We start from the raw sequence: 144179 nt of genomic DNA on the forward strand, positions 1-144179 counted from the left end.
GATTCAATAATGATGTGTTGTGGCATCTTCAAAATCTCGTCGAGCTGATTAATTTGGCACTTTGTTTAACAAATTTGGTCCTCATTTGCCGAAGTTATCGAGCTTCAAAGTTTGAAAAGTCTCAAAAGTTCTGTGTTTGAGCACGTAAAGTACTATTTTTCTTGCAAATTCAACAAGATTCAATAATGATGTGTTGAGTCATCTTCAAAATCTCGTCGAGCTGATTAATTTGGCACTTTGTTTAACAAATTTGTTCCTCATTTGCCGAAGTTATCGAGTTTCAAATTTTGAAAAGTCTCAAAAGTTCTGTGTTTGAGCACGTAAAGTACTATTTTTCTTGGAAATTCAACAAGATGCAATCATGATGTGGTGTGACATCTTAAAGATCTCGCCGAGCTGATTAATTTGACACTTTGTTTAACAAATTTGTTCCTCATTTGCCGAAGTTATCGAGCTTCAAATTTTGAAAAGTCTCAAAAGTTCTTTGTTTGAGCACGTAAAGTACTATTTTTCTTGCAAATTCGACAAGATTCAATAATGATGTGTTGTGGCATCTTCAAAATCTCGTCGAGCTGATTAATGTGACACTTTGTTTAACAAATTTGGTCCTCATTTGTCGAAGTTATCGAACTTCAAAGTTTGAAAAGTCTCAAAAGTTGTTTGTTTGAGCACGTAAAGTACTATTTTTCTTGGAAATTCAACAAGATGCAATCATGATTTGTTGTGACATATTAAAGATCTCGCCGAGCTGATTAATTTGACACTTTGTTTAACAAATTTGGTCCTCATTTGCCGAAGTTATCGAGCTTCAAAGTTTGAAAAGTCTCAAAAGTTGTTTGTTTGAGCACGTAAAGTACTATTTTTCTTGCAAATTCAACAAGATTCAATAATGATGTGTTGTGGCATCTTCAAAATCTCGTCGAGCTGATTAATTTGGCACTTTGTTTAACAAATTTGTTCCTCATTTGCCGAAGTTATCGAGTTTCAAAGTTTGGAAAGTCTCAAAAGTTCTGTGTTTGAGCACGTAAAGTACTATTTTTCTTGGAAATTCAACAAGATGCAATCATGATGTGGTGTGACATCTTAAAGATCTCGCCGAGCTGATTAATTTGACACTTTGTTTAACAAATTTGGTCCTTATTTGCCGAAGTTATCGAGCTTCAAAGTTTGAAAAGTCTCAAAAGTTCTGTGTTTGACCACGTAAAGTACTATTTTTCTTGCAAATTCAACAAGATTCAATAATGATGTGTTGTGGCATCTTCAAAATCTCGTCGAGCTGATTAATTTGGCAGTTTGTTTAACAAATTTGTTCCTCATTTGCCGAAGTTATCGAGTTTCAAAGTTTGAAAAGTCTCAAAAGTTCTGTGTTTGAGCACGTAAAGTACTATTTTTCTTGGAAATTCAACAAGATGCAATCATGATGTGGTGTGACATCTTAAAGATCTCGCCGAGCTGATTAATTTGCCACTTTGTTTAACAAATTTGGTCCTCATTTGCCGAAGTTATCGAGCTTCAAAGTTTGAAAAGTCTCAAAAGTTCTGTGTTTGACCACGTAAAGTACTATTTTTCTTTGAAATTCAACAAGATGCAATAATGATGTGTTGTGGCATCTTCAAAATCTCGTCGATCTGATTAATTTGGCACTTTGTTTAACAAATTTGGTCCTCAATTGCCGAAGTTATCGAGCATCAAAGTTTTAAAAGTCTCAAAAGTTCTGTGTTTGAGCATGTAAAGTACTATTTTTCTTGGAAATTCAACAAGATGCAATCATGATTTGTTGTGACATCTTAAAGATCTTGTCGAGCTGATTAATTTGTCACTTTGTTTACCAAATTTGGTCCTCATTTGCCGAAGTTATCGAGCTTCAAAGTTTGAAAAGTCTCAAAAGTTCTGTATTTGAGCACGTAAAATACTATTTTTCTTGGAAATTCAACAAGATGCAATCATGATGTGTTGTGGCGTCTTCAAAATCTCGTCGAGCTGATTAATTTGACACTTTGTTTAACAAATTTGGTCCTCAATTGCCGAAGTTATCGAACATCAAAGTTTGAAAAGTCTCAAAAGTTCTGTGTTTGAGCATGTAAAGTACTATTTTTCTTGCAAATTCGACAAGATTCAATAATGATGTGTTGTGGCATCTTCAAAATCTCGTCGAGCTGATTAATTTGACACTTTGTTTAACAAATTTGGTCCTCATTTGCCGAAGTTATCGAGCTTCAAATTTTGAAAAGTCTCAAAAGTTGTGTGTTTGAGCACATAAAGTACTATTTTCCTTGGAAATGCTACAAGATGCAATAATGATGTGTTGTGGCATCTTCAAAATCTCGTCGAGCTGATGAATTTGCCACTTTGTTTAACAAATTTGGTCCTCATTTGCCGAAGTTATCGAGCTTCAAATTTTGAAAAGTCTCAAAAGTTGTGTGTTTGAGCACATAAAGTACTATTTTCCTTGGAAATGCTACAAGATGCAATCATGATGTGGTGTGGCATCTTCAAAATCTCGTCGAGCTGATTAATTTGACACTTTGTTTAACAAATTTGGTCCTCAATTGCCGAAGTTATCGAACATCAAAGTTTGAAAAGTTTCAAAAGTTCTGTGTTTGAGCATGTAAAGTACTATTTTTCTTGCAAATTCGACAAGATTCAATAATGATGTGTTGTGGCATCTTCAAAATCTCGTCGAGCTGATTAATTTGGCACTTTGTTTAACAAATTTGTTCCTCATTTGCCGAAGTTATCGACCTTCAAAGTTTGAAAAGTCTCAAAAGTTCTTTGTTTGAGCACGTAAAGTACTATTTTTCTTGGAAATTCAACAAGATGCAATCATGATTTGTTGTGACATCTTAAAGATCTTGTCGAGCTGATTAATTTGTCACTTTGTTTACCAAATTTGGTCCTCATTTGCCGAAGTTATCGAGCTTCAAAGTTTGAAAAGTCTCAAAAGTTCTGTGTTTGAGCATGTAAAGTACTATTTTTCTTGCAAATTCGACAAGATTCAATAATGATGTGTTGAGGCATCTTCAAAATCTCGTCGAGCTGATTAATTTGGCACTTTGTTTAACAAATTTGGTCCTCATTTGCCGAAGTTATCGAGCTTCAAAGTTTGAAGAGTCTCAAAAGTTCTGTGTTTGAGCACGTAAAGTACTATTTTTCTTGCAAATTCAACAAGATGCAATAATGATGTGTTGTGGCGTCTTCAAAATCTCGTCGAGCTGATTAATTTGGCACTTTGTTTAACAAATTTGTTCCTCATTTGCCGAAGTTATCGAGTTTCAAATTTTGAAAAGTCTCAAAAGTTCTGTGTTTGAGCACGTAAAGTACTATTTTTCTTGGAAATTGAACAAGATGCAATCATGATGTGGTGTGACATCTTAAAGATCTCGCCGAGCTGATTAATTTGACACTTTGTTTAACAAATTTGGTCCTCATTTGCCGAAGTTATCGAGCTTCAAAGTTTGAAAAGTCTCAAAAGTTGTTTGTTTGAGCACATAAAGTATTATTTTCCTTGGAAATGCTACAAGATGTAATCATGATGTGGTGTGACATCTTAAAGATCTCGCCGAGCTGATTAATTTGACACTTTGTTTAACAAATTTGGTCCTCCTTTGCCGAAGTTATCGAGCTTCAAAGTTTGAAAAGTCTCAAAAGTTGTTTGTTTGAGCACGTAAAGTACTATTTTTCTTGCAAATTCAACAAGATTCAATAATGATGTGTTGTGGCATCTTCAAAATCTCGTCGAGCTGATTAATGTGGCACTTTGTTTAACAAATTTGTTCCTCATTTGCCGAAGTTATCGAGCTTCAAAGTTTGAAAAGTCTCAAAAGTTCTTTGTTTGAGCACGTAAAGTACTATTTTTCTTGGAAATTCAACAAGATGCAATCATGATTTGTTGTGACATCTTAAAGATCTTGTCGAGCTGATTAATTTGTCACTTTGTTTACCAAATTTGGTCCTCATTTGCCGAAGTTATCGAGCTTCAAAGTTTGAAAAGTCTCAAAAGTTGTTTGTTTGAGCACGTAAAGTACTATTTTTCTTGCAAATTCAACAAGATTCAATAATGATGTGTTGTGGCATCTTCAAAATCTCGTCGAGCTGATTAATTTGGCACTTTGTTTAACAAATTTGGTCCTCATTTGCCGAAGTTATCGAGCTTCAAAGTTTGAAAAGTCTCAAAAGTTGTTTGTTTGAGCACATAAAGTATTATTTTCCTTGGAAATGCTACAAGATGCAATCATGATGTGGTGTGACATCTTAAAGATCTCGCCGAGCTGATGAATTTGCCACTTTGTTTAACAAATTTGGTCCTCATTTGCCGAAGTTATCGAGCTTCAAAGTTTGAAAAGTCTCAGAAGTTCTGTATTTGAGCACGTAAAGTACTATTTTTCTTGGAAATTCAACAAGATGCAATCATGATGTGTTGTGGCGTCTTCAAAATCTCGTCGAGCTGATTAATTTGACACTTTGTTTAACAAATTTGGTCCTCAATTGCCGAAGTTATCGAACATCAAAGTTTGAAAAGTCTCAAAAGTTGTTTGTTTGAGCACGTAAAGTACTATTTTTCTTGCAAATTCAACAAGATTCAATAATGATGTGTTGTGGCATCTTCAAAATCTCGTCGAGCTGATTAATTTGCCACTTTGTTTAACAAATTTGGTCCTCATTTGCCGAAGTTATCGAGCTTCAAAGTTTGAAAAGTCTCAAAAGTTCTGTGTTTGACCACGTAAAGTACTATTTTTCTTTGAAATTCAACAAGATGCAATAATGATGTGTTGTGGCATCTTCAAAATCTAGTCGATCTGATTAATTTGGCACTTTGTTTAACAAATTTGGTCCTCAATTGCCGAAGTTATCGAGCATCAAAGTTTTAAAAGTCTCAAAAGTTCTGTGTTTGAGCATGTAAAGTACTATTTTTCTTGGAAATTCAACAAGATGCAATCATGATGTGTTGTGGCATCTTCAAAATCTCGTCGAGCTGATTAATTTGACACTTTGTTTAACGAATTTGGTCCTCATTTGCCGAAGTTATCGAGCTTCAAATTTTGAAAAGTCTCAAAAGTTGTGTGTTTGAGCACATAAAGTACTATTTTCCTTGGAAATGCTACAAGATGCAATAATGATGTGTTGTGGCATCTTCAAAATCTCGTCGAGCTGATGAATTTGCCACTTTGTTTAACAAATTTGGTCCTCATTTGCCGAAGTTATCGAGCTTCAAATTTTGAAAAGTCTCAAAAGTTGTGTGTTTGAGCACATAAAGTACTATTTTCCTTGGAAATGCTACAAGATGCAATCATGATGTGGTGTGGCATCTTCAAAATCTCGTCGAGCTGATTAATTTGACACTTTGTTTAACAAATTTGGTCCTCAATTGCCGAAGTTATCGAACATCAAAGTTTGAAAAGTTTCAAAAGTTCTGTGTTTGAGCATGTAAAGTACTATTTTTCTTGCAAATTCGACAAGATTCAATAATGATGTGTTGTGGCATCTTCAAAATCTCGTCGAGCTGATTAATTTGGCACTTTGTTTAACAAATTTGTTCCTCATTTGCCGAAGTTATCGACCTTCAAAGTTTGAAAAGTCTCAAAAGTTCTTTGTTTGAGCACGTAAAGTACTATTTTTCTTGGAAATTCAAGAAGATGCAATCATGATTTGTTGTGACATCTTAAAGATCTTGTCGAGCTGATTAATTTGTCACTTTGTTTACCAAATTTGGTCCTCATTTGCCGAAGTTATCGAGCTTCAAAGTTTGAAAAGTCTCAAAAGTTCTGTGTTTGAGCATGTAAAGTACTATTTTTCTTGCAAATTCGACAAGATTCAATAATGATGTGTTGAGGCATCTTCAAAATCTCGTCGAGCTGATTAATTTGGCACTTTGTTTAACAAATTTGGTCCTCATTTGCCGAAGTTATCGAGCTTCAAAGTTTGAAGAGTCTCAAAAGTTCTGTGTTTGAGCACGTAAAGTACTATTTTTCTTGCAAATTCAACAAGATGCAATAATGATGTGTTGTGGCGTCTTCAAAATCTCGTCGAGCTGATTAATTTGGCACTTTGTTTAACAAATTTGTTCCTCATTTGCCGAAGTTATCGAGTTTCAAATTTTGAAAAGTCTCAAAAGTTCTGTGTTTGAGCACGTAAAGTACTATTTTTCTTGGAAATTGAACAAGATGCAATCATGATGTGGTGTGACATCTTAAAGATCTCGCCGAGCTGATTAATTTGACACTTTGTTTAACAAATTTGGTCCTCATTTGCCGAAGTTATCGAGCTTCAAAGTTTGAAAAGTCTCAAAAGTTGTTTGTTTGAGCACATAAAGTATTATTTTCCTTGGAAATGCTACAAGATGTAATCATGATGTGGTGTGACATCTTAAAGATCTCGCCGAGCTGATTAATTTGACACTTTGTTTAACAAATTTGGTCCTCCTTTGCCGAAGTTATCGAGCTTCAAAGTTTGAAAAGTCTCAAAAGTTGTTTGTTTGAGCACGTAAAGTACTATTTTTCTTGCAAATTCAACAAGATTCAATAATGATGTGTTGTGGCATCTTCAAAATCTCGTCGAGCTGATTAATGTGGCACTTTGTTTAACAAATTTGTTCCTCATTTGCCGAAGTTATCGAGCTTCAAAGTTTGAAAAGTCTCAAAAGTTCTTTGTTTGAGCACGTAAAGTACTATTTTTCTTGGAAATTCAACAAGATGCAATTATGATTTGTTGTGACATCTTAAAGATCTTGTCGAGCTGATTAATTTGTCACTTTGTTTACCAAATTTGGTCCTCATTTGCCGAAGTTATCGAGCTTCAAAGTTTGAAAAGTCTCAAAAGTTGTTTGTTTGAGCACGTAAAGTACTATTTTTCTTGCAAATTCAACAAGATTCAATAATGATGTGTTGTGGCATCTTCAAAATCTCGTCGAGCTGATTAATTTGGCACTTTGTTTAACAAATTTGGTCCTCATTTGCCGAAGTTATCGAGCTTCAAAGTTTGAAAAGTCTCAAAAGTTGTTTGTTTGAGCACATAAAGTATTATTTTCCTTGGAAATGCTACAAGATGCAATCATGATGTGGTGTGACATCTTAAAGATCTCGCCGAGCTGATGAATTTGCCACTTTGTTTAACAAATTTGGTCCTCATTTGCCGAAGTTATCGAGCTTCAAAGTTTGAAAAGTCTCAGAAGTTCTGTATTTGAGCACGTAAAGTACTATTTTTCTTGGAAATTCAACAAGATGCAATCATGATGTGTTGTGGCGTCTTCAAAATCTCGTCGAGCTGATTAATTTGACACTTTGTTTAACAAATTTGGTCCTCAATTGCCGAAGTTATCGAACATCAAAGTTTGAAAAGTCTCAAAAGTTGTTTGTTTGAGCACGTAAAGTACTATTTTTCTTGCAAATTCAACAAGATTCAATAATGATGTGTTGTGGCATCTTCAAAATCTCGTCGAGCTGATTAATTTGCCACTTTGTTTAACAAATTTGGTCCTCATTTGCCGAAGTTATCGAGCTTCAAAGTTTGAAAAGTCTCAAAAGTTCTGTGTTTGACCACGTAAAGTACTATTTTTCTTTGAAATTCAACAAGATGCAATAATGATGTGTTGTGGCATCTTCAAAATCTAGTCGATCTGATTAATTTGGCACTTTGTTTAACAAATTTGGTCCTCAATTGCCGAAGTTATCGAGCATCAAAGTTTTAAAAGTCTCAAAAGTTCTGTGTTTGAGCATGTAAAGTACTATTTTTCTTGGAAATTCAACAAGATGCAATCATGATGTGTTGTGGCATCTTCAAAATCTCGTCGAGCTGATTAATTTGACACTTTGTTTAACGAATTTGGTCCTCATTTGCCGAAGTTATCGAGCTTCAAAGTTTGAAAAGTCTCAAAAGTTGTGTGTTTGAGCACATAAAGTACTATTTTCCTTGGAAATGCTACAAGATGCAATAATGATGTGTTGTGGCATCTTCAAAATCTCGTCGAGCTGATGAATTTGCCACTTTGTTTAACAAATTTGGTCCTCATTTGCCGAAGTTATCGAGTTTCAAATTTTGAAAAGTCTCAAAAGTTCTGTGTTTGAGCACGTAAAGTACTATTTTTCTTGGAAATTCAACAAGATGCAATCATGATGTGGTGTGACATCTTAAAGATCTCGCCGAGCTGATTAATTTGACACTTTGTTTAACAAATTTGGTCCTCATTTGCCGAAGTTATCGAGCTTCAAAGTTTGAAAAGTCTCAAAATTTGTTTGTTTGAGCACATAAAGTATTATTTTCCTTGGAAATGCTACAAGATGCAATCATGATGTGGTGTGACATCTTAAAGATCTCGCCGAGCTGATTAATTTGACACTTTGTTTAACAAATTTGGTCCTCATTTGCCGAAGTTATCGAGCTTCAAAGTTTGAAAAGTCTCAAAAGTTCTGTGTTTGAGCACGTAAAGTACTATTTTTCTTGCAAATTCAACAAGATTCAATAATGATGTGTTGTGGCATCTTCAAAATCTCGTCGAGCTGATTAATTTGGCACTTTGTTTAACAAATTTGTTCCTCATTTGCCGAAGTTATCGAGCTTCAAAGTTTGAAAAGTCTCAAAAGTTCTTTGTTTGAGCACGTAAAGTACTATTTTTCTTGGAAATTCAACAAGATGCAATCATGATTTGTTGTGACATCTTAAAGATCTTGTCGAGCTGATTAATTTGTCACTTTGTTTACCAAATTTGGTCCTCATTTGCCGAAGTTATCGAGCTTCAAAGTTTGAAAAGTCTCAAAAGTTGTTTGTTTGAGCACGTAAAGTACTATTTTTCTTGCAAATTCAACAAGATTCAATAATGATGTGTTGTGGCATCTTCAAAATCTCGTCGAGCTGATTAATTTGCCACTTTGTTTAACAAATTTGGTCCTCATTTGCCGAAGTTATCGAGCTTCAAAGTTTGAAAAGTCTCAAAAGTTCTGTGTTTGACCACGTAAAGTAGTATTTTTCTTTGAAATTCAACGAAATGCAATAATGATGTGTTGTGGCATCTTCAAAATCTCGTCGATCTGATTAATTTGGCACTTTGTTTAACAAATTTGGTCCTCAATTGCCGAAGTTATCGAGCATCAAAGTTTTAAAAGTCTCAAAAGTTCTGTGTTTGAGCATGTAAAGTACTATTTTTCTTGGAAATTCAACAAGATGCAATCATGATTTGTTGTGACATCTTAAAGATCTTGTCGAGCTGATTAATTTGTCACTTTGTTTACCAAATTTGGTCCTCATTTGCCGAAGTTATCGAGCTTCAAAGTTTGAAAAGTCTCAAAAGTTCTGTGTTTGACCACGTAAAGTACTATGTTTCTTGGAAATTCAACAAGATGCAATAATGATGTGTTGTGGCATCTTCAAAATCTCGTCGATCTGATTAATTTGGCACTTTGTTTAACAAATTTGGTCCTCATTTGCCGAAGTTATCGAGCTTCAAAGTTTGAAAAGTCTCAAAAGTTCTGTGTTTGAGCACGTAAAGTACTATTTTTCTTGCAAATTCGACAAGATTCAATAATGATGTGTTGTGGCATCTTCAAAATCTCGTCGAGCTGATTAATTTGACACTTTGTTTAACAAATTTGGTCCTCATTTGCCGAAGTTATCGAGCTTCAAATTTTGAAAAGTCTCAAAAGTTGTGTGTTTGAGCACATAAAGTACTATTTTCCTTGGAAATGCTACAAGATGCAATAATGATGTGTTGTGGCATCGTCAAAATCTCGTCGAGCTGATGAATTTGCCACTTTGTTTAACAAATTTGGTCCTCATTTGCCGAAGTTATCGAGCTTCAAATTTTGAAAAGTCTCAAAAGTTGTGTGTTTGAGCACATAAAGTACTATTTTCCTTGGAAATGCTACAAGATGCAATCATGATGTGGTGTGGCATCTTCAAAATCTCGTCGAGCTGATTAATTTGACACTTTGTTTAACAAATTTGGTCCTCAATTGCCGAAGTTATCGAACATCAAAGTTTGAAAAGTTTCAAAAGTTCTGTGTTTGAGCATGTAAAGTACTATTTTTCTTGCAAATTCGACAAGATTCAATAATGATGTGTTGTGGCATCTTCAAAATCTCGTCGAGCTGATTAATTTGGCACTTTGTTTAACAAATTTGTTCCTCATTTGCCGAAGTTATCGACCTTCAAAGTTTGAAAAGTCTCAAAAGTTCTTTGTTTGAGCACGTAAAGTACTATTTTTCTTGGAAATTCAACAAGATGCAATCATGATTTGTTGTGACATCTTAAAGATCTTGTCGAGCTGATGAATTTGCCACTTTGTTTAACAAATTTGGTCCTCATTTGCCGAAGTTATCGAGCTTCAAAGTTTGAAAAGTCTCAGAAGTTGTTTGTTTGAGCACATAAAGTATTATTTTCCTTGGAAATGCTACAAGATGCAATCATGATGTGGTGTGACATCTTAAAGATCTCGCCGAGCTGATGAATTTGCCACTTTGTTTAACAAATTTGGTCCTCATTTGCCGAAGTTATCGAGCTTCAAAGTTTGAAAAGTCTCAGAAGTTCTGTATTTGAGCACGTAAAGTACTATTTTTCTTGAAAATTCAACAAGATGCAATCATGATGTGTTGTGGCGTCTTCAAAATCTCGTCGAGCTGATTAATTTGACACTTTGTTTAACAAATTTGGTCCTCAATTGCCGAAGTTATCGAACATCAAAGTTTGAAAAGTCTCAAAAGTTGTTTGTTTGAGCACGTAAAGTACTATTTTTCTTGCAAATTCAACAAGATTCAATAATGATGTGTTGTGGCATCTTCAAAATCTCGTCGAGCTGATTAATTTGCCACTTTGTTTAACAAATTTGGTCCTCATTTGCCGAAGTTATCGAGCTTCAAAGTTTGAAAAGTCTCAAAAGTTCTGTGTTTGACCACGTAAAGTACTATTTTTCTTTGAAATTCAACAAGATGCAATAATGATGTGTTGTGGCATCTTCAAAATCTAGTCGATCTGATTAATTTGGCACTTTGTTTAACAAATTTGGTCCTCAATTGCCGAAGTTATCGAGCATCAAAGTTTTAAAAGTCTCAAAAGTTCTGTGTTTGAGCATGTAAAGTACTATTTTTCTTGGAAATTCAACAAGATGCAATCATGATGTGTTGTGGCATCTTCAAAATCTCGTCGAGCTGATTAATTAGACACTTTGTTTAACGAATTTGGTCCTCATTTGCCGAAGTTATCGAGCTTCAAAGTTTGAAAAGTCTCAAAAGTTGTGTGTTTGAGCACATAAAGTACTATTTTCCTTGGAAATGCTACAAGATGCAATAATGATGTGTTGTGGCATCTTCAAAATCTCGTCGAGCTGATGAATTTGCCACTTTGTTTAACAAATTTGGTCCTCATTTGCCGAAGTTATCGAGTTTCAAATTTTGAAAAGTCTCAAAAGTTCTGTGTTTGAGCACGTAAAGTACTATTTTTCTTGGAAATTCAACAAGATGCAATCATGATGTGGTGTGACATCTTAAAGATCTCGCCGAGCTGATTAATTTGACACTTTGTTTAACAAATTTGGTCCTCATTTGCCGAAGTTATCGAGCTTCAAAGTTTGAAAAGTCTCAAAATTTGTTTGTTTGAGCACATAAAGTATTATTTTCCTTGGAAATGCTACAAGATGCAATCATGATGTGGTGTGACATCTTAAAGATCTCGCCGAGCTGATTAATTTGACACTTTGTTTAACAAATTTGGTCCTCATTTGCCGAAGTTATCCAGCTTCAAAGTTTGAAAAGTCTCAAAAGTTCTGTGTTTGAGCACGTAAAGTACTATTTTTCTTGCAAATTCAACAAGATTCAATAATGATGTGTTGTGGCATCTTCAAAATCTCGTCGAGCTGATTAATTTGGCACTTTGTTTAACAAATTTGTTCCTCATTTGCCGAAGTTATCGAGCTTCAAAGTTTGAAAAGTCTCAAAAGTTCTTTGTTTGAGCACGTAAAGTACTATTTTTCTTGGAAATTCAACAAGATGCAATCATGATTTGTTGTGACATCTTAAAGATCTTGTCGAGCTGATTAATTTGTCACTTTGTTTACCAAATTTGGTCCTCATTTGCCGAAGTTATCGAGCTTCAAAGTTTGAAAAGTCTCAAAAGTTGTTTGTTTGAGCACGTAAAGTACTATTTTTCTTGCAAATTCAACAAGATTCAATAATGATGTGTTGTGGCATCTTCAAAATCTCGTCGATCTGATTAATTTGGCACTTTGTTTAACAAATTTGGTCCTCAATTGCCGAAGTTATCGAGCATCAAAGTTTTAAAAGTCTCAAAAGTTCTGTGTTTGAGCATGTAAAGTACTATTTTTCTTGGAAATTCAACAAGATGCAATCATGATTTGTTGTGACATCTTAAAGATCTTGTCGAGCTGATTAATTTGTCACTTTGTTTACCAAATTTGGTCCTCATTTGCCGAAGTTATCGAGCTTCAAAATTTGAAAAGTCTCAAAAGTTCTGTGTTTGACCACGTAAAGTACTATGTTTCTTGGAAATTCAACAAGATGCAATAATGATGTGTTGTGGCATCTTCAAAATCTCGTCGATCTGATTAATTTGGCACTTTGTTTAACAAATTTGGTCCTCATTTGCCGAAGTTATCGAGCTTCAAAGTTTGAAAAGTCTCAAAAGTTCTGTGTTTGAGCACGTAAAGTACTATTTTTCTTGCAAATTCGACAAGATTCAATAATGATGTGTTGTGGCATCTTCAAAATCTCGTCGAGCTGATTAATTTGGCACTTTGTTTAACAAATTTGTTCCTCATTTGCCGAAGTTATCGACCTTCAAAGTTTGAAAAGTCTCAAAAGTTGTTTGTTTGAGCACATAAAGTATTATTTTCCTTGGAAATGCTACAAGATGCAATCATGATGTGGTGTGACATCTTAAAGATCTCGCCGAGCTGATGAATTTGCCACTTTGTTTAACAAATTTGGTCCTCATTTGCCGAAGTTATCGAGCTTCAAAGTTTGAAAAGTCTCAGAAGTTCTGTATTTGAGCACGTAAAGTACTATTTTTCTTGGAAATTCAACAAGATGCAATCATGATGTGTTGTGGCGTCTTCAAAATCTCGTCGAGCTGATTAATTTGACACTTTGTTTAACAAATTTGGTCCTCAATTGCCGAAGTTATCGAACATCAAAGTTTGAAAAGTCTCAAAAGTTGTTTGTTTGAGCACGTAAAGTACTATTTTTCTTGCAAATTCAACAAGATTCAATAATGATGTGTTGTGGCATCTTCAAAATCTCGTCGAGCTGATTAATTTGCCACTTTGTTTAACAAATTTGGTCCTCATTTGCCGAAGTTATCGAGCTTCAAAGTTTGAAAAGTCTCAAAAGTTCTGTGTTTGACCACGTAAAGTACTATTTTTCTTTGAAATTCAACAAGATGCAATAATGATGTGTTGTGGCATCTTCAAAATCTAGTCGATCTGATTAATTTGGCACTTTGTTTAACAAATTTGGTCCTCAATTGCCGAAGTTATCGAGCATCAAAGTTTTAAAAGTCTCAAAAGTTCTGTGTTTGAGCATGTAAAGTACTATTTTTCTTGGAAATTCAACAAGATGCAATCATGATGTGTTGTGGCATCTTCAAAATCTCGTCGAGCTGATTAATTTGACACTTTGTTTAACGAATTTGGTCCTCATTTGCCGAAGTTATCGAGCTTCAAAGTTTGAAAAGTCTCAAAAGTTGTGTGTTTGAGCACATAAAGTACTATTTTCCTTGGAAATGCTACAAGATGCAATAATGATGTGTTGTGGCATCTTCAAAATCTCGTCGAGCTGATGAATTTGCCACTTTGTTTAACAAATTTGGTCCTCATTTGCCGAAGTTATCGAGTTTCAAATTTTGAAAAGTCTCAAAAGTTCTGTGTTTGAGCACGTAAAGTACTATTTTTCTTGGAAATTCAACAAGATGCAATCATGATGTGGTGTGACATCTTAAAGATCTCGCCGATCTGATTAATTTGACACTTTGTTTAACAAATTTGGTCCTCATTTGCCGAAGTTATCGAGCTTCAAAGTTTGAAAAGTCTCAAAATTTGTTTGTTTGAGCACATAAAGTATTATTTTCCTTGGAAATGCTACAAGATGCAATCATGATGTGGTGTGACATCTTAAAGATCTCGCCGAGCTGATTAATTTGACACTTTGTTTAACAAATTTGGTCCTCATTTGCCGAAGTTATCGAGCTTCAAAGTTTGAAAAGTCTCAAAAGTTCTGTGTTTGAGCACGTAAAGTACTATTTTTCTTGCAAATTCAACAAGATTCAATAATGATGTGTTGTGGCATCTTCAAAATCTCGTCGAGCTGATTAATTTGGCACTTTGTTTAACAAATTTGTTCCTCATTTGCCGAAGTTATCGAGCTTCAAAGTTTGAAAAGTCTCAAAAGTTGTTTGTTTGAGCACGTAAAGTACTATTTTTCTTGCAAATTCAACAAGATTCAATAATGATGTGTTGTGGCATCTTCAAAATCTCGTCGAGCTGATTAATTTGCCACTTTGTTTAACAAATTTGGTCCTCATTTGCCGAAGTTATCGAGCTTCAAAGTTTGAAAAGTCTCAAAAGTTCTGTGTTTGACCACGTAAAGTAGTATTTTTCTTTGAAATTCAACGAAATGCAATAATGATGTGTTGTGGCATCTTCAAAATCTCGTCGATCTGATTAATTTGGCACTTTGTTTAACAAATTTGGTCCTCAATTGCCGAAGTTATCGAGCATCAAAGTTTTAAAAGTCTCAAAAGTTCTGTGTTTGAGCATGTAAAGTACTATTTTTCTTGGAAATTCAACAAGATGCAATCATGATTTGTTGTGACATCTTAAAGATCTTGTCGAGCTGATTAATTTGTCACTTTGTTTACCAAATTTGGTCCTCATTTGCCGAAGTTATCGAGCTTCAAAGTTTGAAAAGTCTCAAAAGTTCTGTGTTTGACCACGTAAAGTACTATGTTTCTTGGAAATTCAACAAGATGCAATAATGATGTGTTGTGGCATCTTCAAAATCTCGTCGATCTGATTAATTTGGCACTTTGTTTAACAAATTTGGTCCTCATTTGCCGAAGTTATCGAGCTTCAAAGTTTGAAAAGTCTCAAAAGTTCTGTGTTTGAGCACGTAAAGTACTATTTTTCTTGCAAATTCGACAAGATTCAATAATGATGTGTTGTGGCATCTTCAAAATCTCGTCGAGCTGATTAATTTGACACTTTGTTTAACAAATTTGGTCCTCATTTGCCGAAGTTATCGAGCTTCAAATTTTGAAAAGTCTCAAAAGTTGTGTGTTTGAGCACATAAAGTACTATTTTCCTTGGAAATGCTACAAGATGCAATAATGATGTGTTGTGGCATCGTCAAAATCTCGTCGAGCTGATGAATTTGCCACTTTGTTTAACAAATTTGGTCCTCATTTGCCGAAGTTATCGAGCTTCAAATTTTGAAAAGTCTCAAAAGTTGTGTGTTTGAGCACATAAAGTACTATTTTCCTTGGAAATGCTACAAGATGCAATCATGATGTGGTGTGGCATCTTCAAAATCTCGTCGAGCTGATTAATTTGACACTTTGTTTAACAAATTTGGTCCTCAATTGCCGAAGTTATCGAACATCAAAGTTTGAAAAGTTTCAAAAGTTCTGTGTTTGAGCATGTAAAGTACTATTTTTCTTGCAAATTCGACAAGATTCAATAATGATGTGTTGTGGCATCTTCAAAATCTCGTCGAGCTGATTAATTTGGCACTTTGTTTAACAAATTTGGTCCTCATTTGCCGAAGTTATCGAGCTTCAAAGTTTGAAAAGTCTCAAAAGTTGTTTGTTTGAGCACATAAAGTACTATTTTTCTTGGAAATTCGACAAGATGCAATAATGATGTGTTGTAGCATCTTCAAAATCTCGTCGAGCTGATTAATTTGTCACTTTGTTTACCAAATTTGGTCCTCATTTGCCGAAGTTATCGAGCTTCAAAGTTTGAAAAGTCTCAAAAGTTGTTTGTTTGAGCACATAAAGTATTATTTTCCTTGGAAATGCTACAAGATGCAATCATGATGTGGTGTGACATCTTAAAGATCTCGCCGAGCTGATGAATTTGCCACTTTGTTTAACAAATTTGGTCCTCATTTGCCGAAGTTATCGAGCTTCAAAGTTTGAAAAGTCTCAAAAGTTCTGTATTTGAGCACGTAAAATACTATTTTTCTTGGAAATTCAACAAGATGCAATCATGATGTGTTGTGGCGTCTTCAAAATCTCGTCGAGCTGATTAATTTGACACTTTGTTTAACAAATTTGGTCCTCAATTGCCGAAGTTATCGAACATCAAAGTTTGAAAAGTCTCAAAAGTTCTGTGTTTGAGCATGTAAAGTACTATTTTTCTTGCAAATTCGACAAGATTCAATAATGATGTGTTGAGGCATCTTCAAAATCTCGTCGAGCTGATTAATTTGGCACTTTGTTTAACAAATTTGGTCCTCATTTGCCGAAGTTATCGAGCTTCAAAGTTTGAAGAGTCTCAAAAGTTCTGTGTTTGAGCACGTAAAGTACTATTTTTCTTGCAAATTCAACAAGATGCAATAATGATGTGTTGTGGCGTCTTCAAAATCTCGTCGAGCTGATTAATTTGATACTTTGTTTAACAAATTTGGTCCTCATTTGCCGAAGTTATCGAGCATCAAAGTTTGAAAAGTCTCAAAAGTTCTGTGTTTGAGCATGTAAAGTACTATTTTTCTTGCAAATTCGACAAGATTCAATAATGATGTGTTGTGGCATCTTCAAAATCTCGTCGAGCTGATTAATTTGACACTTTGTTTAACAAATTTGGTCCTCATTTGCCGAAGTTATCGAGCTTCAAATTTTGAAAAGTCTCAAAAGTTGTGTGTTTGAGCACATAAAGTACTATTTTCCTTGGAAATGCTACAAGATGCAATCATGATGTGGTGTGGCATCTTCAAAATCTGGTCGAGCTGATTAATTTGACACTTTGTTTAACAAATTTGGTCCTCAATTGCCGAAGTTATCGATCATCAAAGTTTGAAAAGTTTCAAAAGTTCTGTGTTTGAGCATGTAAAGTACTATTTTTCTTGCAAATTCGACAAGATTCAATAATGATGTGTTGTGGCATCTTCAAAATCTCGTCGAGCTGATTAATTTGGCACTTTGTTTAACAAATTTGGTCCTCATTTGCCGAAGTTATCGAGCTTCAAAGTTTGAAAAGTCTCAAAAGTTGTTTGTTTGAGCATATAAAGTACTATTTTTCTTGGAAATTCGACAAGATGCAATAATGATGTGTTGTAGCATCTTCAAAATCTCGTCGAGCTGATTAATTTGTCACTTTGTTTACCAAATTTGGTCCTCATTTGCCGAAGTTATCGAGCTTCAAAGTTTGAAAAGTCTCAAAAGTTGTTTGTTTGAGCACATAAAGTATTATTTTCCTTGGAAATGCTACAAGATGCAATCATGATGTGGTGTGACATCTTAAAGATCTCGCCGAGCTGATGAATTTGCCACTTTGTTTAACAAATTTGGTCCTCATTTGCCGAAGTTATCGAGCTTCAAAGTTTGAAAAGTCTCAAAATTTCTGTATTTGAGCACGTAAAGTACTATTTTTCTTGCAAATTCAACAAGATGCAATAATGATGTGTTGTGGCGTCTTCAAAATCTCGTCGAGCTGATTAATTTGGCACTTTGTTTAACAAATTTGGTCCTCATTTGCCGAAGTTATCGAGCATCAAAGTTTGAAAAGTCTCAAAAGTTCTGTGTTTGAGCATGTAAAGTACTATTTTTCTTGGAAATTCAACAAGATGCAATCATGATTTGTTGTGACATCTTAAAGATCTTGTCGAGCTGATTAATTTGTCACTTTGTTTACCAAATTTTGTCCTCATTTGCCGAAGTTATCGAGCTTCAAAGTTTGAAAAGTCTCAAAAGTTGTTTGTTTGAGCACATAAAGTATTATTTTCCTTGGAAATGCTACAAGATGCAATCATGATGTGGTGTGACATCTTCAAAATCTCGCCGAGCTGATTAATTTGACACTTTGTTTAACAAATTTGGTCCTCATTTGCCGAAGTTATCGAGCTTCAAAGTTTGAAAAGTCTCAAAAGTTCTGTGTTTGAGCACGTAAAGTACTATTTTTCTTGCAAATTCAACAAGATTCAATAATGATGTGTTGTGGCATCTTCAAAATCTCGTCGAGCTGATTAATTTGGCACTTTGTTTAACAAATTTGTTCCTCATTTGCCGAAGTTATCGAGCTTCAAAGTTTGAAAAGTCTCAAAAGTTCTTTGTTTGAGCACGTAAAGTACTATTTTTCTTGGAAATTCAACAAGATGCAATCATGATTTGTTGTGACATCTTAAAGATCTTGTCGAGCTGATTAATTTGTCACTTTGTTTACCAAATTTGGTCCTCATTTGCCGAAGTTATCGAGCTTCAAAGTTTGAAAAGTCTCAAAAGTTGTTTGTTTGAGCACGTAAAGTACTATTTTTCTTGCAAATTCAACAAGATTCAATAATGATGTGTTGTGGCATCTTCAAAATCTCGTCGATCTGATTAATTTGGCACTTTGTTTAACAAATTTGGTCCTCAATTGCCGAAGTTATCGAGCATCAAAGTTTTAAAAGTCTCAAAAGTTCTGTGTTTGAGCATGTAAAGTACTATTTTTCTTGGAAATTCAACAAGATGCAATCATGATTTGTTGTGACATCTTAAAGATCTTGTCGAGCTGATTAATTTGTCACTTTGTTTACCAAATTTGGTCCTCATTTGCCGAAGTTATCGAGCTTCAAAATTTGAAAAGTCTCAAAAGTTCTGTGTTTGACCACGTAAAGTACTATGTTTCTTGGAAATTCAACAAGATGCAATAATGATGTGTTGTGGCATCTTCAAAATCTCGTCGATCTGATTAATTTGGCACTTTGTTTAACAAATTTGGTCCTCATTTGCCGAAGTTATCGAGCTTCAAAGTTTGAAAAGTCTCAAAAGTTCTGTGTTTGAGCACGTAAAGTACTATTTTTCTTGCAAATTCGACAAGATTCAATAATGATGTGTTGTGGCATCTTCAAAATCTCGTCGAGCTGATTAATTTGGCACTTTGTTTAACAAATTTGTTCCTCATTTGCCGAAGTTATCGACCTTCAAAGTTTGAAAAGTCTCAAAAGTTGTTTGTTTGAGCACATAAAGTATTATTTTCCTTGGAAATGCTACAAGATGCAATCATGATGTGGTGTGACATCTTAAAGATCTCGCCGAGCTGATGAATTTGCCACTTTGTTTAACAAATTTGGTCCTCATTTGCCGAAGTTATCGAGCTTCAAAGTTTGAAAAGTCTCAGAAGTTCTGTATTTGAGCACGTAAAGTACTATTTTTCTTGGAAATTCAACAAGATGCAATCATGATGTGTTGTGGCGTCTTCAAAATCTCGTCGAGCTGATTAATTTGACACTTTGTTTAACAAATTTGGTCCTCAATTGCCGAAGTTATCGAACATCAAAGTTTGAAAAGTCTCAAAAGTTGTTTGTTTGAGCACGTAAAGTACTATTTTTCTTGCAAATTCAACAAGATTCAATAATGATGTGTTGTGGCATCTTCAAAATCTCGTCGAGCTGATTAATTTGCCACTTTGTTTAACAAATTTGGTCCTCATTTGCCGAAGTTATCGAGCTTCAAAGTTTGAAAAGTCTCAAAAGTTCTGTGTTTGACCACGTAAAGTACTATTTTTCTTTGAAATTCAACAAGATGCAATAATGATGTGTTGTGGCATCTTCAAAATCTAGTCGATCTGATTAATTTGGCACTTTGTTTAACAAATTTGGTCCTCAATTGCCGAAGTTATCGAGCATCAAAGTTTTAAAAGTCTCAAAAGTTCTGTGTTTGAGCATGTAAAGTACTATTTTTCTTGGAAATTCAACAAGATGCAATCATGATGTGTTGTGGCATCTTCAAAATCTCGTCGAGCTGATTAATTTGACACTTTGTTTAACGAATTTGGTCCTCATTTGCCGAAGTTATCGAGCTTCAAAGTTTGAAAAGTCTCAAAAGTTGTGTGTTTGAGCACATAAAGTACTATTTTCCTTGGAAATGCTACAAGATGCAATAATGATGTGTTGTGGCATCTTCAAAATCTCGTCGAGCTGATGAATTTGCCACTTTGTTTAACAAATTTGGTCCTCATTTGCCGAAGTTATCGAGTTTCAAATTTTGAAAAGTCTCAAAAGTTCTGTGTTTGAGCACGTAAAGTACTATTTTTCTTGGAAATTCAACAAGATGCAATCATGATGTGGTGTGACATCTTAAAGATCTCGCCGATCTGATTAATTTGACACTTTGTTTAACAAATTTGGTCCTCATTTGCCGAAGTTATCGAGCTTCAAAGTTTGAAAAGTCTCAAAATTTGTTTGTTTGAGCACATAAAGTATTATTTTCCTTGGAAATGCTACAAGATGCAATCATGATGTGGTGTGACATCTTAAAGATCTCGCCGAGCTGATTAATTTGACACTTTGTTTAACAAATTTGGTCCTCATTTGCCGAAGTTATCGAGCTTCAAAGTTTGAAAAGTCTCAAAAGTTCTGTGTTTGAGCACGTAAAGTACTATTTTTCTTGCAAATTCAACAAGATTCAATAATGATGTGTTGTGGCATCTTCAAAATCTCGTCGAGCTGATTAATTTGGCACTTTGTTTAACAAATTTGTTCCTCATTTGCCGAAGTTATCGAGCTTCAAAGTTTGAAAAGTCTCAAAAGTTGTTTGTTTGAGCACGTAAAGTACTATTTTTCTTGCAAATTCAACAAGATTCAATAATGATGTGTTGTGGCATCTTCAAAATCTCGTCGAGCTGATTAATTTGCCACTTTGTTTAACAAATTTGGTCCTCATTTGCCGAAGTTATCGAGCTTCAAAGTTTGAAAAGTCTCAAAAGTTCTGTGTTTGACCACGTAAAGTAGTATTTTTCTTTGAAATTCAACGAAATGCAATAATGATGTGTTGTGGCATCTTCAAAATCTCGTCGATCTGATTAATTTGGCACTTTGTTTAACAAATTTGGTCCTCAATTGCCGAAGTTATCGAGCATCAAAGTTTTAAAAGTCTCAAAAGTTCTGTGTTTGAGCATGTAAAGTACTATTTTTCTTGGAAATTCAACAAGATGCAATCATGATTTGTTGTGACATCTTAAAGATCTTGTCGAGCTGATTAATTTGTCACTTTGTTTACCAAATTTGGTCCTCATTTGCCGAAGTTATCGAGCTTCAAAGTTTGAAAAGTCTCAAAAGTTCTGTGTTTGACCACGTAAAGTACTATGTTTCTTGGAAATTCAACAAGATGCAATAATGATGTGTTGTGGCATCTTCAAAATCTCGTCGATCTGATTAATTTGGCACTTTGTTTAACAAATTTGGTCCTCATTTGCCGAAGTTATCGAGCTTCAAAGTTTGAAAAGTCTCAAAAGTTCTGTGTTTGAGCACGTAAAGTACTATTTTTCTTGCAAATTCGACAAGATTCAATAATGATGTGTTGTGGCATCTTCAAAATCTCGTCGAGCTGATTAATTTGACACTTTGTTTAACAAATTTGGTCCTCATTTGCCGAAGTTATCGAGCTTCAAATTTTGAAAAGTCTCAAAAGTTGTGTGTTTGAGCACATAAAGTACTATTTTCCTTGGAAATGCTACAAGATGCAATAATGATGTGTTGTGGCATCGTCAAAATCTCGTCGAGCTGATGAATTTGCCACTTTGTTTAACAAATTTGGTCCTCATTTGCCGAAGTTATCGAGCTTCAAATTTTGAAAAGTCTCAAAAGTTGTGTGTTTGAGCACATAAAGTACTATTTTCCTTGGAAATGCTACAAGATGCAATCATGATGTGGTGTGGCATCTTCAAAATCTCGTCGAGCTGATTAATTTGACACTTTGTTTAACAAATTTGGTCCTCAATTGCCGAAGTTATCGAACATCAAAGTTTGAAAAGTTTCAAAAGTTCTGTGTTTGAGCATGTAAAGTACTATTTTTCTTGCAAATTCGACAAGATTCAATAATGATGTGTTGTGGCATCTTCAAAATCTCGTCGAGCTGATTAATTTGGCACTTTGTTTAACAAATTTGGTCCTCATTTGCCGAAGTTATCGAGCTTCAAAGTTTGAAAAGTCTCAAAAGTTGTTTGTTTGAGCACATAAAGTACTATTTTTCTTGGAAATTCGACAAGATGCAATAATGATGTGTTGTAGCATCTTCAAAATCTCGTCGAGCTGATTAATTTGTCACTTTGTTTACCAAATTTGGTCCTCATTTGCCGAAGTTATCGAGCTTCAAAGTTTGAAAAGTCTCAAAAGTTGTTTGTTTGAGCACATAAAGTATTATTTTCCTTGGAAATGCTACAAGATGCAATCATGATGTGGTGTGACATCTTAAAGATCTCGCCGAGCTGATGAATTTGCCACTTTGTTTAACAAATTTGGTCCTCATTTGCCGAAGTTATCGAGCTTCAAAGTTTGAAAAGTCTCAAAAGTTCTGTATTTGAGCACGTAAAATACTATTTTTCTTGGAAATTCAACAAGATGCAATCATGATGTGTTGTGGCGTCTTCAAAATCTCGTCGAGCTGATTAATTTGACACTTTGTTTAACAAATTTGGTCCTCAATTGCCGAAGTTATCGAACATCAAAGTTTGAAAAGTCTCAAAAGTTCTGTGTTTGAGCATGTAAAGTACTATTTTTCTTGCAAATTCGACAAGATTCAATAATGATGTGTTGAGGCATCTTCAAAATCTCGTCGAGCTGATTAATTTGGCACTTTGTTTAACAAATTTGGTCCTCATTTGCCGAAGTTATCGAGCTTCAAAGTTTGAAGAGTCTCAAAAGTTCTGTGTTTGAGCACGTAAAGTACTATTTTTCTTGCAAATTCAACAAGATTCAATAATGATGTGTTGAGGCATCTTCAAAATCTCGTCGAGCTGATTAATTTGGCACTTTGTTTAACAAATTTGGTCCTCATTTGCCGAAGTTATCGAGCTTCAAAGTTTGAAGAGTCTCAAAAGTTCTGTGTTTGAGCACGTAAAGTACTATTTTTCTTGCAAATTCGACAAGATTCAATAATGATGTGTTGTGGCATCTTCAAAATCTCGTCGAGCTGATTAATTTGGCACTTTGTTTAACAAATTTGTTCCTCATTTGCCGAAGTTATCGACCTTCAAAGTTTGAAAAGTCTCAAAAGTTGTTTGTTTGAGCACATAAAGTATTATTTTCCTTGGAAATGCTACAAGATGCAATCATGATGTGGTGTGACATCTTAAAGATCTCGCCGAGCTGATGAATTTGCCACTTTGTTTAACAAATTTGGTCCTCATTTGCCGAAGTTATCGAGCTTCAAAGTTTGAAAAGTCTCAGAAGTTCTGTATTTGAGCACGTAAAGTACTATTTTTCTTGGAAATTCAACAAGATGCAATCATGATGTGTTGTGGCGTCTTCAAAATCTCGTCGAGCTGATTAATTTGACACTTTGTTTAACAAATTTGGTCCTCAATTGCCGAAGTTATCGAACATCAAAGTTTGAAAAGTCTCAAAAGTTGTTTGTTTGAGCACGTAAAGTACTATTTTTCTTGCAAATTCAACAAGATTCAATAATGATGTGTTGTGGCATCTTCAAAATCTCGTCGAGCTGATTAATTTGCCACTTTGTTTAACAAATTTGGTCCTCATTTGCCGAAGTTATCGAGCTTCAAAGTTTGAAAAGTCTCAAAAGTTCTGTGTTTGACCACGTAAAGTACTATTTTTCTTTGAAATTCAACAAGATGCAATAATGATGTGTTGTGGCATCTTCAAAATCTAGTCGATCTGATTAATTTGGCACTTTGTTTAACAAATTTGGTCCTCAATTGCCGAAGTTATCGAGCATCAAAGTTTTAAAAGTCTCAAAAGTTCTGTGTTTGAGCATGTAAAGTACTATTTTTCTTGGAAATTCAACAAGATGCAATCATGATGTGTTGTGGCATCTTCAAAATCTCGTCGAGCTGATTAATTTGACACTTTGTTTAACGAATTTGGTCCTCATTTGCCGAAGTTATCGAGCTTCAAAGTTTGAAAAGTCTCAAAAGTTGTGTGTTTGAGCACATAAAGTACTATTTTCCTTGGAAATGCTACAAGATGCAATAATGATGTGTTGTGGCATCTTCAAAATCTCGTCGAGCTGATGAATTTGCCACTTTGTTTAACAAATTTGGTCCTCATTTGCCGAAGTTATCGAGTTTCAAATTTTGAAAAGTCTCAAAAGTTCTGTGTTTGAGCACGTAAAGTACTATTTTTCTTGGAAATTCAACAAGATGCAATCATGATGTGGTGTGACATCTTAAAGATCTCGCCGATCTGATTAATTTGACACTTTGTTTAACAAATTTGGTCCTCATTTGCCGAAGTTATCGAGCTTCAAAGTTTGAAAAGTCTCAAAATTTGTTTGTTTGAGCACATAAAGTATTATTTTCCTTGGAAATGCTACAAGATGCAATCATGATGTGGTGTGACATCTTAAAGATCTCGCCGAGCTGATTAATTTGACACTTTGTTTAACAAATTTGGTCCTCATTTGCCGAAGTTATCGAGCTTCAAAGTTTGAAAAGTCTCAAAAGTTCTGTGTTTGAGCACGTAAAGTACTATTTTTCTTGCAAATTCAACAAGATTCAATAATGATGTGTTGTGGCATCTTCAAAATCTCGTCGAGCTGATTAATTTGGCACTTTGTTTAACAAATTTGTTCCTCATTTGCCGAAGTTATCGAGCTTCAAAGTTTGAAAAGTCTCAAAAGTTGTTTGTTTGAGCACGTAAAGTACTATTTTTCTTGCAAATTCAACAAGATTCAATAATGATGTGTTGTGGCATCTTCAAAATCTCGTCGAGCTGATTAATTTGCCACTTTGTTTAACAAATTTGGTCCTCATTTGCCGAAGTTATCGAGCTTCAAAGTTTGAAAAGTCTCAAAAGTTCTGTGTTTGACCACGTAAAGTAGTATTTTTCTTTGAAATTCAACGAAATGCAATAATGATGTGTTGTGGCATCTTCAAAATCTCGTCGATCTGATTAATTTGGCACTTTGTTTAACAAATTTGGTCCTCAATTGCCGAAGTTATCGAGCATCAAAGTTTTAAAAGTCTCAAAAGTTCTGTGTTTGAGCATGTAAAGTACTATTTTTCTTGGAAATTCAACAAGATGCAATCATGATTTGTTGTGACATCTTAAAGATCTTGTCGAGCTGATTAATTTGTCACTTTGTTTACCAAATTTGGTCCTCATTTGCCGAAGTTATCGAGCTTCAAAGTTTGAAAAGTCTCAAAAGTTCTGTGTTTGACCACGTAAAGTACTATGTTTCTTGGAAATTCAACAAGATGCAATAATGATGTGTTGTGGCATCTTCAAAATCTCGTCGATCTGATTAATTTGGCACTTTGTTTAACAAATTTGGTCCTCATTTGCCGAAGTTATCGAGCTTCAAATTTTGAAAAGTCTCAAAAGTTGTGTGTTTGAGCACATAAAGTACTATTTTCCTTGGAAATGCTACAAGATGCAATAATGATGTGTTGTGGCATCGTCAAAATCTCGTCGAGCTGATGAATTTGCCACTTTGTTTAACAAATTTGGTCCTCATTTGCCGAAGTTATCGAGCTTCAAATTTTGAAAAGTCTCAAAAGTTGTGTGTTTGAGCACATAAAGTACTATTTTCCTTGGAAATGCTACAAGATGCAATCATGATGTGGTGTGGCATCTTCAAAATCTCGTCGAGCTGATTAATTTGACACTTTGTTTAACAAATTTGGTCCTCAATTGCCGAAGTTATCGAACATCAAAGTTTGAAAAGTTTCAAAAGTTCTGTGTTTGAGCATGTAAAGTACTATTTTTCTTGCAAATTCGACAAGATTCAATAATGATGTGTTGTGGCATCTTCAAAATCTCGTCGAGCTGATTAATTTGGCACTTTGTTTAACAAATTTGGTCCTCATTTGCCGAAGTTATCGAGCTTCAAAGTTTGAAAAGTCTCAAAAGTTGTTTGTTTGAGCACATAAAGTACTATTTTTCTTGGAAATTCGACAAGATGCAATAATGATGTGTTGTAGCATCTTCAAAATCTCGTCGAGCTGATTAATTTGTCACTTTGTTTACCAAATTTGGTCCTCATTTGCCGAAGTTATCGAGCTTCAAAGTTTGAAAAGTCTCAAAAGTTGTTTGTTTGAGCACATAAAGTATTATTTTCCTTGGAAATGCTACAAGATGCAATCATGATGTGGTGTGACATCTTAAAGATCTCGCCGAGCTGATGAATTTGCCACTTTGTTTAACAAATTTGGTCCTCATTTGCCGAAGTTATCGAGCTTCAAAGTTTGAAAAGTCTCAAAAGTTCTGTATTTGAGCACGTAAAATACTATTTTTCTTGGAAATTCAACAAGATGCAATCATGATGTGTTGTGGCGTCTTCAAAATCTCGTCGAGCTGATTAATTTGACACTTTGTTTAACAAATTTGGTCCTCAATTGCCGAAGTTATCGAACATCAAAGTTTGAAAAGTCTCAAAAGTTCTGTGTTTGAGCATGTAAAGTACTATTTTTCTTGCAAATTCGACAAGATTCAATAATGATGTGTTGTGGCGTCTTCAAAATCTCGTCGAGCTGATTAATTTGATACTTTGTTTAACAAATTTGGTCCTCATTTGCCGAAGTTATCGAGCATCAAAGTTTGAAAAGTCTCAAAAGTTCTGTGTTTGAGCATGTAAAGTACTATTTTTCTTGCAAATTCGACAAGATTCAATAATGATGTGTTGTGGCATCTTCAAAATCTCGTCGAGCTGATTAATTTGACACTTTGTTTAACAAATTTGGTCCTCATTTGCCGAAGTTATCGAGCTTCAAATTTTGAAAAGTCTCAAAAGTTGTGTGTTTGAGCACATAAAGTACTATTTTCCTTGGAAATGCTACAAGATGCAATCATGATGTGGTGTGGCATCTTCAAAATCTGGTCGAGCTGATTAATTTGACACTTTGTTTAACAAATTTGGTCCTCAATTGCCGAAGTTATCGATCATCAAAGTTTGAAAAGTTTCAAAAGTTCTGTGTTTGAGCATGTAAAGTACTATTTTTCTTGCAAATTCGACAAGATTCAATAATGATGTGTTGTGGCATCTTCAAAATCTCGTCGAGCTGATTAATTTGGCACTTTGTTTAACAAATTTGGTCCTCATTTGCCGAAGTTATCGAGCTTCAAAGTTTGAAAAGTCTCAAAAGTTGTTTGTTTGAGCATATAAAGTACTATTTTTCTTGGAAATTCGACAAGATGCAATAATGATGTGTTGTAGCATCTTCAAAATCTCGTCGAGCTGATTAATTTGTCACTTTGTTTACCAAATTTGGTCCTCATTTGCCGAAGTTATCGAGCTTCAAAGTTTGAAAAGTCTCAAAAGTTGTTTGTTTGAGCACATAAAGTATTATTTTCCTTGGAAATGCTACAAGATGCAATCATGATGTGGTGTGACATCTTAAAGATCTCGCCGAGCTGATGAATTTGCCACTTTGTTTAACAAATTTGGTCCTCATTTGCCGAAGTTATCGAGCTTCAAAGTTTGAAAAGTCTCAAAATTTCTGTATTTGAGCACGTAAAGTACTATTTTTCTTGCAAATTCAACAAGATGCAATAATGATGTGTTGTGGCGTCTTCAAAATCTCGTCGAGCTGATTAATTTGGCACTTTGTTTAACAAATTTGGTCCTCATTTGCCGAAGTTATCGAGCATCAAAGTTTGAAAAGTCTCAAAAGTTCTGTGTTTGAGCATGTAAAGTACTATTTTTCTTGGAAATTCAACAAGATGCAATCATGATTTGTTGTGACATCTTAAAGATCTTGTCGAGCTGATTAATTTGTCACTTTGTTTACCAAATTTTGTCCTCATTTGCCGAAGTTATCGAGCTTCAAAGTTTGAAAAGTCTCAAAAGTTGTTTGTTTGAGCACATAAAGTATTATTTTCCTTGGAAATGCTACAAGATGCAATCATGATGTGGTGTGACATCTTCAAAATCTCGTCGAGCTGATTAATTTGACACTTTGTTTAACAAATTTGGTCCTCAATTGCCGAAGTTATCGAGCATCAAAGTTTGAAAAGTCTCAAAAGTTCTGTGTTTGAGCATGTAAAGTACTATTTTTCTTGGAAATTCAACAAGATGCAATCATGATTTGTTGTGACATCTTAAAGATCTTGTCGAGCTGATTAATTTGTCACTTTGTTTACCAAATTTGGTCCTCATTTGCCGAAGTTATCGAGCTTCAAAGTTTGAAAAGTCTCAAAAGTTGTTTGTTTGAGCACATAAAGTATTATTTTCCTTGGAAATGCTACAAGATGCAATCATGATGTGGTGTGACATCTTCAAAATCTCGTCGAGCTGATTAATTTGACACTTTGTTTAACAAATTTGGTCCTCAATTGCCGAAGTTATCGAGCATCAAAGTTTGAAAAGTCTCAAAAGTTCTGTGTTTGAGCATGTAAAGTACTATTTTTCTTGGAAATTCAACAAGATGCAATCATGATTTGTTGTGACATCTTAAAGATCTTGTCGAGCTGATTAATTTGTCACTTTGTTTACCAAATTTGGTCCTCATTTGCCGAAGTTATCGAGCTTCAAAGTTTGAAAAGTCTCAAAAGTTGTTTGTTTGAGCACATAAAGTATTATTTTCCTTGGAAATGCTACAAGATGCAATCATGATGTGGTGTGACATCTTCAAAATCTCGTCGAGCTGATTAATTTGACACTTTGTTTAACAAATTTGGTCCTCAATTGCCGAAGTTATCGAGCATCAAAGTTTGAAAAGTCTCAAAAGTTCTGTATTTGAGCACGTAAAGTACTATTTTTCTTGCAAATTCGACAAGATTCAATAATGATGTGTTGTGGCATCTTCAAAATCTCGTCGAGCTGATTAATTTGACACTTTGTTTAAGAAATTTGGTCCTCAATTGCCGAAGTTATCGAACATCAAAGTTTGAAAAGTCTCAAAAGTTCTGTGTTTGAGCATGTAAAGTACTATTTTTCTTGCAAATTCGACAAGATTCAATAATGATGTGTTGTGGCATCTTCAAAATCTCGTCGAGCTGATTAATTTGACACTTTGTTTAACAAATTTGGTCCTCAATTGCCGAAGTTATCGAGCATCAAAGTTTGAAAAGTCTCAAAAGTTCTGTATTTGAGCACGTAAAGTACTATTTTTCTTGCAAATTCGACAAGATTCAATAATGATGTGTTGTGGCATCTTCAAAATCTCGTCGAGCTGATTAATTTGACACTTTGTTTAAGAAATTTGGTCCTCAATTGCCGAAGTTATCGAACATCAAAGTTTGAAAAGTCTCAAAAGTTCTGTGTTTGAGCATGTAAAGTACTATTTTTCTTGCAAATTCGACAAGATTCAATAATGATGTGTTGTGGCATCTTCAAAATCTCGTCGAGCTGATTAATTTGACACTTTGTTTAACAAATTTGGTCCTCAATTGCCGAAGTTATCGAGCATCAAAGTTTGAAAAGTCTCAAAAGTTCTGTATTTGAGCACGTAAAGTACTATTTTTCTTGGAAATTCAACAAGATGCAATCATGATTTGTTGTGACATCTTAATGATCTCGTCGAGCTGATTAATTTGACACTTTGTTTAACAAATTTGGTCCTCATTTGCCGAAGTTATCGAGCTTCGAAGTTTGAAAAGTTTCAAAACTTGTGTGTTTGAGCACGTAAAGTACTATTTTTCTTGCAAATTCAACAAGATTCAATAATGATGTGTTGTGGCATCTTCAAAATCTCGTCGAGCTGATTAATTTGGCACTTTGTTTAACAAATTTGGTCCTCATTTGCCGCAGTTATCGAGCTTCAAAGTTTGAAAAGTCTCAAAAGTTGTTTGTTTGAGCACGTAAAGTACTATTTTTCTTGCAAATTCAACAAGATTCAATAATGATGTGTTGTGGCATCTTCAAAATCTCGTCGAGCTGATTAATTTGCCACTTTGTTTAACAAATTTGGTCCTCATTTGCCGAAGTTATCGAGCTTCAAAGTTTGAAAAGTCTCAAAAGTTCTGTGTTTGACCACGTAAAGTACTATTTTTCTTGGAAATTCAACAAGATGCAATAATGATGTGTTGAGGCATCTTCAAAATCTCGTCGAGCTGATTAATTTGCCACTTTGTTTAACAAATTTGGTCCTCATTTGCCGAAGTTATCGAGCTTCAAAGTTTGAAGAGTCTCAAAAGTTCTGTGTTTGAGCACGTAAAGTACTATTTTTCTTGCAAATTCAACAAGATGCAATAATGATGTGTTGTGGCGTCTTCAAAATCTCGTCGAGCTGATTAATTTGGCACTTTGTTTAACAAATTTGTTCCTCATTTGCCGAAGTTATCGAGTTTCAAATTTTGAAAAGTCTCAAAAGTTCTGTGTTTGAGCACGTAAAGTACTATTTTTCTTGGAAATTGAACAAGATGCAATCATGATGTGGTGTGACATCTTAAAGATCTCGCCGAGCTGATTAATTTGACACTTTGTTTAACAAATTTGGTCCTCATTTGCCGAAGTTATCGAGCTTCAAAGTTTGAAAAGTCTCAAAAGTTGTTTGTTTGAGCACATAAAGTATTATTTTCCTTGGAAATGCTACAAGATGTAATCATGATGTGGTGTGACATCTTAAAGATCTCGCCGAGCTGATTAATTTGACACTTTGTTTAACAAATTTGGTCCTCCTTTGCCGAAGTTATCGAGCTTCAAAGTTTGAAAAGTCACAAAAGTTGTTTGTTTGAGCACGTAAAGTACTATTTTTCTTGCAAATTCAACAAGATTCAATAATGATGTGTTGTGGCATCTTCAAAATCTCGTCGAGCTGATTAATGTGGCACTTTGTTTAACAAATTTGTTCCTCATTTGCCGAAGTTATCGAGCTTCAAAGTTTGAAAAGTCTCAAAAGTTCTTTGTTTGAGCACGTAAAGTACTATTTTTCTTGGAAATTCAACAAGATGCAATCATGATTTGTTGTGACATCTTAAAGATCTTGTCGAGCTGATTAATTTGTCACTTTGTTTACCAAATTTGGTCCTCATTTGCCGAAGTTATCGAGCTTCAAAGTTTGAAAAGTCTCAAAAGTTGTTTGTTTGAGCACGTAAAGTACTATTTTTCTTGCAAATTCAACAAGATTCAATAATGATGTGTTGTGGCATCTTCAAAATCTCGTCGAGCTGATTAATTTGGCACTTTGTTTAACAAATTTGGTCCTCATTTGCCGAAGTTATCGAGCTTCAAAGTTTGAAAAGTCTCAAAAGTTGTTTGTTTGAGCACATAAAGTATTATTTTCCTTGGAAATGCTACAAGATGCAATCATGATGTGGTGTGACATCTTAAAGATCTCGCCGAGCTGATGAATTTGCCACTTTGTTTAACAAATTTGGTCCTCATTTGCCGAAGTTATCGAGCTTCAAAGTTTGAAAAGTCTCAAAAGTTCTGTATTTGAGCACGTAAAGTACTATTTTTCTTGGAAATTCAACAAGATGCAATCATGATGTGTTGTGGCGTCTTCAAAATCTCGTCGAGCTGATTAATTTGACACTTTGTTTAACAAATTTGGTCCTCAATTGCCGAAGTTATCGAACATCAAAGTTTGAAAAGTCTCAAAAGTTGTTTGTTTGAGCACGTAAAGTACTATTTTTCTTGCAAATTCAACAAGATTCAATAATGATGTGTTGTGGCATCTTCAAAATCTCGTCGAGCTGATTAATTTGCCACTTTGTTTAACAAATTTGGTCCTCATTTGCCGAAGTTATCGAGCTTCAAAGTTTGAAAAGTCTCAAAAGTTCTGTGTTTGACCACGTAAAGTACTATTTTTCTTTGAAATTCAACAAGATGCAATAATGATGTGTTGTGGCATCTTCAAAATCTAGTCGATCTGATTAATTTGGCACTTTGTTTAACAAATTTGGTCCTCAATTGCCGAAGTTATCGAGCATCAAAGTTTTAAAAGTCTCAAAAGTTCTGTGTTTGAGCATGTAAAGTACTATTTTTCTTGGAAATTCAACAAGATGCAATCATGATGTGTTGTGGCATCTTCAAAATCTCGTCGAGCTGATTAATTTGACACTTTGTTTAACGAATTTGGTCCTCATTTGCCGAAGTTATCGAGCTTCAAAGTTTGAAAAGTCTCAAAAGTTCTGTGTTTGACCACGTAAAGTACTATTTTTCTTTGAAATTCAACAAGATGCAATAATGATGTGTTGTGGCATCTTCAAAATCTAGTCGATCTGATTAATTTGGCACTTTGTTTAACAAATTTGGTCCTCAATTGCCGAAGTTATCGAGCATCAAAGTTTTAAAAGTCTCAAAAGTTCTGTGTTTGAGCATGTAAAGTACTATTTTTCTTGGAAATTCAACAAGATGCAATCATGATGTGTTGTGGCATCTTCAAAATCTCGTCGAGCTGATTAATTTGACACTTTGTTTAACGAATTTGGTCCTCATTTGCCGAAGTTATCGAGCTTCAAAGTTTGAAAAGTCTCAAAAGTTGTGTGTTTGAGCACATAAAGTACTATTTTCCTTGGAAATGCTACAAGATGCAATAATGATGTGTTGTGGCATCTTCAAAATCTCGTCGAGCTGATGAATTTGCCACTTTGTTTAACAAATTTGGTCCTCATTTGCCGAAGTTATCGAGTTTCAAATTTTGAAAAGTCTCAAAAGTTCTGTGTTTGAGCACGTAAAGTACTATTTTTCTTGGAAATTCAACAAGATGCAATCATGATGTGGTGTGACATCTTAAAGATCTCGCCGAGCTGATTAATTTGACACTTTGTTTAACAAATTTGGTCCTCATTTGCCGAAGTTATCGAGCTTCAAAGTTTGAAAAGTCTCAAAAGTTGTTTGTTTGAGCACATAAAGTATTATTTTCCTTGGAAATGCTACAAGATGCAATCATGATGTGGTGTGACATCTTAAAGATCTCGCCGAGCTGATTAATTTGACACTTTGTTTAACAAATTTGGTCCTCATTTGCCGAAGTTATCGAGCTTCAAAGTTTGAAAAGTCTCAAAAGTTCTGTGTTTGAGCACGTAAAGTACTATTTTTCTTGCAAATTCAACAAGATTCAATAATGATGTGTTGTGGCATCTTCAAAATCTCGTCGAGCTGATTAATTTGGCACTTTGTTTAACAAATTTGTTCCTCATTTGCCGAAGTTATCGAGCTTCAAAGTTTGAAAAGTCTCAAAAGTTCTTTGTTTGAGCACGTAAAGTACTATTTTTCTTGGAAATTCAACAAGATGCAATCATGATTTGTTGTGACATCTTAAAGATCTTGTCGAGCTGATTAATTTGTCACTTTGTTTACCAAATTTGGTCCTCATTTGCCGAAGTTATCGAGCTTCAAAGTTTGAAAAGTCTCAAAAGTTGTTTGTTTGAGCACGTAAAGTACTATTTTTCTTGCAAATTCAACAAGATTCAATAATGATGTGTTGTGGCATCTTCAAAATCTCGTCGAGCTGATTAATTTGCCACTTTGTTTAACAAATTTGGTCCTCATTTGCCGAAGTTATCGAGCTTCAAAGTTTGAAAAGTCTCAAAAGTTCTGTGTTTGACCACGTAAAGTAGTATTTTTCTTTGAAATTCAACGAAATGCAATAATGATGTGTTGTGGCATCTTCAAAATCTCGTCGATCTGATTAATTTGGCACTTTGTTTAACAAATTTGGTCCTCAATTGCCGAAGTTATCGAGCATCAAAGTTTTAAAAGTCTCAAAAGTTCTGTGTTTGAGCATGTAAAGTACTATTTTTCTTGGAAATTCAACAAGATGCAATCATGATTTGTTGTGACATCTTAAAGATCTTGTCGAGCTGATTAATTTGTCACTTTGTTTACCAAATTTGGTCCTCATTTGCCGAAGTTATCGAGCTTCAAAGTTTGAAAAGTCTCAAAAGTTCTGTGTTTGACCACGTAAAGTACTATTTTTCTTGGAAATTCAACAAGATGCAATAATGATGTGTTGTGGCATCTTCAAAATCTCGTCGATCTGATTAATTTGGCACTTTGTTTAACAAATTTGGTCCTCATTTGCCGAAGTTATCGAGCTTCAAAGTTTGAAAAGTCTCAAAAGTTCTGTGTTTGAGCACGTAAAGTACTATTTTTCTTGCAAATTCGACAAGATTCAATAATGATGTGTTGTGGCATCTTCAAAATCTCGTCGAGCTGATTAATTTGACACTTTGTTTAACAAATTTGGTCCTCATTTGCCGAAGTTATCGAGCTTCAAATTTTGAAAAGTCTCAAAAGTTGTGTGTTTGAGCACATAAAGTACTATTTTCCTTGGAAATGCTACAAGATGCAATAATGATGTGTTGTGGCATCTTCAAAATCTCGTCGAGCTGATGAATTTGCCACTTTGTTTAACAAATTTGGTCCTCATTTGCCGAAGTTATCGAGCTTCAAATTTTGAAAAGTCTCAAAAGTTGTGTGTTTGAGCACATAAAGTACTATTTTCCTTGGAAATGCTACAAGATGCAATCATGATGTGGTGTGGCATCTTCAAAATCTCGTCGAGCTGATTAATTTGACACTTTGTTTAACAAATTTGGTCCTCAATTGCCGAAGTTATCGATCATCAAAGTTTGAAAAGTTTCAAAAGTTCTGTGTTTGAGCATGTAAAGTACTATTTTTCTTGCAAATTCGACAAGATTCAATAATGATGTGTTGTGGCATCTTCAAAATCTCGTCGAGCTGATTAATTTGGCACTTTGTTTAACAAATTTGGTCCTCATTTGCCGAAGTTATCGAGCTTCAAAGTTTGAAAAGTCTCAAAAGTTGTTTGTTTGAGCACATAAAGTACTATTTTTCTTGGAAATTCGACAAGATGCAATAATGATGTGTTGTGGCATCTTCAAAATCTCGTCGAGCTGATTAATTTGACACTTTGTTTAACAAATTTGGTCCTCATTTGCCGAAGTTATCGAGCTTCAAATTTTGAAAAGTCTCAAAAGTTGTGTGTTTGAGCACATAAAGTACTATTTTCCTTGGAAATGCTACAAGATGCAATCATGATGTGGTGTGGCATCTTCAAAATCTGGTCGAGCTGATTAATTTGACACTTTGTTTAACAAATTTGGTCCTCAATTGCCGAAGTTATCGATCATCAAAGTTTGAAAAGTTTCAAAAGTTCTGTGTTTGAGCATGTAAAGTACTATTTTTCTTGCAAATTCGACAAGATTCAATAATGATGTGTTGTGGCATCTTCAAAATCTCGTCGAGCTGATTAATTTGGCACTTTGTTTAACAAATTTGGTCCTCATTTGCCGAAGTTATCGAGCTTCAAAGTTTGAAAAGTCTCAAAAGTTGTTTGTTTGAGCATATAAAGTACTATTTTTCTTGGAAATTCGACAAGATGCAATAATGATGTGTTGTAGCATCTTCAAAATCTCGTCGAGCTGATTAATTTGTCACTTTGTTTACCAAATTTGGTCCTCATTTGCCGAAGTTATCGAGCTTCAAAGTTTGAAAAGTCTCAAAAGTTGTTTGTTTGAGCACATAAAGTATTATTTTCCTTGGAAATGCTACAAGATGCAATCATGATGTGGTGTGACATCTTAAAGATCTCGCCGAGCTGATGAATTTGCCACTTTGTTTAACAAATTTGGTCCTCATTTGCCGAAGTTATCGAGCTTCAAAGTTTGAAAAGTCTCAAAATTTCTGTATTTGAGCACGTAAAGTACTATTTTTCTTGCAAATTCAACAAGATGCAATAATGATGTGTTGTGGCGTCTTCAAAATCTCGTCGAGCTGATTAATTTGGCACTTTGTTTAACAAATTTGGTCCTCATTTGCCGAAGTTATCGAGCATCAAAGTTTGAAAAGTCTCAAAAGTTCTGTGTTTGAGCATGTAAAGTACTATTTTTCTTGGAAATTCAACAAGATGCAATCATGATTTGTTGTGACATCTTAAAGATCTTGTCGAGCTGATTAATTTGTCACTTTGTTTACCAAATTTGGTCCTCATTTGCCGAAGTTATCGAGCTTCAAAGTTTGAAAAGTCTCAAAAGTTCTTTGTTTGAGCACGTAAAGTACTATTTTTCTTGGAAATTCAACAAGATGCAATCATGATTTGTTGTGACATCTTAAAGATCTTGTCGAGCTGATTAATTTGTCACTTTGTTTACCAAATTTGGTCCTCATTTGCCGAAGTTATCGAGCTTCAAAGTTTGAAAAGTCTCAAAAGTTGTTTGTTTGAGCACGTAAAGTACTATTTTTCTTGCAAATTCAACAAGATTCAATAATGATGTGTTGTGGCATCTTCAAAATCTCGTCGAGCTGATTAATTTGCCACTTTGTTTAACAAATTTGGTCCTCATTTGCCGAAGTTATCGAGCTTCAAAGTTTGAAAAGTCTCAAAAGTTCTGTGTTTGACCACGTAAAGTAGTATTTTTCTTTGAAATTCAACGAAATGCAATAATGATGTGTTGTGGCATCTTCAAAATCTCGTCGATCTGATTAATTTGGCACTTTGTTTAACAAATTTGGTCCTCAATTGCCGAAGTTATCGAGCATCAAAGTTTTAAAAGTCTCAAAAGTTCTGTGTTTGAGCATGTAAAGTACTATTTTTCTTGGAAATTCAACAAGATGCAATCATGATTTGTTGTGACATCTTAAAGATCTTGTCGAGCTGATTAATTTGTCACTTTGTTTACCAAATTTGGTCCTCATTTGCCGAAGTTATCGAGCTTCAAAGTTTGAAAAGTCTCAAAAGTTCTGTGTTTGACCACGTAAAGTACTATTTTTCTTGGAAATTCAACAAGATGCAATAATGATGTGTTGTGGCATCTTCAAAATCTCGTCGATCTGATTAATTTGGCACTTTGTTTAACAAATTTGGTCCTCATTTGCCGAAGTTATCGAGCTTCAAAGTTTGAAAAGTCTCAAAAGTTCTGTGTTTGAGCACGTAAAGTACTATTTTTCTTGCAAATTCGACAAGATTCAATAATGATGTGTTGTGGCATCTTCAAAATCTCGTCGAGCTGATTAATTTGACACTTTGTTTAACAAATTTGGTCCTCATTTGCCGAAGTTATCGAGCTTCAAATTTTGAAAAGTCTCAAAAGTTGTGTGTTTGAGCACATAAAGTACTATTTTCCTTGGAAATGCTACAAGATGCAATAATGATGTGTTGTGGCATCTTCAAAATCTCGTCGAGCTGATGAATTTGCCACTTTGTTTAACAAATTTGGTCCTCATTTGCCGAAGTTATCGAGCTTCAAATTTTGAAAAGTCTCAAAAGTTGTGTGTTTGAGCACATAAAGTACTATTTTCCTTGGAAATGCTACAAGATGCAATCATGATGTGGTGTGGCATCTTCAAAATCTCGTCGAGCTGATTAATTTGACACTTTGTTTAACAAATTTGGTCCTCAATTGCCGAAGTTATCGATCATCAAAGTTTGAAAAGTTTCAAAAGTTCTGTGTTTGAGCATGTAAAGTACTATTTTTCTTGCAAATTCGACAAGATTCAATAATGATGTGTTGTGGCATCTTCAAAATCTCGTCGAGCTGATTAATTTGGCACTTTGTTTAACAAATTTGGTCCTCATTTGCCGAAGTTATCGAGCTTCAAAGTTTGAAAAGTCTCAAAAGTTGTTTGTTTGAGCACATAAAGTACTATTTTTCTTGGAAATTCGACAAGATGCAATAATGATGTGTTGTGGCATCTTCAAAATCTCGTCGAGCTGATTAATTTGACACTTTGTTTAACAAATTTGGTCCTCATTTGCCGAAGTTATCGAGCTTCAAATTTTGAAAAGTCTCAAAAGTTGTGTGTTTGAGCACATAAAGTACTATTTTCCTTGGAAATGCTACAAGATGCAATCATGATGTGGTGTGGCATCTTCAAAATCTGGTCGAGCTGATTAATTTGACACTTTGTTTAACAAATTTGGTCCTCAATTGCCGAAGTTATCGATCATCAAAGTTTGAAAAGTTTCAAAAGTTCTGTGTTTGAGCATGTAAAGTACTATTTTTCTTGCAAATTCGACAAGATTCAATAATGATGTGTTGTGGCATCTTCAAAATCTCGTCGAGCTGATTAATTTGGCACTTTGTTTAACAAATTTGGTCCTCATTTGCCGAAGTTATCTAGCTTCAAAGTTTGAAAAGTCTCAAAAGTTGTTTGTTTGAGCATATAAAGTACTATTTTTCTTGGAAATTCGACAAGATGCAATAATGATGTGTTGTAGCATCTTCAAAATCTCGTCGAGCTGATTAATTTGTCACTTTGTTTACCAAATTTGGTCCTCATTTGCCGAAGTTATCGAGCTTCAAAGTTTGAAAAGTCTCAAAAGTTGTTTGTTTGAGCACATAAAGTATTATTTTCCTTGGAAATGCTACAAGATGCAATCATGATGTGGTGTGACATCTTAAAGATCTCGCCGAGCTGATGAATTTGCCACTTTGTTTAACAAATTTGGTCCTCATTTGCCGAAGTTATCGAGCTTCAAAGTTTGAAAAGTCTCAAAATTTCTGTATTTGAGCACGTAAAGTACTATTTTTCTTGCAAATTCAACAAGATGCAATAATGATGTGTTGTGGCGTCTTCAAAATCTCGTCGAGCTGATTAATTTGGCACTTTGTTTAACAAATTTGGTCCTCATTTGCCGAAGTTATCGAGCATCAAAGTTTGAAAAGTCTCAAAAGTTCTGTGTTTGAGCATGTAAAGTACTATTTTTCTTGGAAATTCAACAAGATGCAATCATGATTTGTTGTGACATCTTAAAGATCTTGTCGAGCTGATTAATTTGTCACTTTGTTTACCAAATTTGGTCCTCATTTGCCGAAGTTATCGAGCTTCAAAGTTTGAAAAGTCTCAAAAGTTGTTTGTTTGAGCACATAAAGTATTATTTTCCTTGGAAATGCTACAAGATGCAATCATGATGTGGTGTGACATCTTCAAAATCTCGTCGAGCTGATTAATTTGACACTTTGTTTAACAAATTTGGTCCTCAATTGCCGAAGTTATCGAGCATCAAAGTTTGAAAAGTTTCAAAAGTTCTGTGTTTGAGCATGTAAAGTACTATTTTTCTTGCAAATTCGACAAGATTCAATAATGATGTGTTGTGGCATCTTCAAAATCTCGTCGAGCTGATTAATTTGGCACTTTGTTTAACAAATTTGGTCCTCAATTGCCGAAGTTATCGATCATCAAAGTTTGAAAAGTTTCAAAAGTTCTGTGTTTGAGCATGTAAAGTACTATTTTTCTTGCAAATTCGACAAGATTCAATAATGATGTGTTGTGGCATCTTCAAAATCTCGTCGAGCTGATTAATTTGGCACTTTGTTTAACAAATTTGGTCCTCATTTGCCGAAGTTATCGAGCTTCAAAGTTTGAAAAGTCTCAAAAGTTGTTTGTTTGAGCATATAAAGTACTATTTTTCTTGGAAATTCGACAAGATGCAATAATGATGTGTTGTAGCATCTTCAAAATCTCGTCGAGCTGATTAATTTGTCACTTTGTTTACCAAATTTGGTCCTCATTTGCCGAAGTTATCGAGCTTCAAAGTTTGAAAAGTCTCAAAAGTTGTTTGTTTGAGCACATAAAGTATTATTTTCCTTGGAAATGCTACAAGATGCAATCATGATGTGGTGTGACATCTTAAAGATCTCGCCGAGCTGATGAATTTGCCACTTTGTTTAACAAATTTGGTCCTCATTTGCCGAAGTTATCGAGCTTCAAAGTTTGAAAAGTCTCAAAATTTCTGTATTTGAGCACGTAAAGTACTATTTTTCTTGCAAATTCAACAAGATGCAATAATGATGTGTTGTGGCGTCTTCAAAATCTCGTCGAGCTGATTAATTTGGCACTTTGTTTAACAAATTTGGTCCTCATTTGCCGAAGTTATCGAGCATCAAAGTTTGAAAAGTCTCAAAAGTTCTGTGTTTGAGCATGTAAAGTACTATTTTTCTTGGAAATTCAACAAGATGCAATCATGATTTGTTGTGACATCTTAAAGATCTTGTCGAGCTGATTAATTTGTCACTTTGTTTACCAAATTTGGTCCTCATTTGCCGAAGTTATCGAGCTTCAAAGTTTGAAAAGTCTCAAAAGTTGTTTGTTTGAGCACATAAAGTATTATTTTCCTTGGAAATGCTACAAGATGCAATCATGATGTGGTGTGACATCTTCAAAATCTCGTCGAGCTGATTAATTTGACACTTTGTTTAACAAATTTGGTCCTCAATTGCCGAAGTTATCGAGCATCAAAGTTTGAAAAGTCTCAAAAGTTCTGTGTTTGAGCATGTAAAGTACTATTTTTCTTGGAAATTCAACAAGATGCAATCATGATTTGTTGTGACATCTTAAAGATCTTGTCGAGCTGATTAATTTGTCACTTTGTTTACCAAATTTGGTCCTCATTTGCCGAAGTTATCGAGCTTCAAAGTTTGAAAAGTCTCAAAAGTTGTTTGTTTGAGCACATAAAGTATTATTTTCCTTGGAAATGCTACAAGATGCAATCATGATGTGGTGTGACATCTTCAAAATCTCGTCGAGCTGATTAATTTGACACTTTGTTTAACAAATTTGGTCCTCAATTGCCGAAGTTATCGAGCATCAAAGTTTGAAAAGTCTCAAAAGTTCTGTGTTTGAGCATGTAAAGTACTATTTTTCTTGGAAATTCAACAAGATGCAATCATGATTTGTTGTGACATCTTAAAGATCTTGTCGAGCTGATTAATTTGTCACTTTGTTTACCAAATTTGGTCCTCATTTGCCGAAGTTATCGAGCTTCAAAGTTTGAAAAGTCTCAAAAGTTGTTTGTTTGAGCACATAAAGTATTATTTTCCTTGGAAATGCTACAAGATGCAATCATGATGTGGTGTGACATCTTCAAAATCTCGTCGAGCTGATTAATTTGACACTTTGTTTAACAAATTTGGTCCTCAATTGCCGAAGTTATCGAGCATCAAAGTTTGAAAAGTCTCAAAAGTTCTGTGTTTGAGCATGTAAAGTACTATTTTTCTTGGAAATTCAACAAGATGCAATCATGATTTGTTGTGACATCTTAAAGATCTTGTCGAGCTGATTAATTTGTCACTTTGTTTACCAAATTTGGTCCTCATTTGCCGAAGTTATCGAGCTTCAAAGTTTGAAAAGTCTCAAAAGTTGTTTGTTTGAGCACATAAAGTATTATTTTCCTTGGAAATGCTACAAGATGCAATCATGATGTGGTGTGACATCTTCAAAATCTCGTCGAGCTGATTAATTTGACACTTTGTTTAACAAATTTGGTCCTCATTTGCCGAAGTTATCGAGCATCAAAGTTTGAAAAGTCTCAAAAGTTCTGTGTTTGAGCATGTAAAGTACTATTTTTCTTGCAAATTCAACAAGATGCAATAATGATGTGTTGTGGCGTCTTCAAAATCTCGTCGAGCTGATTAATTTGATACTTTGTTTAACAAATTTGGTCCTCATTTGCCGAAGTTATCGAGCATCAAAGTTTGAAAAGTCTCAAAAGTTCTGTGTTTGAGCATGTAAAGTACTATTTTTCTTGCAAATTGGACAAGATTCAATAATGATGTGTTGTGGCATCTTCAAAATCTCGTCGAGCTGATTAATTTGACACTTTGTTTAACAAATTTGGTCCTCATTTGCCGAAGTTATCGAGCTTCAAATTTTGAAAAGTCTCAAAAGTTGTGTGTTTGAGCACATAAAGTACTATTTTCCTTGGAAATGCTACAAGATGCAATCATGATGTGGTGTGGCATCTTCAAAATCTGGTCGAGCTGATTAATTTGACACTTTGTTTAACAAATTTGGTCCTCAATTGCCGAAGTTATCGATCATCAAAGTTTGAAAAGTTTCAAAAGTTCTGTGTTTGAGCATGTAAAGTACTATTTTTCTTGCAAATTCGACAAGATTCAATAATGATGTGTTGTGGCATCTTCAAAATCTCGTCGAGCTGATTAATTTGGCACTTTGTTTAACAAATTTGGTCCTCATTTGCCGAAGTTATCGAGCTTCAAAGTTTGAAAAGTCTCAAAAGTTGTTTGTTTGAGCATATAAAGTACTATTTTTCTTGGAAATTCGACAAGATGCAATAATGATGTGTTGTAGCATCTTCAAAATCTCGTCGAGCTGATTAATTTGTCACTTTGTTTACCAAATTTGGTCCTCATTTGCCGAAGTTATCGAGCTTCAAAGTTTGAAAAGTCTCAAAAGTTGTTTGTTTGAGCACATAAAGTATTATTTTCCTTGGAAATGCTACAAGATGCAATCATGATGTGGTGTGACATCTTAAAGATCTCGCCGAGCTGATGAATTTGCCACTTTGTTTAACAAATTTGGTCCTCATTTGCCGAAGTTATCGAGCTTCAAAGTTTGAAAAGTCTCAAAATTTCTGTATTTGAGCACGTAAAGTACTATTTTTCTTGCAAATTCAACAAGATGCAATAATGATGTGTTGTGGCGTCTTCAAAATCTCGTCGAGCTGATTAATTTGGCACTTTGTTTAACAAATTTGGTCCTCATTTGCCGAAGTTATCGAGCATCAAAGTTTGAAAAGTCTCAAAAGTTCTGTGTTTGAGCATGTAAAGTACTATTTTTCTTGGAAATTCAACAAGATGCAATCATGATTTGTTGTGACATCTTAAAGATCTTGTCGAGCTGATTAATTTGTCACTTTGTTTACCAAATTTGGTCCTCATTTGCCGAAGTTATCGAGCTTCAAAGTTTGAAAAGTCTCAAAAGTTGTTTGTTTGAGCACATAAAGTATTATTTTCCTTGGAAATGCTACAAGATGCAATCATGATGTGGTGTGACATCTTCAAAATCTCGTCGAGCTGATTAATTTGACACTTTGTTTAACAAATTTGGTCCTCAATTGCCGAAGTTATCGAGCATCAAAGTTTGAAAAGTCTCAAAAGTTCTGTGTTTGAGCATGTAAAGTACTATTTTTCTTGGAAATTCAACAAGATGCAATCATGATTTGTTGTGACATCTTAAAGATCTTGTCGAGCTGATTAATTTGTCACTTTGTTTACCAAATTTGGTCCTCATTTGCCGAAGTTATCGAGCTTCAAAGTTTGAAAAGTCTCAAAAGTTGTTTGTTTGAGCACATAAAGTATTATTTTCCTTGGAAATGCTACAAGATGCAATCATGATGTGGTGTGACATCTTCAAAATCTCGTCGAGCTGATTAATTTGACACTTTGTTTAACAAATTTGGTCCTCAATTGCCGAAGTTATCGAGCATCAAAGTTTGAAAAGTCTCAAAAGTTCTGTGTTTGAGCATGTAAAGTACTATTTTTCTTGGAAATTCAACAAGATGCAATCATGATTTGTTGTGACATCTTAAAGATCTTGTCGAGCTGATTAATTTGTCACTTTGTTTACCAAATTTGGTCCTCATTTGCCGAAGTTATCGAGCTTCAAAGTTTGAAAAGTCTCAAAAGTTGTTTGTTTGAGCACATAAAGTATTATTTTCCTTGGAAATGCTACAAGATGCAATCATGATGTGGTGTGACATCTTCAAAATCTCGTCGAGCTGATTAATTTGACACTTTGTTTAACAAATTTGGTCCTCAATTGCCGAAGTTATCGAGCATCAAAGTTTGAAAAGTCTCAAAAGTTCTGTATTTGAGCAAGTAAAGTACTATTTTTCTTGGAAATTCAACAAGATGCAATAATGATGTGTTGTGGCATCTTCAAAATCTCGTCGAGCTGATTAATTTGACACTTTGTTTAACAAATTTGGTCCTCAATTGCCGAAGTTATCGAACATCAAAGTTTGAAAAGTCTCAAAAGTTCTGTGTTTGAGCATGTAAAGTACTATTTTTCTTGCAAATTCGACAAGATTCAATAATGATGTGTTGTGGCATCTTCAAAATCTCGTCGAGCTGATTAATTTGACACTTTGTTTAAGAAATTTGGTCCTCAATTGCCGAAGTTATCGAACATCAAAGTTTGAAAAGTCTCAAAAGTTCTGTGTTTGAGCATGTAAAGTACTATTTTTCTTGCAAATTCGACAAGATTCAATAATGATGTGTTGTGGCATCTTCAAAATCTCGTCGAGCTGATTAATTTGTCACTTTGTTTACCAAATTTGGTCCTCATTTGCCGAAGTTATCGAGCTTCAAAGTTTGAAAAGTCTCAAAAGTTGTTTGTTTGAGCACATAAAATATTATTTTCCTTGGAAATGCTACAAGATGCAATCATGATGTGGTGTGACATCTTCAAAATCTCGTCGAGCTGATTAATTTGACACTTTGTTTAACAAATTTGGTCCTCATTTACCGCAGTTATCGAGCTTCAAAGTTTGAAAAGTCTCAAAAGTTGTTTGTTTGAGCACGTAAAGTACTATTTTTCTTGCAAATTCAACAAGATTCAATAATGATGTGTTGTGGCATCTTCAAAATCTCGTCGAGCTGATTAATTTGCCACTTTGTTTAACAAATTTGGTCCTCATTTGCCGAAGTTATCGAGCTTCAAAGTTTGAAAAGTCTCAAAAGTTCTGTGTTTGACCACGTAAAGTACTATTTTTCTTGGAAATTCAACAAGATGCAATAATTATGTGTTGTGGCGTCTTCAAAATCTCGTCGAGCTGATTAATTTGACACTTTGTTTACCAAATTTGGTCCTCAATTGCCGAAGTTATCGAGCTTCAAATTTTGAAAAGTCTCAAAAGTTCTTTGTTTGAGCACGTAAAGTACTATTTTTCTTGCAAATTCGACAAGATTCAATAATGATGTGTTGTGGCATCTTCAAAATCTCGTCGTTCTGATTAATTTGGCACTTTGTTTAACAAATTTGGTCCTCAATTGCCGAAGTTATCGAGCATCAAAGTTTTAAAAGTCTCAAAAGTTGTGTGTTTGAGCACATAAAGTACTATTTTTCTTGGAAATTCAACAAGATGCAATAATGATGTGTTGTGGCGTCTTCAAAATCTCGTCGAGCTGATTAATTTGGCACTTTGTTTAACAAATTTGGTCCTCATTTGCCGAAGTTATCGAGCTTCAAAGTTTGAAAAGTCTCAAAAGATGTTTGTTTGAGCACATAAAATATTATTTTCCTTGGAAATGCTACAAGATGCAATCATGATGTGGTGTGACATCTTAAAGATCTCGCCGAGCTGATGAATTTGCCACTTTGTTTAACAAATTTGGTCCTCATTTGCCGAAGTTATCGAGCTTCAAAGTTTGAAAAGTCTCAAAAGTTGTGTGTTTGAGCACATAAAGTACTATTTTTCTTGGAAATTCAACAAGATGCAATAATGATGTGTTGTGGCGTCTTCAAAATCTCGTCGAGCTGATTAACTTGACACTTCGTTTAACAAATTTGGTCCTCAATTGCCGAAGTTATCGAGCATCAAAGTTTGAAAAGTCTCAAAAGTTCTGTGTTTGAGCATGTAAAGTACTATTTTTCTTGGAAATTCAACAAGATGCAATCATGATTTGTTGTGACATCTTAAAGATCTTGTCGAGCTGATTAATTTGTCACTTTGTTTACCAAATTTGGTCCTCATTTGCCGAAGTTATCGAGCTTCAAAGTTTGAAAAGTCTCAAAAGTTGTTTGTTTGAGCACATAAAGTATTATTTTCCTTGGAAATGCTACAAGATGCAATCATGATGTGGTGTGACATCTTCAAAATCTCGTCGAGCTGATTAATTTGACACTTTGTTTAACAAATTTGGTCCTCATTTGCCGAAGTTATCGAGCATCAAAGTTTGAAAAGTCTCAAAAGTTCTGTGTTTGAGCATGTAAAGTACTATTTTTCTTGCAAATTCAACAAGATGCAATAATGATGTGTTGTGGCGTCTTCAAAATCTCGTCGAGCTGATTAATTTGATACTTTGTTTAACAAATTTGGTCCTCATTTGCCGAAGTTATCGAGCATCAAAGTTTGAAAAGTCTCAAAAGTTCTGTGTTTGAGCATGTAAAGTACTATTTTTCTTGCAAATTGGACAAGATTCAATAATGATGTGTTGTGGCATCTTCAAAATCTCGTCGAGCTGATTAATTTGACACTTTGTTTAACAAATTTGGTCCTCAATTGCCGAAGTTATCGAGCATCAAAGTTTGAAAAGTCTCAAAAGTTCTGTGTTTGAGCATGTAAAGTACTATTTTTCTTGGAAATTCAACAAGATGCAATCATGATTTGTTGTGACATCTTAAAGATCTTGTCGAGCTGATTAATTTGTCACTTTGTTTACCAAATTTGGTCCTCATTTGCCGAAGTTATCGAGCTTCAAAGTTTGAAAAGTCTCAAAAGTTGTTTGTTTGAGCACATAAAATATTATTTTCCTTGGAAATGCTACAAGATGCAATCATGATGTGGTGTGACATCTTCAAAATCTCGTCGAGCTGATTAATTTGACACTTTGTTTAACAAATTTGGTCCTCAATTGCCGAAGTTATCGAGCATCAAAGTTTGAAAAGTCTCAAAAGTTCTGTATTTGAGCACGTAAAGTACTATTTTTCTTGGAAATTCAACAAGATGCAATAATGATGTGTTGTGGCGTCTTCAAAATCTCGTCGAGCTGATTAATTTGACACTTTGTTTAACAAATTTGGTCCTCATTTGCCGCAGTTATCGAGCTTCAAAGTTTGAAAAGTCTCAAAAGTTGTTTGTTTGAGCACGTAAAGTACTATTTTTCTTGCAAATTCAACAAGATTCAATAATGATGTGTTGTGGCATCTTCAAAATCTCGTCGAGCTGATTAATTTGCCACTTTGTTTAACAAATTTGGTCCTCATTTGCCGAAGTTATCGAGCTTCAAAGTTTGAAAAGTCTCAAAAGTTCTGTGTTTGACCACGTAAAGTACTATTTTTCTTGGAAATTCAACAAGATGCAATAATGATGTGTTGTGGCGTCTTCAAAATCTCGTCGAGCTGATTAATTTGACACTTTGTTTACCAAATTTGGTCCTCAATTGCCGAAGTTATCGAGCTTCAAATTTTGAAAAGTCTCAAAAGTTCTTTGTTTGAGCACGTAAAGTACTATTTTTCTTGCAAATTCGACAAGATTCAATAATGATGTGTTGTGGCATCTTCAAAATCTCGTCGTTCTGATTAATTTGGCACTTTGTTTAACAAATTTGGTCCTCAATTGCCGAAGTTATCGAGCATCAAAGTTTTAAAAGTCTCAAAAGTTGTGTGTTTGAGCACATAAAGTACTATTTTTCTTGGAAATTCAACAAGATGCAATAATGATGTGTTGTGGCGTCTTCAAAATCTCGTCGAGCTGATTAATTTGACACTTTGTTTACCAAATTTGGTCCTCAATTGCCGAAGTTATCGAGCTTCAAATTTTGAAAAGTCTCAAAAGTTCTTTGTTTGAGCACGTAAAGTACTATTTTTCTTGCAAATTCGACAAGATTCAATAATGATGTGTTGTGGCATCTTCAAAATCTCGTCGAGCTGATTAATTTGGCACTTTGTTTAACAAATTTGGTCCTCATTTGCCGAAGTTATCGAGCTTCAAAGTTTGAAAAGTCTCAAAAGATGTTTGTTTGAGCACATAAAATATTATTTTCCTTGGAAATGCTACAAGATGCAATCATGATGTGGTGTGACATCTTAAAGATCTCGCCGAGCTGATGAATTTGCCACTTTGTTTAACAAATTTGGTCCTCATTTGCCGAAGTTATCGAGCTTCAAAGTTTGAAAAGTCTCAAAAGTTGTGTGTTTGAGCACATAAAGTACTATTTTTCTTGGAAATTCAACAAGATGCAATAATGATGTGTTGTGGCGTCTTCAAAATCTCGTCGAGCTGATTAACTTGACACTTCGTTTAACAAATTTGGTCCTCAATTGCCGAAGTTATCGAACATCAAAGTTTGAAAAGTCTCAAAAGTTCTGTGTTTGAGCATGTAAAGTACTATTTTTCTTGCAAATTCGACAAGATTCAATAATGATGTGTTGTGGCATCTTCAAAATCTCGTCGAGCTGATTAATTTGGCACTTTGTTTAACAAATTTGGTCCTCATTTGCCGAAGTTATCGAGCTTCAAATTTTGAAAAGTCTCAAAAGTTGTGTGTTTGAGCACATAAAGTACTATTTTTCTTGGAAATTCGACAAGATGCAATAATGATGTGTTGTGGCATCTTCAAAATCTCGTCGAGCTGATTAATTTGTCACTTTGTTTACCAAATTTGGTCCTCATTTGCCGAAGTTATCGAGCTTCAAAGTTTGAAAAGTCTCAAAAGTTGTTTGTTTGAGCACATAAAGTATTATTTTCCTTGGAAATGCTACAAGATGCAATCATGATGTGGTGTGCCATCTTCAAAATCTCATCGAGCTGATTAATTTGACACTTTGTTTAACAAATTTGGTCCTCAATTACCGAAGTTATCGAGCATCAAAGTTTGAAAAGTCTCAAAAGTTCTGTGTTTGAGCATGTAAAGTACTATTTTTCTTGCAAATTCGACAAGATTCAATAATGATGTGTTGTGGCATCTTCAAAATCTCGTCGAGCTGATTAATTTGGCACTTTGTTTACCAAATTTGGTCCTCATTTGCCGAAGTTATCGAGCTTCAAAGTTTGAAAAGTCTCAAAAGTTGTTTGTTTGAGCACATAAAATATTATTTTCCTTGGAAATGCTACAAGATGCAATCATGATGTGGTGTGACATCTTAAAGATCTCGCCGAGCTGATGAATTTGCCACTTTGTTTAACAAATTTGGTCCACATTTGCCGAAGTTATCGAGCGTCAAAGTTTGAAAAGTCTCAAAAGTTCTGTGTTTGACCACGTAAAGTACTATTTTTCTTGGAAATTCAACAAGATGCAATAATGATGTGTTGTGGCATCTTCAAAATCTTGTCGAGCTGATTAATTTGTCACTTTGTTTACCAAATTTGGTCCTCATTTGCCGAAGTTATCGAGCTTCAAAGTTTGAAAAGTCTCAAAAGTTGTTTGTTTGAGCACATAAAGTATTATTTTCCTTGGAAATGCTACAAGATGCAATCATGATGTGGTGTGACATCTTCAAAATCTCGTCGAGCTGATTAATTTGACACTTTGTTTAACAAATTTGGTCCTCATTTGCCGAAGTTATCGAGCATCAAAGTTTGAAAAGTCTCAAAAGTTCTGTGTTTGAGCATGTAAAGTACTATTTTTCTTGCAAATTCAACAAGATGCAATAATGATGTGTTGTGGCGTCTTCAAAATCTCGTCGAGCTGATTAATTTGATACTTTGTTTAACAAATTTGGTCCTCATTTGCCGAAGTTATCGAGCATCAAAGTTTGAAAAGTCTCAAAAGTTCTGTGTTTGAGCATGTAAAGTACTATTTTTCTTGCAAATTGGACAAGATTCAATAATGATGTGTTGTGGCATCTTCAAAATCTCGTCGAGCTGATTAATTTGACACTTTGTTTAACAAATTTGGTCCTCAATTGCCGAAGTTATCGAGCATCAAAGTTTGAAAAGTCTCAAAAGTTCTGTGTTTGAGCATGTAAAGTACTATTTTTCTTGGAAATTCAACAAGATGCAATCATGATTTGTTGTGACATCTTAAAGATCTTGTCGAGCTGATTAATTTGTCACTTTGTTTACCAAATTTGGTCCTCATTTGCCGAAGTTATCGAGCTTCAAAGTTTGAAAAGTCTCAAAAGTTGTTTGTTTGAGCACATAAAATATTATTTTCCTTGGAAATGCTACAAGATGCAATCATGATGTGGTGTGACATCTTCAAAATCTCGTCGAGCTGATTAATTTGACACTTTGTTTAACAAATTTGGTCCTCAATTGCCGAAGTTATCGAGCATCAAAGTTTGAAAAGTCTCAAAAGTTCTGTATTTGAGCACGTAAAGTACTATTTTTCTTGGAAATTCAACAAGATGCAATAATGATGTGTTGTGGCGTCTTCAAAATCTCGTCGAGCTGATTAATTTGACACTTTGTTTAACAAATTTGGTCCTCATTTGCCGCAGTTATCGAGCTTCAAAGTTTGAAAAGTCTCAAAAGTTGTTTGTTTGAGCACGTAAAGTACTATTTTTCTTGCAAATTCAACAAGATTCAATAATGATGTGTTGTGGCATCTTCAAAATCTCGTCGAGCTGATTAATTTGCCACTTTGTTTAACAAATTTGGTCCTCATTTGCCGAAGTTATCGAGCTTCAAAGTTTGAAAAGTCTCAAAAGTTCTGTGTTTGACCACGTAAAGTACTATTTTTCTTGGAAATTCAACAAGATGCAATAATGATGTGTTGTGGCGTCTTCAAAATCTCGTCGAGCTGATTAATTTGACACTTTGTTTACCAAATTTGGTCCTCAATTGCCGAAGTTATCGAGCTTCAAATTTTGAAAAGTCTCAAAAGTTCTTTGTTTGAGCACGTAAAGTACTATTTTTCTTGCAAATTCGACAAGATTCAATAATGATGTGTTGTGGCATCTTCAAAATCTCGTCGTTCTGATTAATTTGGCACTTTGTTTAACAAATTTGGTCCTCAATTGCCGAAGTTATCGAGCATCAAAGTTTTAAAAGTCTCAAAAGTTGTGTGTTTGAGCACATAAAGTACTATTTTTCTTGGAAATTCAACAAGATGCAATAATGATGTGTTGTGGCGTCTTCAAAATCTCGTCGAGCTGATTAATTTGACACTTTGTTTACCAAATTTGGTCCTCAATTGCCGAAGTTATCGAGCTTCAAATTTTGAAAAGTCTCAAAAGTTCTTTGTTTGAGCACGTAAAGTACTATTTTTCTTGCAAATTCGACAAGATTCAATAATGATGTGTTGTGGCATCTTCAAAATCTCGTCGAGCTGATTAATTTGGCACTTTGTTTAACAAATTTGGTCCTCATTTGCCGAAGTTATCGAGCTTCAAAGTTTGAAAAGTCTCAAAAGATGTTTGTTTGAGCACATAAAATATTATTTTCCTTGGAAATGCTACAAGATGCAATCATGATGTGGTGTGACATCTTAAAGATCTCGCCGAGCTGATGAATTTGCCACTTTGTTTAACAAATTTGGTCCTCATTTGCCGAAGTTATCGAGCTTCAAAGTTTGAAAAGTCTCAAAAGTTGTGTGTTTGAGCACATAAAGTACTATTTTTCTTGGAAATTCAACAAGATGCAATAATGATGTGTTGTGGCGTCTTCAAAATCTCGTCGAGCTGATTAACTTGACACTTCGTTTAACAAATTTGGTCCTCAATTGCCGAAGTTATCGAACATCAAAGTTTGAAAAGTCTCAAAAGTTCTGTGTTTGAGCATGTAAAGTACTATTTTTCTTGCAAATTCGACAAGATTCAATAATGATGTGTTGTGGCATCTTCAAAATCTCGTCGAGCTGATTAATTTGGCACTTTGTTTAACAAATTTGGTCCTCATTTGCCGAAGTTATCGAGCTTCAAATTTTGAAAAGTCTCAAAAGTTGTGTGTTTGAGCACATAAAGTACTATTTTTCTTGGAAATTCGACAAGATGCAATAATGATGTGTTGTGGCATCTTCAAAATCTCGTCGAGCTGATTAATTTGTCACTTTGTTTACCAAATTTGGTCCTCATTTGCCGAAGTTATCGAGCTTCAAAGTTTGAAAAGTCTCAAAAGTTGTTTGTTTGAGCACATAAAGTATTATTTTCCTTGGAAATGCTACAAGATGCAATCATGATGTGGTGTGCCATCTTCAAAATCTCATCGAGCTGATTAATTTGACACTTTGTTTAACAAATTTGGTCCTCAATTACCGAAGTTATCGAGCATCAAAGTTTGAAAAGTCTCAAAAGTTCTGTGTTTGAGCATGTAAAGTACTATTTTTCTTGCAAATTCGACAAGATTCAATAATGATGTGTTGTGGCATCTTCAAAATCTCGTCGAGCTGATTAATTTGGCACTTTGTTTACCAAATTTGGTCCTCATTTGCCGAAGTTATCGAGCTTCAAAGTTTGAAAAGTCTCAAAAGTTGTTTGTTTGAGCACATAAAATATTATTTTCCTTGGAAATGCTACAAGATGCAATCATGATGTGGTGTGACATCTTAAAGATCTCGCCGAGCTGATGAATTTGCCACTTTGTTTAACAAATTTGGTCCACATTTGCCGAAGTTATCGAGCGTCAAAGTTTGAAAAGTCTCAAAAGTTCTGTGTTTGACCACGTAAAGTACTATTTTTCTTGGAAATTCAACAAGATGCAATAATGATGTGTTGTGGCATCTTCAAAATCTCGTCGATCTGATTAATTTGGCACTTTGTTTAACAAATTTGGTCCTCATTTGCCGAAGTTATCGAGCTTCAAAGTTTGAAATGTCTCAAAAGTTCTGTGTTTGAGCAGGTAAAGTACTATTTTTCTTGCAAATTCGACAAGATTCAATAATGATGTGTTGTGGCATCTTCAAAATCTCGTCGAGCTGATTAATTTGACACTTTGTTTAACAAATTTGGTCCTCATTTGCCGAAGTTATCGAGCTTCAAATTTTGAAAAGCCTCAAAAGTTGTGTGTTTGAGCACATAAAGTACTATTTTCCTTGGAAATGCTACAAGATGCAATCATGATGTGGTGTGACATCTTCAAAATCTCGTCGAGCTGATTAATTTGGCACTTTGTTTAACAAATTTGTTCCTCATTTGCCGAAGTTATCGAGCTTCAAATTTTGAAAAGTCTCAAAAGTTCTTTGTTTGAGCACGTAAAGTACTATTTTTCTTGCAAATTCGACAAGATTCAATAATGATGTGTTGTGGCATCTTCATAATCTCGTCGAGCTGATTAATTTGGCACTTTGTTTAACAAATTTGGTCCTCATTTGCCGAAGTTATCGAGCTTCGAAGTTTGAAAAGTCTCAAAACTTGTGTGTTTGAGCACGTAAAGTATTATTTTTCTTGCAACTTCAACAAGATTCAATAATGATGTGTTGTGGCATATTCAAAATCTCGTCGAGCTGATTAATTTGGCACTTTGTTTCACAAATTTGTTCCTCATTTGCCGACGTTATCGAGCTTCAAAGTTTGAAAAGTCAAAAATGTTGTGTGTTGAGCACATAAAGTACCATTTTTCTTGGAATTTCAACAAGATGCAATAATGATTTGGTATGAGATCTTAAAGATCTCGTCGAGCTGATTAACTTGACACTTCGTTTAACAAATTTGGTCCTCATTTGCCAAAGTTATCGAGCTTCAAATTTTGAAAAGTCTCAAAAGTTGTGTGTTTGAGCACATAAAGTACTATTTTATTTGGAAATGCTACAAGATGCAATCATGATGTGGTGTGACATCTTAAAGATCTCGCCGAGCTGAATAATTGGATACTTTGTTTAACAAATTTGGTCCTCATTTGCCGAAGTTATCGAGCTTCAAAGGTTGAAAAGTCTCAAAAGTTCTGTGTTTGAGCACGTAAAGTACTAGTTTTCTTGGAATTTCAACAAGATGCAATAATGATGTGTTGTGGCATCTTCAAAATCTCGTCGAGCTGATTAATTTGGCACTTTGTTTAACAAATTTGGTCCTCATTTGCCGAAGTTATCGAGCTTCAAATTTTGAAAAGTCTCAAAAGTTCTGTGTTTGAGCACGTAAAGTACTATTTTTCTTGCAAATTCGACAAGATTCAATAATGATGTGTTGTGGCATCTTCAAAATCTCGTCGAGCTGATTAATTTGGCACTTTGTTTAACAAATTTGGTCCTCATTTGCCGAAGTTATCGAGCTTCAAATTTTGAAAAGTCTCAAAAGTTGTGTGTTTGAGCACATAAAGTACTATTTTTCTTGGAAATTCGACAAGATGCAATAATGATGTGTTGTGGCATCTTCAAAATCTCGTCGAGCTGATTAATTTGTCACTTTGTTTACCAAATTTGGTCCTCATTTGCCGAAGTTATCGAGCTTCAAAGTTTGAAAAGTCTCAAAAGTTGTTTGTTTGAGCACATAAAGTATTATTTTCCTTGGAAATGCTACAAGATGCAATCATGATGTGGTGTGACATCTTCAAAATCTCGTCGAGCTGATTAATTTGACACTTTGTTTAACAAATTTGGTCCTCAATTACCGAAGTTATCGAGCATCAAAGTTTGAAAAGTCTCAAAAGTTCTGTGTTTGAGCATGTAAAGTACTATTTTTCTTGCAAATTCGACAAGATTCAATAATGATGTGTTGTGGCATCTTCATAATCTCGTCGAGCTGATTAATTTGGCACTTTGTTTAACAAATTTGGTCCTCATTTGCCGAAGTTATCGAGCTTCAAATTTTGAAAAGTCTCAAAAGTTGTGTGTTTGAGCACATAAAGTACTATTTTTCTTGGAAATTCGACAAGATGCAATAATGATGTGTTGTGGCATCTTCAAAATCTCGTCGAGCTGATTAATTTGACACTTTGTTTAACAAATTTGGTCCTCATTTGCCGAAGTTATCGAGCTTCAAATTTTGAAAAGTCTCAAAAGTTGTGTGTTTGAGCACATAAAGTACTATTTTCCTTGGAAATGCTACAAGATGCAATCATGATGTGGTGTGGCATCTTCAAAATCTCGTCGAGCTGATTAATTTGGCACTTTGTTTAACAAATTTGTTCCTCATTTGCCGAAGTTATCGAGCTTCAAATTTTGAAAAGTCTCAAAAGTTCTTTGTTTGAGCACGTAAAGTACTATTTTTCTTGCAAATTCGACAAGATTCAATAATGATGTGTTGTGGCATCTTCATAATCTCGTCGAGCTGATTAATTTGGCACTTTGTTTAACAAATTTGGTCCTCATTTGCCGAAGTTATCGAGCTTCAAATTTTGAAAAGTCTCAAAAGTTGTGTGTTTGAGCACATAAAGTACTATTTTTCTTGGAAATTCGACAAGATGCAATAATGATGTGTTGTGGCATCTTCAAAATCTCGTCGAGCTGATTAATTTGTCACTTTGTTTACCAAATTTGGTCCTCATTTGCCGAAGTTATCGAGCTTCAAAGTTTGAAATGTCTCAAAAGTTCTGTGTTTGAGCAGGTAAAGTACTATTTTTCTTGCAAATTCGACAAGATTCAATAATGATGTGTTGTGGCATCTTCAAAATCTCGTCGAGCTGATTAATTTGACACTTTGTTTAACAAATTTGGTCCTCATTTGCCGAAGTTATCGAGCTTCAAATTTTGAAAAGCCTCAAAAGTTGTGTGTTTGAGCACATAAAGTACTATTTTCCTTGGAAATGCTACAAGATGCAATCATGATGTGGTGTGGCATCTTCAAAATCTCGTCGAGCTGATTAATTTGGCACTTTGTTTAACAAATTTGGTCCTCATTTGCCGAAGTTATCGAGCTTCAAATTTTGAAAAGTCTCAAAAGTTGTGTGTTTGAGCACATAAAGTACTATTTTTCTTGGAAATTCGACAAGATGCAATAATGATGTGTTGTGGCATCTTCAAAATCTCGTCGAGCTGATTAATTTGTCACTTTGTTTACCAAATTTGGTCCTCATTTGCCGAAGTTATCGAGCTTCAAAGTTTGAAAAGTCTCAAAAGTTGTTTGTTTGAGCACATAAAGTATTATTTTCCTTGGAAATGCTACAAGATGCCTTCATGATGTGGTGTGCCATCTTCAAAATCTCGTCGAGCTGATTAATTTGACACTTTGTTTAACAAATTTGGTCCTCAATTACCGAAGTTATCGAGCATCAAAGTTTGAAAAGTCTCAAAAGTTCTGTGTTTGAGCATGTAAAGTACTATTTTTCTTGCAAATTCGACAAGATTCAATAATGATGTGTTGTGGCATCTTCAAAATCTCGTCGAGCTGATTAATTTGGCACTTTGTTTACCAAATTTGGTCCTCATTTGCCGAAGTTATCGAGCTTCAAAGTTTGAAAAGTCTCAAAAGTTGTTTGTTTGAGCACATAAAATATTATTTTCCTTGGAAATGCTACAAGATGCAATCATGATGTGGTGTGACATCTTAAAGATCTCGCCGAGCTGATGAATTTGCCACTTTGTTTAACAAATTTGGTCCACATTTGCCGAAGTTATCGAGCTTCAAAGTTTGAAAAGTCTCAAAAGTTCTGTGTTTGACCACGTAAAGTACTATTTTTCTTGGAAATTCAACAAGATGCAATAATGATGTGTTGTGGCATCTTCAAAATCTCGTCGATCTGATTAATTTGGCACTTTGTTTAACAAATTTGGTCCTCATTTGCCGAAGTTATCGAGCTTCAAAGTTTGAAATGTCTCAAAAGTTCTGTGTTTGAGCAGGTAAAGTACTATTTTTCTTGCAAATTCGACAAGATTCAATAATGATGTGTTGTGGCATCTTCAAAATCTCGTCGAGCTGATTAATTTGACACTTTGTTTAACAAATTTGGTCCTCATTTGCCGAAGTTATCGAGCTTCAAATTTTGAAAAGCCTCAAAAGTTGTGTGTTTGAGCACATAAAGTACTATTTTCCTTGGAAATGCTACAAGATGCAATCATGATGTGGTGTGGCATCTTCAAAATCTCGTCGAGCTGATTAATTTGGCACTTTGTTTAACAAATTTGTTCCTCATTTGCCGAAGTTATCGAGCTTCAAATTTTGAAAAGTCTCAAAAGTTCTTTGTTTGAGCACGTAAAGTACTATTTTTCTTGCAAATTCGACAAGATTCAATAATGATGTGTTGTGGCATCTTCATAATCTCGTCGAGCTGATTAATTTGGCACTTTGTTTAACAAATTTGGTCCTCATTTGCCGAAGTTATCGAGCTTCGAAGTTTGAAAAGTCTCAAAACTTGTGTGTTTGAGCACGTAAAGTATTATTTTTCTTGCAACTTCAACAAGATTCAATAATGATGTGTTGTGGCATATTCAAAATCTCGTCGAGCTGATTAATTTGGCACTTTGTTTCACAAATTTGTTCCTCATTTGCCGACGTTATCGAGCTTCAAAGTTTGAAAAGTCAAAAATGTTGTGTGTTGAGCACATAAAGTACCATTTTTCTTGGAATTTCAACAAGATGCAATAATGATTTGGTATGAGATCTTAAAGATCTCGTCGAGCTGATTAACTTGACACTTCGTTTAACAAATTTGGTCCTCATTTGCCAAAGTTATCGAGCTTCAAATTTTGAAAAGTCTCAAAAGTTGTGTGTTTGAGCACATAAAGTACTATTTTTCTTGGAAATTCGACAAGATGCAATAATGATGTGTTGTGGCATCTTCAAAATCTCGTCGAGCTGATTAATTTGTCACTTTGTTTACCAAATTTGGTCCTCATTTGCCGAAGTTATCGAGCTTCAAAGTTTGAAAAGTCTCAAAAGTTGTTTGTTTGAGCACATAAAGTATTATTTTCCTTGGAAATGCTACAAGATGCAATCATGATGTGGTGTGACATCTTCAAAATCTCGTCGAGCTGATTAATTTGACACTTTGTTTAACAAATTTGGTCCTCAATTACCGAAGTTATCGAGCATCAAAGTTTGAAAAGTCTCAAAAGTTCTGTGTTTGAGCATGTAAAGTACTATTTTTCTTGCAAATTCGACAAGATTCAATAATGATGTGTTGTGGCATCTTCAAAATCTCGTCGAGCTGATTAATTTGGCACTTTGTTTACCAAATTTGGTCCTCATTTGCCGAAGTTATCGAGCTTCAAAGTTTGAAAAGTCTCAAAAGTTGTTTGTTTGAGCACATAAAATATTATTTTCCTTGGAAATGCTACAAGATGCAATCATGATGTGGTGTGACATCTTAAAGATCTCGCCGAGCTGATGAATTTGCCACTTTGTTTAACAAATTTGGTCCTCATTTGCCGAAGTTATCGAGCTTCAAAGTTTGAAAAGTCTCAAAAGTTCTGTGTTTGACCACGTAAAGTACTATTTTTCTTGGAAATTCAACAAGATGCAATAATGATGTGTTGTGGCATCTTCAAAATCTCGTCGATCTGATTAATTTGGCACTTTGTTTAACAAATTTGGTCCTCATTTGCCGAAGTTATCGAGCTTCAAAGTTTGAAAAGTCTCAAAAGTTCTGTGTTTGAGCACGTAAAGTACTATTTTTCTTGCAAATTCGACAAGATTCAATAATGATGTGTTGTGGCATCTTCAAAATCTCGTCGAGCTGATTAATTTGACACTTTGTTTAACAAATTTGGTCCTCATTTGCCGAAGTTATCGAGCTTCAAATTTTGAAAAGTCTCAAAAGTTATGTGTTTGAGCACATAAAGTACTATTTTCCTTGGAAATGCTACAAGATGCAATCATGATGTGGTGTGGCATCTTCAAAATCTCGTCGAGCTGATTAATTTGGCACTTTGTTTAACAAATTTGTTCCTCATTTGCCGAAGTTATCGAGCTTCAAATTTGGAAAAGTCTCAAAAGTTCTTTGTTTGAGCACGTAAAGTACTATTTTTCTTGCAAATTCGACAAGATTCAATAATGATGTGTTGTGGCATCTTCATAATCTCGTCGAGCTGATTAATTTGGCACTTTGTTTAACAAATTTGGTCCTCATTTGCCGAAGTTATCGAGCTTCGAAGTTTGAAAAGTCTCAAAACTTGTGTGTTTGAGCACGTAAAGTATTATTTTTCTTGCAACTTCAACAAGATTCAATAATGATGTGTTGTGGCATATTCAAAATCTCGTCGAGCTGATTAATTTGGCACTTTGTTTAACAAATTTGTTCCTCATTTGCCGACGTTATCGAGCTTCAAAGTTTGAAAAGTCTCAAAAGTTCTGTGTTTGAGCACGTAAAGTACTATTTTTCTTGGAATTTCAACAAGATGCAATAATGATGTGTTGTGGCATCTTCAAAATCTCGTCGAGCTGATTAATTTGGCACTTTGTTAAACAAATTTGGTCCTCATTTGCCGAAGTTATCGAGCTTCAAAGTTTGAAAAGTTTCAAAAGTTCTGTGTTTGAGCACGTAAAGTACTATTTTTCTTACAAATTCAACAAGATTCAATAATGATGTGTTGTGGCATCTTCAAAATCTCGTCGAGCTGATTAATTTGGCACTTTGTTTAACAAATTTGCTCCTCATTTGCCGAAGTTATCGAGCTTCAAAGTTTGAAAAGTCTCAAAAGTTCTGTGTTTGAGCACGTAAAGTATTATTTTTCTTGCAACTTCAACAAGATTCAATAATGATGTGTTGTGGCATCTTCAAAATCTCGTCGAGCTGATTAATTTGGCACTTTGTTTACCAAATTTGGTCCTCATTTGCCGAAGTTATCGAGCTTCAAAGTTTGAAAAGTCTCAAAAGTTGTTTGTTTGAGCACATAAAGTATTATTTTCCTTGGAAATGCTACAAGATGCAATCATGATGTTGTGTGACATCTTAAAGATCTCGCCGAGCTGATGAATTTGCCACTTTGTTTAACAAATTTGGTCCTCATTTGCCGAAGTTATCGAGCTTCAAAGTTTGAAAAGTCTCAAAAGTTCTGTATTTGAGCACGTCAAGTACTATTTTTCCTGGAAATTCAACAAGATGCAATAATGACGTGTTGTGGCATCTTCAAAATCTCGTCGAGCTGATTAATTTGTCACTTTGTTTAACAAATTTGGTCCTCATTTGCCGAAGTTATCGAGCTTCAAAGTTTGAAAAGTCTCAAAAGTTCTGTGTTTGAGCACGTAAAGTATTATTTTTCTTGCAACTTCAACAAGATTCAATAATGATGTGTTGTGGCATCTTCAAAATCTCGTCGAGCTGATTAATTTGGCACTTTGTTTACCAAATTTGGTCCTCATTTGCCGAAGTTATCGAGCTTCAAAGTTTGAAAAGTCTCAAAAGTTGTTTGTTTGAGCACATAAAGTATTATTTTCCTTGGAAATGCTACAAGATGCAATCATGATGTTGTGTGACATCTTAAAGATCTCGCCGAGCTGATGAATTTGCCACTTTGTTTAACAAATTTGGTCCTCATTTGCCGAAGTTATCGAGCTTCAAAGTTTGAAAAGTCTCAAAAGTTCTGTATTTGAGCACGTCAAGTACTATTTTTCTTGGAAATTCAACAAGATGCAATAATGACGTGTTGTGGCATCTTCAAAATCTCGTCGAGCTGATTAATTTGTCACTTTGTTTAACAAATTTGGTCCTCAATTGCCGAAGTTATCGAGCATCAAAGTTTGAAAAGTCTCAAAAATTCTGTGTTTGAGCACGTAAAGTACTATTTTTCTTGCAAATGCGCCAAGATTCAATAATGATGTGTTGTGGCATCTTCAAAATCTCGTCGAGCTGATTAATTTGGCACTTTGTTTAACAAATTTGGTCCTCATTTGCCGAAGTTATCGAGCTTCAAAGTTTGAAAAGTCTCAAAAGTTGTTTGTTTGAGCACATAAAGTACTATTTTTCTTGGAAATTCAACAAGATGCAATCATGATGAGTTGTGAAATCTTCAAATCTCGTCGAGGTGATTAATTTGACACTTCGTTTAACAAATTTGTTCCTCATTTGCTGAATTTAACGAGCTTCAAAGTTTGAAAAGTCAAGAAGATGTGTGTTTGAGCACATAAAGTACTATTTTTCGTGGAAATTCAACAAGATGCAATCATGATGAGTGTTGACATCTTCAAAATCTCGTCGAGCTGATTAATTTGACTCTTCGTTTAACAAATTTGTTCCTCATTTGCCGAAGTTAATGAGCTTCAAAGTTTGAAAAGTCAAAAAGATGTGTGTTTGAGCACATAAAGTACTATTTTTCTTGGAAATTCAACAAGATGCAATCATGATGTGTCCTGACATCTTCAAATCTCGTCGAGCTGATTAATTTGACACTTCCTTTAACAAATTTGTTGCTCATTTGCCGAAGTTAACGAGCTTCAAAGTTTGAAAAGTCAAAAAGATGTGTGTTTGAGCACATAAAGTACTATTTTTCTTGCAAATTCAACAAGATGCAATCATGATGTGTTGTGACATCTTCAAAATCTCGTCGAGCTGATTAATTTGACACTTCGTTTAAGAAATTTGGTCCACATTTGCCGCAGTTATTGAGCTTCACAATTTGAAAAGTCAATAAGATGTGTGTTTGAGCACATCAAGAACTATTTTTCTTGGAAATTCAACAAGATGAAATCATGATGTGTTGTGAAATCTTCAAATCTCGTCGAGCTGATTAATGTGACTCTTCGTTTAACAAATTTGTTACTCATTTGCCGCAGTTATTGAGCTTCACAATTTGAAAAGTCAATAAGATGTGTGTTTGAGCACATCAAGAACTATTTTTCTTGGAAATTCAACAAGATGAAATCATGATGTGTTGTGAAATCTTCAAATCTCGTAGAGCTGATTAATGTGACTCTTCGTTTAACAAATTTGTTCCTCATTTGCGGAAGTTTTCGAGCTCCAAAGTTTTAAAAGTCAAAAAGATGTGTGTTTGAGCACATCAAGAACTATTTTTCTTGGAAATTCAACAAGATGAAATCATGATGTGTTGTGAAATCTTCAAATCTCGTCGAGCTGATTAATTTGACTCTTCGTTTAACAAATTTGTTACTCATTTGCCGCAGTTATTGAGCTTCACAATTTGAAAAGTCAATAAGATGTGTGTTTGAGCACATCAAGAACTATTTTTCTTGGAAATTCAACAAGATGAAATCATGATGTGTTGTGAAATCTTCAAATCTCGTCGAGCTGATTAATGTGACTCTTCGTTTAACAAATTTGTTCCTCATTTGCGGAAGTTTTCGAGCTCCAAAGTTTGAAAAGTCAAAAAGATGTGTGTTTGAGCACATCAAGAACTATTTTTCTTGGAAATTCAACAAGATGAAATCATGATGTGTTGTGAAATCTTCAAATCTCGTCGAGCTGATTAATTTGACTCTTCGTTTAACAAATTTGTTCCTCATTTGCCGAAGTTTTCGAGCTCCAAAGTTTGAAAAGTCAAAAAGATGTGTGTTTGAGCACATCAAGAACTATTTTTCTTGGAAATTCAACAAGATGAAATCATGATGTGTTGTGAAATCTTCAAATCTCGTCGAGCTGATTAATTTGACTCTTCGTTTAACAAATTTGTTCCTCATTTGCCGAAGTTATCGAGCTTCAAAGTTTGAAAAGTCAAAAAGATGTGTGTTTGAGCACATAAAGTACTATTTTTCTAGGAAATTCAACAAGATGCAATCATGATGTGTTGTGACATCTTCAAAATCACGTCGAGATGATTAATTTGACTCTTCGTTTAACAAATTTGTTGCTCATTTGCCGAAGTTAACGAGCTTCAAAATTTGAAAAGTCAAAAAGATGTGTGTTTGAGCACATAAAGTACTATTTTTCTTGGAAATTCAACAAGATGCAATCATGATGTGTTGTGACATCTTCAAAATCTCGTCGAGCTGATTAATTTGACTCTTCGTTTAACAAATTTGTTCCTCATTTGCCGAAGTTAACTAGCTTCAAAGTTTGAAAAGTCAAGAAGATGTGTGTTTGAGCACATAAAGTACTATTTTTCTTGGAAATTCAACAAGATGAAATCATAATGTGTTGTGACATCTTCAAAATCTCGTCGAGCTGATTAATTTGACTCTTCGTTTAACAAATTTGTTCCTCATTTGCCGAAGTTAACTAGCTTCAAAGTTTGAAAAGTCAAGAAGATGTGTGTTTGAGCACATAAAGTACTATTTTTCTTGGAAATTCAACAAGATGAAATCATAATGTGTTGTGACATTTTCAAAATCACGTCGAGATGATTAATTTGACTCTTCGTTTAACAAATTTGTTGCTCATTTGCCGAAGTTAACGAGCTTCAAAGTTTGAAAAGTCAAAAAGATGTGTGTTTGAGCACATAAAGTACTATTTTTCTTGCAAATTCAACAAGATGAAATCATGATGTGTTGTGAAATCTTCAAATCTCGTCGAGCTGATTAATTTGACTCTTCGTTTAACAAATTTGTTCCTCATTTGCCGAAGTTAACGAGCTTCAAAGTGTGAAAAGTCAAAAAGATGTGTATTTGAGCACATAAAGTACTATTTTTCTTGGAAATTCAACAAGATGCAATAATGATGTGTTGTGACATCTTCAAAATCTCGTCGAGCTGATTAATTTGACTCTTCGTTTAACAAATTTGTTCCTCATTTGCCGAAGTGAACGAGCTTCAAAGTTTGAAAAGTCAAAAAGAGGTGAGTTTGAGCACAACAAGAACTATTTTTCTTGGAAATTCAATAAGATGCAATCTTGATGTGTTGTGACATCTTCAAAATCTCGTCGAGCTGATTAATTTGACACTTCGTTTAACAAATTTGTTTCTCATTTGCCGAAGTTATTGAGCTTCACATTTGGAAAGTTACAAAAGTTGTTTGTTTGAGCACATAAAGTACTATTTTTCTTGGAAATTCAACAAGATGCAATCATGATGAGTTGTGACATCTTCAAAATCTCGTCGAGCTGATTAATTTGACTCTTCGTTTAACAAATTTGTTCCTCATTTGCCGAAGTTAACGAACTTCAAAGTTTGAAAAGTCAAAAAGATGTGTGTTTGAGCACATAAAGTACTATTTTTCTTGGAAATTCAACAAGATGCAATCATGATGAGTTGTGACATCTTCAAATCTCGTCGAGCTGATTAATTTGACTCTTCGTTTAACAAATTTGTTCCTCATTTGCCGAAGTGAACGAGCTTCAAAGTTTGAAAAGTCAAAAAGAGGTGAGTTTGAGCACATAAAGTACTATTTTTCTTGGAAATTCAACAAGATGCAATCAAGATGTGTTGTGACATCAAAATCTCGTCGAGCTGATTAATTTGACACTCCGTTTAACAAATTTGTTACTCATTTGCCGAAGTTATCGAGCTTCATAGTTTGAAAAGTCAAAAAGATGTGTGTTTGAGCACATAAAGTACTATTTTTCTTGGAAATGCAACAAGATGAAGTCATAATGTGTTGTGACATCTTCAAATCTCGTCGAGCTGATTAATTTGACTTTTCGTTTAACAAATTTGTTCCTCATTTGCCGAAGTTTTCGAGCTCCAAAGTTTGAAAAGTCAAAAAGATGTGTGTTTGAGCACATCAAGAACTATTTTTCTTGGAAATTCAACAAGATGAAATCATGATGTGTTGTGAAATCTTCACATCTCGTCGAGCTGATTAATTTGACTCTTCGTTTAACAAATTTGTTCCTCATTTGCCGAAGTTATCGAGCTTCAAAGTTTGAAAAGTCAAAAAGATGTGTGTTTGAGCACATAAAGTACTATTTTTCTTGCAAATTCAACAAGATGAAATCATAATGTGTTGTGACATCTTCAAAATCACGTCGAGATGATTAATTTGACTCTTCGTTTAACAAATTTGTTCCTCATTTGCCGAAGTTAACGAGCTTCAAAGTTTGAAAAGTCAAAAAGATGTGTGTTTGAGCACATAAAGTACTATTTTTCTTGCAAATTCAACAAAATGAAATCATAATGTGTTGTGACATCTTCAAAATCTCGTCGAGCTGATTAATTTGATACTTTGTTTAAGACATTTGGTCATCATTTGTCGAAGTTATCGAGCGTCAAAATATGAAAAATCGCACAATGTCAGTGTTTGAGCACTTAAAGTACTCTTTTTCTTGGAAATTCAACAAGATGGAATGATGATGTGTTGTGTCACCTGAAAGATCTCCTCGAGCTGATTAATTTGACACTTTGTTCAAGACATTTGGTCATCATTTGTCGAAGTTATCGAGCTTCAAAATATGAAAAATCGCACAATTGGAGTGTTTGAGCACTTAAAGTACTCTTTTTCTTGGAAATTCAACAAGATGGAATGATGATGTGTTGTGTCACCTGAAAGTTCTCCTCGATTTGATTAATTTGACACTTTGATCAAGACATTTGGTCATCATTTGTCGAAGTTATTGAGCTTCAAAATATGAAAAATCGCACAATTTGAGTATTTGAGCACTTAAAGTACTCTTTTTCTTGGAAATTCAACAAGATGCAATAATGATGTGTTGTGACATCTTCAAAATCTCGTCGAGCTGATTAATTTGACTCTTCGTTTAACAAATTTGTTCCTCATTTGCCGAAGTGAACGAGCTTCAAAGTTTGAAAAGTCAAAAAGAGGTGAGTTTGAGCACAACAAGAACTATTTTTCTTGGAAATTCAATAAGATGCAATCTTGATGTGTTGTGACATCTTCAAAATCTCGTCGAGCTGATTAATTTGACACTTCGTTTAACAAATTTGTTCCTCATTTGCCGAAGTTATTGAGCTTCACATTTGGAAAGTTACAAAAGTTGTTTGTTTGAGCACATAAAGTACTATTTTTCTTGGAAATTCAACAAGATGCAATCATGATGAGTTGTGACATCTTCAAAATCTCGTCGAGCTGATTAATTTGACTCTTCGTTTAACAAATTTGTTCCTCATTTGCCGAAGTTAACGAACTTCAAAGTTTGAAAAGTCAAAAAGATGTGTGTTTGAGCACATAAAGTACTATTTTTCTTGGAAATTCAACAAGATGCAATCATGATGAGTTGTGACATCTTCAAATCTCGTCGAGCTGATTAATTTGACTCTTCGTTTAACAAATTTGTTCCTCATTTGCCGAAGTGAACGAGCTTCAAAGTTTGAAAAGTCAAAAAGAGGTGAGTTTGAGCACATAAAGTACTATTTTTCTTGGAAATTCAACAAGATGCAATCAAGATGTGTTGTGACATCAAAATCTCGTCGAGCTGATTAATTTGACACTCCGTTTAACAAATTTGTTACTCATTTGCCGAAGTTATCGAGCTTCATAGTTTGAAAAGTCAAAAAGATGTGTGTTTGAGCACATAAAGTACTATTTTTCTTGGAAATGCAACAAGATGAAGTCATAATGTGTTGTGACATCTTCAAATCTCGTCGAGCTGATTAATTTGACTTTTCGTTTAACAAATTTGTTCCTCATTTGCCGAAGTTTTCGAGCTCCAAAGTTTGAAAAGTCAAAAAGATGTGTGTTTGAGCACATCAAGAACTATTTTTCTTGGAAATTCAACAAGATGAAATCATGATGTGTTGTGAAATCTTCACATCTCGTCGAGCTGATTAATTTGACTCTTCGTTTAACAAATTTGTTCCTCATTTGCCGAAGTTATCGAGCTTCAAAGTTTGAAAAGTCAAAAAGATGTGTGTTTGAGCACATAAAGTACTATTTTTCTTGCAAATTCAACAAGATTAAATCATAATGTGTTGTGACATCTTCAAAATCACGTCGAGATGATTAATTTGACTCTTCGTTTAACAAATTTGTTCCTCATTTGCCGAAGTTAACGAGCTTCAAAGTTTGAAAAGTCAAAAAGATGTGTGTTTGAGCACATAAAGTACTATTTTTCTTGCAAATTCAACAAAATGAAATCATAATGTGTTGTGACATCTTCAAAATCTCGTCGAGCTGATTAATTTGATACTTTGTTTAAGACATTTGGTCATCATTTGTCGAAGTTATCGAGCGTCAAAATATGAAAAATCGCACAATGTCAGTGTTTGAGCACTTAAAGTACTCTTTTTCTTGGAAATTCAACAAGATGGAATGATGATGTGTTGTGTCACCTGAAAGATCTCCTCGAGCTGATTAATTTGACACTTTGTTCAAGACATTTGGTCATCATTTGTCGAAGTTATCGAGCTTCAAAATATGAAAAATCGCACAATTGGAGTGTTTGAGCACTTAAAGTACTCTTTTTCTTGGAAATTCAACAAGATGGAATGATGATGTGTTGTGTCACCTGAAAGTTCTCCTCGATTTGATTAATTTGACACTTTGATCAAGACATTTGGTCATCATTTGTCGAAGTTATTGAGCTTCAAAATATGAAAAATCGCACAATTTGAGTATTTGAGCACTTAAAGTACTCTTTTTCTTGGAAATTCAACAAGATGCAATAATGATGTGTTGTGACATCTTCAAAATCTCGTCGAGCTGATTAATTTGACTCTTCGTTTAACAAATTTGTTCCTCATTTGCCGAAGTTAACGAACTTCAAAGTTTGAAAAGTCAAAAAGATGTGTGTTTGAGCACATAAAGTACTATTTTTCTTGGAAATTCAACAAGATGCAATCATGATGAGTTGTGAAATCTTCAAATCTCGTCGAGGTGATTAATTTGACACTTCGTTTAACAAATTTGTTCCTCATTTGCTGAATTTAACGAGCTTCAAAGTTTGAAAAGTCAAGAAGATGTGTGTTTGAGCACATAAAGTACTATTTTTCGTGGAAATTCAACAAGATGCAATCATGATGAGTGTTGACATCTTCAAAATCTCGTCGAGCTGATTAATTTGACTCTTCGTTTAACAAATTTGTTCCTCATTTGCCGAAGTTAATGAGCTTCAAAGTTTGAAAAGTCAAAAAGATGTGTGTTTGAGCACATAAAGTACTATTTTTCTTGGAAATTCAACAAGATGCAATCATGATGTGTCCTGACATCTTCAAATCTCGTCGAGCTGATTAATTTGACACTTCCTTTAACAAATTTGTTGCTCATTTGCCGAAGTTAACGAGCTTCAAAGTTTGAAAAGTCAAAAAGATGTGTGTTTGAGCACATAAAGTACTATTTTTCTTGCAAATTCAACAAGATGCAATCATGATGTGTTGTGACATCTTCAAAATCTCGTCGAGCTGATTAATTTGACACTTCGTTTAAGAAATTTGGTCCACATTTGCCGCAGTTATTGAGCTTCACAATTTGAAAAGTCAATAAGATGTGTGTTTGAGCACATCAAGAACTATTTTTCTTGGAAATTCAACAAGATGAAATCATGATGTGTTGTGAAATCTTCAAATCTCGTCGAGCTGATTAATGTGACTCTTCGTTTAACAAATTTGTTACTCATTTGCCGCAGTTATTGAGCTTCACAATTTGAAAAGTCAATAAGATGTGTGTTTGAGCACATCAAGAACTATTTTTCTTGGAAATTCAACAAGATGAAATCATGATGTGTTGTGAAATCTTCAAATCTCGTAGAGCTGATTAATGTGACTCTTCGTTTAACAAATTTGTTCCTCATTTGCGGAAGTTTTCGAGCTCCAAAGTTTTAAAAGTCAAAAAGATGTGTGTTTGAGCACATCAAGAACTATTTTTCTTGGAAATTCAACAAGATGAAATCATGATGTGTTGTGAAATCTTCAAATCTCGTCGAGCTGATTAATTTGACTCTTCGTTTAACAAATTTGTTACTCATTTGCCGCAGTTATTGAGCTTCACAATTTGAAAAGTCAATAAGATGTGTGTTTGAGCACATCAAGAACTATTTTTCTTGGAAATTCAACAAGATGAAATCATGATGTGTTGTGAAATCTTCAAATCTCGTCGAGCTGATTAATGTGACTCTTCGTTTAACAAATTTGTTCCTCATTTGCGGAAGTTTTCGAGCTCCAAAGTTTGAAAAGTCAAAAAGATGTGTGTTTGAGCACATCAAGAACTATTTTTCTTGGAAATTCAACAAGATGAAATCATGATGTGTTGTGAAATCTTCAAATCTCGTCGAGCTGATTAATTTGACTCTTCGTTTAACAAATTTGTTCCTCATTTGCCGAAGTTTTCGAGCTCCAAAGTTTGAAAAGTCAAAAAGATGTGTGTTTGAGCACATCAAGAACTATTTTTCTTGGAAATTCAACAAGATGAAATCATGATGTGTTGTGAAATCTTCAAATCTCGTCGAGCTGATTAATTTGACTCTTCGTTTAACAAATTTGTTCCTCATTTGCCGAAGTTATCGAGCTTCAAAGTTTGAAAAGTCAAAAAGATGTGTGTTTGAGCACATAAAGTACTATTTTTCTAGGAAATTCAACAAGATGCAATCATGATGTGTTGTGACATCTTCAAAATCACGTCGAGATGATTAATTTGACTCTTCGTTTAACAAATTTGTTGCTCATTTGCCGAAGTTAACGAGCTTCAAAATTTGAAAAGTCAAAAAGATGTGTGTTTGAGCACATAAAGTACTATTTTTCTTGGAAATTCAACAAGATGCAATCATGATGTGTTGTGACATCTTCAAAATCTCGTCGAGCTGATTAATTTGACTCTTCGTTTAACAAATTTGTTCCTCATTTGCCGAAGTTAACTAGCTTCAAAGTTTGAAAAGTCAAGAAGATGTGTGTTTGAGCACATAAAGTACTATTTTTCTTGGAAATTCAACAAGATGAAATCATAATGTGTTGTGACATCTTCAAAATCTCGTCGAGCTGATTAATTTGACTCTTCGTTTAACAAATTTGTTCCTCATTTGCCGAAGTTAACTAGCTTCAAAGTTTGAAAAGTCAAGAAGATGTGTGTTTGAGCACATAAAGTACTATTTTTCTTGGAAATTCAACAAGATGAAATCATAATGTGTTGTGACATTTTCAAAATCACGTCGAGATGATTAATTTGACTCTTCGTTTAACAAATTTGTTGCTCATTTGCCGAAGTTAACGAGCTTCAAAGTTTGAAAAGTCAAAAAGATGTGTGTTTGAGCACATAAAGTACTATTTTTCTTGCAAATTCAACAAGATGAAATCATGATGTGTTGTGAAATCTTCAAATCTCGTCGAGCTGATTAATTTGACTCTTCGTTTAACAAATTTGTTCCTCATTTGCCGAAGTTAACGAGCTTCAAAGTGTGAAAAGTCAAAAAGATGTGTATTTGAGCACATAAAGTACTATTTTTCTTGGAAATTCAACAAGATGCAATAATGATGTGTTGTGACATCTTCAAAATCTCGTCGAGCTGATTAATTTGACTCTTCGTTTAACAAATTTGTTCCTCATTTGCCGAAGTGAACGAGCTTCAAAGTTTGAAAAGTCAAAAAGAGGTGAGTTTGAGCACAACAAGAACTATTTTTCTTGGAAATTCAATAAGATGCAATCTTGATGTGTTGTGACATCTTCAAAATCTCGTCGAGCTGATTAATTTGACACTTCGTTTAACAAATTTGTTCCTCATTTGCCGAAGTTATTGAGCTTCACATTTGGAAAGTTACAAAAGTTGTTTGTTTGAGCACATAAAGTACTATTTTTCTTGGAAATTCAACAAGATGCAATCATGATGAGTTGTGACATCTTCAAAATCTCGTCGAGCTGATTAATTTGACTCTTCGTTTAACAAATTTGTTCCTCATTTGCCGAAGTTAACGAACTTCAAAGTTTGAAAAGTCAAAAAGATGTGTGTTTGAGCACATAAAGTACTATTTTTCTTGGAAATTCAACAAGATGCAATCATGATGAGTTGTGACATCTTCAAATCTCGTCGAGCTGATTAATTTGACTCTTCGTTTAACAAATTTGTTCCTCATTTGCCGAAGTGAACGAGCTTCAAAGTTTGAAAAGTCAAAAAGAGGTGAGTTTGAGCACATAAAGTACTATTTTTCTTGGAAATTCAACAAGATGCAATCAAGATGTGTTGTGACATCAAAATCTCGTCGAGCTGATTAATTTGACACTCCGTTTAACAAATTTGTTACTCATTTGCCGAAGTTATCGAGCTTCATAGTTTGAAAAGTCAAAAAGATGTGTGTTTGAGCACATAAAGTACTATTTTTCTTGGAAATGCAACAAGATGAAGTCATAATGTGTTGTGACATCTTCAAATCTCGTCGAGCTGATTAATTTGACTTTTCGTTTAACAAATTTGTTCCTCATTTGCCGAAGTTTTCGAGCTCCAAAGTTTGAAAAGTCAAAAAGATGTGTGTTTGAGCACATCAAGAACTATTTTTCTTGGAAATTCAACAAGATGAAATCATGATGTGTTGTGAAATCTTCACATCTCGTCGAGCTGATTAATTTGACTCTTCGTTTAACAAATTTGTTCCTCATTTGCCGAAGTTATCGAGCTTCAAAGTTTGAAAAGTCAAAAAGATGTGTGTTTGAGCACATAAAGTACTATTTTTCTTGCAAATTCAACAAGATGAAATCATAATGTGTTGTGACATCTTCAAAATCACGTCGAGATGATTAATTTGACTCTTCGTTTAACAAATTTGTTCCTCATTTGCCGAAGTTAACGAGCTTCAAAGTTTGAAAAGTCAAAAAGATGTGTGTTTGAGCACATAAAGTACTATTTTTCTTGCAAATTCAACAAAATGAAATCATAATGTGTTGTGACATCTTCAAAATCTCGTCGAGCTGATTAATTTGATACTTTGTTTAAGACATTTGGTCATCATTTGTCGAAGTTATCGAGCGTCAAAATATGAAAAATCGCACAATGTCAGTGTTTGAGCACTTAAAGTACTCTTTTTCTTGGAAATTCAACAAGATGGAATGATGATGTGTTGTGTCACCTGAAAGATCTCCTCGAGCTGATTAATTTGACACTTTGTTCAAGACATTTGGTCATCATTTGTCGAAGTTATCGAGCTTCAAAATATGAAAAATCGCACAATTGGAGTGTTTGAGCACTTAAAGTACTCTTTTTCTTGGAAATTCAACAAGATGGAATGATGATGTGTTGTGTCACCTGAAAGTTCTCCTCGATTTGATTAATTTGACACTTTGATCAAGACATTTGGTCATCATTTGTCGAAGTTATTGAGCTTCAAAATATGAAAAATCGCACAATTTGAGTATTTGAGCACTTAAAGTACTCTTTTTCTTGGAAATTCAACAAGATGCAATAATGATGTGTTGTGACATCTTCAAAATCTCGTCGAGCTGATTAATTTGACTCTTCGTTTAACAAATTTGTTCCTCATTTGCCGAAGTGAACGAGCTTCAAAGTTTGAAAAGTCAAAAAGAGGTGAGTTTGAGCACAACAAGAACTATTTTTCTTGGAAATTCAATAAGATGCAATCTTGATGTGTTGTGACATCTTCAAAATCTCGTCGAGCTGATTAATTTGACACTTCGTTTAACAAATTTGTTCCTCATTTGCCGAAGTTATTGAGCTTCACATTTGGAAAGTTACAAAAGTTGTTTGTTTGAGCACATAAAGTACTATTTTTCTTGGAAATTCAACAAGATGCAATCATGATGAGTTGTGACATCTTCAAAATCTCGTCGAGCTGATTAATTTGACTCTTCGTTTAACAAATTTGTTCCTCATTTGCCGAAGTTAACGAACTTCAAAGTTTGAAAAGTCAAAAAGATGTGTGTTTGAGCACATAAAGTACTATTTTTCTTGGAAATTCAACAAGATGCAATCATGATGAGTTGTGACATCTTCAAATCTCGTCGAGCTGATTAATTTGACTCTTCGTTTAACAAATTTGTTCCTCATTTGCCGAAGTGAACGAGCTTCAAAGTTTGAAAAGTCAAAAAGAGGTGAGTTTGAGCACATAAAGTACTATTTTTCTTGGAAATTCAACAAGATGCAATCAAGATGTGTTGTGACATCAAAATCTCGTCGAGCTGATTAATTTGACACTCCGTTTAACAAATTTGTTACTCATTTGCCGAAGTTATCGAGCTTCATAGTTTGAAAAGTCAAAAAGATGTGTGTTTGAGCACATAAAGTACTATTTTTCTTGGAAATGCAACAAGATGAAGTCATAATGTGTTGTGACATCTTCAAATCTCGTCGAGCTGATTAATTTGACTTTTCGTTTAACAAATTTGTTCCTCATTTGCCGAAGTTTTCGAGCTCCAAAGTTTGAAAAGTCAAAAAGATGTGTGTTTGAGCACATCAAGAACTATTTTTCTTGGAAATTCAACAAGATGAAATCATGATGTGTTGTGAAATCTTCACATCTCGTCGAGCTGATTAATTTGACTCTTCGTTTAACAAATTTGTTCCTCATTTGCCGAAGTTATCGAGCTTCAAAGTTTGAAAAGTCAAAAAGATGTGTGTTTGAGCACATAAAGTACTATTTTTCTTGCAAATTCAACAAGATGAAATCATAATGTGTTGTGACATCTTCAAAATCACGTCGAGATGATTAATTTGACTCTTCGTTTAACAAATTTGTTCCTCATTTGCCGAAGTTAACGAGCTTCAAAGTTTGAAAAGTCAAAAAGATGTGTGTTTGAGCACATAAAGTACTATTTTTCTTGCAAATTCAACAAAATGAAATCATAATGTGTTGTGACATCTTCAAAATCTCGTCGAGCTGATTAATTTGATACTTTGTTTAAGACATTTGGTCATCATTTGTCGAAGTTATCGAGCGTCAAAATATGAAAAATCGCACAATGTCAGTGTTTGAGCACTTAAAGTACTCTTTTTCTTGGAAATTCAACAAGATGGAATGATGATGTGTTGTGTCACCTGAAAGATCTCCTCGAGCTGATTAATTTGACACTTTGTTCAAGACATTTGGTCATCATTTGTCGAAGTTATCGAGCTTCAAAATATGAAAAATCGCACAATTGGAGTGTTTGAGCACTTAAAGTACTCTTTTTCTTGGAAATTCAACAAGATGGAATGATGATGTGTTGTGTCACCTGAAAGTTCTCCTCGATTTGATTAATTTGACACTTTGATCAAGACATTTGGTCATCATTTGTCGAAGTTATTGAGCTTCAAAATATGAAAAATCGCACAATTTGAGTATTTGAGCACTTAAAGTACTCTTTTTCTTGGAAATTCAACAAGATGGAATGATGATGTGTTGTGTCACCTGAAAGATCTCCTCGAGCTGATTAAATTGACACTTTGTTCAAGACATTTGGTCATCATTTGTCGAAGTTATCGAGCGTCAAAATTTGAGAAGTCTCACAATTTGAGTGTTTGAGTTCTTAAAGTACTCTTTTTCTTGGAAATTCAACAAGATGCAATCATGATGTGTTGTGTCACCTGAAAGATCTCGACGAACTGATTAATTTGATACTTTGTTTAAGACATTTGGTCATCATTTGTCGAAGTTATCGAGCTTCAAAATATGAAAAATCGCACAATTTCAGTGTTTGAGCACTTAAAGTACTCTTTTTCTTGGAAATTCAACAAGATGGAATCATGATGTGTTGTGTTATCTGAAAGAACTCGTCAAGCTGATTAATTTGACACATTGTTTAAGACATTTGGGCATCATTTGTCGAAGTTATCGAGCTTCAAAATATGAAAAATCGCACAATTTGAGTGTTTGAGCACATAAAGTACTCTTTTTCTTGGAAATTCAACAAGATGGAATGATGATGTGTTGTGTCACCTGAAAGATCTCGTCGAGCTGATTAATTTGACACTTTGTTTAAGACATTTGGTCATCATTTGTCGAAGTTATCGAGCTAAAAAATATGAAAAATCGCACAATTAGAGTGTTTGAGCACATAAAGTACTCTTTTTCTTGGAAATTCAACAAGATGGAATGATGAGGTGTTGTGTCACCTGAAAGATCTCCTCGAGCTGATTAATTTGACACTTTGTTCAAGACATTTGGTCATCATTTGTCGAAGTTATCGAGCGTCAAAATTTGAGAAGTCTCACAATTGGAGTGTTTGAGCATTTAAAGTACTCTTTTTCTTGGAAATTCAACAAGATGGAATGATGATGTGTTGTGTCACCTGAAAGATCTCCTCGAGCTGATTAAATTGACACTTTGTTCAAGACATTTGGTCATCATTTGTCGAAGTTATCGAGCGTCAAAATTTGAGAAGTCTCACAATTGGAGTGTTTGAGCATTTAAAGTACTCTTTTTCTTGGAAATTCAACAAGATGGAATGATGAGGTGTTGTGTCACCTGAAAGATCTCCTCGAGCTGATTAATTTGACACTTTGTTCAAGACATTTGGTCATCATTTGTCGAAGTTATTGAGCTTCAAAATATGAAAAATCGCACAATTTGAGTATTTGAGCACTTAAAGTACTCTTTTTCTTGGAAATTCAACAAGATGGAATGATGATGTGTTGTGTCACCTGAAAGATCTCTTCGAGCTGATTAATTTGACACTTTGTTCAAGACATTTGGTCATCATTTGTCGAAGTTATCGAGCGTCAAAATTTGAGAAGTCTCACAATTGGAGTGTTTGAGCAATTAAAGTACTCTTTTTCTTGGAAATTCAACAAGATGGAATGATGATGTGTTGTGTCTCCTGAAAGATCTCGTCGAGCTGATTAATTTGACACTTTGTTCAAGACATTTGGTCATCATTTGTCGAAGTTATTGAGCTTCAAAATATTATAAATCGCACAATTTGAGTATTTGAGCACTTAAAGTACTCTTTTTCTTGGAAATTCAACAAGATGGAATCAAGATATGTTGTGTCACCTGAAAGATCTCGTCTAGCTGATTAATTTGTCACTTTGTTTAAGACATTTGGTCATCATTTGTCGAAGTTATCGAGTTTCAAATTTAGAAAAGTCTCACAATTTGAGTGTTTGAGCACTTATAGTACTCTTTTTCTTGGAAATTCAACAAGATGGAATGATGATGTGTTGTGTCACCTGAAAGATCTCCTCGAGCTGATTAAATTGACACTTTGTTCAAGACATTTGGTCATCATTTGTCGAAGTTATCGAGCGTCAAAATTTGAGAAGTCTCACAATTTGAGTGTTTGAGTTCTTAAAGTACTCTTTTTCTTGGAAATTCAACAAGATGGAAACAAGATATGTTGTGTCACCTGAAAGATCTCGTCTAGCTGATTAATTTGTCACTTTGTTTAAGACATTTGGTCATCATTTGTCGAAGTTATCGAGTTTCAAATTTAGAAAAGTCTCACAATTTGAGTGTTTGAGCACTTATAGTACTCTTTTTCTTGGAAATTCAACAAGATGGAATGATGATGTGTTGTGTCACCTGAAAGATCTCCTCGAGCTGATTAAATTGACACTTTGTTCAAGACATTTGGTCATCATTTGTCGAAGTTATCGAGCGTCAAAATTTGAGAAGTCTCACAATTTGAGTGTTTGAGTTCTTAAAGTACTCTTTTTCTTGGAAATTCAACAAGATGCAATCATGATGTGTTGTGTCACCTGAAAGATCTCGACGAACTGATTAATTTGATACTTTGTTTAAGACATTTGGTCATCATTTGTCGAAGTTATCGAGCTTCAAAATATGAAAAATCGCACAATTTCAGTGTTTGAGCACTTAAAGTACTCTTTTTCTTGGAAATTCAACAAGATGGAATCATGATGTGTTGTGTTATCTGAAAGAACTCGTCAAGCTGATTAATTTGACACATTGTTTAAGACATTTGGGCATCATTTGTCGAAGTTATCGAGCTTCAAAATATGAAAAATCGCACAATTTGAGTGTTTGAGCACATAAAGTACTCTTTTTCTTGGAAATTCAACAAGATGGAATGATGATGTGTTGTGTCACCTGAAAGATCTCGTCGAGCTGATTAATTTGACACTTTGTTTAAGACATTTGGTCATCATTTGTCGAAGTTATCGAGCTAAAAAATATGAAAAATCGCACAATTAGAGTGTTTGAGCACATAAAGTACTCTTTTTCTTGGAAATTCAACAAGATGGAATGATGAGGTGTTGTGTCACCTGAAAGATCTCCTCGAGCTGATTAATTTGACACTTTGTTCAAGACATTTGGTCATCATTTGTCGAAGTTATCGAGCGTCAAAATTTGAGAAGTCTCACAATTGGAGTGTTTGAGCATTTAAAGTACTCTTTTTCTTGGAAATTCAACAAGATGGAATGATGATGTGTTGTGTCACCTGAAAGATCTCCTCGAGCTGATTAAATTGACACTTTGTTCAAGACATTTGGTCATCATTTGTCGAAGTTATCGAGCGTCAAAATTTGAGAAGTCTCACAATTGGAGTGTTTGAGCATTTAAAGTACTCTTTTTCTTGGAAATTCAACAAGATGGAATGATGAGGTGTTGTGTCACCTGAAAGATCTCCTCGAGCTGATTAATTTGACACTTTGTTCAAGACATTTGGTCATCATTTGTCGAAGTTATTGAGCTTCAAAATATGAAAAATCGCACAATTTGAGTATTTGAGCACTTAAAGTACTCTTTTTCTTGGAAATTCAACAAGATGGAATGATGATGTCTTGTGTCACCTGAAAGATCTCTTCGAGCTGATTAATTTGACACTTTGTTCAAGACATTTGGTCATCATTTGTCGAAGTTATCGAGCGTCAAAATTTGAGAAGTCTCACAATTGGAGTGTTTGAGCAATTAAAGTACTCTTTTTCTTGGAAATTCAACAAGATGGAATGATGATGTGTTGTGTCTCCTGAAAGATCTCGTCGAGCTGATTAATTTGACACTTTGTTCAAGACATTTGGTCATCATTTGTCGAAGTTATTGAGCTTCAAAATATTATAAATCGCACAATTTGAGTATTTGAGCACTTAAAGTACTCTTTTTCTTGGAAATTCAACAAGATGGAATCAAGATATGTTGTGTCACCTGAAAGATCTCGTCTAGCTGATTAATTTGTCACTTTGTTTAAGACATTTGGTCATCATTTGTCGAAGTTATCGAGTTTCAAATTTAGAAAAGTCTCACAATTTGAGTGTTTGAGCACTTATAGTACTCTTTTTCTTGGAAATTCAACAAGATGGAATGATGATGTGTTGTGTCACCTGAAAGATCTCCTCGAGCTGATTAAATTGACACTTTGTTCAAGACATTTGGTCATCATTTGTCGAAGTTATCGAGCGTCAAAATTTGAGAAGTCTCACAATTTGAGTGTTTGAGTTCTTAAAGTACTCTTTTTCTTGGAAATTCAACAAGATGGAAACAAGATATGTTGTGTCACCTGAAAGATCTCGTCTAGCTGATTAATTTGTCACTTTGTTTAAGACATTTGGTCATCATTTGTCGAAGTTATCGAGTTTCAAATTTAGAAAAGTCTCACAATTTGAGTGTTTGAGCACTTATAGTACTCTTTTTCTTGGAAATTCAACAAGATGGAATGATGATGTGTTGTGTCACCTGAAAGATCTCCTCGAGCTGATTAAATTGACACTTTGTTCAAGACATTTGGTCATCATTTGTCGAAGTTATCGAGCGTCAAAATTTGAGAAGTCTCACAATTTGAGTGTTTGAGTTCTTAAAGTACTCTTTTTCTTGGAAATTCAACAAGATGCAATCATGATGTGTTGTGTCACCTGAAAGATCTCGACGAACTGATTAATTTGATACTTTGTTTAAGACATTTGGTCATCATTTGTCGAAGTTATCGAGCTTCAAAATATGAAAAATCGCACAATTTCAGTGTTTGAGCACTTAAAGTACTCTTTTTCTTGGAAATTCAACAAGATGGAATCATGATGTGTTGTGTTATCTGAAAGAACTCGTCAAGCTGATTAATTTGACACATTGTTTAAGACATTTGGGCATCATTTGTCGAAGTTATCGAGCTTCAAAATATGAAAAATCGCACAATTTGAGTGTTTGAGCACATATAGTACTCTTTTTCTTGGAAATTCAACAAGATGGAATGATGATGTGTTGTGTCACCTGAAAGATCTCGTCGAGCTGATTAATTTGACACTTTGTTTAAGACATTTGGTCATCATTTGTCGAAGTTATCGAGCTAAAAAATATGAAAAATCGCACAATTAGAGTGTTTGAGCACATAAAGTACTCTTTTTCTTGGAAATTCAACAAGATGGAATGATGAGGTGTTGTGTCACCTGAAAGATCTCCTCGAGCTGATTAATTTGACACTTTGTTCAAGACATTTGGTCATCATTTGTCGAAGTTATTGAGCTTCAAAATATGAAAAATCGCACAATTTGAGTATTTGAGCACTTAAAGTACTCTTTTTCTTGGAAATTCAACAAGATGGAATGATGATGTGTTGTGTCACCTGAAAGATCTCTTCGAGCTGATTAATTTGACACTTTGATCAAGACATTTGGTCATCATTTGTCGAAGTTATCGAGCGTCAAAATTTGAGAAGTCTCACAATTGGAGTGTTTGAGCAATTAAAGTACTCTTTTTCTTGGAAATTCAACAAGATGGAATGATGATGTGTTGTGTCACCTGAAAGATCTCGTCGAGCTGATTAATTTGACACTTTGTTCAAGACATTTGGTCATCATTTGTCGAAGTTATTGAGCTTCAAAATATTAAAAATCGCACAATTTGAGTATTTGAGCACTTAAAGTACTCTTTTTCGTGGAAATTCAACAAGATGGAATCATGATGTGTTGTGTTATCTGAAAGAACTCGTCAAGCTGATTAATTTGACACATTGTTTAAGACATTTGGTCATCATTTGTCGAAGTTATCGAGCTTCAAAATATGAAAAATCGCACAATTTGAGTGTTTGAGCACATAAAGTACTCTTTTTCTTGGAAATTCAACAAGATGGAATGATGATGTGTTGTGTCACCTGAAAGATCTCCTCGAGCTGATTAATTTGACACTTTGTTCAAGACATTTGGTCATCATTTGTCGAAGTTATCGAGCGTCAAAATTTGAGAAGTCTCACAATTTGACTGTTTGAGCACTTAAACTACTCTTTTTCTTGGAAATTCAACAAGATGGAATGATGATGTGTTGTGTCACCTGAAAGATCTCGTCGATTTGATTAATTTGACACTTTGATCAAGACATTTGGTCATCATTTGTCGAAGTTATTGAGCTTCAAAATATGAAAAATCGCACAATTTGAGTGTTTGAGCACATAAAGTACTCTTTTTCTTGGAAATTCAACAAGATGGAATGATGATGTGTTGTGTCACCTGAAAGATCTCCTCGAGCTGATTAATTTGACACTTTGTTCAAGACATTTGGTCATCATTTGTCGAAGTTATCGAGCGTCAAAATTTGAGAAGTCTCACAATTTGACTGTTTGAGCACTTAAACTACTCTTTTTCTTGGAAATTCAACAAGATGGAATGATGATGTGTTGTGTCACCTGAAAGATCTCGTCGAGCTGATTAATTTGACACTTTGTTTAAGACATTTGGTCATCATTTGTCGAAGTTATCGAGCTTCAAAATATGAATAATCGCACAATTTGAGTGTTTGAGCACATAAAGTACTCTTTTTCTTGGAAATTCAACAAGATGGAATGATGATGTGTTGTGTCCCCTGAAAGATCTCGTCGAGCTGATTAATTTGATACTTTGTTTAAGACATTTGGTCATCATTTGTCGAAGTTATCGAGCGTCAAAATTTGAGAAGTCTCACAATTGGAGTGTTCGAGCAATTAAAGTACTCTTTTTCTTGGAAATTCAACAAGATGGAATGATGATGTGTTGTGTCACCTGAAAGATCTCGTCGATCTGATTAATTTGACACTTTGTTTAAGACATTTGGTCATCATTTGTCGAAGTTATCGAGCTAAAAAATATGAAAAATCGCACAATTTGAGTGTTTGAGCACATAAAGTACTCTTTTTCTTGGAAATTCAACAAGATGGAATGATGAGGTGTTGTGTCACCTGAAAGATCTCCTCGAGCTGATTAATTTGACACTTTGTTCAAGACATTTGGTCATCATTTGTCGAAGTTATTGAGCTTCAAAATATGAAAAATCGCACAATTTGAGTATTTGAGCACTTAAAGTACTCTTTTTCTTGGAAATTCAACAAGATGGAATGATGATGTGTTGTGTCACCTGAAAGATCTCTTCGAGCTGATTACTTTGACACTTTGTTCAAGACATTTGGTCATCATTTGTCGAAGTTATCGAGTTTCAAATTTAGAAAAGTCTCACAATTTGAGTGTTTGAGCACTTATAGTACTCTTTTTCTTGGAAATTCAACAAGATGGAATGATGATGTGTTGTGTCACCTGAAAGATCTCGTCGAGCTGATTAATTTGACACTTTGTTCAAGACATTTGGTCATCATTTGTCGAAGTTATTGAGCTTCAAAATATTAAAAATCGCACAATTTGAGTATTTGAGCACTTAAAGTACTCTTTTTCTTGGAAATTCAACAAGAGGGAATCAAGATATGTTGTGTCACCTGAAAGATCTCGTCTAGCTGATTAATTTGTCACTTTGTTTAAGACATTTGGTCATCATTTGTCGAAGTTATCGAGTTTCAAATTTAGAAAAGTCTCACAATTTGAGTATTTGAGCACTTAAAGTACTCTTTTTCTTGGAAATTCAACAAGATGGAATCATGATGTGTTGTGTCACCTGAAAGATCTCATCGAGATGATTAATTTGACACTTTGTTCAAGACATTTGGTCATCATTTGTCGAACTTATCGAGCTTCAAAATATGAAAAATCGCACAATTTGAGTGTTTGAGCACATAAAGTACTCTTTTTCTTGGAAATTCAACAAGATGGAATGATGATTTGTTGTGTCACCTGAAAGATCTCGTCGAGCTGATTAATTTGACACTTTGTTTAAGACATTTGGTCATCATTTGTCGAAGTTATCGAGCTTCAAAATATGAAAAATCGCACAATTTGAGTGTTTGAGCACTTAAAGTACTCTTTTTCTTGGAAATTCAACAAGATGCAATCATGATGTGTTATGTCACCTGAAAGATCTCGTCTAGCTGATTAATTTGTCACTTTGTTTAAGACATTTGGTCATCATTTGTCGAAGTTATCGAGCTTCAAAATATGAAAAATCGCACAATTTGAGTGTTTGAGCACATAAAGTACTCTTTTTCTTGGAAATTCAACAAGATGGAATGATGATGTGTTGTGTCACCTGAAAGATCTCGTCGAGCTGATTAATGTGACACATTGTTTAAGACATTTGGTCATCATTTGTCGAAGTTATCGAGCTTCAAAATATGAAAAATCGCACAATTTGAGTGTTTGAGCACATAAAGTACTCTTTTTCTTGGAAATTCAACAAGATGGAATCATGATGTGTTGTGTTATCTGAAAGAACTCGTCTAGCTGATTAATTTGTCACTTTGTTTAAGACATTTGGTCATCATTTGTCGAAGTTATCGAGTTTCAAATTTAGAAATGTCTCACAATTTGAGTGTTTGAGCACTTAAAGTACTCTTTTTCTTGGAAATTCAACAAGATGGAATCATGATGTGTTGTGTCACCTGAAAGATCTCATCGAGATGATTAATGTGACACTTTGTTCAAGACATTTGGTCATCATTTGTCGAACTTATCGAGCTTCAAAATATGAAAAATCGCACAATTTGAGTGTTTGAGCACATAAAGTACTCTTTTTCTTGGAAATTCAACAAGATGGAATGATGATTTGTTGTGTCACCTGAAAGATCTCGCCGAGCAGATTAATTTGAAACTTTGTTTAAGACATTTGGTCATCATTTGTCGAAGTTATGGAGCGTCAAAATTTGAGAAGTCTCACAATTTGAGTGTTTGAGTTCTTAAAGTACTCTTTTTCTTGGAAATTCAACAAGATGGAATTGTGATGTGTTGTGTCACCTGAAAGATCTCGTCGAGCTGATTAATTTGACACTTTGTTTAAGACATTTGGTCATCATTTGTCGAAGTTATCGAGCTTCAAAATATGAATAATCGCACAATTTGAGTGTTTGAGCACATAAAGTACTCTTTTTCTTGGAAATTCAACAAGATGGAATGATGATGTGTTGTGTCCCCTGAAAGATCTCGTCGAGCTGATTAATTTGATACTTTGTTTAAGACATTTGGTCATCATTTGTCGAAGTTATCGAGCGTCAAAATTTGAGAAGTCTCACAATTGGAGTGTTCGAGCAATTAAAGTACTCTTTTTCTTGGAAATTCAACAAGATGGAATGATGATGTGTTGTGTCACCTGAAAGATCTCGTCGATCTGATTAATTTGACACTTTGTTTAAGACATTTGGTCATCATTTGTCGAAGTTATCGAGCTAAAAAATATGAAAAATCGCACAATTTGAGTGTTTGAGCACATAAAGTACTCTTTTTCTTGGAAATTCAACAAGATGGAATCATGATGTGTTGTGTTATCTGAAAGAACTCGTCAAGCTGATTAATTTGACACATTGTTTAAGACATTTGGTCATCATTTGTCGAAGTTATCGAGCTTCAAAATATGAAAAATCGCACAATTTGAGTATTTGAGCACTTAAAGTACTCTTTTTCTTGGAAATTCAACAAGATGGAATGATGATGTGTTGTGTCACCTGAAAGATCTCGTCGAGCTGATTAATTTGACACTTTGTTCAAGACATTTGGTCATCATTTGTCGAAGTTATTGAGCTTCAAAATATTAAAAATCGCACAATTTGAGTATTTGAGCACTTAAAGTACTCTTTTTCTTGGAAATTCAACAAGAGGGAATCAAGATATGTTGTGTCACCTGAAAGATCTCGTCTAGCTGATTAATTTGTCACTTTGTTTAAGACATTTGGTCATCATTTGTCGAAGTTATCGAGTTTCAAATTTAGAAAAGTCTCACAATTTGAGTATTTGAGCACTTAAAGTACTCTTTTTCTTGGAAATTCAACAAGATGGAATCATGATGTGTTGTGTCACCTGAAAGATCTCATCGAGATGATTAATTTGACACTTTGTTCAAGACATTTGGTCATCATTTGTCGAACTTATCGAGCTTCAAAATATGAAAAATCGCACAATTTGAGTGTTTGAGCACATAAAGTACTCTTTTTCTTGGAAATTCAACAAGATGGAATGATGATTTGTTGTGTCACCTGAAAGATCTCGTCGAGCTGATTAATTTGACACTTTGTTTAAGACATTTGGTCATCATTTGTCGAAGTTATTGAGCTTCAAAATATGAAAAATCGCACAATTTGAGTATTTGAGCACTTAAAGTACTCTTTTTCTTGGAAATTCAACAAGATGGAATGATGATGTGTTGTGTCACCTGAAAGATCTCTTCGAGCTGATTACTTTGACACTTTGTTCAAGACATTTGGTCATCATTTGTCGAAGTTATCGAGTTTCAAATTTAGAAAAGTCTCACAATTTGAGTGTTTGAGCACTTATAGTACTCTTTTTCTTGGAAATTCAACAAGATGGAATGATGATGTGTTGTGTCACCTGAAAGATCTCGTCGAGCTGATTAATTTGACACTTTGTTCAAGACATTTGGTCATCATTTGTCGAAGTTATTGAGCTTCAAAATATTAAAAATCGCACAATTTGAGTATTTGAGCACTTAAAGTACTCTTTTTCTTGGAAATTCAACAAGAGGGAATCAAGATATGTTGTGTCACCTGAAAGATCTCGTCTAGCTGATTAATTTGTCACTTTGTTTAAGACATTTGGTCATCATTTGTCGAAGTTATCGAGTTTCAAATTTAGAAAAGTCTCACAATTTGAGTATTTGAGCACTTAAAGTACTCTTTTTCTTGGAAATTCAACAAGATGGAATCATGATGTGTTGTGTCACCTGAAAGATCTCATCGAGATGATTAATTTGACACTTTGTTCAAGACATTTGGTCATCATTTGTCGAACTTATCGAGCTTCAAAATATGAAAAATCGCACAATTTGAGTGTTTGAGCACATAAAGTACTCTTTTTCTTGGAAATTCAACAAGATGGAATGATGATTTGTTGTGTCACCTGAAAGATCTCGTCGAGCTGATTAATTTGACACTTTGTTTAAGACATTTGGTCATCATTTGTCGAAGTTATCGAGCTTCAAAATATGAAAAATCGCACAATTTGAGTGTTTGAGCACTTAAAGTACTCTTTTTCTTGGAAATTCAACAAGATGCAATCATGATGTGTTGTGTCACCTGAAAGATCTCGTCTAGCTGATTAATTTGTCACTTTGTTTAAGACATTTGGTCATCATTTGTCGAAGTTATCGAGCTTCAAAATATGAAAAATCGCACAATTTGAGTGTTTGAGCACTTAAAGTACTCTTTTTCTTGGAAATTCAACAAGATGCAATCATGATGTGTTGTGTCACCTGAAAGATCTCGTCTAGCTGATTAATTTGTCACTTTGTTTAAGACATTTGGTCATCATTTGTCGAAGTTATCGAGCTTCAAAATATGAAAAATCGCACAATTTGAGTGTTTGAGCACATAAAGTACTCTTTTTCTTGGAAATTCAACAAGATGGAATGATGATGTGTTGTGTCACCTGAAAGATCTCGTCGAGCTGATTAATGTGACACATTGTTTAAGACATTTGGTCATCATTTGTCGAAGTTATCGAGCTTCAAAATATGAAAAATCGCACAATTTGAGTGTTTGAGCACTTAAAGTACTCTTTTTCTTGGAAATTCAACAAGATGCAATCATGATGTGTTGTGTCACCTGAAAGATCTCGTCTAGCTGATTAATTTGTCACTTTGTTTAAGACATTTGGTCATCATTTGTCGAAGTTATCGAGCTTCAAAATATGAAAAATCGCACAATTTGAGTGTTTGAGCACATAAAGTACTCTTTTTCTTGGAAATTCAACAAGATGGAATGATGATGTGTTGTGTCACCTGAAAGATCTCGTCGAGCTGATTAATGTGACACATTGTTTAAGACATTTGGTCATCATTTGTCGAAGTTATCGAGCTTCAAAATATGAAAAATCGCACAATTTGAGTATTTGAGCACTTAAAGTACTCTTTTTCTTGGAAATTCAACAAGATGGAATGATGATGTGTTGTGTCACCTGAAAGATCTCTTCGAGCTGATTACTTTGACACTTTGTTCAAGACATTTGGTCATCATTTGTCGAAGTTATCGAGTTTCAAATTTAGAAAAGTCTCACAATTTGAGTGTTTGAGCACTTATAGTACTCTTTTTCTTGGAAATTCAACAAGATGGAATGATGATGTGTTGTGTCACCTGAAAGATCTCGTCGAGCTGATTAATTTGACACTTTGTTCAAGACATTTGGTCATCATTTGTCGAAGTTATTGAGCTTCAAAATATTAAAAATCGCACAATTTGAGTATTTGAGCACTTAAAGTACTCTTTTTCTTGGAAATTCAACAAGAGGGAATCAAGATATGTTGTGTCACCTGAAAGATCTCGTCTAGCTGATTAATTTGTCACTTTGTTTAAGACATTTGGTCATCATTTGTCGAAGTTATCGAGTTTCAAATTTAGAAAAGTCTCACAATTTGAGTATTTGAGCACTTAAAGTACTCTTTTTCTTGGAAATTCAACAAGATGGAATCATGATGTGTTGTGTCACCTGAAAGATCTCATCGAGATGATTAATTTGACACTTTGTTCAAGACATTTGGTCATCATTTGTCGAACTTATCGAGCTTCAAAATATGAAAAATCGCACAATTTGAGTGTTTGAGCACATAAAGTACTCTTTTTCTTGGAAATTCAACAAGATGGAATGATGATTTGTTGTGTCACCTGAAAGATCTCGTCGAGCTGATTAATTTGACACTTTGTTTAAGACATTTGGTCATCATTTGTCGAAGTTATCGAGCTTCAAAATATGAAAAATCGCACAATTTGAGTGTTTGAGCACTTAAAGTACTCTTTTTCTTGGAAATTCAACAAGATGCAATCATGATGTGTTGTGTCACCTGAAAGATCTCGTCTAGCTGATTAATTTGTCACTTTGTTTAAGACATTTGGTCATCATTTGTCGAAGTTATCGAGCTTCAAAATATGAAAAATCGCACAATTTGAGTGTTTGAGCACTTAAAGTACTCTTTTTCTTGGAAATTCAACAAGATGCAATCATGATGTGTTGTGTCACCTGAAAGATCTCGTCTAGCTGATTAATTTGTCACTTTGTTTAAGACATTTGGTCATCATTTGTCGAAGTTATCGAGCTTCAAAATATGAAAAATCGCACAATTTGAGTGTTTGAGCACATAAAGTACTCTTTTTCTTGGAAATTCAACAAGATGGAATGATGATGTGTTGTGTCACCTGAAAGATCTCGTCGAGCTGATTAATGTGACACATTGTTTAAGACATTTGGTCATCATTTGTCGAAGTTATCGAGCTTCAAAATATGAAAAATCGCACAATTTGAGTGTTTGAGCACTTAAAGTACTCTTTTTCTTGGAAATTCAACAAGATGCAATCATGATGTGTTGTGTCACCTGAAAGATCTCGTCTAGCTGATTAATTTGTCACTTTGTTTAAGACATTTGGTCATCATTTGTCGAAGTTATCGAGCTTCAAAATATGAAAAATCGCACAATTTGAGTGTTTGAGCACATAAAGTACTCTTTTTCTTGGAAATTCAACAAGATGGAATGATGATGTGTTGTGTCACCTGAAAGATCTCGTCGAGCTGATTAATGTGACACATTGTTTAAGACATTTGGTCATCATTTGTCGAAGTTATCGAGCTTCAAAATATGAAAAATCGCACAATTTGAGTATTTGAGCACTTAAAGTACTCTTTTTCTTGGAAATTCAACAAGATGGAATGATGATGTGTTGTGTCACCTGAAAGATCTCTTCGAGCTGATTACTTTGACACTTTGTTCAAGACATTTGGTCATCATTTGTCGAAGTTATCGAGTTTCAAATTTAGAAAAGTCTCACAATTTGAGTGTTTGAGCACTTATAGTACTCTTTTTCTTGGAAATTCAACAAGATGGAATGATGATGTGTTGTGTCACCTGAAAGATCTCGTCGAGCTGATTAATTTGACACTTTGTTCAAGACATTTGGTCATCATTTGTCGAAGTTATTGAGCTTCAAAATATTAAAAATCGCACAATTTGAGTATTTGAGCACTTAAAGTACTCTTTTTCTTGGAAATTCAACAAGAGGGAATCAAGATATGTTGTGTCACCTGAAAGATCTCGTCTAGCTGATTAATTTGTCACTTTGTTTAAGACATTTGGTCATCATTTGTCGAAGTTATCGAGTTTCAAATTTAGAAAAGTCTCACAATTTGAGTATTTGAGCACTTAAAGTACTCTTTTTCTTGGAAATTCAACAAGATGGAATGATGATTTGTTGTGTCACCTGAAAGATCTCGTCGAGCTGATTAATTTGACACTTTGTTTAAGACATTTGGTCATCATTTGTCGAAGTTATCGAGCTTCAAAATATGAAAAATCGCACAATTTGAGTGTTTGAGCACTTAAAGTACTCTTTTTCTTGGAAATTCAACAAGATGCAATCATGATGTGTTGTGTCACCTGAAAGATCTCGTCTAGCTGATTAATTTGTCACTTTGTTTAAGACATTTGGTCATCATTTGTCGAAGTTATCGAGCTTCAAAATATGAAAAATCGCACAATTTGAGTGTTTGAGCACTTAAAGTACTCTTTTTCTTGGAAATTCAACAAGATGCAATCATGATGTGTTGTGTCACCTGAAAGATCTCGTCTAGCTGATTAATTTGTCACTTTGTTTAAGACATTTGGTCATCATTTGTCGAAGTTATCGAGCTTCAAAATATGAAAAATCGCACAATTTGAGTGTTTGAGCACATAAAGTACTCTTTTTCTTGGAAATTCAACAAGATGGAATGATGATGTGTTGTGTCACCTGAAAGATCTCGTCGAGCTGATTAATGTGACACATTGTTTAAGACATTTGGTCATCATTTGTCGAAGTTATCGAGCTTCAAAATATGAAAAATCGCACAATTTGAGTGTTTGAGCACTTAAAGTACTCTTTTTCTTGGAAATTCAACAAGATGCAATCATGATGTGTTGTGTCACCTGAAAGATCTCGTCTAGCTGATTAATTTGTCACTTTGTTTAAGACATTTGGTCATCATTTGTCGAAGTTATCGAGCTTCAAAATATGAAAAATCGCACAATTTGAGTGTTTGAGCACATAAAGTACTCTTTTTCTTGGAAATTCAACAAGATGGAATGATGATGTGTTGTGTCACCTGAAAGATCTCGTCGAGCTGATTAATGTGACACATTGTTTAAGACATTTGGTCATCATTTGTCGAAGTTATCGAGCTTCAAAATATGAAAAATCGCACAATTTGAGTATTTGAGCACTTAAAGTACTCTTTTTCTTGGAAATTCAACAAGATGGAATGATGATGTGTTGTGTCACCTGAAAGATCTCTTCGAGCTGATTACTTTGACACTTTGTTCAAGACATTTGGTCATCATTTGTCGAAGTTATCGAGTTTCAAATTTAGAAAAGTCTCACAATTTGAGTGTTTGAGCACTTATAGTACTCTTTTTCTTGGAAATTCAACAAGATGGAATGATGATGTGTTGTGTCACCTGAAAGATCTCGTCGAGCTGATTAATTTGACACTTTGTTCAAGACATTTGGTCATCATTTGTCGAAGTTATTGAGCTTCAAAATATTAAAAATCGCACAATTTGAGTATTTGAGCACTTAAAGTACTCTTTTTCTTGGAAATTCAACAAGAGGGAATCAAGATATGTTGTGTCACCTGAAAGATCTCGTCTAGCTGATTAATTTGTCACTTTGTTTAAGACATTTGGTCATCATTTGTCGAAGTTATCGAGTTTCAAATTTAGAAAAGTCTCACAATTTGAGTATTTGAGCACTTAAAGTACTCTTTTTCTTGGAAATTCAACAAGATGGAATCATGATGTGTTGTGTCACCTGAAAGATCTCATCGAGATGATTAATTTGACACTTTGTTCAAGACATTTGGTCATCATTTGTCGAACTTATCGAGCTTCAAAATATGAAAAATCGCACAATTTGAGTGTTTGAGCACATAAAGTACTCTTTTTCTTGGAAATTCAACAAGATGGAATGATGATTTGTTGTGTCACCTGAAAGATCTCGTCGAGCTGATTAATTTGACACTTTGTTTAAGACATTTGGTCATCATTTGTCGAAGTTATCGAGCTTCAAAATATGAAAAATCGCACAATTTGAGTGTTTGAGCACTTAAAGTACTCTTTTTCTTGGAAATTCAACAAGATGCAATCATGATGTGTTGTGTCACCTGAAAGATCTCGTCTAGCTGATTAATTTGTCACTTTGTTTAAGACATTTGGTCATCATTTGTCGAAGTTATCGAGCTTCAAAATATGAAAAATCGCACAATTTGAGTGTTTGAGCACTTAAAGTACTCTTTTTCTTGGAAATTCAACAAGATGCAATCATGATGTGTTGTGTCACCTGAAAGATCTCGTCTAGCTGATTAATTTGTCACTTTGTTTAAGACATTTGGTCATCATTTGTCGAAGTTATCGAGCTTCAAAATATGAAAAATCGCACAATTTGAGTGTTTGAGCACATAAAGTACTCTTTTTCTTGGAAATTCAACAAGATGGAATGATGATGTGTTGTGTCACCTGAAAGATCTCGTCGAGCTGATTAATGTGACACATTGTTTAAGACATTTGGTCATCATTTGTCGAAGTTATCGAGCTTCAAAATATGAAAAATCGCACAATTTGAGTGTTTGAGCACTTAAAGTACTCTTTTTCTTGGAAATTCAACAAGATGCAATCATGATGTGTTGTGTCACCTGAAAGATCTCGTCTAGCTGATTAATTTGTCACTTTGTTTAAGACATTTGGTCATCATTTGTCGAAGTTATCGAGCTTCAAAATATGAAAAATCGCACAATTTGAGTGTTTGAGCACATAAAGTACTCTTTTTCTTGGAAATTCAACAAGATGGAATGATGATGTGTTGTGTCACCTGAAAGATCTCGTCGAGCTGATTAATGTGACACATTGTTTAAGACATTTGGTCATCATTTGTCGAAGTTATCGAGCTTCAAAATATGAAAAATCGCACAATTTGAGTATTTGAGCACTTAAAGTACTCTTTTTCTTGGAAATTCAACAAGATGGAATGATGATGTGTTGTGTCACCTGAAAGATCTCTTCGAGCTGATTACTTTGACACTTTGTTCAAGACATTTGGTCATCATTTGTCGAAGTTATCGAGTTTCAAATTTAGAAAAGTCTCACAATTTGAGTGTTTGAGCACTTATAGTACTCTTTTTCTTGGAAATTCAACAAGATGGAATGATGATGTGTTGTGTCACCTGAAAGATCTCGTCGAGCTGATTAATTTGACACTTTGTTCAAGACATTTGGTCATCATTTGTCGAAGTTATTGAGCTTCAAAATATTAAAAATCGCACAATTTGAGTATTTGAGCACTTAAAGTACTCTTTTTCTTGGAAATTCAACAAGAGGGAATCAAGATATGTTGTGTCACCTGAAAGATCTCGTCTAGCTGATTAATTTGTCACTTTGTTTAAGACATTTGGTCATCATTTGTCGAAGTTATCGAGTTTCAAATTTAGAAAAGTCTCACAATTTGAGTATTTGAGCACTTAAAGTACTCTTTTTCTTGGAAATTCAACAAGATGGAATCATGATGTGTTGTGTCACCTGAAAGATCTCATCGAGATGATTAATTTGACACTTTGTTCAAGACATTTGGTCATCATTTGTCGAACTTATCGAGCTTCAAAATATGAAAAATCGCACAATTTGAGTGTTTGAGCACATAAAGTACTCTTTTTCTTGGAAATTCAACAAGATGGAATGATGATTTGTTGTGTCACCTGAAAGATCTCGTCGAGCTGATTAATTTGACACTTTGTTTAAGACATTTGGTCATCATTTGTCGAAGTTATCGAGCTTCAAAATATGAAAAATCGCACAATTTGAGTGTTTGAGCACTTAAAGTACTCTTTTTCTTGGAAATTCAACAAGATGCAATCATGATGTGTTGTGTCACCTGAAAGATCTCGTCTAGCTGATTAATTTGTCACTTTGTTTAAGACATTTGGTCATCATTTGTCGAAGTTATCGAGCTTCAAAATATGAAAAATCGCACAATTTGAGTGTTTGAGCACTTAAAGTACTCTTTTTCTTGGAAATTCAACAAGATGCAATCATGATGTGTTGTGTCACCTGAAAGATCTCGTCTAGCTGATTAATTTGTCACTTTGTTTAAGACATTTGGTCATCATTTGTCGAAGTTATCGAGCTTCAAAATATGAAAAATCGCACAATTTGAGTGTTTGAGCACATAAAGTACTCTTTTTCTTGGAAATTCAACAAGATGGAATGATGATGTGTTGTGTCACCTGAAAGATCTCGTCGAGCTGATTAATGTGACACATAGTTTAAGACATTTGGTCATCATTTGTCGAAGTTATCGAGCTTCAAAATATGAAAAATCGCACAATTTGAGTGTTTGAGCACATAAAGTACTCTTTTTCTTGGAAATTCAACAAGATGGAATCATGATGTGTTGTGTTATCTGAAAGAACTCGTCAAGCTGATTAATTTGACACATTGTTTAAGACATTTGGTCATCATTTGTCGAAGTTATCGAGCTTCAAAATATGAAAAATCGCACAATTTGAGTATTTGAGCACTTAAAGTACTCTTTTTCTTGGAAATTCAACAAGATGGAATGATGATGTGTTGTGTCACCTGAAAGATCTCCTCGAGCTGATTAAATTGACACTTTGTTCAAGACATTTGGTCATCATTTGTCGAAGTTATCGAGCTTCAAAATATGAAAAATCGCACAATTTGAGTGTTTGAGCACATAAAGTACTCTTTTTCTTGGAAATTCAACAAGATGGAATCATGATGTGTTGTGTTATCTGAAAGAACTCGTCAAGCTGATTAATTTGACACATTGTTTAAGACATTTGGTCATCATTTGTCGAAGTTATCGAGCTTCAAAATATGAAAAATCGCACAATTTGAGTATTTGAGCACTTAAAGTACTCTTTTTCTTGGAAATTCAACAAGATGGAATGATGATGTGTTGTGTCACCTGAAAGATCTCCTCGAGCTGATTAAATTGACACTTTGTTCAAGACATTTGGTCATCATTTGTCGAAGTTATCGAGCTTCAAAATATTAAAAATCGCACAATTTGAGTATTTGAGCACTTAAAGTACTCTTTTTCTTGGAAATTCAACAAGAGGGAATCAAGATATGTTGTGTCACCTGAAAGATCTCGTCTAGCTGATTAATTTGTCACTTTGTTTAAGACATTTGGTCATCATTTGTCGAAGTTATCGAGTTTCAAATTTAGAAAAGTCTCACAATTTGAGTATTTGAGCACTTAAAGTACTCTTTTTCTTGGAAATTCAACAAGATGGAATCATGATGTGTTGTGTCACCTGAAAGATCTCATCGAGATGATTAATTTGACACTTTGTTCAAGACATTTGGTCATCATTTGTCGAACTTATCGAGCTTCAAAATATGAAAAATCGCACAATTTGAGTGTTTGAGCACATAAAGTACTCTTTTTCTTGGAAATTCAACAAGATGGAATGATGATTTGTTGTGTCACCTGAAAGATCTCGTCGAGCTGATTAATTTGACACTTTGTTTAAGACATTTGGTCATCATTTGTCGAAGTTATTGAGCTTCAAAATATGAAAAATCGCACAATTTGAGTATTTGAGCACTTAAAGTACTCTTTTTCTTGGAAATTCAACAAGATGGAATGATGATGTGTTGTGTCACCTGAAAGATCTCTTCGAGCTGATTACTTTGACACTTTGTTCAAGACATTTGGTCATCATTTGTCGAAGTTATCGAGTTTCAAATTTAGAAAAGTCTCACAATTTGAGTGTTTGAGCACTTATAGTACTCTTTTTCTTGGAAATTCAACAAGATGGAATGATGATGTGTTGTGTCACCTGAAAGATCTCGTCGAGCTGATTAATTTGACACTTTGTTCAAGACATTTGGTCATCATTTGTCGAAGTTATTGAGCTTCAAAATATTAAAAATCGCACAATTTGAGTATTTGAGCACTTAAAGTACTCTTTTTCTTGGAAATTCAACAAGAGGGAATCAAGATATGTTGTGTCACCTGAAAGATCTCGTCTAGCTGATTAATTTGTCACTTTGTTTAAGACATTTGGTCATCATTTGTCGAAGTTATCGAGTTTCAAATTTAGAAAAGTCTCACAATTTGAGTATTTGAGCACTTAAAGTACTCTTTTTCTTGGAAATTCAACAAGATGGAATCATGATGTGTTGTGTCACCTGAAAGATCTCATCGAGATGATTAATTTGACACTTTGTTCAAGACATTTGGTCATCATTTGTCGAACTTATCGAGCTTCAAAATATGAAAAATCGCACAATTTGAGTGTTTGAGCACATAAAGTACTCTTTTTCTTGGAAATTCAACAAGATGGAATGATGATTTGTTGTGTCACCTGAAAGATCTCGTCGAGCTGATTAATTTGACACTTTGTTTAAGACATTTGGTCATCATTTGTCGAAGTTATCGAGCTTCAAAATATGAAAAATCGCACAATTTGAGTGTTTGAGCACTTAAAGTACTCTTTTTCTTGGAAATTCAACAAGATGCAATCATGATGTGTTGTGTCACCTGAAAGATCTCGTCTAGCTGATTAATTTGTCACTTTGTTTAAGACATTTGGTCATCATTTGTCGAAGTTATCGAGCTTCAAAATATGAAAAATCGCACAATTTGAGTGTTTGAGCACATAAAGTACTCTTTTTCTTGGAAATTCAACAAGATGGAATGATGATGTGTTGTGTCACCTGAAAGATCTCGTCGAGCTGATTAATGTGACACATTGTTTAAGACATTTGGTCATCATTTGTCGAAGTTATCGAGCTTCAAAATATGAAAAATCGCACAATTTGAGTGTTTGAGCACATAAAGTACTCTTTTTCTTGGAAATTCAACAAGATGGAATCATGATGTGTTGTGTTATCTGAAAGAACTCGTCTAGCTGATTAATTTGTCACTTTGTTTAAGACATTTGGTCATCATTTGTCGAAGTTATCGAGTTTCAAATTTAGAAATGTCTCACAATTTGAGTGTTTGAGCACTTAAAGTACTCTTTTTCTTGGAAATTCAACAAGATGGAATCATGATGTGTTGTGTCACCTGAAAGATCTCATCGAGATGATTAATGTGACACTTTGTTCAAGACATTTGGTCATCATTTGTCGAACTTATCGAGCTTCAAAATATGAAAAATCGCACAATTTGAGTGTTTGAGCACATAAAGTACTCTTTTTCTTGGAAATTCAACAAGATGGAATGATGATTTGTTGTGTCACCTGAAAGATCTCGCCGAGCAGATTAATTTGAAACTTTGTTTAAGACATTTGGTCATCATTTGTCGAAGTTATGGAGCGTCAAAATTTGAGAAGTCTCACAATTTGAGTGTTTGAGTTCTTAAAGTACTCTTTTTCTTGGAAATTCAACAAGATGGAATTGTGATGTGTTGTGTCACCTGAAAGATCTCGTCGAGCTGATTAATTTGACACTTTGTTTAAGACATTTGGTCATCATTTGTCGAAGTTATCGAGCTTCAAAATATGAATAATCGCACAATTTGAGTGTTTGAGCACATAAAGTACTCTTTTTCTTGGAAATTCAACAAGATGGAATGATGATGTGTTGTGTCCCCTGAAAGATCTCGTCGAGCTGATTAATTTGATACTTTGTTTAAGACATTTGGTCATCATTTGTCGAAGTTATCGAGCGTCAAAATTTGAGAAGTCTCACAATTGGAGTGTTCGAGCAATTAAAGTACTCTTTTTCTTGGAAATTCAACAAGATGGAATGATGATGTGTTGTGTCACCTGAAAGATCTCGTCGATCTGATTAATTTGACACTTTGTTTAAGACATTTGGTCATCATTTGTCGAAGTTATCGAGCTAAAAAATATGAAAAATCGCACAATTTGAGTGTTTGAGCACATAAAGTACTCTTTTTCTTGGAAATTCAACAAGATGGAATCATGATGTGTTGTGTTATCTGAAAGAACTCGTCAAGCTGATTAATTTGACACATTGTTTAAGACATTTGGTCATCATTTGTCGAAGTTATCGAGCTTCAAAATATGAAAAATCGCACAATTTGAGTATTTGAGCACTTAAAGTACTCTTTTTCTTGGAAATTCAACAAGATGGAATGATGATGTGTTGTGTCACCTGAAAGATCTCGTCGAGCTGATTAATTTGACACTTTGTTCAAGACATTTGGTCATCATTTGTCGAAGTTATTGAGCTTCAAAATATTAAAAATCGCACAATTTGAGTATTTGAGCACTTAAAGTACTCTTTTTCTTGGAAATTCAACAAGAGGGAATCAAGATATGTTGTGTCACCTGAAAGATCTCGTCTAGCTGATTAATTTGTCACTTTGTTTAAGACATTTGGTCATCATTTGTCGAAGTTATCGAGTTTCAAATTTAGAAAAGTCTCACAATTTGAGTATTTGAGCACTTAAAGTACTCTTTTTCTTGGAAATTCAACAAGATGGAATCATGATGTGTTGTGTCACCTGAAAGATCTCATCGAGATGATTAATTTGACACTTTGTTCAAGACATTTGGTCATCATTTGTCGAACTTATCGAGCTTCAAAATATGAAAAATCGCACAATTTGAGTGTTTGAGCACATAAAGTACTCTTTTTCTTGGAAATTCAACAAGATGGAATGATGATTTGTTGTGTCACCTGAAAGATCTCGTCGAGCTGATTAATTTGACACTTTGTTTAAGACATTTGGTCATCATTTGTCGAAGTTATCGAGCTTCAAAATATGAAAAATCGCACAATTTGAGTGTTTGAGCACATAAAGTACTCTTTTTCTTGGAAATTCAACAAGATGGAATGATGATGTGTTGTGTCACCTGAAAGATCTCGTCGAGCTGATTAATTTGACACATTGTTTAAGACATTTGGTCATCATTTGTCGAAGTTATCGAGCTTCAAAATATGAAAAATCGCACAATTTGAGTGTTTGAGCACATAAGGTACTCTTTTTCTTGGAAATTCAACAAGATGGAATCATGATGTGTTGTGTTATCTGAAAGAACTCGTCTAGCTGATTAGTTTGTCACTTTGTTTAAGACATTTGGTCATCATTTGTCGAAGTTATCGAGTTTCAAATTTAGAAATGTCTCACAATTTGAGTGTTTGAGCACATAAAGTACTCTTTTTCTTGGAAATTCAACAAGATGGAATCATGATGTGTTGTGTTATCTGAAAGAACTCGTCTAGCTGATTAGTTTGTCACTTTGTTTAAGACATTTGGTCATCATTTGTCGAAGTTATCGAGTTTCAAATTTAGAAATGTCTCACAATTTGAGTGTTTGAGCACTTAAAGTACTCTTTTTCTTGGAAATTCAACAAGATGGAATCATGATGTGTTGTGTCACCTGAAAGATCTCATCGAGATGATTAATTTGACACTTTGTTCAAGACATTTGGTCATCATTTGTCGAACTTATCGAGCTTCAAAATATGAAAAATCGCACAATTTGAGTGTTTGAGCACATAAAGTACTCTTTTTCTTGGAAATTCAACAAGATGGAATGATGATGTGTTGTGTCACCTGAAAGATCTCGTCGAGCTGATTAATTTGTCACTTTGTTTAAGACATTTGGTCATCATTTGTCGAAGTTATCGAGTTTCAAATTTAGAAATGTCTCACAATTTGACTGTTTGAGCACTTAAAGTACTCTTTTTCTTGGAAATTCAACAAGATGGAATCATGATGTGTTGTGTCACCTGAAAGATCTCATCGAGATGATTAATTTGACACTTTGTTCAAGACATTTGGTCATCATTTGTCGAACTTATCGAGCTTCAAACTATGAAAAATCGCACAATTTGAGTGTTTGAGCACATAAAGTACTCTTTTTCTTGGAAAATCAACAAGATGGAATGATGATGTGTTGTGTCACCTGAAAGATCTCGTCGAGCTGATTAATTTGACACTTTGTTCAAGACATTTGGTCATCATTTGTCGAACTTATCGAGCTTCAAAATATGAAAAATCGCACAATTTGAGTGTTTGAGCACATAAAGTACTCTTTTTCTTGGAAATTCAACAAGATGGAATGATGATTTGTTGTGTCACCTGAAAGATCTCGCCGAGCAGATTAATTTGAAACTTTGTTTAAGACATTTGGTCATCATTTGTTGAAGTTATCCAGCTTCAAAATATGAAAAATCGCACAATTTGAGTGTTTGAGCACATAAAGTACTCTTTTTCTTGGAAATTCAACAAGATGGAATCATGATGTGTTGTGTTATCTGAAAGAACTCGTCTAGCTGATTAATTTGTCACTTTGTTTAAGACATTTGGTCATCATTTGTCGAAGTTATCGAGTTTCAAATTTAGAAATGTCTCACAATTTGAGTGTTTGAGCACTTAAAGTACTCTTTTTCTTGGAAATTCAACAAGATGGAATCATGATGTGTTGTGTCACCTGAAAGATCTCATCGAGATGATTAATTTGACACTTTGTTCAAGACATTTGGTCATCATTTGTCGAACTTATCGAGCTTCAAAATATGAAAAATCGCACAATTTGAGTGTTTGAGCACATAAAGTACTCTTTTTCTTGGAAATTCAACAAGATGGAATGATGATTTGTTGTGTCACCTGAAAGATCTCGCCGAGCAGATTAATTTGAAACTTTGTTTAAGACATTTGGTCATCATTTGTCGAAGTTATCGAGCTTCAAAATATGAAAAATCGCACAATTTGAGTGTTTGAGCACATAAAGTACTCTTTTTCTTGGAAATTCAACAAGATGGAATGATGATGTGTTGTGTCACCTGAAAGATCTCGTCGAGCTGATTAATTTGACACATTGTTTAAGACATTTGGTCATCATTTGTCGAAGTTATCCAGCTTCAAAATATGAAAAATCGCACAATTTGAGTGTTTGAGCACATAAAGTACTCTTTTTCTTGGAAATTCAACAAGATGGAATCATGATGTGTTGTGTTATCTGAAAGAACTCGTCTAGCTGATTAATTTGTCACTTTGTTTAAGACATTTGGTCATCATTTGTCGAAGTTATCGAGTTTCAAATTTAGAAATGTCTCACAATTTGAGTGTTTGAGCACTTAAAGTACTCTTTTTCTTGGAAATTCAACAAGATGGAATCATGATGTGTTGTGTCACCTGAAAGATCTCATCGAGATGATTAATTTGACACTTTGTTCAAGACATTTGGTCATCATTTGTCGAACTTATCGAGCTTCAAAATATGAAAAATCGCACAATTTGAGTGTTTGAGCACATAAAGTACTCTTTTTCTTGGAAATTCAACAAGATGGAATGATGATTTGTTGTGTCACCTGAAAGATCTCGCCGAGCAGATTAATTTGAAACTTTGTTTAAGACATTTGGTCATCATTTGTCGAAGTTATCGAGCTTCAAAATATGAAAAATCGCACAATTTGAGTGTTTGAGCACATAAAGTACTCTTTTTCTTGGAAATTCAACAAGATGGAATGATGATGTGTTGTGTCACCTGAAAGATCTCGTCGAGCTGATTAATTTGACACATTGTTTAAGACATTTGGTCATCATTTGTCGAAGTTATCCAGCTTCAAAATATGAAAAATCGCACAATTTGAGTGTTTGAGCACATAAAGTACTCTTTTTCTTGGAAATTCAACAAGATGGAATCATGATGTGTTGTGTTATCTGAAAGAACTCGTCTAGCTGATTAATTTGTCACTTTGTTTAAGACATTTGGTCATCATTTGTCGAAGTTATCGAGTTTCAAATTTAGAAATGTCTCACAATTTGAGTGTTTGAGCACTTAAAGTACTCTTTTTCTTGGAAATTCAACAAGATGGAATCATGATGTGTTGTGTCACCTGAAAGATCTCATCGAGATGATTAATTTGACACTTTGTTCAAGACATTTGGTCATCATTTGTCGAACTTATCGAGCTTCAAAATATGAAAAATCGCACAATTTGAGTGTTTGAGCACATAAAGTACTCTTTTTCTTGGAAATTCAACAAGATGGAATGATGATGTGTTGTGTCACCTGAAAGATCTCGTCGAGCTGATTAATTTGACACATTGTTTAAGACATTTGGTCATCATTTGTCGAAGTTATCGAGCTTCAAAATATGAAAAATCGCACAATTTGAGTGTTTGAGCACATAAAGTACTCTTTTTCTTGGAAATTCAACAAGATGGAATCATGATGTGTTGTGTTATCTGAAAGAACTCGTCTAGCTGATTAGTTTGTCACTTTGTTTAAGACATTTGGTCATCATTTGTCGAAGTTATCGAGTTTCAAATTTAGAAATGTCTCACAATTTGAGTGTTTGAGCACTTAAAGTACTCTTTTTCTTGGAAATTCAACAAGATGGAATCATGATGTGTTGTGTCACCTGAAAGATCTCATCGAGATGATTAATTTGACACTTTGTTCAAGACATTTGGTCATCATTTGTCGAACTTATCGAGCTTCAAAATATGAAAAATCGCACAATTTGAGTGTTTGAGCACATAAAGTACTCTTTTTCTTGGAAATTCAACAAGATGGAATGATGATGTGTTGTGTCACCTGAAAGATCTCGTCGAGCTGATTAATTTGTCACTTTGTTTAAGACATTTGGTCATCATTTGTCGAAGTTATCGAGTTTCAAATTTAGAAATGTCTCACAATTTGAGTGTTTGAGCACTTAAAGTACTCTTTTTCTTGGAAATTCAACAAGATGGAATCATGATGTGTTGTGTCACCTGAAAGATCTCATCGAGATGATTAATTTGACACTTTGTTCAAGACATTTGGTCATCATTTGTCGAACTTATCGAGCTTCAAACTATGAAAAATCGCACAATTTGAGTGTTTGAGCACATAAAGTACTCTTTTTCTTGGAAATTCAACAAGATGGAATGATGATGTGTTGTGTCACCTGAAAGATCTCGTCGAGCTGATTAATTTGACACTTTGTTCAAGACATTTGGTCATCATTTGTCGAACTTATCGAGCTTCAAAATATGAAAAATCGCACAATTTGAGTGTTTGAGCACATAAAGTACTCTTTTTCTTGGAAATTCAACAAGATGGAATGATGATGTGTTGTGTCACCTGAAAGATCTCGTCGAGCTGATTAATTTGACACATTGTTTAAGACATTTGGTCATCATTTGTCGAAGTTATCCAGCTTCAAAATATGAAAAATCGCACAATTTGAGTGTTTGAGCACATAAAGTACTCTTTTTCTTGGAAATTCAACAAGATGGAATCATGATGTGTTGTGTCACCTGAAAGATCTCGTCGAGCTGATTAGTTTGACACTTTGTTCAAGACATTTGGTCATCATTTGTCGAAGTTATCGAGCGTCAAAATTTGAGAAGTCTCACAATTTGAGTGTTTGAGCACTTAAACTACTCTTTTTCTTGGATATTAAACAAGATGGAATGATGATGTGTTGTGTCACCTGAAAGATCTCGTCGATCTGATTAATTTGACACATTGTTTAAGACATTTGGTCATCATTTGTCGAAGTTATCGAGCTTCAAAATATGAAAAATCGCACAATTTGAGTGTTTGAGCACATAAAGTACTCTTTTTCTTGGAAATTCAACAAGATGGAATCATGATGTGTTGTGTTATCTGAAAGAACTCGTCTAGCTGATTAGTTTGTCACTTTGTTTAAGACATTTGGTCATCATTTGTCGAAGTTATCGAGTTTCAAATTTAGAAATGTCTCACAATTTGAGTGTTTGAGCACATAAAGTACTCTTTTTCTTGGAAATTCAACAAGATGGAATCATGATGTGTTGTGTTATCTGAAAGAACTCGTCTAGCTGATTAGTTTGTCACTTTGTTTAAGACATTTGGTCATCATTTGTCGAAGTTATCGAGTTTCAAATTTAGAAATGTCTCACAATTTGAGTGTTTGAGCACTTAAAGTACTCTTTTTCTTGGAAATTCAACAAGATGGAATCATGATGTGTTGTGTCATCTGAAAGATCTCATCGAGATGATTAATTTGACACTTTGTTCAAGACATTTGGTCATCATTTGTCGAACTTATCGAGCTTCAAAATATGAAAAATCGCACAATTTGAGTGTTTGAGCACATAAAGTACTCTTTTTCTTGGAAATTCAACAAGATGGAATGATGATGTGTTGTGTCACCTGAAAGATCTCGTCGAGCTGATTAATTTGTCACTTTGTTTAATACATTTGGTCATCATTTGTCGAAGTTATCGAGTTTCAAATTTAGAAATGTCTCACAATTTGACTGTTTGAGCACTTAAAGTACTCTTTTTCTTGGAAATTCAACAAGATGGAATCATGATGTGTTGTGTCACCTGAAAGATCTCATCGAGATGATTAATTTGACACTTTGTTCAAGACATTTGGTCATCATTTGTCGAACTTATCGAGCTTCAAACTATGAAAAATCGCACAATTTGAGTGTTTGAGCACATAAAGTACTCTTTTTCTTGGAAAATCAACAAGATGGAATGATGATGTGTTGTGTCACCTGAAAGATCTCGTCGAGCTGATTAATTTGACACTTTGTTCAAGACATTTGGTCATCATTTGTCGAACTTATCGAGCTTCAAAATATGAAAAATCGCACAATTTGAGTGTTTGAGCACATAAAGTACTCTTTTTCTTGGAAATTCAACAAGATGGAATGATGATTTGTTGTGTCACCTGAAAGATCTCGCCGAGCAGATTAATTTGAAACTTTGTTTAAGACATTTGGTCATCATTTGTCGAAGTTATCCAGCTTCAAAATATGAAAAATCGCACAATTTGAGTGTTTGAGCACATAAAGTACTCTTTTTCTTGGAAATTCAACAAGATGGAATCATGATGTGTTGTGTTATCTGAAAGAACTCGTCTAGCTGATTAATTTGTAACTTTGTTTAAGACATTTGGTCATCATTTGTCGAAGTTATCGAGTTTCAAATTTAGAAATGTCTCACAATTTGAGTGTTTGAGCACTTAAAGTACTCTTTTTCTTGGAAATTCAACAAGATGGAATCATGATGTGTTGTGTCACCTGAAAGATCTCATCGAGATGATTAATTTGACACTTTGTTCAAGACATTTGGTCATCATTTGTCGAACTTATCGAGCTTCAAACTATGAAAAATCGCACAATTTGAGTGTTTGAGCACATAAAGTACTCTTTTTCTTGGAAATTCAACAAGATGGAATGATGATGTGTTGTGTCACCTGAAAGATCTCGTCGAGCTGATTAATTTGACACTTTGTTCAAGACATTTGGTCATCATTTGTCGAACTTATCGAGCTTCAAAATATGAAAAATCGCACAATTTGAGTGTTTGAGCACATAAAGTACTCTTTTTCTTGGAAATTCAACAAGATGGAATGATGATGTGTTGTGTCACCTGAAAGATCTCGTCGAGCTGATTAATTTGTCACTTTGTTTAAGACATTTGGTCATCATTTGTCGAAGTTATCGAGTTTCAAATTTAGAAATGTCTCACAATTTGAGTGTTTGAGCACTTAAAGTACTCTTTTTCTTGGAAATTCAACAAGATGGAATCATGATGTGTTGTGTCACCTGAAAGATCTCATCGAGATGATTAATTTGACACTTTGTTCAAGACATTTGGTCATCATTTGTCGAACTTATCGAGCTTCAAACTATGAAAAATCGCACAATTTGAGTGTTTGAGCACATAAAGTACTCTTTTTCTTGGAAATTCAACAAGATGGAATGATGATGTGTTGTGTCACCTGAAAGATCTCGTCGAGCTGATTAATTTGACACTTTGTTCAAGACATTTGGTCATCATTTGTCGAACTTATCGAGCTTCAAAATATGAAAAATCGCACAATTTGAGTGTTTGAGCACATAAAGTACTCTTTTTCTTGGAAATTCAACAAGATGGAATGATGATTTGTTGTGTCACCTGAAAGATCTCGCCGAGCAGATTAATTTGAAACTTTGTTCAAGACATTTGGTCATCATTTGTCGAAGTTATCGAGCTTCAAAATATGAAAAATCGCACAATTTGAGTGTTTGAGCACATAAAATACTCTTTTTCTTGGAAATTCAACAAGATGGAATCATGATGTGTTGTGTTATCTGAAAGAACTCGTCTAGCTGATTAATTTGTCACTTTGTTTAAGACATTTGGTCATCATTTGTCGAAGTTATCGAGTTTCAAATTTAGAAATGTCTCACAATTTGAGTGTTTGAGCACTTAAAGTACTCTTTTTCTTGGAAATTCAACAAGATGGAATCATGATGTGTTGTGTCACCTGAAAGATCTCATCGAGATGATTAATTTGACACTTTGTTCAAGACATTTGGTCATCATTTGTCGAACTTATCGAGCTTCAAAATATGAAAAATCGCACAATTTGAGTGTTTGAGCACATAAAGTACTCTTTTTCTTGGAAATTCAACAAGATGGAATGATGATGTGTTGTGTCACCTGAAAGATCTCGTCGAGCTGATTAATTTGACACATTGTTTAAGACATTTGGTCATCATTTGTCGAAGTTATCCAGCTTCAAAATATGAAAAATCGCACAATTTGAGTGTTTGAGCACATAAAGTACTCTTTTTCTTGGAAATTCAACAAGATGGAATCATGATGTGTTGTGTCACCTGAAAGATCTCGTCGAGCTGATTAGTTTGACACTTTGTTCAAGACATTTGGTCATCATTTGTCGAAGTTATCGAGCGTCAAAATTTGAGAAGTCTCACAATTTGAGTGTTTGAGCACTTAAACTACTCTTTTTCTTGGATATTAAACAAGATGGAATGATGATGTGTTGTGTCACCTGAAAGATCTCGTCGATCTGATTAATTTGACACTTTGTTCAAGACATTTGGTCATCATTTGTCGAAGTTATCGAGCTTCAAAATATGAAAAATCGCACAATTTGAGTGTTTGAGCACATAAAGTACTCTTTTTCTTGGAAATTCAACAAGATGGAATGATGATGTGTTGTGTCACCTGAAAGATCTCGTCGAGCTGATTAGTTTGACACTTTGTTCAAGACATTTGGTCATCATTTGTCGAAGTTATCGAGCTTCAAAATATGAAAAATCGCACAATTTGAGTGTTTGAGCACATAAAGTACTCTTTTTCTTGGAAATTCAACAAGATGGAATGATGATGTGTTGTGTCACCTGAAAGATCTCATCGAGATGATTAATTTGACACATTGTTTAAGACATTTGGTCATCATTTGTCGAAGTTATCCAGCTTCAAAATATGAAAAATCGCACAATTTGAGTGTTTGAGCACATAAAGTACTCTTTTTCTTGGAAATTCAACAAGATGGAATCATGATGTGTTGTGTTATCTGAAAGAACTCGTCTAGCTGATTAATTTGTCACTTTGTTTAAGACATTTGGTCATCATTTGTCGAAGTTATCGAGTTTCAAATTTAGAAATGTCTCACAATTTGAGTGTTTGAGCACTTAAAGTACTCTTTTTCTTGGAAATTCAACAAGATGGAATCATGATGTGTTGTGTCACCTGAAAGATCTCATCGAGATGATTAATTTGACACTTTGTTCAAGACATTTGGTCATCATTTGTCGAACTTATCGAGCTTCAAAATATGAAAAATCGCACAATTTGAGTGTTTGAGCACATAAAGTACTCTTTTTCTTGGAAATTCAACAAGATGGAATGATGATGTGTTGTGTCACCTGAAAGATCTCGTCGAGCTGATTAATTTGACACATTGTTTAAGACATTTGGTCATCATTTGTCGAAGTTATCGAGCTTCAAAATATGAAAAATCGCACAATTTGAGTGTTTGAGCACATAAAGTACTCTTTTTCTTGGAAATTCAACAAGATGGAATCATGATGTGTTGTGTTATCTGAAAGAACTCGTCTAGCTGATTAGTTTGTCACTTTGTTTAAGACATTTGGTCATCATTTGTCGAAGTTATCGAGTTTCAAATTTAGAAATGTCTCACAATTTGAGTGTTTGAGCACTTAAAGTACTCTTTTTCTTGGAAATTCAACAAGATGGAATCATGATGTGTTGTGTCACCTGAAAGATCTCATCGAGATGATTAATTTGACACTTTGTTCAAGACATTTGGTCATCATTTGTCGAACTTATCGAGCTTCAAAATATGAAAAATCGCACAATTTGAGTGTTTGAGCACATAAAGTACTCTTTTTCTTGGAAATTCAACAAGATGGAATGATGATGTGTTGTGTCACCTGAAAGATCTCGTCGAGCTGATTAATTTGTCACTTTGTTTAAGACATTTGGTCATCATTTGTCGAAGTTATCGAGTTTCAAATTTAGAAATGTCTCACAATTTGAGTGTTTGAGCACTTAAAGTACTCTTTTTCTTGGAAATTCAACAAGATGGAATCATGATGTGTTGTGTCACCTGAAAGATCTCATCGAGATGATTAATTTGACACTTTGTTCAAGACATTTGGTCATCATTTGTCGAACTTATCGAGCTTCAAACTATGAAAAATCGCACAATTTGAGTGTTTGAGCACATAAAGTACTCTTTTTCTTGGAAATTCAACAAGATGGAATGATGATGTGTTGTGTCACCTGAAAGATCTCGTCGAGCTGATTAATTTGACACTTTGTTCAAGACATTTGGTCATCATTTGTCGAACTTATCGAGCTTCAAAATATGAAAAATCGCACAATTTGAGTGTTTGAGCACATAAAGTACTCTTTTTCTTGGAAATTCAACAAGATGGAATGATGATTTGTTGTGTCACCTGAAAGATCTCGCCGAGCAGATTAATTTGAAACTTTGTTTAAGACATTTGGTCATCATTTGTTGAAGTTATCCAGCTTCAAAATATGAAAAATCGCACAATTTGAGTGTTTGAGCACATAAAGTACTCTTTTTCTTGGAAATTCAACAAGATGGAATCATGATGTGTTGTGTTATCTGAAAGAACTCGTCTAGCTGATTAATTTGTCACTTTGTTTAAGACATTTGGTCATCATTTGTCGAAGTTATCGAGTTTCAAATTTAGAAATGTCTCACAATTTGAGTGTTTGAGCACTTAAAGTACTCTTTTTCTTGGAAATTCAACAAGATGGAATCATGATGTGTTGTGTCACCTGAAAGATCTCATCGAGATGATTAATTTGACACTTTGTTCAAGACATTTGGTCATCATTTGTCGAACTTATCGAGCTTCAAAATATGAAAAATCGCACAATTTGAGTGTTTGAGCACATAAAGTACTCTTTTTCTTGGAAATTCAACAAGATGGAATGATGATTTGTTGTGTCACCTGAAAGATCTCGCCGAGCAGATTAATTTGAAACTTTGTTTAAGACATTTGGTCATCATTTGTCGAAGTTATCGAGCTTCAAAATATGAAAAATCGCACAATTTGAGTGTTTGAGCACATAAAGTACTCTTTTTCTTGGAAATTCAACAAGATGGAATGATGATGTGTTGTGTCACCTGAAAGATCTCGTCGAGCTGATTAATTTGACACATTGTTTAAGACATTTGGTCATCATTTGTCGAAGTTATCCAGCTTCAAAATATGAAAAATCGCACAATTTGAGTGTTTGAGCACATAAAGTACTCTTTTTCTTGGAAATTCAACAAGATGGAATCATGATGTGTTGTGTTATCTGAAAGAACTCGTCTAGCTGATTAATTTGTCACTTTGTTTAAGACATTTGGTCATCATTTGTCGAAGTTATCGAGTTTCAAATTTAGAAATGTCTCACAATTTGAGTGTTTGAGCACTTAAAGTACTCTTTTTCTTGGAAATTCAACAAGATGGAATCATGATGTGTTGTGTCACCTGAAAGATCTCATCGAGATGATTAATTTGACACTTTGTTCAAGACATTTGGTCATCATTTGTCGAACTTATCGAGCTTCAAAATATGAAAAATCGCACAATTTGAGTGTTTGAGCACATAAAGTACTCTTTTTCTTGGAAATTCAACAAGATGGAATGATGATTTGTTTTGTCACCTGAAAGATCTCGCCGAGCAGATTAATTTGAAACTTTGTTTAAGACATTTGGTCATCATTTGTCGAAGTTATCGAGCTTCAAAATATGAAAAATCGCACAATTTGAGTGTTTGAGCACATAAAGTACTCTTTTTCTTGGAAATTCAACAAGATGGAATGATGATGTGTTGTGTCACCTGAAAGATCTCGTCGAGCTGATTAATTTGACACATTGTTTAAGACATTTGGTCATCATTTGTCGAAGTTATCCAGCTTCAAAATATGAAAAATCGCACAATTTGAGTGTTTGAGCACATAAAGTACTCTTTTTCTTGGAAATTCAACAAGATGGAATCATGATGTGTTGTGTTATCTGAAAGAACTCGTCTAGCTGATTAATTTGTCACTTTGTTTAAGACATTTGGTCATCATTTGTCGAAGTTATCGAGTTTCAAATTTAGAAATGTCTCACAATTTGAGTGTTTGAGCACTTAAAGTACTCTTTTTCTTGGAAATTCAACAAGATGGAATCATGATGTGTTGTGTCACCTGAAAGATCTCATCGAGATGATTAATTTGACACTTTGTTTAAGACATTTGGTCATCATTTGTCGAAGTTATCGAGCTTCAAAATATGAAAAATCGCACAATTTGAGTGTTTGAGCACTTAAAGTACTCTTTTTCTTGGAAATTCAACAAGATGGAATCATGATATGTTGTGTCACCTGAAAGATCTCCTCGAGCTGATTAATTTGACTCTTTGTTCAAGACATTTGGTCATCATTTGTCGAACTTATCGAGCTTCAAAATATGAAAAATGGCACAATTTGAGTGTTTGAGCACATAAAGTACTCTTTTTCTTGGAAATTCAACAAGATGGAATGATGATTTGTTGTGTCACCTGAAAGATCTCGTCGAGCTGATTAATTTGACACTTTGTTTAAGACATTTGGTCATCATTTGTCGAAGTTATCGAGCTTCAAAATATGAAAAATCGCACAATTTGAGTGTTTGAGCACTTAAAGTACTCTTTTTCTTGGAAATTCAACAAGATGGAATCATGATATGTTGTGTCACCTGAAAGATCTCCTCGAGCTGATTAATTTGACTCTTTGTTCAAGACATTTGGTCATCATTTGTCGAAGTTATCGAGCGTCAAAATTTGAGAAGTCTCACAATTTGAGTGTTTGAGCACTTAAAGTACTCTTTTTCTTGGAAATTCAACAAGATGGAATCATGATATGTTGTGTCACCTGAAAGATCTCGTCGAGCTGATTAATTTGACACTTTGTTTAAGACATTTGGTCATCATTTGTCGAAGTTATCGAGCTTCAAAATATGAAAAATCGCACAATTTCAGTGTTTGAGCACTTAAAGTACTCTTTTTCTTGGAAATTCAACAAGATGCAATCATGATGTGTTGTGTCACCTGAAAGATCTCGTCTAGCTGATTAATTTGTCACTTTGTTTAAGACATTTGGTCATCATTTGTCGAAGTTATCGAGCTTCAAAATATGAAAAATCGCACAATTTGAGTGTTTGAGCACATAAAGTACTCTTTTTCTTGGAAATTCAACAAGATGGAATGATGATGTGTTGTGTCACCTGAAAGATCTCGTCGAGCTGATTAATTTGACACATTGTTTAAGACATTTGGTCATCATTTGTCGAAGTTATCGAGCTTCAAAATATGAAAAATCGCACAATTTGAGTGTTTGAGCACATAAAGTACTCTTTTTCTTGGAAATTCAACAAGATGGAATGATGATTTGTTGTGTCACCTGAAAGATCTCGTCGAGCTGATTAATTTGACACTTTGTTTAAGACATTTGGTCATCATTTGTCGAAGTTATCGAGCTTCAAAATATGAAAAATCGCACAATTTGAGTGTTTGAGCACTTAAAGTACTCTTTTTCTTGGAAATTCAACAAGATGGAATCATGATATGTTGTGTCACCTGAAAGATCTCCTCGAGCTGATTAATTTGACTCTTTGTTCAAGACATTTGGTCATCATTTGTCGAAGTTATCGAGCGTCAAAATTTGAGAAGTCTCACAATTTGAGTGTTTGAGCACTTAAAGTACTCTTTTTCTTGGAAATTCAACAAGATGGAATGATGATGTGTTGTGTCACCTGAAAGATCTCGTCGATCTGATTAATTTGACACTTTGTTCAAGACATTTGGTCATCATTTGTCGAAGTTATCGAGCTAAAAAATATGAAAAATCGCACAATTTGAGTATTTGAGCACTTAAAGTACTCTTTTTCTTGGAAATTCAACAAGATGGAATGATGATGTGTTATGTCACCTGAAAGATCTCGTCGATCTGATTAATTTGACACTTTGATCAAGACATTTGGTCATCATTTGTCGAAGTTATTGAGCTTCAAAATATGAAAAATCGCACAATTTGAGTATTTGAGCACTTAAAATACTCTTTTTCTTGGAAATTCAACAAGATGGAATTATGATGTTTTATGTCACCTGAAAGATCTCGTCGATCTGATTAATTTGACACTTTGATCAAGACATTTGGTCATCATTTGTCGAAGTTATTGAGCTTCAAAATATGAAAAATCGTACAATTTGAGTATTTGAGCACTTAAAGTACTCTTTTTCTTGGAAATTCAACAAGATGGAATCATGATATGTTGTGTCACCTGAAAGATCTCGTCGAGCTGATTAATTTGACACTTTGTTTAAGACATTTGGTCATCATTTGTCGAAGTTATCGAGCTTCAAAATATGAAAAATCGCACAATTTCAGTGTTTGAGCACTTAAAGTACTCTTTTTCTTGGAAATTCAACAAGATGCAATCATGATGTGTTGTGTCACCTGAAAGATCTCGTCTAGCTGATTAATTTGTCACTTTGTTTAAGACATTTGGTCATCATTTGTCGAAGTTATCGAGCTTCAAAATATGAAAAATCGCACAATTTGAGTGTTTGAGCACATAAAGTACTCTTTTTCTTGGAAATTCAACAAGATGGAATGATGATGTGTTGTGTCACCTGAAAGATCTCGCCGAGCAGATTAATTTGAAACTTTGTTTAAGACATTTGGTCATCATTTGTCGAAGTTATCGAGCGAGTGAATGGCAGAGTGATTGAGAGAACTGTGTGGAGTCATGGCTTCACAAATCAGCGGACTCCGATGCCTCCAGATCAACCTGGACAGGAAGCGGGTGGCTACCGCCCTACTGAGCCAGGTGATCAAAGAAAGAGGCATAGACGTTGTACTGGGGCAAGAGCCGAACAAAACGAAAGGGAACGAAATCCGTGATCGGTGCGATGACGCCTTCATATGGCTAGCCGACCATGTGAGGGTGGAGTCAATCCACAAGGGGCGGGGCTTCGTCGCGGTGGGGTTGGGATGGATCACCCTGATCTCGGCATATTTTTCCCCGAACAGGAGGGCGGCCGATTTTGCGGCCTTCCTCAGTAGGTTGGAGGAGTATGTCCGGGAGATGGATGGTAGGAGGGTCCTCATCGCTGGGGACCTGAATGCCAAAAGTGGACGTTTCGGCTCTAGCGCGCGAAATGCCTACGGCCTGGCCTTGGATGAGTTTCTGGACGCGGGAGAGTTCACCCCTCTCAACGTCGGGCGGGAGTGGACCTTCGGTAACAGGAACGGGAGATCGTTGATCGACGTCACCATGGCTGGTGTGACTGCGTCAGGCATGGTTGAGGAGTGGCGTGTGGAGAGCGAGTCGGAGAGTGGTAGTGGGCACAGGTACGTCTCCTTCTCCATTAGGAGAGGGGGAGACGCACAACGGGCAAGCGTGGAATGTGAAAGAATGAATAAGCATGGTTGGATTGTTAATGCATGTGGATTGGAACGTGTGCGACGGTACGTGGCAGAGAAAGAGGGAGTGGGCGCGGCTGACGATCCGGATCGAATAGTGAAGGAAATCAGTCGTGTCTGCGACGAATGTCTGCGGAAAAAGAATGTGGGTGGACGAGGTGCGCGAAAGGCTGCGTACTGGTGGAATGATGAGATAGCGGATCTGAGACGAACGTGTGTGCGTGCCCGGCGACGGGTCACGAGAGCGAGAGGAAGGAACGTTGCGATCGAGCGAGAGAGATGTGAGAATGAATTAGTCGAGGCGAGAAAGGCCCTCAAGGTGTCCATACGGAACGCCAAGAGGGAGTCGTGGAAGGGGTTGTGTGCTGACCTGGAGACGGATGTCTGGGGTCTCGGCTACAAGATCGTGGCCGGGAAGCTTGGACACCTCAAGCGAAGCCACCTCCCAGAAGTAGAAATGCTTCGGAAGGTGGACGAACTATTTCCGACGAAGGAAAGGGTCAGATGGGCTACAGGGAGACCAGGAGGCGAGGACGTACCCCGGGTCACGACGGAGGAGATCTGCCAGGCGGTCGGAAGCCTCAAGAGCCGCAAGGCTCCAGGGTTGGACGGGATCCCAAACGAGGTCTTGAAGCTGTATCTCGGGGCTGTGCCCCAGGGTATGGCGAATTGCGCCACGCGCATCTTGACCTCGGGAGGGTTCCCCAAGGCCTGGAAAAGGGCTCGACTCGTCCTGGTGGAGAAGCCAAAGCGTGATCCGAATGCGGAGCCCGGCTACCGGCCCATCTGTCTCATTGACGGACTCGGAAAGGTGGTCGAGAAGGTGATCAAGGCCAGGCTTCTGGAAGAAGCGACTGCGCGCGGCATGATATGCGAGCGGCAGTTTGGGTTTGTGAAGGGCAGGAGCACCATGGACGCCATGGGGGCAGTCATGCGGATAGTGGAGGAGATCGGGAGGAGGAGTTACGCGCACCGGGGGTTCTGCGTTATGGTAACGATAGATGTCCGGAACGCCTTTAATTCGGCGCCCTGGGACCTCATCGTCCAAGTGATGAGGAGGTCACAGGTTAGCGGGTACTTGATTGACGTAGTGCAATCGTACCTGCAAGATCGTTTTCTGGTGTTGCCTAACGGGGAGGTCCGTGAGTTGTCGTGTGGGGTTCCTCAGGGGTCTGTACTGGGTCCCGTCTTGTGGAACCTGTTCTACGACGAGCTGCTGACGGTGGGTTATCCAAAGGGCGTCACTTCGGTGGCGTACGCGGACGACCTGGCGTTGGTGGTGGAGGCGGGGAACGGGGAAATCCTGGAGACGAGAGTCAGGCGTGCCATGGAACTGGTCTCCGACACGTTCCGTAGGAAAGGCCTGAACATGGCGACGGATAAGACGGAGATGGTGCTCCTGGCCGGACGGCGCAAGCTGAGAAGCATGAGTCTGATGGTGGAAGGGGTCAGGTATGAAACGAGCGAGTGCGTGAAGTACCTGGGGGTGTGGTTCGGCAGGAATGCCCGCTTTGGCGAGCACGCCCGCCGAACAGCCGACAAGGTAGGGAGGATCGTCCAGAAATTGCAAGGCATCCTCCCGCGTGTGAACGGTCTAAGTTTCGAGAGGAGGAGGGTGATGGTCATGGCGGCATCGTCCGCCCTGCTCTACGCGGCTCCGATTTGGCAATCGGAGCTCGGGTACCGAAAGTACAACGCCATCCTGGAGCGGGCGAATAGACAGCTCGCGATCAGGGTGGCGTGTGCTTACAGGACGGCTCCGGGCGCAGCGGTGTTGGCACTGGCCAAAATCCCTCCTGTGCGATTGAGAGTGCAAGAAAGGAGAATTATATGGGAAAGAGGGAAAGAGAGTAAGAGCGAAGCGGCAGAATGGGTTATGTCCGAATGGGAGAAAGAATGGGCCGTCTATGACGGGTGGATGAAAGTGTTCGTCCCCAGAGTCAGACAGTGGTCCGAATGCGAATGGGCTAAGCCCAATTACGCCCTGTCGCAGGTTTTCACCGGGCACGGTGTGTTCGGGAAATACCTGCGACGAATAGGGGTTGAGCGCAGTGACCACTGCTGGTTCTGCGGGAACGAAGAGAATGGTGTGAGCGACACTCCCGAGCACACGCTGTGGGAGTGTCAGGCATGGGAGGCCGATCGCGCGGAGGCCCGGCTGAGCGGAATCAGACTGGACCGAAACGTGATCGGCAGTGAGATCCTGGAATCAGAATGTAAGTGGAATGCGTTTGCAAGAATGGTAGAGAAAATCATGAATGCGAAACGTACGAGAGGGAATGAAAGACGACGAGTGTCACGGGGAGAAGTCCTCCGCGAAGCGGACCGGCCTAGGCCGGATTAGCAGGCACGATACCACCACCCCCCTGAAGTAATGCCTTTAGGCGGTTCCGGGGGGGAACAACGGTGAAGAGAGGTGGGTTTTTAGTGGGTAGGCGCCTCCCTTCAGGGGGTGAATCCCACATAACCCGGTCGCCAGTCCATAAGACCGGGTACCTTTGGAAGGTTTTCCACCTCTGTAAAAAAAAAAAAAAAAAAAAAAAACTTCGGCAAATGAGGACCAAATTTGTTAAACAAAGTGCCAAATTAATCAGCTCGACGAGATCTTTAAGATGTCACAACAAATAATGATTGCATCTTGTTGAATTTCCAAGAAAAATAGTACTTTACGTGCACAAACACACAACTTTTGAGACTCTTCAAACTTTGAAGCTGGATAACGTCGGCAAATGAGGACCAAATTTGTTAAACAACGTCGCAAATTCATCAGCTCGACGAGATCTTTAAGATGTCACAACAAATCATGATTGCATCTTGTTGAATTTCCAAGAAAAATAGTACTTTACGTGCTCAAACACACAACTTTTGAGACTTTTCAAAATTTGAAGCTCGATAACTTCGGCAAATGAGGACCAAATTTGTTAAACAAAGTGCCAAATTAATCAGCTCGACGAGATCTTTAAGATGTCACAACAAATCATGATTGCATCTTGTTGAATTTCCAAGAAATATAGTACTTTACGTGTTCAAACACACAAGTTTTGAGACTTTTCAAACTTCGAAGCTCGATAACTTCGGCAAATGAGGACCAAATTTGTTAAACCAAGTGCCAAATTAATCAGCTCGACGAGATTTTGAAGATGCCACAACACATCATTATTGAATCTTGTTGAATTTCCAAGAAAAATAGTACTTTACGTGCTGAAACACACAACTTTTGAGACTCTTCAAACTTTGAAGCTGGATAACCTCGACAAATGAGGACCAAATTTGTTAAACAAAGTCGCAAATTCATCAGCTCGACGAGATCTTTAAGATGTCGCAACAAATCATGATTGCATTTTGTTGCATTTCCAAGGAAAATAATACTTTATGTGCTCAAACACACAACTTTTGTGACTTTTCAAATTTTGAAGCTCGATAACTTCGGCAAATGAGGACCAAATTTGTTAAACAAAGTGCCAAATTAATCAGCTCGACGAGATTTTGAAGATGCCACAACACGTCATTATTGCGTCTTGTAGCATTTCCAAGGAAAATAGTACTTTATGTGCTCAAACACACAACTTTTTTGGCTTTTCAAACTTTGAAGCTCGATAACTTCGGCAAATGAGGACCAAATTTGTTAAACAAAGTGCCAAATTAATCAGCTCGACGAGATTTTGAAGATGCCACAACACATCATTATTGAATCTTGTTGAATTTGCAAGAAAAATAGTACTTTACGTGCTCAAACACACATCTTTTGAGACTTTTCAAATTTTGAAGCTCGATAACTTCGGCAAATGAGGACCAAATTTGTTAAACAAAGTGTCAAATTAATCAGCTCGACGAGATCTTTAAGATGTCACAACAAATCATGATTGCATCTTGTTGAATTTCCAAGAAAAATAGTACTTTACGTGCTCAAACTCACAACTTTTGAGACTATTCAAACTTTGAAGCTTGATAACCTCGGCAAATGAGGACCAAATTTGTTAAACAAAGTGTCAAATTAATCAGCTCGACGAGATCTTTAAGATGTCACAACAAATCATGATTGCATCTTGTTGAATTTCCAAGAAAAATAGTACTTTACGTGCTCAAACACAGAACTTTTGAGACTTTTCAAACTTTGAAGCTCGATAACTTCGGCAAATGAGGACCAAATTTGTTAAACCAAGTGCCAAATTAATCAGCTCGACGAGATTTTGAAGATGCCACAACACATCATTATTGAATCTTGTTGAATTTCCAAGAAAAATAGTACTTTACGTGCTCAAATACACAACTTTTGAGACTCTTCAAACTTTGAAGCTGGATAACCTCGGCAAATGAGGACCAAATTTGTTAAACAAAGTGTCAAATTAATCAGCTCGACGAGATCTTTAAGATGTCACACCACATCATGATTGCATCTTGTTGAATTTCCAAGAAAAATAGTACTTTACGTGCTCAAACTCACAACTTTTGAGACTATTCAACCTTTGAAGCTTGATAACCTCGGCAAATGAGGACCAAATTTGTTAAACAAAGTGTCAAATTAATCAGCTTGACGAGATCTTTAAGATGTCACAACAAATCATGATTGCATCTTGTAGAATTTCCAAGAAAAATAGTACTTTACGTGCTCAAACTCACAACTTTTGAGACTATTCAAACTTTGAAGCTTGATAACCTCGGCAAATGAGGACCAAATTTGTTAAACAAAGTGCCAAATTAATCAGCTGGACGAGATTTTGAAGATGCCACAACACATCATTATTGAATCTTGTTGAATTTGCAAGAAAAATAGTACTTTACGTGCTCAAACACACAACTTTTGAGACATTTCAAACTTTGAAGCTCGATAACTTCGGCAAATGAGGACCAAATTTGTTAAACAAAGTGTCAAATGAATCAGCTCGACGAGATTTTGAAGATGCCACAACAAATCATGATTGCATCTTGTTGGATTTCCAAGAGAAATAGTACTTTAGGTGATCAAACAAACAACTTTTTTGACTTTTCAAACTTTGAAGCTGGATAACCTCGGCAAATGAGGACCAAATTTGTTAAACAAAGTGTCAAATTAATCAGCTCGACGAGATCTTTAAGATGTCGCAACAAATCATGATTGCATTTTGTTGCATTTCCAAGGAAAATAATACTTTATGTGCTCAAACACACAATTTTGTGACTTTTCAAACTTTGAAGCTCGATAACTTCGGCAAATGAGGACCAAATTTGTTAAACAAAGTGTCAAATTACTCAGCTCGACGAGATTTTGAAGATGCCACAACAAATCATGATTGCATCTTGTTGGATTTCCAAGAGAAATAGTACTTTAGGTGATCAAACAAACAACTTTTTTGACTTTTCAAACTTTGAAGCTCGATAACTTCGGCAAATGAGGACCAAATTTGTTAAACAAAGTGCCAAATTAATCAGCTCGACGAGATTTTGAAGATGCCACAACACATCATTATTGAATCTTGTTGAATTTGCAAGAAAAATAGTACTTTACGTGCTCAAACACACATCTTTTGAGACTTTTCAAATTTTGAAGCTCGATAACTTCGGCAAATAAGGACCAAATTTGTTAAACAAAGTGTCAAATTAATCAGCTCGACGAGATCTTTAAGATGTCACAACAAATCATGATTGCATCTTGTTGAATTTCCAAGAAAAATAGTACTTTACGTGCTCAAACTCACAACTTTTGAGACTCTTCAAACTTTGAAGCTGGATAACGTCGGCAAATGAGGACCAAATTTGTTAAACAACGTCGCAAATTCATCAGCTCGACGAGATCTTTAAGATGTCACAACAAATCATGATTGCATCTTGTTGAATTTCCAAGAAAAATACTACTTTTTGTGCTCAAACACACAACTTTTGTGACTTTTCAAACTTTGAAGCTAGATAACATCGGTAAATGAGGACCAAATTTGTTAAACAAAGTGTCAAATTAATCAGCTCGACGAGATTTTGAAGATGCCACAACAAATCATGATTGCATCTTGTTGAATTTCCAAGAAAAATAGTACTTTACGTGCTCAAACACACAACTTTTGTGACTTTTCAAATTTTGAAGCTAGATAACTTCGGCAAATGAGGACCAAATTTGTTAAACAAAGTGGCAGAGTCATCAGCTCGACGAGATCTTTAAGATGTCACAACAAATCATGATTGCATCTTGTTGAATTTCCAAGAAAAATACTACTTTATGTGCTCAAACACACAAATTTTGTGACTTTTCAAACTTTGAAGCTAGATAATATCGGTAAATGAGGACCAAATTTGTTAAACAAAGTGTCAAATGAATCAGCTCGACGAGATTTTGAAGATGCCACAACAAATCATGATTGCATCTTGTTGGATTTCCAAGAGAAATAGTACTTTAGGTGATCAAACAAACAACTTTTGTGACTTTTCAAACTTTTAAGCTAGATAACATCGGTAAATGAGGACCAAATTTGTTAAACAAAGTGCCTAATTAATCAGCTCGACGAGATCTTTAAGATGTCACACCACATCATGATTGCATCTTGTTGCATTTCCAAGGAAAATAGTACTTTATGTGCTCAAACACACATATTTTGAGACTTTTCAAATTTTGAAGCTCGATAACTTCGGCAAATGAGGACCAAATTTGTTAAACAAAGTGCCAAATTAATCAGCTCGACGAGATTTTGAAGATGCCACAACACGTCATTATTGCGTCTTGTAGCATTTCCAAGGAAAATAGTACTTTATGTGCTCAAACACACAACTTTTTTGGCTTTTCAAACTTTGAAGCTCGATAACTTCGGCAAATGAGGACCAAATTTGTTAAACAAAGTGCCAAATTAATCAGCTCGACGAGATTTTGAAGATGCCACAACACATCATTATTGAATCTTGTTGAATTTGCAAGAAAAATAGTACTTTACGTGCTCAAACACACATCTTTTGAGACTTTTCAAATTTTGAAGCTCGATAACTTCGGCAAATGAGGACCAAATTTGTTAAACAAAGTGTCAAATTAATCAGCTCGACGAGATCTTTAAGATGTCACAACAAATCATGATTGCATCTTGTTGAATTTCCAAGAAAAATACTACTTTTTGTGCTCAAACACACAACTTTTGTGACTTTTCAAACTTTGAAGCTAGATAACATCGGTAAATGAGGACCAAATTTGTTAAACAAAGTGTCAAATTAATCAGCTCGACGAGATTTTGAAGATGCCACAACAAATCATGATTGCATCTTGTTGAATTTCCAAGAAAAATAGTACTTTACGTGCTCAAACACACAACTTTTGTGACTTTTCAAATTTTGAAGCTAGATAACTTCGGCAAATGAGGACCAAATTTGTTAAACAAAGTGGCAGAGTCATCAGCTCGACGAGATCTTTAAGATGTCACAACAAATCATGATTGCATCTTGTTGAATTTCCAAGAAAAATACTACTTTATGTGCTCAAACACACAACTTTTGTGACTTTTCAAACTTTGAAGCTAGATAATATCGGTAAATGAGGACCAAATTTGTTAAACAAAGTGTCAAATTAATCAGCTCGACGAGATTTTGAAGATGCCACAACAAATCATGATTGCATCTTGTTGGATTTCCAAGAGAAATAGTACTTTAGGTGATCAAACAAACAACTTTTGTGACTTTTCAAACTTTTAAGCTAGATAACATCGGTAAATGAGGACCAAATTTGTTAAACAAAGTGCCTAATTAATCAGCTCGACGAGATCTTTAAGATGTCACACCACATCATGATTGCATCTTGTTGCATTTCCAAGGAAAATAGTACTTTATGTGCTCAAACACACATATTTTGAGACTTTTCAAATTTTGAAGCTCGATAACTTCGGCAAATGAGGACCAAATTTGTTAAACAAAGTGCCAAATTAATCAGCTCGACGAGATTTTGAAGATGCCACAACACATCATTATTGAATCTTGTTGAATTTGCAAGAAAAATAGTACTTTACGTGCTCAAACACACATCTATTGAGACTTTTCAAATTTTGAAGCTCGATAACTTCGGCAAATGAGGACCAAATTTGTTAAACAAAGTGTCAAATTAATCAGCTCGACGCGATCTTTAAGATGTCACTACAAATCATGATTGCATCTTGTTGAATTTCCAAGAAAAATAGTACTTTACGTGCTCAAACACACAACTTTTCAGACTTTTCAAAATTTGAAGCTCGATAACTTCGGCAAATGAGGACCAAATTTGTTAAACAAAGTGCCAAATTAATCAGCTCGACGAGATTTTGAAGATGCCACAACACATCATTATTGAATCTTGTTGAATTTGCAAGAAAAATAGTACTTTACGTGCTCAAACACACATCTTTTGAGACTTTTCAAATTTTGAAGCTCGATAACTTCGGCAAATGAGGACCAAATTTGTTAAACAAAGTGTCAAATTAATCAGCTCGACGCGATCTTTAAGATGTCACAACAAATCGTGATTGCATCTTGTTGAATTTCCAAGAGAAATAGTACTTTAGGTGATCAAACAAACAACTTTTTTGACTTTTCAAACTTTGAAGCTCGATAACTTCGGCAAATGAGGACCAAATTTGTTAAACAAAGTGCCAAATTAATCAGCTCGACGAGATTTTGAAGATGCCACAACACATCATTATTGAATCTTGTTGAATTTGCAAGAAAAATAGTACTTTACGTGCTCAAACACACATCTTTTGAGACTTTTCAAATTTTGAAGCTCGATAACTTCGGCAAATGAGGACCAAATTTGTTAAACAAAGTGTCAAATTAATCAGCTCGACGCGATCTTTAAGATGTCACAACAAATCGTGATTGCATCTTGTTGGATTTCCAAGAGAAATACTACTTTAGGTGATCAAACAAACAACTTTTTTGACTTTTCAAACTTTGAAGCTCGATAACTTCGGCAAATGAGGACCAAATTTGTTAAACAAAGTGCCAAATTAATCAGCTCGACGAGATTTTGAAGATGCCACAACACATCATTATTGAATCTTGTTGAATTTGCAAGAAAAATAGTACTTTACGTGCTCAAACACACATCTTTTGAGACTTTTCAAATTTTGAAGCTCGATAACTTCGGCAAATGAGGACCAAATTTGTTAAACAAAGTGTCAAATTAATCAGCTCGACGCGATCTTTAAGATGTCACAACAAATCGTGATTGCATCTTGTTGAATTTCCAAGAAAAATAGTACTTTACGTGCTCAAACACAGAACTTTTGAGACTTTTCAAAGTTTGAAGCTCGATAACTTCGGCAAATAAGGACCAAATTTGTTAAACAAAATATCAAATTAATCAAATCGACGAGATTTGGAAGATGCCACAACACATCATTATTGCATCTTGTTGAATTAACAAGAAAAATAGTACTTTATGTGCTCAAACACAGAACTATTCAGACTTTTCAAAATTTGAAGATCAAAAACTTCGGCAAATGAGGACCAAATTTGTTAAACAAAGTGTCAAATTAATCAGCTCGACGAGATTTTGAAGATGCCACAACAAATCATGATTGCATCTTGTTGGATTTCCAAGAGAAATAGTACTTTAGGTGATCAAACAAACAACTTTTTTGACTTTTCAAACTTTGAAGCTCGCTAACATCGGCAAATGAGGACCAAATTTGTTAAACAAAGTGCCTAATTAATCAGCTCGACGAGATCTTTAAGATGTCACAACAAATCATTATTGCATCTTGTTGCATTTCAACGAAAAATAGTACTTTATGTGCTCAAACACACAACTTTTGAGACGTTTCAAAATTTGAAGCTCGAAAACTTCGGCAAATGAGGACCAAATTTGTTAAACAAATTGGCAAATTAATCAGCTCGACGAGATTTTGAAGATGCCACAACACATCATTATTGCATCTTGTTGCATTTCCAAGAAAAATAGTACTTTACGTGCTCAAACACACAACTTTTGTGACTTTTCAAATTTTTAAGCTAGATAACTTCGGCAAATGAGGACCAAATTTGTTAAGCAAAGTACCAAATTAATCAGCTCGACGAGATTTTGAATATGCCACAACAAATCATGATTGCATCTTGTTTCATTTCCAAGGAAAATAATACTTTATGTGCTCAAACACACAACTTTTGTGACTTTTGAAACTTTGAAGCTCGATAACATCGGCAAATGAGGACCAAATTTGTTAAACAAAGTGGCAGATTCATCAGCCTGACGAGATCTTTATGATGTCACAATAAATCATGATTGCATCTTGTAGCATTTCCAAGGAAAATAGTACTTTAGGTGATCAAACAAACAACTTTTGTGACTTTTCAAACTTTTAAGCTAGATAACTTCGGCAAATGAGGACCAAATTTGTTAAACAAAGTGGCAGATTAATCAGCTCGACGAGATCTTTAAGATGTCACAACAAATCATGATTGCATCTTGTTGAATTTCCAAGAAAAATAGCACTTCATGTGCTCAAACACACAACTTTTGTGACTTTTCAAACTTAAAAAGCTCGATAACTTCGGCAAATGAGGACCAAATTTGTTAAACAAAGTGTCAAATTAATCAGCTCGACGAGATTTTGAAGATGCCACAACACATCATTATTGCATCTTGTTGTATTTCCAAGAAAAATAGTACTTTACGTGCTCAAACACAGAACTTTTGAGACTTTTCAAACTTTGAAGCTCGATAACTTCGGCAAATGAGGACCAAATTTGTTAAGCAAAGTGGCAAATTCATCAGCTCGACGAGATCTTTAAGATGTCATAACAAATCATGATTGCATCTTGTTGCATTTCCAAGAAAAATAGTACTTTAGGTGATCAAACAAACAACTTTTGTGACTTTTCAAACTTTTAAGCTAGATAACTTCGGCAAATGAGGACCAAATTTGTTAAACAAAGTGGCAAATTCATCAGCTCGACGAGATCTTTAAGGTGTCACAACAAATCATGATTGCATCTTGTTGCATTTCCAAAAATAATAGTACTTTATGTACTCAAACACATATCTTTTGAGACTCTTCAAACTTTGAAGTTCGAAAACATCGGCAAATGAGGACCAAATTTGTTAAACAAAGTGGTAAATTCATCAGCTCGACGAGATCTTGAAGATGTCACAACAAATCATGATTGCATCTTGTTGCAATTCCAAGGAAAATAGTAGTTTAGGTGATCAAACAAACAACTCTTGTGACTTTTCAAACTTTTAAGCTAGATAAGTTCGGCAAATGAGGACCAAATTTGTTAAACAAAGTGTCAAATTCATCAGCTGGACGAGATTTTGAAGATGCCACAACACATCATTATTGCATCTTGTTGCATTTCCAAGAAAAATAGTACTTTACGTGTTCAAACACACAACTTTTGAGACTTTTCAAAGTTTGAAGCTCGATAACTTTGGCAAATGAGGACCAAATTTGTTAAACAATGTGGCAAATTCATCAGCTCGACGAGATCTTTAAGATGTCACACCACATCATGATTGCATCTTTTTGAATTTCCAAGAAAAATAGTTCTTTATGTGCTCAAACACACAACTTTTGAGACTTTTAAAACTTTGAAGCTCTATAAAATCGGCAAATGAGGACCAAATTTGTTAAACAAATTGGCAAATTAATCAGCTCGACGAGATTTTGAAGATGCCACAACAAGTCATGATTGATTCTTGTTGAATTTCCAAGAAAAATAGTACTTTAAGTGCTCACACACACAACTTTTGTGTCTTTTCAAATTTGGAAGCTCGATAACTTCGGCAAATGAGGACCAAATTTGTTTAAGAAAGTGTCAAATTAATCAGCTTTACGAGGTCTTTAGGATGTCACCACAAATCATGATTGCATCTTGTTGAATTTCCAAGAAAAATGGTACTTTAAATGCTCAAACACACAACTTTTGTGACTTTTCAAAATTTAAATCTCGATAACATCGTCACCTGTGGGTTAAGCAACCTCTCAGGCGCGTCCTCCGGGTGGCGGATAGGGGAACGGCCAAGGCTCTTTGCGGTGCTTTGGTTAGTGGAAGGGATAAGTGATGACTGCAAAGTAAAACTTGCAGGCTCGGAACCCAAACTTCCGCCGTGGACCAGCTCAGTTTAATGTAAACATCTGGTGGACTCGAGCACCGGGGGCAGGGATGTCTTCATTGCCGATGTGGATCAGATGAGCGGGGATTCTTAAGGATCGCGTGGTGAGGCCACTATAAATACCTCCCTAATCCTAAAGTGGGGTGCGCGCCGACGGGATGCATGGCTGGAGGTGGTCCAGTTCCTAGCGGCTCTGGAGGGTTCCACACTGTGGACTTGGGCTTGGCAACCCCACGGATACCTCAGCTGAAATTATACTTACCTCCCAAAGTATGATTTGCCCTGCATACCTAGTTCCTTTAAAGTCCGCTCTTCGGAGAATCCCAGCTTGATCCAAATCCTGAAACAAAGAAAAGTAAAAATTAGACAAATATATGATGAGTACTGAAAAAAACAAAACACCCCAGGTAGGTAAAAATCCTGCCGCAAGCCTCGATGGCCACCGCCGGCCCCGTGGATTCCGGGGGGGGGGGGGAGGCAGAAATACTCTATAAGGGGTGAGGAGAGAAGGGGGAGAAGAACATGATCAGTAGGGACGAATGGTTGGAGTGCACGGTGGAAGGAACAGAGGGAAGGAGAGATAGTATAGGGGAAAGAGGAAAAAAGGTAAGTGTCGCACGAGAAAGCGATAAGATAAGGAAAAGGAGTAACATGGCGGAGGATGAAGGAAAAGGTGAGTTACCTTATAAGAGGAAGGAGTGTTTGGAGGTGTACCTCTTAAAAGAAGGACTGGGGGCTATAACCAAACTAGTAAACGGATTGAAAGGGTACATCAAAAGCAATACAAAAAGGGAAATAAAAGAGATTACGGGAAAACTAGAGAAACAAATTAAAGACTTAAACAAAAATATAATTAAAGACTTTATAAAAAAAAAAAAGTATGAAAGGCTGGAGATTCTCACGTACTAAGAGGACGTCCAGTCAGAAGTGGGGGGGGAGCGACCTGAAGCAGTGAAAAGTATGGTAAGTACAGAAAAAAGAGAAATAGGTACGCAGACTGGGGAAAAGGAGAGAACGGATAGGTATGAGGAGTTTGTGAAGCAGAAAAATAGGGAGTGGAAGGAGGAAGAGTACACGAATGCGAGGATAGAGGTAGGACACCTGCTGGAAACGGGTGGGAAAGGAACGAAAGTTGTGGTTGAGAGGCCAGGAGTGAATGGGAAAGAGATGGATGTCTGGGTAAGGTTTAAAAATAGAAACAGAGAGTGCTGGAGGAGATAGAGGAGGACATTGGGGTTGCGGAGTTCAGCAGTAGGGTTTAAAGGAAAGGGAAAGAGATGGAAGAAAATAGGAGTAAAATCATTAAAATTAGGTATGCAGGAAAGGAGGAGGAGTTTGTCGTAGTACGTACGAACACAAATGATACAATACACCGAGATGTTAATGATGAGAAGATTTTATTGAAAGTACTGGTGTTTCTTTTTTTGTACTAAAACTTATATATCTAAATTTGACATACACTATCTATTCAAAAAAACGTTAAAAATGTAATTATAAATGGTGGTTTACTAAACCTTTGACAAAACCATCTAAGCAACAAAAATACCTATAAACAACTACCCGTCGACATTATTATAAGGGAACCATTTACTGGTACCGGTATTAGGTAAATGATTTCAAACCTTGACCTAAACAAGGTATACCACAAGTTATTTGAGAGGCTACTGGAAGTAAGGAGGGAGACGGAAGGGGAAGAAATCATAGGAATGCACGGGCTGGAAGGAATGAAAATGGACAGATGGAGGAAAATGGTTGAAAGAGTGCTGCATGGAAATGGAACGAAGGCAGTAATATATGAGAAAACGGAAGGAAGAGTAAGTAAGGAGAGGAGGAAGAGAGAGAAAAGGACCTATGCAATGATTGTCGATAGAACCACCACCTTGTCGATAGAAGGAAGGATGAGGGAGGAAATGATGCGATTCGGGAAGTAAAAAAGATACTGAATGAACTGCGTGTAGAGGAAGAAGTGACTGGAATCAGAATGAGTAAGGATGAAAGAGTTGTGGTGAGAATGGGTGAGGAGGGAGGAAATATAAATAGTATGAGTGGGACAGTAGGAAAGATGATGGGAAGGAATGTGAGAGCTGTAGGACCAGGTATGAATCAATGGATGACTTTGTTTGTCAGAGGGTTGGATAATTCGGCTAAAAGGGCAGATGTGGAAAAGGCGCTGACGGAGAGAGTGCAAGGGATGTGTAAGAATGATTTTAGCGTGAGAGAATTAAGACCTATGTGGGGGTGTATGCAAGCATGCACAATTAGGGTAAAGAAGAGATGGGGGAAGATTCTTTTGGAGAATCCCAACATCAAGATAGAATGGGCTGTGTGCAGAATGGAGAGGAGATTGAGAGTGAGGAAGTGTTTAAGGTGCTGGGATATAGGACATATGATTGCGGAATGTAAAGGGGAAGAGAGAAGGGGGTGTTGTTATAGTGTGGGAAAAAGGGTCATGTAAGGAAGGAATGTGAGGAGAGGGAGTGGTGTGTGCTGTGTGATATGGAGGGACATATGACTGGGACGGGGAGATGTGGAGCATTTAGGAGGGCTATAGGGGAAGCGAGGGCTGCTGAGAGAAGGTCGGTAATGTCTCCGGAGGGGGGAGGGTAGGTACCATTTGTGTTTTTTTTTCTTTTCCACCCTCCCCCTGAAGTAATGCCTAACGGCGGTTCTGGGGGGGATCCAGGGTGAAGAGAGGAGGGTTTTTAGTGGGTAGGCGTCTCCCTCCCAGGAGATAAATCCCACATAACCCGGTCGCCTATCAATCAGACCGGGTACCTTTAGAAAGATTTCCCCCTCTATAAAAAAAAAAACAAAAAAAAATGTTAATTCGGTTTAGTTCGGGTTTATTCGGGTTAATTCGGGTTTAATCGGGTTAATTCGGGTTAGTTCGGGTTTATTCGGGTTACTTCGAGTTTATTCGGGTTTGTTAGGGTTTATTCGGGTTACTTCGGGTTAGTTCGGGTTTATTCGGGTTACTTCAGGTTTATTCGGGTTCCTGTGGGTTGAGCAACCTATCAGGCGCGTCCCCCGGGTGGCGGATAGGGGAACGGCCAATGCTCCTTGCGGGGCTTTGGTTAGTGGAAGTGATAAGTGATGGCTGCAAAGTAAAATTTGCAAGTCCGGAACGAAAACTTCTGCCGTGGACCAGCTCAGTATACCGTAAACATCTAATGTGCTTCGGTAAAATGGCAGGAATGTTGTTTTACCGGGACTGCTTTGGGTGAGCGGGGATCTTTCAAGATCGCGTGGTGAGGCCACTATAAACACCTTCCAATTCCCATGGTGTGGTGCGCGTCTAAGGGATGCAAGGCTGGGGGGAAGTCCAGCTCCGAGCGGCCCCGTAAAGATTCACCTTGTGAATTCAGACTTGGCGAGTCTGCGGAACTTTAACTGAAATTGTACTTACCTACCAAAGTGGAGCTTCTCCCAACTTACCCCTAATCCTCGCAAACTTCCGCTCTTCGGAGAATCCTTAATCGTCCTATCCAAAGATCATACCGTAAACATTCGACTGGTACTGATGGGGGCTGCAGGGATGGGGTCATCATCGGGGCGAATCGGGTGAGCGGGGGCCCCCCTGGGGGCCGGGTGGTGAGGACACTCTAAATACCTTCCAAATCCTAAGGTGGGGTGCGCGCCGAAGGGATGCATGGCTGGATGGAAGTCCGGTCCCTAGCGGCCCAGTTAGGGTTCACCCTCATTCAGTGAACATAGGTGTGGCGAGCCTACGGATACCTAAGCTGGAATTGTATCGAGTCCCAAGTGCAGTTTGTCCAATAACCTTATCCTTGATGAATTCCGACTATACAGAGTGTCCTTGAAATTATCCAGAATCCTGAAAGAACCCATCCTGATATCCTGTGCTTACCCAAAGACTAACCTGGATGGAAGAGATGAGGAGAAACAGATTTAAAAAAAAATGAACATGAGTGACTTGAAAAACGAGTTACCCCAGGCGGGTGATAATCCCGCCGTTGGCTCCGACCGGGTGAAAGCCCCGGTGACCAACGCTGGCCCCAAGGATTCTGGGGAGGGCCACAGCCACTTGAGACGGGGAGAGACGTCCGCGCAGAGGGAGGAGGGAACAGGGAGGGGTGGGTTTGCGAGGAGTGACAAGCTCCTGCGGACGCCGCCTATGAAGGCGAAACAGGTGAGTGAGGGGGATGAGGGGGCGATGGAAGAGAAGCTCTCCGACGCCTCTCAGGAAGAGGTGCCCCATCTCACGACTACTCCCCAGGGGGGGAAACGGGGGAGGGCACAGGAGAGCTTCTCTCCCATGGCCGACCGTAGGGCACTGGAGGAGAAAGTGCAGGACCTGGATCAGGTCGTGAAGAGCCTACGGAAACCGAACCAGGAGATCTTGGACGCTGTAATGGCGGTCAAGAGTGCCCTGCGTACGGTTAAACGTAGGGAAAAGATGGAAGAGGAACGGGAAAAGGAGCGGGAGAAGCTCCTCGAAGAGGTAAGGGAGCTGCGGAAGCAGCTGGAGAGGGTCCAAGGGGGGCGTAAGGGAGGTCTGGAGACAGCCACCTGGGCCACTCAAACGGACACGGCGGAGGAAAGGCGCATGGAGGAGCAGCGGGAAAGGATCCGCAGTCTCGTCGCTTCCGGGGAGCTGATGGAGGCTCTTCGGGAAAGGTGGGAGGCGGCTCTGTTCCAACGGACGGAGGTGGCCTACGGGGACCCCATGTCGGAGGGGTACCGGAGCGACTTGGGGGTGATAGTGGGGGAGGAGGACAGTCCGCTCAAAAAGCGAGTGCTGGCCGGGCTTCCCAAGCTGGCTGAACTGGGGGGCGAGCACGAGGCGGGGACGACCCCCTTCCTTGTGCAGACCTGCCGGTTGCGCAAGGGTGGGAGGACGGAGACGCTCGAGCGCTTCGTCTTTTTCCACCAGATGGGTGGGGACATGGGTCCGGAAGCGGTCTTCGGAGCGCTGAAGGAGCTCGTGGGAACTGCACAGAGGGAGGGAAGGATGAGGGTGCTCGTCCCCCAGGTTCCGGGATCCGATCCCGGAAAACTCAGGAAGCTGGGGGAGCTTGCTGCCGAGGGAACTAACCTAAAAATTTGTTTCTATTGGCAGGAAGAAAAGGAGAAGGCGCAAGGAGCGGGAAAGAGGGAAGAGGAAGGGGTGATCTTCGTGGCGAGGGAGGAAGGCACCTCCTACTTGGATGCCCTCAAGAAGGTGAGGCAAGTGGTTGCCAGGGGCGGCCAAGAGGTAAAGGTCAGCACCGTCAGGGAGACGAAGAAGGGGGAGATGCTACTGACGGTGCCGAAAGGAGGACAGGGCGGGCAACTGCGGGAGTTGCTAGCCAAGGAGCTGGGCCCGAACAGGGTGAAAGGGGGACAGGGAGGTCGGCGGCCTTCCAAGTGCACGGCCTCGACGCAGTCGCCACCGAGGAAGAAGTGGTGGGGGCGGTGGCAACCGCGGCTGGAGTGGAGAAAGTGTGGCTAAGGCTGCTCAGTCTCCGTCCAAGTTTCGGAAGCTGCCAAACCGCCACTCTTCTGGTGGAGGGCGAGGCGGTCAGACGGGTGAGGAGGGTCACCGAGGTGCAGGTGGGTATCTCGAGGTGTCGTTTGAAGGAGCGGCGGGAAACCGATCGCTGCTTCAGATGTTGGGAAAGGGGTCATAGGGCGACCGAATGCAAGGGAGAGGACCGCTCACGAGGAGCGTGCGCGTGCACGAGGTCCTTCATACCCCGGATCCGTGCGTGGTACGAGTGCGAGTGGACGAAGAGCGGGTACATGTTGGCTCAGGTTTTAACCGGACACGGCGTGTTCGGGAAATACCTGAAGCGAATACCAGTCGAGAGAAGTGCCGAATGTTGGTTTTGTAGCGAAAGGGAAGACACACCGGAGCACACGCTGTGGATGTGTCCGGAATGGGAAAGCTATCGCGCTGAGGCAAGGGCGGGAGGCTCGACCTCAACCGAAGTACGATAGGGCATGAGCTGGTTGAAAGTAAGAGCAAGTGGGTAGCGTTTGAGGGCCTGATAGAGAAGATCTTGAGGGCCAAGATTGTAAAGGAGAACGGGAGGAAGAAGAGTGGGGTGCGGAACCTTGTCCGTACCTAGCTTGGGGGGAAAAGGACGCCCTGATGTAATGCCGAGAGGCGGTTCCGGGGCAGAAGAGGGGAGGTGAGTTTAGTGAGTAGGCGGGCGACGTAATGGTCGGTCGAATCCCACACTATCCGGTCGTGGACCAGGCCGGGTGTCTTAAAAAGATTCCCCAACCTCGAAAAAAAGAGTTAGTTCGAGTGTATTCGATTTAATTCGGGTTAGTTGTGGGCCGTCTATGACGGGTGGATGAAAGTGTTCATCCCCAGAGTCAGATGGTGGTTCGAATGCGAATGGGCTAAGCCCAATTACGCCCTGTCGCAGGTTTTCACCGGGCACGGCGTGTTCGGGAAATACCAGCGACGAATAGGGATAGAGCGAAGTGACCACTGCTGATTCTGCGGGAAAGAAGAGCATGGTGTGAGTGACACTCCCGAGCACACGCTATGGGAGTGTCAGGTATGGGAGGCCGATCGCGCGGAAGCCAGACAGAACGGACTCAGATTGGACCGAAACGTGATCGGCAGTGAAATTGGAGAGTCGGAATGCAAGTGGAATGCGTTTGTAAGAATGGTTGAGAAAATCGTGAATGTGAAACGTACGAGAAAGAATGAAAGAAGACGAATGTTACAAGGAGAAGTCAACTAACAATACTGAGTTTACAAATTGTCAAATCCGTCAAATCGGCGAGATTCGTCGGAAATTGCCCGAAAACCACGATTTGGTGTTATTTCGCCAACGCTACAACCAATTTTGTTCAAATCGTGTCCTTTTGGCAAAATAAGCATAATAAGGCCTTAAACGGCAAATAGTCACTTTGGCTTTAATAGAAGGGGCACTTTTTGACCAAATCGTACAATTTGGCGATATTTCGCCAACGCTACAACAAATTTTGTTCAAATCGTCTCCTTTTGGCAAAATAAGCATAATAAGGCCTTAAACGGCAAATCGTCAATTTGGCTCTAATAGAAGCGGCACTTTTTGTCCAAATCGTACGATTTGACGTTATCTCGCCAACGCTACATCCAATTTTGTTCAAATCGTCTCCTTTTGGCAAAATAAGCATAATAAGGCCTTAAACGGCAAATCGTCAATTTGGCTCTAATAGAAGCGGCACTTTTTGACCAAATCGTACGATTTGACGTTATCTCGCCAACGCTACATCCAATTTTGTTCAAATCGTCTCCTTTTGGCAAAATAAGCATAATAAGGCCTTAAACGGCAAATCGTCAATTTGGCTCTAATAGAAGCGGCACTTTTTGTCCAAATCGTACAATTTGGCGATATTTCGCCAACGCTACAACCAATTTTGTTCAAATCGTCTCCTTTTGCCAAAATAAGCATAATAAGGCCTTAAACGGCAAATCGTCAATTTGGCTCTAATAGAAGCGGCACTTTTTGACCAAATCGTACAATTTGACGATATTTCGCCAACGCTACAACCAATTTTGTTCAAATCGTCTCCTTTTGGCAAAATAAGCAACTTATATTTCTTTACTCGTTGGGAGCAATAAAAAAAATGATTTATTTATTTTAAAATTATTACAAGTTCAAATAAATGCAAAAATTACGTTACACTATCAGTTACGAGCTTCAATCACGACAATTACACAAAGAATGTTAATTTACTTAAATCTACTCCTTTTATATAAAATAAAGTTCATAGTCAGCACTATTGCATCCTGGCCGTGCGCTTCCCGCGGTGTTTCGTGGAATCCGTGGATGGTAATTAGCATAATAAGGCCTTAAACGGCAAATCGTCAATTTGGCTCTAATAGAAGCGGCACTTTTTGGCCAAATCGTACAATTTGGCGATATTTCGCCAACGCTACAACCAATTTTGTTCAAATCGTCTCCTTTTGGTAAAATAAGCATAATAAGGCCTTAAACGGCAAATCGTCAATTTGGCTCTAATAGAAGCGGCACTTTTTGACCAAATCGTGTAAATCGTACGATTTCGTGCTATTTCCGTCATTCCTAACAATACTGAGCTTTAAAATAGTCAAATCCGTGAAATCGGCGAGTTTCGTCGGAAATTGACCGAAAACCACGATTTGGCGTTATTTCGCCAACGCTACAACCAATTTTGTTCAAATCGCCTCCTTTTGGCAAAATAAACATAATAAGGCCTTAAACAGCAAATCGTCAATTTGGCTCTAATAGAAGCGGCACTTTATGACCAAATCTTATGATTTGTCGTTATCTCGCCAACGCTACAACCAATTTTGTTCAAATCGTCTCCTTTTGGCAAAATAAGCATAATAAGGCCTTAAACAGCAAATCGTCAATTTGGCTCTAATAGAAGCGGCACTTTATGACCAAATCTTATGATTTGTCGTTATCTCGCCAACGCTACAACCAATTTTGTTCAAATCGTCTCCTTTTGGCAAAATAAGCATAATAAGGCCTTAAACAGCAAATCGTCAATTTGGCTCTAATAGAAGCGGCACTTTTTGGCCAAATCGTACAATTTGGCGATATTTCGCCAACGCTACAACCAATTTTGTTCAAATCGTCTCCTTTTGGCAAAATAAGCATAATAAGGCCTTAAACGGCAAATCGTCAATTTGGCTCTAATAGAAACGGCACTTTATGACCAAATCTTATGATTTGGCGTTATCTCGCCAACGCTACAACCAATTTTGTTCAAATCGTCTCCTTTTGGCAAAATAAGCATAATAAGGCCTTAAACGGCAAATCGTCAATTTGGCTGTAATAGAAGCGGCACTTTATGACCAAATCTTATGATTTGGCGTTATGTCGCCAACGCTACAACCAATTTTGTTCAAATCGTCTCCTTTTGGCAAAATAAGCATAATAAGGCCTTAAACGGCAAATCGTCAATTTGGCTCTAATGGAAACGGCACTTTATGACCAAATCTTATGATTTGGCGTTATCTCGCCAACGCTACAACCAATTTTGTTCAAATCGTCTCCTTTTGGCAAAATAAGCATAATAAGGCCTTAAACGGCAAATCGTCAATTTGGCTCTAATAGAAGCGGCACTTTTTGGCCAAATCTTATGATTTGGCGTTATCTCGCCAACGCTACAACCAATTTTGTTCAAATCGTCTCCTTTTGGCAAAATAAGCATAATAAGGCCTTAAACGGCAAATCGTCAATTTGGCTCTAATAGAAGCGGCACTTTTTGGCCAAATCGTACAATTTGGCGATATTTCGCCAACGCTACAACCAATTTTGTTCAAATCGTCTCCTTTTGGCAAAATAAGCATAATAAGGCCTTAAACGGCAAATCGTCAATTTGGCTCTAATAGAAGTGGCACTTTTTGACCAAATCGTGTAAATCGTACGATTTCGTGCTATTTCCGTCATTCCTAACAATACTGAGCTTAAAAATAGTCAAATCCGTGAAATCGGCGAGTTTCGTCGGAAATTGACCGAAAACCACGATTTGGCGTTATTTCGCCAACGCTACAACCAATTTTGTTCAAATCGCCTCCTTTTGGCAAAATAAACATAATAAGGCCTTAAACAGCAAATCGTCAATTTGGCTCTAATAGAAGCGGCACTTTATGACCAAATCTTATGATTTGTCGTTATCTCGCCAACGCTACAACCAATTTTGTTCAAATCGTCTCCTTTTGGCAAAATAAGCATAATAAGGCCTTAAACAGCAATTCGTCAATTTGGCTCTAATAGAAGCGGCACTTTTTGGCCAAATCGTACAATTTGGCGATATTTCGCCAACGCTACAACCAATTTTGTTCAAATCGTCTCCTTTTGGCAAAATAAGCATAATAAGGCCTTAAACGGCAAATCGTCAATTTGGCTCTAATAGAAGCGGCACTTTTTGGCCAAATCCTACAATTTGGCGATATTTCGCCAACGCTACAACCAATTTTGTTCAAATCGTCTCCTTTTGGCAAAATAAGCATAATAAGGCCTTAAACGGCAAATCGTTAATTTGGCTCTAATAGAAGCGGCACTTTTTGACCAAATCGTGTAAATCGTACGATTTCGTGCTATTTCCGTCATTCCTAACAATACTGAGCATAAAAATAGTCAAATCCGTGAAATCGGCGAGTTTCGTCGGAAATTGACCGAAAACCACGATTTGGCGTTATTTCGCCAACGCTACAACCAATTTTGTTCAAATCGCCTCCTTTTGGCAAAATAAACATAATAAGGCCTTAAACAGCAAATCGTCAATTTGGCTCTAATAGAAGCGGCACTTTATGACCAAATCTTATGATTTGGCGTTATCTCGCTAACGCTACAACCAATTTTGTTCAAATCGTCTCCTTTTGGCAAAATAAGCATAATAAGGCCTTAAACGGCAAATCGTCAATTTGGCTCTAATAGAAGCGGCACTTTTTGGCCAAATCGTACAATTTGGCGATATTTCGCCAACGCTACAACCAATTTTGTTCAAATCGCCTCCTTTTGGCAAAATAAGCATAATAAGGCCTTAAACGGCAAATCGTCAATTTGGCTCTAATAGAAGCGGCACTTTTTGGCCAAATCCTACAATTTGGCGATATTTCGCCAACGCTACAACCAATTTTGTTCAAATCGTCTCCTTTTGGCAAAATAAGCATAATAAGGCCTTAAACGGCAAATCGTCAATTTGGCTCTAATGGAAACGGCACTTTATGACCAAATCTTATGATTTGGCGTTATCTCGCCAACGCTACAACCAATTTTGTTCAAATCGTCTCCTTTTGGCAAAATAAGCATAATAAGGCCTTAAACGGCAAATCGTCAATTTGGCTGTAATAGAAGCGGCACTTTATGACCAAATCTTATAATTTGGCGTTATGTCGCCAACGCTACAACCAATTTTGTTCAAATCGTCTCCTTTTGGCAAAATAAGCATAATAAGGCCTTAAACGGTAAATCGTCAATTTGGCTCTAATAGAAACGGCACTTTATGACCAAATCTTATGATTTGGCGTTATCTCGCCAACGCTACAACCAGTTTTGTTCAAATCGTCTCCTTCTGGCAAAATAAGCATAATAAGGCCTTAAACGGCAAATCGTCAATTTGGCTCTAATAGAAGCGGCACTTTTTGACCAAATCGTGTAAATCGTACGATTTCGTGCTATTTCCGTCATTCCTAACAATACTGAGCATAAAAATAGTCAAATCCGTGAAATCGGCGAGTTTCGTCGGAAATTGACCGAAAACCACGATTTGGCGTTATTTCGCCAACGCTACAACCAATTTTGTTCAAATCGTCTCTTTTTGGCAAAATAAGCATAATAAGGCCTTAAACGGCAAATCGTCAATTTGGCTCTAATAGAAGCGGCACTTTTTGGCCAAATCGTACAATTTGGCGATATTTCGCCAACGCTACAACCAATTTTGTTCAAATCGTCTCCTTTTGGCAAAATAAGCATAATAAGGCCTTAAACGGCAAATCGTCAATTTGGCTCTAATAGAAGCGGCACTTTTTGTCCAAATCTTACGATTTGGCGTTATCTCGCAAACGCTACAATCAATTTTGTTCAAATCGTCTCCTTTTGGCAAAATAAGCATAATAAGGCCTTAAACAGCAAATCGTCAATTTGGCTCTAATAGAAACGGCACTTTATGACCAAATCTTATGATTTGGCGTTATCTCGCCAACGCTACAACCAATTTTGTTCAAATCGTCTCCTTTTGGCAAAATAAGCATAATAAGGCCTTAAACGGCAAATCGTCAATTTGGCTCTAATAGAAGCGGCACTTTTTGGCCAAATCCTACAATTTGGCGATATTTCGCCAACGCTACAACCAATTTTGTTCAAATCGTCTCCTTTTGGCAAAATAAGCATAATAAGGCATTAAACGGCAAATCGTCAATTTGGCTCTAATAGAAGCGGCACTTTATGACCAAATCTTATGATTTGGCGTTATCTCGCCAACGCTACAACCAATTTTGTTCAAATCGTCTCCTTTTGGCAAAATAAGCATAATAAGGCCTTAAACGGCAAATCGTCAATTTGGCTCTAATAGAAGCGGCACTTTATGACCAAATCTTATGATTTGGCGTTATCTCGCCAACGCTACAACCAATTTTGTTCAAATCGCCTCCTTTTGGCAAAATAAGCATAATAAGGCCTTAAACGGCAAATCGTCAATTTGGCTGTAATAGAAGCGGCACTTTATGACCAAATCTTATGATTTGGCGTTATCTCGCCAACGCTACAACCAATTTTGTTCAAATCGTCTCCTTTTGGCAAAATAAGCATAATAAGGCCTTAAACGGTAAATCGTCAATTTGGCTCTAATAGAAACGGCACTTTATGACCAAATCTTATAATTTGGCGTTATGTCGCCAACGCTACAACCAATTTTGTTCAAATCGTCTCCTTTTGGCAAAATAAGCATAATAAGGCCTTAAACGGCAAATCGTCAATTTGGCTCTAATAGAAGCGGCACTTTTTGGCCAAATCCTACAATTTGGCGATATTTCGCCAACGCTACAACCAATTTTGTTCAAATCGTCTCCTTTTGGCAAAATAAGCATAATAAGGCCTTAAACGGCAAATCGTCAATTTGGCTCTAATGGAAACGGCACTTTATGACCAAATCTTATGATTTGGCGTTATCTCGCCAACGCTACAACCAATTTTGTTCAAATCGTCTCCTTTTGGCAAAATAAGCATAATAAGGCCTTAAACGGCAAATCGTCAATTTGGCTGTAATAGAAGCGGCACTTTATGACCAAATCTTATAATTTGGCGTTATGTCGCCAACGCTACAACCAATTTTGTTCAAATCGTCTCCTTTTGGCAAAATAAGCATAATAAGGCCTTAAACGGTAAATCGTCAATTTGGCTCTAATAGAAACGGCACTTTATGACCAAATCTTATGATTTGGCGTTATCTCGCCAACGCTACAACCAGTTTTGTTCAAATCGTCTCCTTCTGGCAAAATAAGCATAATAAGGCCTTAAACGGCAAATCGTCAATTTGGCTCTAATAGAAGCGGCACTTTTTGACCAAATCGTGTAAATCGTACGATTTCGTGCTATTTCCGTCATTCCTAACAATACTGAGCATAAAAATAGTCAAATCCGTGAAATCGGCGAGTTTCGTCGGAAATTGACCGAAAACCACGATTTGGCGTTATTTCGCCAACGCTACAACCAATTTTGTTCAAATCGTCTCTTTTTGGCAAAATAAGCATAATAAGGCCTTAAACGGCAAATCGTCAATTTGGCTCTAATAGAAGCGGCACTTTTTGGCCAAATCGTACAATTTGGCGATATTTCGCCAACGCTACAACCAATTTTGTTCAAATCGTCTCCTTTTGGCAAAATAAGCATAATAAGGCCTTAAACGGCAAATCGTCAATTTGGCTCTAATAGAAGCGGCACTTTTTGTCCAAATCTTACGATTTGGCGTTATCTCGCAAACGCTACAATCAATTTTGTTCAAATCGTCTCCTTTTGGCAAAATAAGCATAATAAGGCCTTAAACAGCAAATCGTCAATTTGGCTCTAATAGAAACGGCACTTTATGACCAAATCTTATGATTTGGCGTTATCTCGCCAACGCTACAACCAATTTTGTTCAAATCGTCTCCTTTTGGCAAAATAAGCATAATAAGGCCTTAAACGGCAAATCGTCAATTTGGCTCTAATAGAAGCGGCACTTTTTGGCCAAATCCTACAATTTGGCGATATTTCGCCAACGCTACAACCAATTTTGTTCAAATCGTCTCCTTTTGGCAAAATAAGCATAATAAGGCATTAAACGGCAAATCGTCAATTTGGCTCTAATAGAAGCGGCACTTTATGACCAAATCTTATGATTTGGCGTTATCTCGCCAACGCTACAACCAATTTTGTTCAAATCGTCTCCTTTTGGCAAAATAAGCATAATAAGGCCTTAAACGGCAAATCGTCAATTTGGCTCTAATAGAAGCGGCACTTTATGACCAAATCTTATGATTTGGCGTTATCTCGCCAACGCTACAACCAATTTTGTTCAAATCGCCTCCTTTTGGCAAAATAAGCATAATAAGGCCTTAAACGGCAAATCGTCAATTTGGCTGTAATAGAAGCGGCACTTTATGACCAAATCTTATGATTTGGCGTTATCTCGCCAACGCTACAACCAATTTTGTTCAAATCGTCTCCTTTTGGCAAAATAAGCATAATAAGGCCTTAAACGGTAAATCGTCAATTTGGCTCTAATAGAAACGGCACTTTATGACCAAATCTTATAATTTGGCGTTATGTCGCCAACGCTACAACCAATTTTGTTCAAATCGTCTCCTTTTGGCAAAATAAGCATAATAAGGCCTTAAACGGTAAATCGTCAATTTGGCTCTAATAGAAACGGCACTTTATGACCAAATCTTATGATTTGGCGTTATCTCGCCAACGCTACAACCAGTTTTGTTCAAATCGTCTCCTTCTGGCAAAATAAGCATAATAAGGCCTTAAACGGCAAATCGTCAATTTGGCTCTAATAGAAGCGGCACTTTTTGACCAAATCGTGTAAATCGTACGATTTCGTGCTATTTCCGTCATTCCTAACAATACTGAGCATAAAAATAGTCAAATCCGTGAAATCGGCGAGTTTCGTCGGAAATTGACCGAAAACCACGATTTGGCGTTATTTCGCCAACGCTACAACCAATTTTGTTCAAATCGTCTCTTTTTGGCAAAATAAGCATAATAAGGCCTTAAACGGCAAATCGTCAATTTGGCTCTAATAGAAGCGGCACTTTTTGGCCAAATCCTACAATTTGGCGATATTTCGCCAACGCTACAACCAATTTTGTTCAAATCGTCTCCTTTTGGCAAAATAAGCATAATAAGGCATTAAACGGCAAATCGTCAATTTGGCTCTAATAGAAGCGGCACTTTATGACCAAATCTTATGATTTGGCGTTATCTCGCCAACGCTACAACCAATTTTGTTCAAATCGTCTCCTTTTGGCAAAATAAGCATAATAAGGCCTTAAACGGCAAATCGTCAATTTGGCTCTAATAGAAGCGGCACTTTATGACCAAATCTTATGATTTGGCGTTATCTCGCCAACGCTACAACCAATTTTGTTCAAATCGCCTCCTTTTGGCAAAATAAGCATAATAAGGCCTTAAACGGCAAATCGTCAATTTGGCTGTAATAGAAGCGGCACTTTATGACCAAATCTTATGATTTGGCGTTATCTCGCCAACGCTACAACCAATTTTGTTCAAATCGTCTCCTTTTGGCAAAATAAGCATAATAAGGCCTTAAACGGTAAATCGTCAATTTGGCTCTAATAGAAACGGCACTTTATGACCAAATCGTGTAAATCGTACGATTTCGTGCTATTTCCGTCATTCCTAACAATACTGAGCATAAAAATAGTCAAATCCGTGAAATCGGCGAGTTTCGTCGGAAATTGATCGAAAACCACGATTTGGCGTTATTTCGCCAACGCTACAACCAATTTTGTTCAAATCGTCTCCTTTTGGCAAAATAAGCATAATAAGGCCTTAAACGGCAAATCGTCAATTTGGCTCTAATAGAAGCGGCACTTTTTGTCCAAATCTTACGATTTGGCGTTATCTCGCAAACGCTACAATCAATTTTGTTCAAATCGTCTCCTTTTGGCAAAATAAGCATAATAATGCCTTAAACGGCAAATCGTCAATTTGGCTCTAATAGAAGCGGCACTTTATGACCAAATCTTATGATTTGGCGTTATCTCGCCAACGCTACAACCAATTTTGTTCAAATCGCCTCCTTTTGGCAAAATAAGCATAATAAGGCCTTAAACGGCAAATCGTCAATTTGGCTGTAATAGAAGCGGCACTTTTTGGCCAAATCTTATCATTTGGCGTTATCTCGCAAACGCTACAACCAATTTTGTTCAAATCGTCTCCTTTTGGCAAAATAAGCATAATAAGGCCTTAAACGGCAAATCGTCAATTTGACTCTAATAGAAACGGCACTTTATGACCAAATCTTATGATTTGGCGTTATCTCGCCAACGCTACAATCAATTTTGTTCAAATCGTCTCCTTTTGGCAAAATAAGCATAATAAGGCCTTAAACAGCAAATCGTCAATTTGGCTCTAATAGAAACGGCACTTTATGACCAAATCTTATGATTTGGCGTTATCTCGCCAACGCTACAACCAATTTTGTTCAAATCGTCTCCTTTTGGCAAAATAAGCATAATAAGGCCTTAAACGGCAAATCGTCAATTTGGCTCTAATAGAAGCGGCACTTTTTGGCCAAATCCTACAATTTGGCGATATTTCGCCAACGCTACAACCAATTTTGTTCAAATCGTCTCCTTTTGGCAAAATAAGCATAATAAGGCATTAAACGGCAAATCGTCAATTTGGCTCTAATAGAAGCGGCACTTTATCACCAAATCTTATGATTTGGCGTTATCTCGCCAACGCTACAACCAATTTTGTTCAAATCGTCTCCTTTTGGCAAAATAAGCATAATAATGCCTTAAACGGCAAATCGTCAATTTGGCTCTAATAGAAGCGGCACTTTATGACCAAATCTTATGATTTGGCGTTATCTCGCCAACGCTACAACCAATTTTGTTCAAATCGCCTCCTTTTGGCAAAATAAGCATAATAAGGCCTTAAACGGCAAATCGTCAATTTGGCTCTAATAGAAGCGGCACTTTTTGACCAAATCTTATCATTTGGCGTTATCTCGCAAACGCTACAACCAATTTTGTTCAAATCGTCTCCTTTTGGCAAAATAAGCATAATAAGGCCTTAAACGGCAAATCGTCAATTTGACTCTAATAGAAGCGGCACTTTATGACCAAATTTTATGATTTGGCGTTATCTCGCCAACGCTACAATCAATTTTGTTCAAATCGTCTCCTTTTGGCAAAATAAGCATAATAAGGCCTTAAACAGCAAATCGTCAATTTGGCTCTAATAGAAACGGCACTTTATGACCAAATCTTATGATTTGGCGTTATCTCGCCAACGCTACAACCAATTTTGTTCAAATCGTCTCCTTTTGGCAAAATAAGCATAATAAGGCCTTAAACGGCAAATCGTCAATTTGGCTCTAATAGAAGCGGCACTTTTTGGCCAAATCCTACAATTTGGCGATATTTCGCCAACGCTACAACCAATTTTGTTCAAATCGTCTCCTTTTGGCAAAATAAGCATAATAAGACCTTAAACGGCAAATCGTCAATTTGGCTCTAATAGAAGCGGCACTTTTTGGCCAAATCGTACAATTTGGCGATATTTCGCCAACGCTACAACCAATTTTGTTCAAATCGTCTCCTTTTGGCAAAATAAGCATAATAAGGCCTTAAACGGCAAATCGTCAATTTGGCTCTAATAGAAGTGGCACTTTTTGACCAAATCGTGTAAATCGTACGATTTCGTGCTATTTCCGTCATTCCTAACAATACTGAGCTTAAAAATAGTCAAATCCGTGAAATCGGCGAGTTTCGTCGGAAATTGACCGAAAACCACGATTTGGCGTTATTTCGCCAACGCTACAACCAATTTTGTTCAAATCGCCTCCTTTTGGCAAAATAAGCATAATAAGGCCTTAAACAGCAATTCGTCAATTTGGCTCTAATAGAAGCGGCACTTTTTGGCCAAATCGTACAATTTGGCGATATTTCGCCAACGCTACAACCAATTTTGTTCAAATCGTCTCCTTTTGGCAAAATAAGCATAATAAGGCCTTAAACGGTAAATCGTCAATTTAGCTCTAATAGAAACGGCACTTTATGACCAAATCTTATGATTTGGCGTTATCTCGCCAACGCTACAACCAGTTTTGTTCAAATCGTCTCCTTCTGGCAAAATAAGCATAATAAGGCCTTAAACGGCAAATCGTCAATTTGGCTCTAATAGAAGCGGCACTTTTTGACCAAATCGTGTAAATCGTACGATTTCGTGCTATTTCCATCATTCCTAACAATACTGAGCATAAAAATAGTCAAATCCGTGAAATCGGCGAGTTTCGTCGGAAATTGACCGAAAACCACGATTTGGCGTTATTTCGCCAACGCTACAACCAATTTTGTTCAAATCGTCTCTTTTTGGCAAAATAAGCATAATAAGGCCTTAAACGGCAAATCGTCAATTTGGCTCTAATAGAAGCGGCACTTTTTGGCCAAATCGTACAATTTGGCGTTATCTCGCAAACGCTACAACCAATTTTGTTCAAATCGTCTCCTTTTGGCAAAATAAGCATAATAAGGCCTTAAACGGCAAATCGTCAATTTGGCTCTAATAGAAGCGGCACTTTTTGGCCAAATCCTACAATTTGGCGATATTTCGCCAACGCTACAACCAATTTTGTTCAAATCGTCTCCTTTTGGCAAAATAAGCATAATAAGACCTTAAACGGCAAATCGTCAATTTGGCTCTAATAGAAGCGGCACTTTTTGGCCAAATCGTACAATTTGGCGATATTTCGCCAACGCTACAACCAATTTTGTTCAAATCGTCTCCTTTTGGCAAAATAAGCATAATAAGGCCTTAAACGGCAAATCGTCAATTTGGCTCTAATAGAAGTGGCACTTTTTGACCAAATCGTGTAAATCGTACGATTTCGTGCTATTTCCGTCATTCCTAACAATACTGAGCTTAAAAATAGTCAAATCCGTGAAATCGGCGAGTTTCGTCGGAAATTGACCGAAAACCACGATTTGGCGTTATTTCGCCAACGCTACAACCAATTTTGTTCAAATCGCCTCCTTTTGGCAAAATAAGCATAATAAGGCCTTAAACAGCAATTCGTCAATTTGGCTCTAATAGAAGCGGCACTTTTTGGCCAAATCGTACAATTTGGCGATATTTCGCCAACGCTACAACCAATTTTGTTCAAATCGTCTCCTTTTGGCAAAATAAGCATAATAAGGCCTTAAACGGCAAATCGTCAATTTGGCTGTAATAGAAGCGGCACTTTATGACCAAATCTTATAATTTGGCGTTATGTCGCCAACGCTACAACCAATTTTGTTCAAATCGTCTCCTTTTGGCAAAATAAGCATAATAAGGCCTTAAACGGTAAATCGTCAATTTAGCTCTAATAGAAACGGCACTTTATGACCAAATCTTATGATTTGGCGTTATCTCGCCAACGCTACAACCAGTTTTGTTCAAATCGTCTCCTTCTGGCAAAATAAGCATAATAAGGCCTTAAACGGCAAATCGTCAATTTGGCTCTAATAGAAGCGGCACTTTTTGACCAAATCGTGTAAATCGTACGATTTCGTGCTATTTCCGTCATTCCTAACAATACTGAGCATAAAAATAGTCAAATCCGTGAAATCGGCGAGTTTCGTCGGAAATTGACCGAAAACCACGATTTGGCGTTATTTCGCCAACGCTACAACCAATTTTGTTCAAATCGTCTCCTTTTGGCAAAATAAGCATAATAAGGCCTTAAACGGCAAATCGTCAATTTGGCTGTAATAGAAGCGGCACTTTATGACCAAATCTTATAATTTGGCGTTATGTCGCCAACGCTACAACCAATTTTGTTCAAATCGTCTCCTTTTGGCAAAATAAGCATAATAAGGCCTTAAACGGCAAATCGTCAATTTGGCTGTAATAGAAGCGGCACTTTTTGGCCAAATCTTATCATTTGGCGTTATCTCGCAAACGCTACAACCAATTTTGTTCAAATCGTCTCCTTTTGGCAAAATAAGCATAATAAGGCCTTAAACGGCAAATCGTCAATTTGACTCTAATAGAAGCGGCACTTTATGACCAAATTTTATGATTTGGCGTTATCTCGCCAACGCTACAATCAATTTTGTTCAAATCGTCTCCTTTTGGCAAAATAAGCATAATAAGGCCTTAAACAGCAAATCGTCAATTTGGCTCTAATAGAAACGGCACTTTATGACCAAATCTTATGATTTGGCGTTATCTCGCCAACGCTACAACCAATTTTGTTCAAATCGTCTCCTTTTGGCAAAATAAGCATAATAAGGCCTTAAACGGCAAATCGTCAATTTGGCTCTAATAGAAGCGGCACTTTTTGGCCAAATCCTACAATTTGGCGATATTTCGCCAACGCTACAACCAATTTTGTTCAAATCGTCTCCTTTTGGCAAAATAAGCATAATAAGGCATTAAACGGCAAATCGTCAATTTGGCTCTAATAGAAGCGGCACTTTATCACCAAATCTTATGATTTGGCGTTATCTCGCCAACGCTACAACCAATTTTGTTCAAATCGTCTCCTTTTGGCAAAATAAGCATAATAATGCCTTAAACGGCAAATCGTCAATTTGGCTCTAATAGAAGCGGCACTTTATGACCAAATCTTATGATTTGGCGTTATCTCGCCAACGCTACAACCAATTTTGTTCAAATCGCCTCCTTTTGGCAAAATAAGCATAATAAGGCCTTAAACGGCAAATCGTCAATTTGGCTGTAATAGAAGCGGCACTTTTTGGCCAAATCTTATCATTTGGCGTTATCTCGCAAACGCTACAACCAATTTTGTTCAAATCGTCTCCTTTTGGCAAAATAAGCATAATAAGGCCTTAAACGGCAAATCGTCAATTTGACTCTAATAGAAGCGGCACTTTATGACCAAATTTTATGATTTGGCGTTATCTCGCCAACGCTACAATCAATTTTGTTCAAATCGTCTCCTTTTGGCAAAATAAGCATAATAAGGCCTTAAACAGCAAATCGTCAATTTGGCTCTAATAGAAACGGCACTTTATGACCAAATCTTATGATTTGGCGTTATCTCGCCAACGCTACAACCAATTTTGTTCAAATCGTCTCCTTTTGGCAAAATAAGCATAATAAGGCCTTAAACGGCAAATCGTCAATTTGGCTCTAATAGAAGCGGCACTTTTTGGCCAAATCCTACAATTTGGCGATATTTCGCCAACGCTACAACCAATTTTGTTCAAATCGTCTCCTTTTGGCAAAATAAGCATAATAAGACCTTAAACGGCAAATCGTCAATTTGGCTCTAATAGAAGCGGCACTTTTTGGCCAAATCGTACAATTTGGCGATATTTCGCCAACGCTACAACCAATTTTGTTCAAATCGTCTCCTTTTGGCAAAATAAGCATAATAAGGCCTTAAACGGCAAATCGTCAATTTGGCTCTAATAGAAGTGGCACTTTTTGACCAAATCGTGTAAATCGTACGATTTCGTGCTATTTCCGTCATTCCTAACAATACTGAGCTTAAAAATAGTCAAATCCGTGAAATCGGCGAGTTTCGTCGGAAATTGACCGAAAACCACGATTTGGCGTTATTTCGCCAACGCT

The sequence above is a fragment of the Euwallacea fornicatus genome, unplaced genomic scaffold, assembly GCF_040115645.1.
Source record: "Euwallacea fornicatus isolate EFF26 unplaced genomic scaffold, ASM4011564v1 scaffold_45, whole genome shotgun sequence".
NCBI lineage: Eukaryota > Metazoa > Arthropoda > Insecta > Coleoptera > Curculionidae > Euwallacea > Euwallacea fornicatus.